At 37.8% G+C, this 144,179-nt stretch overlaps 3 long non-coding RNA genes across 3 annotated transcripts in view; 1 reads left to right on the plus strand and 2 right to left on the minus strand.

Annotated features, from left to right (window-relative positions):
• Positions 1 to 16,647: 16,647 nt before the first annotated feature.
• Positions 16,648 to 114,029, minus strand: LOC145999864 (uncharacterized). Its single transcript, XR_014443443.1, has 4 exons — positions 113,973 to 114,029; positions 30,068 to 30,181; positions 18,339 to 18,448; positions 16,648 to 16,725 (listed from the first exon to the last, which is right to left on the minus strand). It is a non-coding gene; the product is annotated as an uncharacterized LOC145999864 (long non-coding RNA).
• Positions 90,836 to 98,926, plus strand: LOC145999863 (uncharacterized). The gene is made up of 3 exons (XR_014443442.1): positions 90,836 to 91,026; positions 94,952 to 95,050; positions 98,833 to 98,926. It is a non-coding gene; the product is annotated as an uncharacterized LOC145999863 (long non-coding RNA).
• A 15,675-nt stretch (positions 114,030 to 129,704) lies between the features above and the next one.
• Positions 129,705 to 144,179, minus strand: part of LOC145999865 (uncharacterized) — a 320,014-nt gene continuing 305,539 nt past the window's right edge. The window contains exon 3 of the long non-coding RNA XR_014443444.1: positions 129,705 to 129,785. This is a non-coding gene — a long non-coding RNA (uncharacterized LOC145999865). The remainder of the gene's footprint in view (positions 129,786 to 144,179) is intronic.

Raw genomic sequence — 144,179 nt, forward strand, 5'->3', positions numbered from 1 at the left:
ATCTTTCCAGCGGACGGCTGCATTTTGCTTTTCTTGGGGGGCGTGGAACCTTTATGCCACCACTCCATGCTGCGTCTTTTGGTCTCTGGGGTTGAATTGTTTGTTCACCATACTGTGCTTGCAATCGTCTGAAAATCTCAGCTGGTTTCACTTTCTCCTTCACGAGAAATTTGATTACACACCGCTGCTCCACAGACACACTGCTTGCTGCCATGTTCGCTGCTGCGCATGCGCGAAATACGTCATGCCGGGCGCTAGTTACTCGCAAAGGAATACATTACGTCACCCGCACGTTTCATCATGATCCGGCTATTCATCGATTTTTTACGTACGAAAATCCCAGTCAAACTTGAACAACCCTTGTAGTTTGGTCTACATCAAACAGTGGAATGAAGCTCCACTTGGAATTTGATCACCCTTCAATGATATCCCATTTCTGACTTATATGAATGGTTACCAATGGGTGGCTGTTGAGATTTACAGATATCTGGTTTCTTTCGGAACAACTGATTTCACTTGCCTTTTTTGATGATGATCGAGTGACACTGAAACCAACGAGAAAATTTCAGAATTTATGACGTCTGCGGATCACACATGAAGTGGACAATCTGAAGTTAGCAAACTTGATTGATTGATATGTTGTTTTAAGTCCACTTTATGCACAGTAGAGGTTATGGGGAATGGACCTACAGTTTAAAGTGGGATTCGAACCACTTGTGCCTCCACTGGGTATCGAACCCGGGACCTCTTGATTATAAGGAGACGACGCTACCACTGCACCATCAGGGAGGCGCTGAAGTTAGCAAACTTTGTGATAGAAAGGACCTCTTTATTCTTTGATATATTTATTGAGGAAAACACCCAAAGTAATGGACGGATGATCGCATTATTAATTAATTTCACCATAGGATCTCACAGATAAAACTAGTGAATGACACAGCAGAACTAAGTCTCCTTGAGTGCCTTTAGAATGACATCGAAAATTGAACCATTCTAAGAAGGGTACATCACTGCCCTTTCCGATGCAAAATGCTCAAATTGCAAGATTATCAACCAATGTAAGAGGCATGGTTTCACCATTTCCAAGAAGAGCATCTTATGTATCCTGCACAAACAAGGTAAGGGCAGGAGAGGATTGATTGCAGAGGGCAAGAAACATGCACATCCCCGACCAGGAGATCATTCGGAAGGTGAAGGCCCTAGTCTCCAGCCTGAATCCAGCAATGCAGAGAGCCATTGCAGTGAAATTGGGGATCTCTGTAACAACTGTCAACAACATTATCAACTCCGATTTGAACCTGCAAAGTGGCATAAACGTAGAGTTTAAAAAGCTTCTGCCCCGGTATATTGCAGAACGTGCCACAAACAGCCGAACGCTGCATGAACACCACCTAGTTGGTTAAAAGTTGATGTTTCTTGTCACATTAGATGAAGCATATGTGTATCTAAGTGACTGCAGCAAAGCCCGGGCAATGTATTCCCAAGCACAGGAGATGAAAGAAAGTTTCCCCCAAAGGTTTCATGGTCATCTCAGGATACAGTTACAGCGGCAAGTTAACCATTCGCCAGGTAGCTACAACTGTGAAAATCATCTCTGCCTATTATCAGACTCGCGGCTTGACCACTGATTTTCGCACAGAAACCCAGCTTTCTATGGTACAGATTCCATTATAGTCTGGCTGCATCAGAATAAGGCATCAAGCCATACGTCTGCTTCAACCCACCACTTCTTGGAGGATATGGAGACAGAAACAAGAATACATTCCATCCCTTACAACCAAACAGCCCACCCACTTAGAGAGGCAGAGCTGGGCCAAGCAGTAACATCGACCTAAAATTAACAAACAGTAAAGCAACTTGTCATATAGAGAACTTTAAGGTCCATGATGTGGCGATCATAATATCACCTTCACCATCAAACTAAATAACTCAACATGCGAAGAAACATAAGCTGATAATTTGAAATACAACCTCATGAAAATAGATAGACCAAAAATTTATTGAAAATTAATTATAGCAGTCCAGATAAACAAAGGAAAACCCTTGATACCTTCACCTGGTAGTCAGTAGTGGCAATTGGGTGCCAAAACTGGAGGGCAAAGACAATTTACTTTCTCTTAGTAGACACGTTTGAGTTTCATTTTTTTGTATTATGTTCACTTTTATGCACATGTAGACCAATTGGGACTAGACCTACAGTTTAAAGTGGGATACAAACCACTATGTGCCTCCACCAGGTCTGGGTAGACAAGTATCAACATTAAAGAGGTCATAGTGCAGGAACAAAAGTGGAAGTGTGGGGGGAGGGGGCAACTGCCCTCCCAATCGCCGACACTGATCTTAGCCTTGCATCAGTGGTTATAAAACTAAAAGTACCCATATCACAGACTGCAGACAGCCTCACTACACAACAAACACTTTAATTTATGCAAGGACAAATTTGAAAATTTTAGAAGTTTGATTGATTGATTTGGTGTCTTAAGTCCACTTGATGCATAGTAAGGCTAATTGGGACTGGACCTACAGTTTTAAAGTGGGATCCGAACCACTATGTGCCTCCACCAGGTATTGAACCCGGGACCCCGTGATTACAAAGAGATGATGTTACCACTGCACCATCGGGAGGGCCTTTTTTGAAGTTTGAAAAATCATCGATGTTATCTCAAGGGGGGGGGGGAGTGCATGGTCCTTCCTCTGTGTACCAGCCTGTATCACAGTGCAACAAGTATGTTTGTTCACTTACTGAAAGGGATAATCATATTCTGCAAAATAATAAAATGCAGTTATAACATTCAATTGAACATCATTTCAATGTGAAAATAATCATAGCTGAGGGAACACTCATCACGGATGATGAAATGTGTTATTGTTTTCCCTCTTCATTTCCATTTCCCTTACAACATGAACGTATTAACGAAACGAGCATTGTTTACAGGTTACCTTTTCAATCCATTCTGACAATACTGAATATATACACTTGCAATAACCATTTCTTTCCGAAGTCGCCGTTAAAGCATAGAATAAAGTCTGCTCATCTTTCAATTAGACCGCAACTGAAGTGCACAAAGTCCAGTTGGTGGGGCATCTGACTTTCACGCGGGAGACCCATGGTGGATTGTGGAACTTTTTCAAATATCCTGAGCGGCTCCGGGGTCGACTCAGCCCAAGTGAGTACCTGGGGCAAAGGCGGTTGGTGAACCTCATCACCTCCATAATATGGAAAACGTCGAGGTCGAGAATGTGTGGAGCCCTATCCCCATATGCCTCTATTCTTAACTTTGTTTTGCATCCATTAAGTTTTTTTGTATGAGAATCCCAGAGATTTTATGACTGTCCTGAAATATGTTTCCCCTCCTTGAAAAAAGTCCAGCATCTTTCAACGAAACTTGCAGTTTCCCAACAGTGCGATGATCTTTCATTGTATAATAAGAGTAAATAGGGTCTTGCTGAAATGTATCTAAACTTGTAACGCGTTTACTGATATTCCTCTTATTTCCTGGGGTTCCAACTTTCGAAGACTCGCATTATATTTTTCTTTCCCTCTGGTAACAATAGTGTTCTCAGATACGCCGACAGCAGCAGCAGTCCTGTCCAGAACTTTATTTACAGAAATGATTGGACCCCATTGTTTTTCTCTTGCTCAAATTATTTGCACTCAGAACAAACCAGCTCCTGTGTTTGGCCTTTCAGAAGAATTCCTTTTTCTTTTAGTGCATGGCCTCTTTAGTACATTGTCATCTCAAGTATTGCCTCCTGTGCTTGACATTCTTCACACAAGCAGAACACAGAAAATTATGTACAAAAAAACAACACGCTATATACAACAAAGAATACTCTACATTCAGTAAACACTAAACAAACGAACCAGTTAAAATATCACAGCAACGCAACAAACAAACACGTCCTCTCCCAACAACATGAAAACTGATCGTTTTCTGTTGCTAGGTAACCAGGGCTTGGGTGAAGCACTGGGAAGATTTTGATTGGCTCACATACCAGCAACTCACCTTCCTGCAATGACGTAGATCCACTTTCTCCACGTGCTTCCTAAGCATCAATACCAAACTAATTTTGCGGCAGGTATAATCATCTATTTCATTTTCATATATCTCAGTAAGATATACAAAACTGCATTGTTAACATGAAGATCATAACTATGTCGACTCACTTTCACTTCACGATCCATATTTGAAGGCCCATTACCATAGACAACTGACAAATATATGTACAAATAGGGTTCGAGAGTTCAAGTCTATTTCGCTCGCTCGAGCCCTATCAATTCTGTATGCTATGTAGTGTTGCCCGTGCAAACTATTTGCCGCTCAAGTGAAAAATGCTCATTTGCAGCACTCTAACATATATGTTAGGCATCATGATAGATATCATGGGAGCTTTTGATAACTTGTGGTGGCCTCACCTTTTCAAAACTGAAATGCCCTGCCCTGACACTTTGGACAAAATTCTAAGAAACTACTGCTCAGAGAGAATAGTCCATGTAAAAAACCCTGACGTTACGATGTTGAAATTAATAACCAAGGAATGTCCCCAGGATTCTATTCTGGGTCTGGAATTTGGAACCGGCGCTTCAAAAGCTAGAAAATACTACATAAATTTATAAAGCATTTGCCTAATCCTCATTTATCGTAATTCCAGAAGAGAGAGAATCTATACCAAAAGCAGCTCTGAATTTTTTTTCTGATTGGTGTGAGACCGCAAAACTCACTATCTCACAGGAGAAAACAAAATACATCACACTAAAGGGAAGATTAAGTAAAAATAGAAATCCCCAAATCAAACTAAAAGGGAAAACATATCTTGCGCACTAGAAGCTAAATATTGGGAATCACCCTCCTAAGAAGACAGATTGAAATTGCGACTTCAAAGGCAGAAGCGATCATCCATAGACACTACAACCTCACATTCAAATCTACATTTTAACCATATACAATGCTATAGTTTCTTACAGTGCACCCTTCCTAACAAACATTACCCTCAAGGAATCAATTATAAACAAACTACGCACCTTGCAAAGAAAAGCTATTCTAAGAATGTCAGGTGCATTTTGTACCACATTAGCACTCCTTGTCGTCATGGCCCTGTGGCCATAGACAAAATTATAAAATTTAAAGCCTGCAAATACTAGTTTTGGAAAGGATAAAATATTGGAAATCTTAGCGACACATGCACCCACGATATTAAACAAAGAATTACACTGGTAAACACAGTTTTTATTGGCAACGAAATTAGAGTAATTTTAGGGTATCTTTGCCATTGTGATTTCGAATATATTAATTTTTCTAGATTGGCTCTAGTTTTTGAATAATGGCTGCCCCATTCAAAACCATAAAATCTCATTGTTAATCATGAGAAAAATGTAGTTTCTGAGATTTTCGTGTGTGTGGTATTGGACTGTTTAGTTTTCCTTTGTAGGCAGGTCTTAGAATTAAGAGGCAATAGTGTAGATGCAAAAAGTCTTCCACACCCCTCCTAATTACCACCAAGGATCTGTCATCTCGTGTCTTTCATATCTTGGTGGGACCTCTTCCCTTGTTTTTCAGCAAGATTATCTGGAAATGTGCCCAAGTGGAGGAGGAAATTTCATTAATCTTTTTGCTCATAGAAATACCAATTTTTTTAAAGTTTGTGAGCATGTTTTGCACCAGTTCTAAGAGAAGTGAATTATTAGTGAGTTTATGAAACTGAGGCCCATGAAAGAGCCCTGTTTTTAGTTTCTTAATACTCAGTCCATGAAAGGATCTATACACTTGCCACCTTTATCCAAGACTTTCAGTACAGACGTTCACAATCTTTTTAATTCTACACAAACAGACCAATGGTGTTTATGATAGCACAGCTTTGGTAAGACCATTTACACTAACTAACTAACTCTCTAGCCTTCTTAAACCCGAAGGTTCATGGCTGCAGCAACACAGGCCTTCCATCTGTCCCTATCTTGAGCAAGATCTATATACTCTTTTCCATCCCTACCGATTTCCTTTAGGTCCATCTCAACGTTGTCCCTCCATCTTCGTCTTGGCCTTCCTACAGGTCTCTTACCATCTGGTTTCCCAACAAGAATCCTGTAAACTCCTCTTTCCTCTCCCATTCGTGCCACATGGCCTGCCCACCTAAGTCTTCTTGATTTAATTATTCTAATAATATCTGGACATGAGTACAAATTATGTAGTTCTAAATTATGTAACCTTCTCCACTCACCTGTCTCCTCATCCCTTTTAGGTCCAAAGATTTTCCTAAGGATCTTATTTTCAAATACTCTCAATTTATGTTCCTCTTTCAATGTAAGGGACCAAGTTTCACACCCATATAATACTACAGGCAAAATTACTGTTTTGTATATTTTAACTTTTAGTTTCTTAGATATTAAACGAGAAGACAAAAGTTTATGAAGAGAGAAGTAACATGCATTTCCTGAATTAAGCCTACTTTTTATTTCCTCTTTAATATAATTTTCATTTGTTAATATTACTCCTAAGTATTTGAATTTGGAAACTGGTTCAAACGAGTTGTTATCAATAATTAGATTTTGATTATTACCTAACACTTGGTTTCGGCCTGTAAGCATATATTTAGTTTTCTCTTTGTTAACTTCCAAACCTATCTCTTTAGCAGTTTTGAAAAATATTTTAGCATTATTCTTAATTGTATTCACATCATCCCCCAGTAAGTCTACATCATCTGCATATGCTAACAACTGAGTCACACCATTTAATTTTAGTCCTTCTTTAGTTTCTTTTACCTTCCTAACAGCATATTCTAAGGCAAAATTAAAGAGCAATGGAGATAATGCATCTCCTTGTTTTAACCCATCATGAATTGTAAATTTGTCAGACATATTATTACCCACACGAATTTTACTTTCTGTTTCACTGGTGCATATTTTTATCATACTAACAAGCTTCTTAGGTATTCCAAACTCTACTAATATATTATATAATTTATCTCTTTTGACCGAATCATATGCTTTTTTGAAATCAATGAATAGCTGATGGACATTTTGATTATATTCCCACTTTTTTTCAAGTGTCTGTCTGATGTGAAAAATTTGATCTGTAGTTGATCTGTTACGTTTAAATCCACATTGATAATCACCTATAATTTCATTAGCATATGGGGTTAGTCTTGTTAAAAGAATGTTAGACAATATTTTGTATGTTGTTGAGAGTAGAGAAATTCCACGGTAATTATTGCAGTTCATTTTATCACCTTTTTTAAACACGGGACTTCATTTACTTCTGATTTATCTCCTACATGAACATTTAAAAGGTCATTAAAGTAGTTCTTCCATCTATTATATGCAGTTTTAGGTGGTTCTTCAGCTCCCTCCATGCCATAGGCACCCCAAGTTCAGACTTATCTTGTCTCCATTTTCTTGTTGTTGCAAATTTTATGGGGAGCCCTTTAAAAAGTAAGTGAGGTTTCTCTTTGTTTCAGCAAAGAATATTCATCACAAATGGAGCAGAATCCCCGAGGATCATTTACGTGGTGTGTCCCATGAAAAAATGCATGTTTCATTGTCCTACCAACACAATCAATTGAGCAATTCCTTTAGAAAGGTTATCAGTTGAATTATAGTGGAATGCTATTCTCAAAGCAGTGCACTTGCTTGTCATTGTGTAGCACCTTATCTGTTAATCAATGGACATTTCCACTCAATTTTTTTTAAGCAATTTTAAAAACCCAACCCTGGGAAAATGATCCCTGCAATTTTTCGTGTTTGTCTGTGTTCAGTTTAAGGGGAAAACCAGACTTCCAAAGTTGTGAGGCTAGTGTTGCGCTGAAAAACATGCCCTGCCACGTAACTACTCAGAGAGAGTTTGTTTGTCGTCTGCTTCGAGCATCCAGTTTACTGGGGGTAGCCCACGGAGAGGGAATGTGTACAGAGTTAAAAATAATGTATATTAATTGGTTCACTAGGGATCCTATCGGTTTTGGAGGGCACTGCCGTCAGCCCCCCTTGACATTAGGTAAAATCACAGTAGGTATTACATTATTTATCTGTACCTTTGAAGTCATCATGGAAATTCCCTCCACATCTGTGCCAAAGATCTCAAATTTTGTGAATGAAAGGATGTTTCATTATAAATATGTGCATCATCAATTAACAGTTCAAGTGAAGTTTTTGCAACTTTATGACTCCCCCCCTCAATTTACCACTGTTAAACTTTTGAAAAATGGACTTTGTAAACAGCGGCAGTGCCCCCCTGGAGATAAATTCTAGCTACGGGCCTGCCTCGAAAAAATATAGAATTGATAGCTTATGCAAAGGCTTATCGTACAAACTTGTACAGCGATGATACACAAAACAACTTGTCTTAATTATTTTATTTGTTTCAATGCTATGAGCCTTTTAAAACTGGATATTATGCTGGTTATATGTAAACCAAATTGCCAATTCAGAATTAAGTTGTGTTGTAATTATCATATACACAAAATTCATGATTTCACTGAGGAACTCGCATGTTCCAGGTTTGACTGTCTGTCTTTTCATTGAAGTGGAAGCTATCCCCAGAACTGACTTGTTATTTCTAATCAGCTTTTGTTAGCAACCGTGAAGTATATAAATAAAACACGTATTAACATTTGTATCTGGATTTTATACAGGAAAGTATTATGTTCTCTTCATTTTTGTCCGTTCCTCCTTAGGCAAAATCATTGTTCATAATATTGCCCGAGGTGCAAAAAAAAAAAACTATCCCATATTTGTCACTTTGTGCACCCTCCAGATCTAACCTAATTTATATCGTCACCTGCAACATCTGTGGGTGCTTGTACCTGGGGGAAACATCCAGAGCCCTGAATATCCGCTCCTCCACCCAAAACAATATTCCTTTTCAAGGTAGCGATTGTCCACTCCTTTGCCCAATTCACCAACACCTCAATATGTAGAAGATGGCCTACATATCGACCATGAATGCAACCACATCAGCCAGTAATGTCCCTCATTTTGCCAACCCCTATAGGTCTCTCTACTCCTGAAGATCTGACATAACCATGATGAAAATTTGAAGTTTTTCTGTGTCTGGCGAGTGTTTCTTCTGTCACTTTTTATTATATATATAATGGATAAAAGCAAGGAGGGCTAAGTAAAAATCAAAGAAGGTAAAAGGAAACACTCACTGGACAGTAGAAAGATTTTCGCTAATTTATAGCATGATTGGTGTGAGAAGAAATAGATGGAACCGGTTCAGTCTATTTCTTCTCACACTGATTATGCTATAAATTAGCGAAAATTTTGAATCTTTCTACTGTCCGGTGAGTGTTTCCTTTTACCTTATTTGATTTTTATATATATATATATATATATGTGTGCTGCACCAATCTGCAGGGATTTTGCAGACTGTAAATGTATTGTTTTTTAAAAATTGGGAAGAAAATAAATTTTTGTAAGTAATCAGAATCTATGTATCAGGAATGAAAATCCTGTACAGGGTGGCTGAATTATAGTAAATACTGCAATTCATAAATCAAGAAAAGGAGGACATTATTTTTGAACTGGAAGTTATAATGCAGTGAGAAATGACTTGCATTTCTAGAGGAGTGTATCTTGAGAAGGAAGAGAAATATTGCACATTTAAGTTTGATCATCAGTAAAATGGTTATTGTGTCAAAGTGAAGTTCATCTTGAATGAAAACGTAATATTTTTCTATCCCTACAATCATGAAAAGTAAGGAGGCTTGGAAATTTGTGTTACAGGGTATCTGAAATTTTATGAATTAGGTGTAATTTAAAATATAACTTGTAGAGATACTGTAAGAGGTTGCATATATTGTTTTGAAGCCTGTGTAGTATTTATAAGTTATTTTGTTTATTGTAGGAGGAGATGTGACTGTTATGAAAAGTGGCAAATACACTACAATGGATGTAAGAAGGGAAAGGAGTGGTAGAAATGTGAAAACAGATAAGAAAGTAACTTTCTGTGTGTAAATGAGGAATTATATTGGGTGGTACTGAATTTTATATTTTAGCAAATAATAATATATGAATGAAAAATGGTGTCTCTTTTCATGTCCATACCCCTCTACTCAACTGTCTTTAATATCTTTGTGTGTATATAATGCCCGTACCCCTCTACCTAACTGTCTTTAATATCTTTGTGTGTATATAATGCCCATACCCCTCTACGTAACTGTCTTTAATACCTGTGTGTGTTTTAATGCCCGTACCCCTCTACTCAACTGTCTATATTACTAAGAATAATAATACTATATATAGGGGGGTTGACGAAAAAATTTTCTAAGTCCAAAAAGCATGCATTTAAAAATTAATAAAAAGAGTCTCCGGTACAAGGATATAAAATAATACATTTAAAAGATTTAAGATGTGTATTGATTAATAATCAAAATATTACACATGTGAGAGTATATCATGTAAGAATCCATGTCATTGGCAACTATGTATTTGGAACTAAACCTAAGCCTACTTGAAAAAATACACACCTGGTCACATTACATAATTTATTTGCATTTTTCAGTTCCTTCTATCTCAAATTCTATCTAAGTTTCTGTAGTAGAAATCACTTTTAAAGGGAAAGGTTCCCCTTCATGTAACTAATAGAAAAATGAGAATGAAATTAGTGCATTATTTCATTCTCATATAATGTTAATTGCTAAAATACAAAGTTTCAAAGAACAAAAAAAAAAAAAAAAATGGAAAATACCTTAAATTGTGAATCACATGGTGCCAAAGGGAATCAACTCGGGATTTGCTCCATGCCTTTTTCTCGGAAATCTTGCTTCAAACTGACACACCAAATCAACTTCTGTTATCACTACAGAGTACCATTCAATTGCACCAGGTAAAAAAGAATATAAAAACAAGCGATACAGTAGGAACGTGGAAATTAAAATAAAAAAACTGAGCAATCACCAGCACAAGAATCAATGCATAAAAAAAAGTGATTGTATCCTTTAACAAGAAACAGGACCATGGACATAGGGTGTAATCACCCTTGCAAGAATCCTAAATATATGAATAAATGATTAACCAATAGTGTGTATTGCACTTCATATGAGCAGGATGTTAGGGATGGGACAGATTAATTGGAACTCCATTGGTACCAGGTGATATAGGCATTTTGGTGTATCAGTAAAATTACTGATTAGATATATCTATAAATATCTTATAATTTAGTGCAATATTCTGCAATTTTGTTATAATTTGTATCAATATAAATATGTACCGTATCATACCCAAGGTATTGGGTAAGAAGTTACAAGTCTTGTGTTATTCTTAACATAGCAGGAAGCAGAGAAAGGAATGCAGAATAGGCAAACGTTAGGTGAGTGACTTGAGAGACGGGTATAGAATGAGCGTTGGAGTACGGTTGACAGTTGGTGAGAATACGAGAGAGAGACGGGAAGTGGGAAGCCATTATTGGACAATGGTGCGTGAACAGATTGAATTCTGACAGGAAGGTTAGACAACTGACAATTGAGAGGACAAGTGCGGGAACAACCTTCATCTATTTGTGAGGCAAGTATTATCCTCTTCTTATCAATATCCATATCGGTTCAGTCATGGAGAGTACAGAAACCCAATTACTGTACGTGTGAATTCTTTTGCCGTAACCTTTCGCATACATTATACTTTAGGCCAAGCGAGTGATAACCATCTGAAAGATGAATGATGAATAACTACACCACCCAATAAAATCTAAAGGTTCTTGGTTCGATGCCATCGCAGTTTTAACATTGTGATATGGTGGACACAGTGGAAGCTCGATTTTATGTTTTCTTAAGACCAACCTGAAAAAACTTAAAATTCGAGAAAATTTAAATTATAGGAAAATTTTATAACATTTTGCTATGTTGGGAACAAGGGCTCCTACCTTGATCTCCACTAAGATTGGGTGCTGTGGGTTAATAACCCACGTACCTTGAACTTCATTTAAAGAAACATGCACGAAGAATAGCTGGTATTGATTAAGATGACAACCTTTGGCATGGAAAGGAAAACAAAAATTGGGTGTTGGAATGTGAGAACTTTGAGTGGTAGGTTCCAGCAAGCAGTTGGACATATTGGGAATCGGTGAAACTAGGTGGAAAGGATTTGGAGAGATACAAACTAAAGATGGATATACATTCTTATACTCAGGAAGAGAAGAAGACAAACAATGTAGAGATGGTGTAGGTATTCTGCTGAGTAAGATAGCAAAGAAAAGCTCGTCAGAATGGAACCCTGTTTCTGAAAGAATTATAACTGCAAACAGAAGTTTCAGACATCACAGAAAAAATTGAATTGTATTCAAAATTGCAGCATATCCTTGTACAAAATAAAATAGACATATGCATCTTGATGGGAGACAAATGTTAAAATTGGATCAGATAATGAGGGAGTATAGCATATTATGGGTAGACATGGACTGGGGAAAATGAACGAAAATGGCCAGCTATTTGTAGACCTTTGTGCAGAAAATGATCTCATCATAGGTGGAACTGTTTTTCCCCACAAAGACATCCGTAAAGTGACATGGGTATCACCTGATCATGTGACAGAAAATCAAATTGACCATGTTTGCATTACCCGTAAATGGAGAAGATCCCTTCCAGAGGTAAGAAATAAAATAGGAGCCGATATTGGTAGCGACCACGAATTGGTAATTGCAGTCTTTAAACTTCGTATAATAGCAGCGTGTAAAAAGTGTTCAAAAATAGGAAAGAAATTTGATGTGAAAAAGTTAATCATTTAAGATACAAAAAATAGATTTGTATTGGAACTGAGAAACAGGTTTGAAAGTCTGCAAATGGAGCAAGATGAAGATATAGAAGAAAGAGGAGGATACAACAGAGACAAAATGGTAGAAGACCAAAACAAATTTGATAGAAATAAGTGAAAACATTTTAGGATATAAGGAAAGTAACCAGAAAGACTGGATGTCAGTGAACACAGGATTAAATTAAAGCTAGAAAAATGCAGAAAGAAAAATTAAATACTGCAAAACCAAGAACCGAAAAGATCTCCCTACAGAAACAGTATAATTATCTTAACAGAGAGGTGAAGAAGAGTGCTTGAAATGATAAACGCAATTGGATAGAGCAACAAGCAAGAGTAGCAGAGGAAGCAGCAAGAAAGGGTGATTTAAAACAGCTTTATCAAACAACATGCTTACTATGAAAGCGACAATTTAAGAAAAATATACCAATCAAGGATAAGAATGGCAAGTTATTAATGGATAAACAAGAGCAAATGAAGAGATTAAAAGAGCACTTTGAAGAGGTATTAAATAGGGACATCAGAGATAATGACAGAATGAGAGAAATATAGAGTGAGGCTGAACAAACTGAAGAAGGAGCAGAGATGAGAATTTCAGACCTTCCTCCTTCAATTCAGGAAATCAAATTAGCACTTAAACAACGTAAGAATGGGAAGGCAGATGGAATGGACCAAATCCCACCAGAGATTTTGAAGGTAAATGTGAACTTGATGGCAGAAATACTATATGAAGTATTTACGGCAGTTTGGGAAAAGAGAAAATGCCAGAAGATTGGAAAAAAATGACTTAAAATAAAAATTCCAAAAGGTGATGTGACAAACTGGAACAACTGGAGAGGAATCACGCTGTTCTCTCCCCCAAGTAAAATACTAACTAGGGTTATACTAAATCACATTCAAGATAAAATAGAAGCCAAGATTAGGAGAGAGCAAGCAGGATTCCGTTCTAGTAGATCCTGCACAGACCAAATATGTACATTAAGGATTATCATCGGGCAATGCATAGAATGCAATATTAGGTTATATGCCATCTTTGTAGATTTTGAGAAAGCCTTTGATTCCATACCAAGGAAAAGAATGTGGAAAATATTACAGCAGTTTGGAATACCAAATAAGATAATAAGGATAATCCAGGAGTCATATCGACAATACAAGGGCCAAGTTATTCATGAAGGAGAAGTTACAGAACCCTTTGAAACAGAAACCAGAGTGAGGCAGGGATGTATTCTGTCGCCTCTTATCTTTCTTCTGCTAATAGATACAGTAATGAGGGAAACCATAAAAGGAAAAAGAGGAATACAATGGGGCCTTATGGATAGATTAGAAGACCTGGATTTTGCTGATGTGTGTCTGTTGTGAGAATCATGTAGAGGTGCAAAAACTTAATTGGAAGATCTGGTTGAGGAAGCTAAAAAATTCGGACTAACGTTAAATAAATCAAAGACCAAAACAATGCGATTAAATGCAAGAACTCAAGATCATATTCAACTAGAAAACGAAACCTTAGAAGATGTAGCCAATTTTACCTACTTAGGAAGTGTATTTGCAACAAACAGAGGAGCAAAAAAAGGTAATGGGGCCTTTGTGCAACTTTATCCAATATGGAAAAGTAGAATTATAAATACAGAAACAAAGTTAAAGATTTTTAGAAGCAATGTCAGATCAGTATTGCTATATGGAGCAGAATCCCGGAAAGTCACAAACCAAATCTCAAACAGATTACAAGTTTACATCAACAGATGTCTCATGAGAATATTAAATGTACATTGGCCAGAAGTAATAACAAATCAAGAACTTCGGACACGAGCATCAGAAAACCAAATTAAAAGAACAAAATGGAAGTGGATAGGGCACACACTAAGGAAAGCAGACAATGCAATCAAGAAGCAAACACTTGATTGGAACCCTCAAGGTGCTAGGAAAAGGGGAAGCCCAAAAGCTAATGGAGACGTACTATCGAAGAAGAAGGAAGACAACAGGGGAAAAGGTGGAAAGAAATGAAGAAGACCGCATGCAACGGAGTGAGGTGGAGACACTTCGTGGATGCCCTATGTTCCAGTAGGAACTAAAGGAATTAAGGCTAAGTCTATGTTGGGACATACAATGCGGGATAATATAAAATTGCAATGTCCCTCTAGTGCACTTCTTAAAATAAACTTATACCACAGCTACAGATATCTTAATCTCAGGGGATAGGTTCTTTATTCGAGAATTCCAAATAAGAAAGCATTTTATAGCCAAGAGAGTGGCCGCGGTGGCTCAGTCGGTAACGCGTCTGACTACCATGCTAAAGGTCCCGGGTTCGAAACCCGGCCAGTTCAAATCCGGGAACTTTTCTAACGGTGGAAGCGGCCCCGGCGCCTACCCAGCGTCGAATAATATGGGTACCTGGGGGAAACCCTGGGGGGTAAAGGCGGTCAGGGGCATGATGCTGATCATATCATCCCCACTCACGACCGGATCAAGAAAGTGTGGGGCGTTACCCCCACACCCCCTATACGCCTTCATGGCGTGGTGCTATGCACAGGGGAACACTTTTTTATAGCCAAGAGGATATAGTTAAATGCGGATCTATATTCTGAAAACTGTACACAATACAGAGAAAATATATAGCGAAGCTTGTATATACATTGAAATATATATACAAGGGCCACTATTTATATTTTGAGCCTTGGCAACACTGATTGAAGTTAGGTGCGATTTGACGTTTGCACGGAATCGTCTTGCATTATTGACCATAACGTACTTCAAATGTTTTGTCAATAGCTTCATTTGTGTTGTTTATGTTGCCTTGGAGATTGCGCGACAACAATAAAATGGAATTAACTCTTGAACATTTTCGTGCGATGATTTTTTATGATTTTCGACGTGGATTATCAAGACAAGAGTGCATCGATCAACTTACTTCCACATTTGGCGATGAAGCCCCATCCTTTGCCACTGTGAAATGCTGGTATAACGAATTTAATCGTGGCCGCCATTCGCGATGGTCGTCCAAAATCAGTTGTTGTTCAAGAAAACATTGATGCTGTGCAAAACCTAATACTGCAAGATCGTCATGTGACATACTGTGAGATTGAGGTAACCATAGGCATTAGTTCCACCAGCATATATAAAATATTACATGATCATTTAGCTGTGAGAAAGGTATGTTCTCGTTGGATCCCACACAATTTGACAAAAACTGAAAAAGACGCTCGCGTCAATTGGTGCAAACAAATGCTCAATAAATACAATCGTGGTGCTTCAAAAGACGTATATAAGATTGTAACAGGTGACGAATCATGGATATATGCATATGAGCCGGAACGTAAACAGCAGTCGACTGTATGGGTGTTTCAAGATGAACCCAATCCAACAAAAGTTGTTCGTGCTCGAAGCACATCGAAACAAATGGTCGCCTGTTTTTTCGTGGAAACTGGTCATGTGGCAACCATGCCTTTAGAGGAATGTAGAACGGTCAACTCTGAATGGTACACAACAATTTGTTTGCCAGAGGTCTTCGGTCAAATACGGAAAACAAACAAACGCCGTCGGATCATTCTTCATCAAGACAATGCCAGCTGTCACACATCTCGTCTAACAACCGACTTTTTGAACAGTCAAAAAATCGAATTGATGGGTCATCCGCCGTACAGTCCTGATTTGGCACCCGATGACTTCTTGTTCCCGAATGTCAAGAATAAATTGCGTGGACAACGATTTTCGTCGGTGGAAGATGCCGTTGATGCGTTCAAAAACCATATTATGGAGCTGTCTCAAGAAGATTGGAAAAACTGCTTTGACAAATGGTTTGAACGAATGCAAAAGTGTATTGACCATAAAGGAGAATACTTCGAAAAACAATAAAGCAGTTTTCAATGCCAAATTCCATGTACTCACATTGGCCTCAGCTAACTACCTCCAGTTGTCTGTCTTCATCTGCGCACCAAGTCTGCAAAGTCTGCCAACACCAACAGCTTAGTTGTTGAGAAGTTGACTGCAGATTCCAACTGAAAATAAGAAATGCATTTCAATTTAAGGACTGATTCAGTTTCACATACTGAATATACATCGACAGAAGCACCACGAATAATGGGGCGTTTCACTTATAGGACAGTACCGTAAGACCTGATATGAACATTTTAAAATAGAACTCCTGTAGTTTGTTATGAAATATACTTATGTACTAATAATTATAAATATGTATTCTGAACTATGAAATTTACAATGTCGAAACACTTCTCTATTTTTAACATGTACGAGAGGAAGTAAAAATTATCCAGCACTTTCACCATAACTTTCTTTAGGATGGCCATACTGCTTTCACCGCTCGTGTGCTGAAAGGTGGTACTCTTGTGGTTTACGGGGCGAGGTTTCATATTGATCGTTCCATTTTTCTTTCTTTTGTAACAGAGTAAACGTGCTGCTGGCAATTTGCACAAGGTGAGCAAAAGGCAGCTGCCTCTCATTTTTTAGAAAAAACAATTTACCAATGTGTAATGACATCATACTCTGTATTATTTTTGAACAATTTAAATTTCTGTACTCCCCAACTGCAAATCTGACCCACTTCTAAAATTTTTCTAGTGTTGCTACTGTATAGTAAATACAATTAACTTCAAATCCTCCAATCGCCAGTCACCTGTGACCTAACCCTCAAAGTTTCAATTATTGTAAAGACTGGTTTATTTGAAGTTTGCAATAAGCCTCCTAGTCAAAAAAGGGCCAAAAAGTCAAATCTTGTTACACATTAACATTTGTAAAAACTCATATGCTAAGGCTCGACTGGACCTTTGGCAGCCATCAGGGTGAATGTTTTCGTATTCTCCTCTCCTGTCGAAAAACTGCTGCGATATCCCAAAATCTGAAAAATTACATCACCTTAGAATTCCTTCAGGAGCATTGACGTGAATTTTCGTGTAATTTGCTTTCACTGTTATCTAGATATTATCAATAGTTTAATAGAGTTATGTAATCACAAATAATTTTTCAACAGAATTAACAAGAAAGTAGAGATGGAGCAATGTGAAATTTTGACTAAACTTTTTGGGCCAATTTTAAGGCTAAAGTGAAATCAATAATTCATAATTTTCAAACTCTTCAACACGCTGTCGATTTCGCTTTCAATATATAACATCTTCAACTTCCTTTACTATACCCAATACACTTTTGATTCTTAGCATACTGACCAAGGCCAAATTTATTGTATAAATAATATACACTAAAAATGTAATGTTTCCACCCTCTAATATATTGTGAATCTTCGTCTGAGGAAGACGCTAATAAAAGGTGGGAAAGTTATGTTTTAGGTGTATATTTCTTTTACAATAAATTTTGCCTTGGTCAACATTTTAATGTTTTATAATATTTAAATTTAACTAATTAGCAGAATAAATGTTATATTAAGAAATTATTACAGTTTACCATGGGTTCTACAATGCCAGGGGTCCAGTGTTTGAATCCCAGGCTGAGCATGGGTGTTCTTTGTTGAGTGACCTATCACCACTCATCTTCATTGTCGTGATTAAACAAAAGTGGCAGAAAAGTGATGCTAAATAACAAATCGAATCAAAAGATTCTCACAGAATTTACATAAAATTGTAATGTCCATGCCACTCAATACCTTAACAGCTTAATACTGGAGTGCTGCTCCATCTTCAGTAGGCACAGAGCTTCAATGAAGATATCCTCCCTCGTTGTGGTCCATATTTATGAGAGTAACACTGTAGATTGCTGGAAAAAAAATGTAGGTATGATTCATAGTAGTAAATTATTGAAATTATCTTGACATCGAGGTCCACAGAGAAATGCCAGTGACAAACTAAAAATAATTAAGGTGCTGTTTTTTTTTTCTTCTACATATGGCTTAAGAAAGCCATGAATCTAAGATAAAGCTACACATTTTAAAATATGATCTTAAAACATTTATTTATTAACACAAGATTCGATTAAAAATAATTAATTCTTGCACCAGACTTAAAAAGTCTCATCCAGTAACAGCAAAACTTTTTTTTCCGAATGTAATACGTACCTAGCTTGGATTTGATGGCATCTTGCATTTGAATATACACGTACACATACACTACGTCATTAGTGTAATACAGAATGGAGTATTTTCCAATTTCAATATTCAAGTTTTCTTTCCTCGATGTTTTACCGAAATGGCAGTGTTGATAAAAAGACCCTTAACAAAATTTTACCACGTGCTAATTTTCTAATAAGGTACAGGGTTGTAGACTCGTGGACACTTCTGGGTTGCAACAAACCCATTGACATTCAATTTATTTATATTTATTATTTATTATTTGAAGTAGGGTTACACTTAAGCTTACAGTATTTTTACACGAATTATCTTACAATAGAAACAGCTTTTTGCCCTACATGGATTAATTTCTTAAGCTATACAATTCTGCTAAATGTTTATAGATGTATAAAATATGGAAAAATATAAGTGTGCCTATATAATTGAGACACACAAGGAATAAAAATACACAAGAAATAATACACAAGGAATAAAAATACACAAGGAATAAAAACACACAAGAAATAGAAATTAAGTAAGTATATGTGAAGGAGGCAAAGAGGCAAATGAGGCACGGTGTCAGTATTCGTAGATTAACATCTTAATTTGTTGTTTAAATTTGGCCAAATTTCTCTCCTTTTTCCAGGCTACAGGCAGTTGATTCCACGCCTTACTTGCCAGAGATGACAGGGATTTTGATCCGTATCTTGCCTTGTTACATTTTGGTACTCGGATACTATTGGTGTTATTAGATCGCAGATTGGGATAATGCATGTTACTACATATAATTACCTTGCCGCTTAGTAAGTGGTTGTGTGTGTGAATTGCCTGATGAATTTTGAGTAGGAACGCATATTTTCGTCTGGATTCAAGCGTGGGTAGTTGCAGTTCTTCTCTGCTCGATCGTGAAGTCATGTGTGGTGTATTTTGTATACTACGAATTGCCCAATTTTGCATTTTTTCTAATTTGTTGGTGTTATTTATGTTAATCCCATAGAGTACAGAGGAACAGTACTCAAGTAATGGCCTAATAAATGCCTTGTAGAACGCTAATTTGTGAGCATGGAATCATTACAACCCAGAAGTGTCCATGGCTATACATCTGTGCATCTGTGCACCTTCAATCAAAGTATTTTCCCCTTCAAAAGGTGAAGCAAATTTGATATCTTGGATTTGAAGAAATGTGTTTATTTTATTTGCATTTCTGCCACTTTTGGATAATGGCAAAGATGGGAATGAATAATGATATGATGGAATTGATGATAGGACACTCACAAAGAGCACCCATGCTAAGGCTGGGACTCATCATTGCATGCTATGCTAACCACTCCACCAGGGAGACCGGTGCTCAGCAGGATAATAAAAAGAGGTGCTATTTCCGAAACCCATCAAATGTGGCACATGATCTCTGTTGGTTACGAACCATATATTACAATTGCAAAAATTACAAACTGATTGACTTCAGGGTCAATCCATACCAAATGGTCTGTCCAGCTCTGGATCCTTGACAAAGTTTTTTAAATCCTTTTTTGTTGCTTTTGTAACCTCTATGCAAGGGTAGTTAAAAACAGGCATTATTTTCATGTGACCTTGTTTAAAAATGGTGGCCATTTTTGTTCCATCGCTTCCAGCACTTTTGATCTTTGCAGACAGTTGCAATAAATTTGATAACTTGGCTAAGAAGAATGAAAGAGCACTGGGCTAAAAAAAATGATTTTCAATACATTTCATGTCCTGTAAGGGTAAAAGGGTAAAATATTTGATTTCTGTTACTGGTTCTCTCTTAGTTATAGCTCTGAAAATGCTGACTATCGTTTTGTTCAACATCTGAGCCCCAATATCTCCGATGGGGGACCTGGTAAAAATTTGACACTTATAGCTTAAAAGAGTACTCAGCGAGTTTGATATTCCATGAATAACGAAGTTCAAACAAGGAGAAGTTGGCCGAGAATAGTTATAAATGAATATTTATGTTTCAATAAACCAGCATGTATTTAGAATTATTGTATTTATTAGCTACATCATGCAAGTGGTACAGTAAGCTCCTTACCAATCATTATGAATGAAAATGTGTATAGTGAAACAATGCCTGTTTTGAACTACCCTTGCACAGGGGTAACAAGAATTATTTTTGTTTTAAATGTTAGGCAACAAATTATTTTTTGGGGATCATTTGATCTGAATTAACTTTACATCTTTTCTCCCTGGAAACAGGCATACTGAAAAGAGCCTATACTCTGAATGAAGCTGCTACTGAAATTGATTTTCACAATAGGCAACAAATTCATTTAAAAATAACTCAATGGATGACCTTTCATAATGCAGAAAATTCTGTGGGAATCTCTCTCCCTCTCTCTCTCTGTGATCAAAGCGAGGGTTTCATAATGTGTATTTAACTCCCCATTTACGCACACTCAGACAAAGAGTGGATTTTCCTGTTTACCTCGATTGAAGTAATATTTTCTCAAATTGATTGATTTGACATTTTAAGCCCACTTTAGGCACAGTAAGGCTAATCGGGACTGGACCTACAGTTTAAAGTTTGATCCGAACCATTATGTGCCTCCACTGGGTATCGAATCTGGGATGCCTTGATTACGAGGCGACGACTTTCAAGCAAACTTCAATGTGTGAGGAATTCTCTCATTATGGGAAAACTGAACTAAAAGTATCACAATCATTGCAACAATGATATCACGAATATTATCAACTCAAGTCATACTATTTGAAACTGGATTAATATCAACATATTGGAAAGTGAAGCATTAGCTCTACCTATGGGATACCAAACCAACTTCTGATATAACTACTCAAGCATGACAAAAAAAACAAGGAGAGAGAGACAGTAAAAACGTAATTACAGAAGACTACAAATAATTAATGGCACAAAAATGAACAAATTTAAAAAAAAGTGATTTTGTCACATAACAAGAGCATGGACAGAGGGAACAAACAAAACAAGGCTCCTAAATCTATCAACAAATAGTAAATATGACCCTTCCTTTCAACACCCAACGTTGGTAACCAAGGGGGTTCCAGGTTCAATACCTGGTGGTGGCACACTACACAATGCTTCTTATTCCTCTTTAAACTTAAGATCGAGTCCTGATTAGCCTATCTAGGCAAAGTGGACTTACAACAGACTTGAACCCCTAAAAAATTATCCCACACCAATGATATAAGAAATAAAACAAAGCCCTTCCCAAATATGCATACAACAAATTGTCAACTAACAGCAGTGGTGTGCCGCAGTCCTCTGGGGGGGCTCTCAGCGGAAAAAAAAAATTTCGAGAAGGTATCATAGTGGGATGGATGCACAATAGTTAGAACCCTACCCCCCCCCCACCCCCCTTGTAAAATGAATTAACTTTAACCCTGCCTTCCCATTTTTTGTCATCGACTTAGGCTATATATCAGTTTAGTAGTTTGTCGAAACTAAATCAGGGTGGTCTGAATCTCTGATGAAGAAATTAGAAATATTTTCTCTTACTTCAACGTGGTGGCACAGCCAGGATTCTTTTTTTAAGGAGGGCGGAGGCTTCACACAGCCAACTATTTTGTTCGTGATCCTTTGTATTTTTTGTTCAAAACGTTTTTACTTTTAAGATGTAGGTTACACATAATACATATATTTTTAAAAAAATACTGTTTGGGGAAATTGTTTAAAGGACAGTAAACACTCCTTTTTTGGACTTGAGGTGGATGCACCTTCAGCCCAAAGAGGCATCCTCTGGCTATGCCAGGCCAAGATTCGACATAAGAGGCACATGAAAGTACTACAGAGTGTCCGAAAAGTCACGCAACCCGGTGTTTACGACCGTATAACGGAATAGCGAAACGGAATGAGAAGAAACGCTTTCTGCCAAGAGAATGCCCTGTATATTGGGGAAATTTAGAGAGAAACATATGTAAGAACATGCATGTTTTAATAACAAATAAGCAAAGTGTTGCCAAAGGCGGAAAAAAAATATTTGCAAATCGTGTGTATTGATGCACAGAACCCATTGAGGTAAATTATTTCAACATTTCACAATACCAACGAACAATTTGGATGGCCATCTAATGAATTTGACAGAGAAAGAACTTTGACGAAGTTTCAAAAACATTGCAGAAGGGAATAAATGGGCTGTTCCAAAAATCGATGTTTTCACAATATTACGCAGGACACTGGCAACACTGTTGGTGTCACGTGTCACTAACAGATTTGTTTTACCTCAGGCTATCACACTAAGGCACTTTTAACGACAAAGGAGAAAGTTGGTTATTCTCGAACATATGCAATAAATTACATACACCTTGCAACCCTGAAATGTGGGTATCCCTAAATGCATCTCTTACGCAAGATTATGACGATGTTCGGATATATTCATCAACAATAAACACTCTTTTCTGTGTAGAATATGGCATTTTGAAAACACACACAAGATGTCAGCATAAGTAGACACAATCTGGAATGCCGTTCGCGACAAACAGCAACCACTTAAGGCACAGAACACATAACAATTGATACATGTTCTTCTGTACCGACATTTCAGGGTTGCAAGGTGTATGTAATTTATTGCATATGTTCGAGAATAACCAACTTTCTCCTTTGTCGTTAAAAGTGCCTTAGTGTGATAGCCTGAGGTAAAACACATCTGTTAGTGACACGTGACACCAACAGTGTTGCCAGTGTCCTGCGTAATATTGTGAAAACATCGATTTTTGGAACAGCCCATTTATTCCCTTCTGCAATGTTTTTGAAACTTCGTCAAAGTTCTTTCTCTGTCAAATTCATTAGATGGCCATCCAAATTGTTCGTTGGTATTGTGAAATGTTGAAATAATTTACCTCAATGGGTTCTGTGCATCAATACACACGATTTGCAAATATTTTTTTTCTGCCTTTGGCAACACTTTGCTTATTTGTTATTAAAACATGCATGTTCTTACATATGTTTGTCTCTCTAAATTTTCCCAATATACAGGGCATTCTCTTGGCAGAAAGCGTTTCTTCTCATTCCGTTTCGCTATTCCGTTATACGGTCGTAAACACCGGGTTGCGTGACTTTTCGGACACTCCGTATATGGATTAGTGAGAGCGAAGAGAAGAGAAAGAGGAGAGCTGTAAGCTAAGGGATGAAAGGGGAAACATTGTAGAAGAGGATGAAGAAATACGGAAAATGTGGAGAAATCATTTTGAGAAATTGCTGAACGTGAAAAAAGGAAATGAACATGAAGTGAAAGAAAAAGAAAACAGGAAGAAAAATGAATCTCACATGGAAAGAAGTGGAGGAAGCACTGAAGAGAATGAAGAGAGGTAGAGCACCTGGAGTAGATGAAGTGCCAGTGGAAATGATACTAGGAGCAGGAGCAGTGTGGCAAGAGAGAGAAGTGCTAAGAGATTGGACAAATGGACTAATAATTCCCATATTCAAGAAGGGAGGGCAGAAAGGAATGTAAAAACTACAGAGGATTAACACTAATGTGCCATTCAGCAAAGGTGTATGAGAAAAGAATAACGGAAGTAACAGATTTGAACATGAGAGAGGAACAGATCAAGAGAAGAACTGATATTCACCATAATGCAAATACAGGAAAGGCACTATGAGTATGGAAATGATTTGATTATGGCATTCCTCGATATAGAAAAGGCATACGATAGCATGGACAAAACAAAGATTTGGAAGGCTCTATGAAAGAAAGGAGTCTAGGAAGAGGCAGAGTGCAGAGCACATACAAGGCCAACCAGAGCTGTGTGAAGACACCAGTGGGAAGAACGGAGTGGTTCAGTATAAGTAATGGAATAAAACAGGTAGAGACTGTTTGATAGTTGGAATGAGGAAATCAGAAGAGCAGGAATGAAATTCAGCTCAGAAAAGAGAGGTGCTAATAACAACTTTCCAAAAATTCAAAGGTACAAGCTAATGTTCTCTCTATTTCAACCTTAGGTATTACAACCGTACTACCCACACACACACACACACACAATTATGCATATTAACAATGTAAAGGATCTGTGTGATTCCACAGTATTAAAAAATTCTAATTCAACTCAATTAAAGTGTATATTATAATTTTTAAAAAAATAATTTAAGGTGCCACTTCACATATTCAGACTCGAAATACATCTACAAACAAGTCACAAATGCTAGGGGATATATTAATTTACGAAAATGTTTTAATTGTATAAGTATTCATTTAAAATTTACCTAATCAACTTCAAGATATCTAATCTTGCAATAATCTTCCATCTGTAAAGTAGATTGTTTTGCAAAGGGCACTAACGAAGTAGACAGATTAAGAGAATTATTTTTATCTTCCATGCAGCATTCTTTTCTTCCTCGATAAAAAAACTAAACTTGCCTCAGAACATTAATAAATATGTATAAATTCAATGGGATATGTATTAATAAAAGTTGCAATTTTTCACGTTTACAAAGAAAAGATAACACATAATTTCCGGAGCCAATAAATCATGCATAATTTCCATTATTCAAGGAATTCCCAATGAGTGATAAATGCCTAGCTTTATTTTGCATGGTCAAAATATTGGTTACAAGTTGAAACAAGCATGCTTACTGATTAGATATCTTGAAAGAACTGAAGCTTCTGCTGAGCGAAAGTTCCGCAATGGACGTCTGAAGCTTGAGGCCTCTGTCCATCTGGCAGTTTAGGTGGCAAAATCTGAAACCAGGAAATGAAATCTAATGATGGCACTGCTGGGTACAGTTCAGAATCTTTAATTATTTTTCACAAGTTTTACAGGAAAATTAGCAAGTGCTTTAGTATACTAGAAACTATTGTGGGAGTAACTTCGAAGCTTGCAGAAACTAATCGGCACAGTTAAATGCTTAAAGTATTGATACTTGTTTACTATCCTTCGGACACATTTATTTATTTTTACGGAACAAACTACTTACCGTAATAAGTTCCTGTAGCATTGTCGAACATCGGGAAGGTGTTTGGTGTGATGTGGGAATGTTTCATAGCTGAAATTCATGTTGTTTGTTGAAAATTAATTCTCCGACGGAGAATAGCTAGCCCCACGAACCATTGGCGCGTGGATAGGTTAGTTCTGTTAGGTTAGGAAACATAGTTAAAATTTGGTGTCGTGTTAGTATCAGGATCTAGAAATTGGAAATAATTGCGAACCATTGGCACTAGCCCCATGAACCATTGGCACGTGGTTAGGTTAGTTCGCCTCAGGCAAGCGAAAAGGCCTATCAGAAAGACGTACTGGTAATGTGAAAAATTGCAATTAATTTAATCAAAACAACGTTGATACACCTTCAGGAATTTTCCGCGAAGCAGATACGTAAGTACAAATGTCAAAAATTGACGAAACGAAAAAATTAGAGGTGTCCGAAGGATAGTAAATTTTTACCAAGTATTGTGTACTGGAGAAGTTAGGATTTGAAATGAAGCTTGGGCGAGCATTTAGTGGAAAGTTTGTTAAATCTCATTCTGTTGAAATCAGACAAGTATTTTGGATACAAAGCAGTGGCAAATTAACAATCATTCTCAGATTTTTCATCACTGTATAAATAGTTCCTTTATCACATCCACCTCAGTCACAATAGTCATTTACTTACTTTAATTAGCAATTTACTGTTAGTTTTAGATGCATCAGAAGATTGGAGTTGAGGGGATTAACAACAGTCATTATGAAGGAATGGACATAACATAAACAATCTTAATTTGAAGTCATTAAACTCTTCCCACTGCATCAATGTATCCATTAAGCTGCTAAGAAAAAAATCGCAGAAGGGACATTCCTCAATGTGCATCGGATTAATTTTTAGTATTCTAATATCAATGGTCTGTTTTCAGCAAAAAAATAAAAACTGTCCTTAAAAGCACATTGACGTTTATGAAAACATCAACCTTCCTGTGTTCCAAGCACATTTTCTCCACAAGCCATGAAAAAGAGGATTTTTTTAAATAACTGTTCGATATTATACAGGGTATTTTAAATAAAATGTCCCCAATTCCTTGGAAATTTGCCTCTTTCTGCTCAAACTTGATTGCGATTTTGCTCTTGGTGAAGAAAAACCCTATTCCCTGTTTCAAACCAACCTGATTTGAGGTCGGGAAAGAATAATCGTAAAAATTACTCAAGATTCTTAATCAAATTTATTTTTTCTGTTCGAGTGTATTATATTAGCGGTTTATAGTTTCATGAAATATGTGAAATTTGAAACCTTTCACTGCAGCATATTTCATCTAGTTAAAAGACTGACTCAAAAGTTGGTTACTGTCAGCTAGCACTGAAGTGCAATGTTGCTATGTTTACGAATTTAGGACTGAATTCTTTTAGGGTGCACAAAAAAGGTGTTGTGTAGTGTGCATACTAGAGCTCAACATGTTTCAACACACATCTAGTTATGCTCCAACCCTAGGTTCCCTATTTCAAAATGTTCAGTTTTTCCTTTTTACACACTTTACTGAATCACCCTTTGTGTGTGTGTGGTGTCGTGTGTGTGTCATGAATTACACTCGCTATCAAATTAAGATGATATTAAAGAGAAAATAAATAGCAGACTATTCAGGAAATGCGTGTTACTTCTCTTTTCATAAACTTTTATCTTCTTGTATAATATCTAAGAAACTAAAAGTTAAAATATACAACAATAATTTTCCCTTTAGTATTATATGGATGTGAAACTTGGTCCTTTACATTAAAAAAGGGAACATAAATTAAGAATATTTGAAAATAAAATCCTTAGGAAAATAGTTGGACCTATGTGCTACGTGAAGCCTTGCTCCCAAGATAGCTGGGACAGGGTATATGAAGGCCAAGACGAAGATGGAGGGATAACATAGAGATGGAGAACCTAATGGAACTCTGTAAGGATGGAAAAGATTGGATTGATCTTGCCCAGGATAAGGACAGATGGAAGGCTTGTGTTGCTGCAGCCATAAACATTCGGCCTTAAGAAGGCTAGGAAGGCCGAATTACACCCACGTCAGAGGTGAGGTCTGGTCATCGGCACATGCGGCGATGATTTAGCAAAATAATAAAAATAGTGCATTTTAATTATTTTTGAAAAGAAGTAAAAAATAAGTCAGAATATTCTCATATTTGAGTGAAATAAACCCAAGTGACACCATGAAATGGCTAGAAATATACGCAAGAGATTCACTAAGTTTAACGCATCTGAATGAGAGCTCAGCACTATTCCCTGTGGCCAACACTCGCACTTCGTTTCCTATTGAAGGCAATGGTGTTCACTGGCCCAGGTCACAGAAAATGTGCGAATCTCTCTATCTGCTCGGAAGACACCCAACGACCGCTTGAAGGTCTGGTCATAAAAGGCCTTTATTTTTCAGCTCCCATGTTTACGGCAGGGTTTCTCTGATGTCATCAGGATTAAAATTTTTCCGAGTGCTATTTCCATCATTGTAAAGCATGCAATGCAATGATCTAATACACACAATTAGTGATGTCATGAGTGAAAAATTCTTTAAATAATCGGAAAAGTCAGACTTTCTTTCAAATGTGTTAGACGAACCATCTAATGTTAACACTAGGTCTCAATTGTCAACTGTCTTGAGATCTGTGCATACGGAGAAGGGTTTATTGGTTATACTAATGTGAGTACCGATTGTAACAGTTGGGCTGAAAAGTTCGTAGGCTGACTCATAGATGGCGTTACTAGAATTAAATCCATGTGATTTTTACTTAGTACTAACCTTCAAAAGATACGTGTATAAATTTCACAGCTGCCGGATAATTAGTTCGTGAGATATAGCATTGTGAGTGAAGCAGCTTTTGTTATTGTGAAAAAATGGTTAAAAAAGAATTTCGTGTGTTAATAAAGCATTGCTTTTTGGCCAAAAAAGTACTGTTGAAGCCAAGACTTGGCTAGATAAACATTATTCGGACTCTGCACCAGGAAAATCAACCGTTGAGAAGTGGTTTGCTAAATTTAAACGAGGCGAAATGAGCATCGAAGACGATGCACGCAGTGGACGCCCCAAAGAGGCTGTTACCGACGAAAACATCAAAAAAGTCCACAAAATAATTTTAAATGATCGTAAAGTGAAGTTGATCGAGATAGCTGAGATTATTACATAGCGTTGTTGGAGCGTTTAAAGGATGAAATCACGAAAAAACGGCCCCATGTGAAGAAGAAAAAAGTGCTGTTTCATCAAGACAATGCACCGTGTCACAAATCAATGAAAACAATGGCAAAATTATATGAATTAGACTACGAATTGCTTCCCCATCCACCATATTCTCCAGATCTGGCCCCCAGTGACTTTTTCCTGTTTGCAGACCTTAAAAGAATGCTCGCTGGAAAGAAATTTAGCACTGATGAAGAGGTAATCGCCGAAACTGAGGCCTATTTTGAGGCTAAAGAGAAATCGTACTATAAAAATGGCATCGAAAAATTGTATGACCGCTATAATCGTTGTATCGCCCTCGAAGGCAACTATATTGAATAATAAAATCGAATATTGTCAAAAAAATATTTTTTACTATGTTAGCCTACGAACTTTTCAGCCCAACTGTTATATCTGACGGATTATTTGTTCTTGTAAAAGTTGTTAATAAGTAGAAACTTGAGGATAAATTTATTATTGCTAAAACTTATGATGGGTCGGCAGTTATATCAGGGCATTTAGCAGATCTGCAAAAGAAGGTTCAGGACGAGTACCCAAAGACATTAGTTATACATTGCTACGCTCAAGTATAGATGTAGTGCTGTCCCAGGGAATGAATGAAATATCATGTATTCTTATCCACTTTGCCACACAAGAATGAGTAAAAAGAAAACTATGTTACTCAGACTTCCAAATCAGAATGAAAGCATATAAAGGATCACTAAACAATAACAAAATAAAAAATCAATCATAACGTCATTCCTTCTATGTTAGGGTCGGAGCAACCTGATCGCCCCTCATATCTTTCACATGACAAACTCAAAATATGCTTCCAACAAAGCCATTTGCTGTGTGTTTGCATAAAAAACATTGTTCACAATTTGTAATTGTACATCTTACACCAAGGACTGTAACAGCAACACTGCTCTGAACATGACCTAAACTCGTTCCTCAATGTCATACCAATCCCTAATGATAGGCTTGCCAAGTCAAGATGAATGTCTTAGTAGAGTTTTTAAAAAAGTATGAGTGCGGGGACTATTCGAGCGCTCTGTATAAATCATAGGACCTGACTAGAAGTCCAGCAATTTCCAATGTTGAAACCCTGACCATAATATGTAATTAACTAAACAAAGTGTCAAGTTTTACAGAAATCGTAGAAATTAGAAGTTTTACCTTAAAGGCAGATTTCTAACAGAAATCCATGTCCATTTCTCATTCATTAATTTACTCTCCCCTTACCTGAAAGAAAAGAATGTCTTAGTGATATCTTCTCTACTCCTTGCAGACTTGCCAAGTGAAGAAATGCAATCACTCTCAGTAAGTGTAGTCATCAGGAACTCTCCACCAGAAATGCTGGAAAACATTATCAAAATATGTAAATATATTAACAAAAAGGGAATGAAATACAAGAGTACAAAGGAAAATATTGCCCTCATCCGTAACTATAAAGTACTTACCTTAAATATACACAGGCATGAGATTTTAAAGGGATCTGAACCAACCCTAGAAACACTGCTAGTTTGAACTCAAGAGTTTGTAAAAGGGGGAGAGAGAGATTGCAATTTTTCTTTCTCCACCGGGAATTGAATTATGAACTTCTTAATTACAAGGCAAGATCATTGACCGCTATTGCTATTGGAATGGATGAAAAACCTGAATATGAGTGTTTGATATGTATAGGTTGCAATCATCTTTTGTAATTTTGTTTACTTTATTTCTCTTTTCTGCATATGTAGGCTCAAGTTGAGTGCCAATGTTGTTGGAGGCATGTGAACACACACACACAGGCACATCTATGTCCAGGCCCAAACTCAAAATGTATAACGTTGAAAAATGCCCCATTTTATAACAAATATATATTCTTCTCAAAGGTAGGAGAGCTATTAGACTGACTATGACTGACCTTGTAATAATACGATGAGTTTTCTGTATTTCCACTAATGAGATGGAAAGTAGGGTTGGTGTGGAGATCAACATAAGGGCTGATAGGTATGCTTTTGTATTTGTGCATGTAGTACTGTACATGTTATACAGAAAAGAAGGCATCAAACAGCAGAGCACACAATGACTTCTCAACACTCTTTCACCAAATAAAGCTTTCTGCAATATTTCAAGGGCATGATTAATTTAGCCAACTTCAAGTTTTCCAGTATGTTAAAAAAACAACTTAAAACAATAAATTAATAGTAGTAACAATGAATTGTGTGAATACACATTTTTATTAAGTGACAAATCCTGACTACTCACACGGCCCATGCCTCAGCCCTCGAGGCATGTGATTTAATGAAAATAGAACTTCGAAAAAATAATATTTCTTAAGTTATTCCTTTATCATCTTTCTGCATAGCCTTCAACATTGAATGTAGCTAGTAAAACAAGCTACAGCCATACTAAATTTAAATGAAAGTACAATGCCCAATATTACTCTAATACCCTCAATGCAACACACGCCTTTTTGTAACAGCACTGATCAGCTACAAAATATTTTCAGGAGGCATTTTTTTTTACCATGTTTACTGGTACGGCTGGTAAAAAGTGTGCTTATAAATAAACTTACTGATTTGCTGTAGATATAACTCGTGCTTGTTGCAATACTACACACAATGTCAATTTCACTGTTCGCTATCGCTACATCCTGAAGAAAATAATAATATTTTATAATTTAAATATTTATAATACCTGAAACATACTACAATAGGTATGCCTTATCTAGAAAAAGTTTTAATAATGGTAACCTCCGTTCTCTTCCAAGACACGAACGTCTTGCTCCAAACTCCTCGAGACTTGGATCGAGGACAACTGAGCGCTGTGAAAGGATACCGAACTCGTGATTCCAGTGTTGCCAGATTCGAAAAGAACTTCATGTGAATTGGGAATTGACCAATTTCGGAGTATGAGAGATTTGCTTTGTGAACTGATTTACATTCGTAGCTTTGAAAATTTTGTATGTTTCTTATTCCATTACTTTCCTGTCTCTTGGGACTAACTGTGGCGTTGAACATGAATAATGATTGAACGAAATTGATGAAGGGACGAAGAAGATATGCCATGCCCGGTCAAGGCTCGAATCTTTGAGTTCGAGGGGGAGTCATGAGTCGATCGCTAAATGCACTAGGCTACTGAGGAGACGCCAGTAGAAATGGGCAAGGAAAATGCTCACAAAAGTAATGTTACCATTACTTATTACTTTTCACCTAAAGTGATGTGTTACTTTAATATTAACACTTAACTTTGTCATGAAAGTAGCGTCGTCGGGACGATTTGATAAGGGGGGGGCAGCAGATCTCCGTAGCGGAGTGGTTAAGCACAGGGGTCCCGGATTCGAATCCTGGACCGGGCATAGGTGTTCTACGTGTGTGTCACCTCATCAATTTCACCATATCATCACTCGCCCTCATCTTCGCGATTAGGCAAAAGTGGCAGAAAAGCGAAGTAAAATTAACCAAATCAATCAATTGGGGGGTGCAGAGTGGCGAATGGGGAGTACACAGGGGCGGCTTAAGGGAAGGAGTTACAGTTTCGCACCAGCTATGCATTTACTTCAACATCGTCAGAATGAGCACTGCTACTAAGAAAAAAAAACTGGACGTATGCAAGAGTTGCATGTGGAAGCGCTTTTTTGATGCTTATTAAGCTAGACACACGATGATCGAAAAATATGATGAATAAGAATTTTCGGAATCCCGTGTATTCCTTATTGGGAATCAACTTCAACATCAAGTTACGGCTAATCAAATGTAAGTTTCGACTTTTCCGCTTGGCAAACACATCTTCAAACTACCCTCTTTCCGTTGATATATTTTTCTATGTCATCGAAAATTTGATATTCCAAAGAGAACAAATCAAATAATAAAAGCATGAGCCCAATGCATTTCTCCTTGCCTTATACGGCCATCCTGTCGGTGTTGCCAAACCTGATGCACATAAAAGAGCTAAATTTCACCTTAAATGGAGTTAACATTGACTTTCAACGAGCTAAATTTACGAAGTCTGGATAAAGTGTATTCTAAGGTAACTTTAGTTGTCAAAGGGGTGGGCTCTGCTATTGCTGTTAACTTAAGAGTTATGATAATTTATTCTTAGTTTTAGTGTTGCTCACGGGACGGGACATGTCCCGTCTCGTCTCGAAAACGAGACGAGACACGAGACGGGACAAAGCTTTTGAAATTCGAGACGGGACGGGACGGCTTTTGAAAAGTCTCGTCTCGAATGTCTCGAAAAAATACAAGCAAAATATTTAATCAGTTGCAAATACTTGTTTGCTTGGAACAAAGTATTTAAATTAGAAACGTTGATAAGCGTGTATTAAGTCAAAAGAAAACTATTCTAGAGAGAGTAATGAATGAATTGAATACCTAAACTTATTTTCAATACTCTTTCAAAACACAGCATTACTCCCCATTTTTTAAAAAAATTATTCCAGATTAATAATTTTATTATGTTACGATGGCACTCCAGATACTAAAACAATTGTGAATAACATCAAGTAAAAGGGCAGGTAGAGAAGGTGGAAGGAGGGGCCAAAAGATCGTGGAGTGTCTGAGTCCGAGATTTATCTTGTAAACATAGTCTAAGCTCTATAGGTTGGAAAGATAAACGGACCGACGGATAGGGTTTATTATGATTATTATTATTTAATTTTTACATCAAAGGTTGTACAGAAGTGAATGTTTTTAGGAAGTAGGAAAAACATTGTATAAGTATTTATTGCTCCTCTCGTGTGCGAGCCATAGGCTGTGCGCACTACATCTATTCTTATTACATAACTATGATTCCCTACAGACTACACTATCCGTTACATTCCGTATAGATGTTAACATAGCAGTTCTGGTAAATTAACACTTATTCCTCTTCCTTATCCCGTCTCTTTAGAGCACTTCTTTTCCCCCTAAATGTTTGTAAATACACCCCCACTTTTTCCAATAGTTCCATGCTCCTTTGCACTACAATTGATTCGAACACTCTCTCCAAGCTTATGTTGTCTAGCTTCTCCTCCTGCAGAACGCGCATGTCCTGACATAAGAATAAATGTTCTGGCCTATCATTACCATTGCGTAATACGCATTTATATCTCCTTTCCTAGTTTTTTACTGCCTTGTGTCTCCATCCCCCAGCCTCATCCATGTCAACCACTTTCTTGCCACCATGCTCACCTTCTTGATGTACGCTACTTGTCCCCATTCCCGGAACTCCCCTTCTTTGGAGTTCGAGCGATCTCTTAGTTTCACATTCCGCTATTATTTCCTGCCTATCTATATCCTCTAATCTTTGTTTCACTAATTGCAATGTCCCCTGGTCGACGTGTCCTCCCTCCCATATCCATCCCAGTCCAATTTCGTATAGTTTGCCTCTGATTTCTTTCGCCCATGTTCCCATTTCCTCCCCTTGTACCCGTTGCATCAGCGCTTTCCATTTTACCGAGTTCTCCCTTCTCGATATTATGTCGCCCAGTATTTAACCCTTCTCAACATATCCCACGTATGCTCCCTGACCAGTCCAAGTTCCCGTAGTACGCCGCAGTTTGCAGTGCCCATGCTGATATGCAAAGCCCTCTTGTAAAATGTGCATTGGATTCTGTTTAGTACATGCCCCCCCCCCCCTTTGCTCCCCATATCTCCCTCCCGTACCCTATTGACCCTATTAATAATGTACGATACAGTTTCCACAAAATGTATATCGTCCCTGCCATAAAGAGAACTAGTCCCAAGTATGTTATTATTTTTACCGTTTCTAATTCTTGCCCTCTGAAAGTCCACCTTTCGTCTTTTCTATATACATATCCGTTTTTGAACACCATAGTTTTTGTTTTTGTGAGATTTACTTGCAGTTTGGATTCTCTGCTGTACGCTTTTTTCCAACCCGTCCAGAACCCTTTGTAGGCCGGCATTTGTCTCTGAGATCAGAACCATATCATCTGCGAACAGGAGCACCGGTACCCTTGTCGTCCCCACCTTGTGGGTGTCTGCTTGTTCACTCTCTATATACGCCACTATATAATATATATAGAGAGTGAAGAGCAGGGGTGACAGAACACATCCTTGTTTTACCTCCTCTTCCGATTTTCGTTTCTCTGTCAAGGTATCCACTTGACACCGTACACAGAATTCTACCTTCGAGTATTGTAGCAAACATGCCAGTACAAATTGATGAGGAGTTGTAGGGAGTCAAAGATATTGGCAAGACTTAGAGAAGGAGATAATTAGGGACAAATAATCTTGCATTATCCCACTCCGAGCAGCTGAGAGCTAAAGAGGAGGAGAAAATATGGGAAATTTGGAAAGAACTAATTTGTTGATTTTAGTGTTTACAGGGAACCTGACAAGATTTTAACACATGATTACTTGCACGGGTTGCGAAATTATTAGAATGTTATGGAAATTTCGGAAATGTCTTTGTTGAGAAAATTCTTGTTGTTTCCTTCAGGCATTCCACAGGTGGTTGGATTCGATTATTTTACGTCCGTTTAAATATTATTTCCAATGCTTTTATTTTTATTTAAGGAGAATACTATTCCTTGGATTGTAATATCGAAATTCTGAGGCTGAAATACAAGAGAATAGATTTCAAGTGAAGGAAGGTAACTAAGTTCTGTATAATTGTCGTAGGAGGAAACTTTGTTCTATGAGGGGACTCCCCGATGGTACAGTGATAGCGTCGTCGCCTTGTAATCAAGGGGTCCCGGGTATGATACCCGGTGAAGGCACATAGTGATTTGGATCCCACTTTAAACTGTGGGTCCAGTCAAGATTAGCCTTTCTGTAAATCAGATGAACGAATGTTGAATCTGTTCTTTTTATTCTGTGAAGTTAGCCAAGTTCTTGAGCAAAATACATGTAGTATCTACTGTCTACATTTTCACTCGTTACCAAACAAATATCACAAAGTAGTTTTTTATCAAACTTCAGAAGGAAGCTGACAGCAATCCAGGAAAGGAGGGGGGAGCTTAGCGCACCCCCTGCCTGGTTACGACCAGGGTGTATTCCGAGACTATTTTTCGCCGCTCACCACTGACAGAGGTTTCGCTTTGAACAATGGACACCCTTGCTTCAGGGGCGAGGTTGACCTGCAGTAGCGGGTAAGTGCCATAAATCCAGACCTAGGAATGAACGTTGACGCAAGGGAGAGGCAATAAAAATTCTGTAATTTCCTTTGCTTGTGGACAGGAAGTTTTGCAGTAACAATAATACGAGGGACACTTAGGATTCTTTTCAGCTGCTAGGAAAAGCTGAGATAAATGGAAAACGGCAGACTTTGAATGAAAGAAAGGCAGTGAACTCCTTGTAAGATAAACAAGTCCTTTGTATTATTCGCCGACACGCAGCTTCCATTTCGAAGCTGAGGCTATCAGCAGTGAAAGTTGGAAGCAGTGACGACGCCAAAGGTGGGGGCAGGGGGCGCCCCAAGTCAGACACTTCGCCCCCCCGTGCCCCCAACTTAAGATAATTAAATATAGAATAATAAGAGAGTTCATTTATAAGAGTATGACGATTTTCACCTTTTCAAAGTGGTGTATTCTGCATATCACTTTCCTGCTTATAATACCAACTTGACTAAATTTGTTTTAGTATATATTCGAATGTGTGTGTGCGACTTTCGTTCAAGATTCCCGCGCTGGCCTGGGCATAGGTGATTTCTCATTAATTTACTTCCTGTAAATTAACCTAAGTTTTAAACAGTTTTAAGAACTGGGAGAAAGCGTTGAATGTGGATGGTTTTAAAACATCACGGATCTTTTGAGGACCACAAAACATCATCTGTAGTACGGGCAGATTATTCTAATCGTGGGTCGTTAGTGACAAAGCTAATTAGTACAATACATTCATAGTTGATTCAAGATTTGGCGGGTTGGTTGATTTGGTGTTTTAAGTCCACTTTATGCACAGTATGGCTAATCGGGACTGGACCTACAGTTTAAAGTGCCTCCACTGGGTATCGAACCCTGGACCAAAGGTGATCGGAGAAAAACCGACACTACATGTCAGTTGTTGTGGATTTATCGCGGTTTCTTACTATTCAGGGACTTGAATTTCGAGATGATGAGCCTGAGGCAAACCTTAACAAAGGGAATTTCTTCGATACTCTTGAAGGTAATTTCAAAATGAGGGGATATTATTCGGAAATGTATTGAACTTGAACCTTAAAATGCAAATTACACTTAAAATTCGATTCAAAACACATCGCGGGCAGGTTCGCTCTTTCTCGTACATATCAAAGTCGAAGAACTTCTTCCCACGAACTCCATAGGTGCCTGTAATTGTGTAGCACAGACATACGTTGGAGTGGTAGAGGAAGAGTAAGTAATGCCAGGGTCATAATATTTGTTTTTCAGATTTTTTATACTGTGATAACATTTCCCTGAAATGTGAAGCACAAATTTTGCCCAAAACTCTTCTGCGTTACGAAGATGGCACTAAAATACTCCACTTAATGGATTTCTTTGAAATCCTAGGAAAAATATAAATTGGCATTTCACAAGGTTCACACTCTAGTTGTATTCTCTGTAACAATTCCAGTTTCCAATGCAGCGTGTGAATGTGAAAGAACCTTTTCGTCCTTAAAATCTTTGAAAAGGCTTGCTCGAAACAGAATGCTGGATGCAAACTGCCTCATTTGGCTATCCTTGGCATTGAGAAGAAATGTCAAGTCCTGGACGTACCAAAGGTGGGCAATGTGTTCTCCAAAGCACATTCAGCAGAATTCTCCTACAGGAGAATTGCACTTCACTAATTGACTTTCATTGTTTCTAATACTTAAGAAAATTAATTTCTTCCAACGTCACGTTCATTTTCAAGAAAATTAAACTCTTCGAAGCACATTTTTTCGTCATTTACATTATCTTATAACTTGAATATTTATATCAGTAGTTTCATCTCATGAAAGACGATGAACTATAAAATTATGAATGTCTTCCAATACTGAAATAGGCCACTCGAGGTAACGCAACTTACGAATAAAAAAGAATTAATGCCTTTATTAAATAGAATCATATGGAATAAACTCGCAATCAAGAAAATTTAGGCAGAAAACGTCCACTCTAAACAAGGGACAAACACAAAACATCATACATGCATATAATAATAATAATTATTATTATTATAACTATTATTATATATGTTATATATGTAGTGTTTTCGGGCGTTGTGACTGCCCCCAACAATATTTTGTTGCCCCCTTCCGCCCCCCCCCCCCAGTTCACATTTCCATGGCGCCCCGTCACTGGTTGGAATTAAATTTATTAGGACGAGTAAAGTAACATTAGCTGTTGACAGTGTTGCACCAAAGGACATGATATGTGCTACTGTTTGTATAAATTATAGGAAATTTAAGCATAAATTTATAATTGTTGAGACTTGTGAGTTGTTTCCGACATTTGATCGTAGGAAGAGGTTTTCTGAGACAGAGTGGGATTATTTTACACATACATGAGAAAGGGTGGTTGTATTTTGCACGTTTTTTAAAAGTTCAGATAAAACGAGAATTTAGCCTTACTGTTATAAAAAGAGATAACGCAGTACAGGGAAAGAATAACTCTTCACATTTCTCGCACCTGGTGGGATGCAACACACATGCAAAAGAGTATTGCAGGAAGTCTATGAACAAGGATGAAGAGGGATATGTAAAATTTGACTTACCTGCGGGTGAATTAGTGGATTCTAATATTCTTAACGTTGATATTGTATTTTTTTAAGTCCACTTGATTTACAAATAAGTAGTGGGATTGACTGTATTACCAGCTCAGGAAAGTATGAACCCCCCTCCAGCAGATTTGCTTACACTTAAAACAAGCTCAACATGCCCATACGAGCTTATTGCTCAAGTGTGGAACCCCCTCTAATCCAAGATTTTTGTAAAAAAGCCCTCATGGACTCCATCAGAAAGTATGACCCCCCTCAGATTGATGTGCCTATACTTACAAAAGGCACTTCTGTGAGATTGTTGTCCATAATCCTGTTAAAAATATGCCCCTCTTGATATTTTTTTTGCCCACACTTAAAACTAGGCCACGACACACATACACACCCACACCCACCCACACCCACCCACACCCACCCACACACACATATCTACTTCCGGTCCACTTCCGGTCCACTTCCGGTCCACTTCCGGTTTACTTCCGGTCCACTTCCGGTCCACTTCCGGTTTGCCTACTTCCGGTCCACTTGTGAGACACTCACACACACACACACATATATACACACACACATACATATTTACTTCTGGTTTAAGTTCAATTGGATACCAGGTTGAAATTGTATATTAAAACAATGCAATATGCAGAGATCCTCTAGAATTGCTCCGTGACTCTCTCATTTCTTACATCATAAACATATGATTTTTCTCCTATGAGAATAACACTACATATGGTGTCATCAGGTAATGCCTCATGGAATTCACAGATAATTTTAATATTTGTTCTGTCATTCACCACAACTTGTTTTCTTTTTGAAGCATTGATTACAAACATGGGTCTCTGTGTTTTGAATTCATCAGGTGTGTAATACATTTCAATATTGCCAGTAGTGACCCTCTTGAAAGCCGTAAATGCCTCATATAATTTAAGGAAATCATCCTTGGACATGTCTAAATTGTAATTCTCTCTAGGAAATACCTCATTTCTGCCATTTTTAAGATATATGTTCTTGATGTTGCAGTTATCAAATTTACTTGAATTTCTTTCCTGATTGTTGTGTCTCCCAGTCTGAAACAGTACCACTACGAAATCAGGCATGTCATATTGTATACTGGAGAATGAATTTGTAGCATCAAACTCATAATATGTACCAGATGCAGGCTTCTGTACGCATTGATATGTATAAAATTGCAGAGGAATCTGTGGATTTTTTAGAATATCTGCTTTGTATTTAAGACCATAGCTGGCTTCATACTCAACAACAGGGATTCTTAACTCCATAGTCTGAATAATGCATTTGCCTGCATCTGGTAAGGTATCAGGCAGAGCTTCCCCTGTAGAGTTTAATGCACTGTACCTCATCAAAGCATTATTATCATTTGCAGCTCTTCTAAATGTGATTCTTAACCCACCCTTCCACATAATTTCTTTGTAATCTGAGAAGAATCCTGGCAACAGGCGCATGGGGAACAGTACTGTGTGGTTCTTAGATAATATCTTATCACCAGCCTCGAATCCTCCTATTTTGTAGTATGAAGCCTCGGTTTTGGATAATTTTAATGTGGCCAAAGCTGTGGAGGTAATGCCGGGATAATCCACTCTGTTTATAACAACGCCATGTTTTCTGATCTCAATTTCAGAGAACAGATGTGGCACAAAATTGTCTACAAGTCTTATATTTGAATTTGCCGGATAATCTGTACCATCGAGCTTTACAACATCAAATTTGATATATAGATCTGCTCTGTGGGGGTGTATAAAGCCATCCCCTACATCAAGATCAACCTCAATTTCTGTGTTGGGTTGATTTAAATTTGCAAATGTCCTCCTGTTTGGGGGGAATGATTGTAGCTCATAACTCTCAATATTTTCCATTGTATGTATTTTTATTTAAATGTTAATCTCTATGATAGCAGTTGTTGTGGCTCCAGCAAAATCAACTAATTCTTCTTTTTCATTAGTGACCATCAATTCAATATAATCTATTCTATTATGGCACACAGGAAAATATAATGTTGGGGATGGATTATAGATGATGGGCTCCATAAATTCAGAATTAGGTTTGAATGTTGCAATGATCCCTGTTTGTTTGTGAGTGCCTATGCCATTTGATTTGGTGATCATACCCTCTGCTACATTACAGTGAATATTCAGAGTCTCTATGGCCAAGAATTTAGGTATATTCATAGCAGTGTGTTTGATGCCTGGTTCAAGTTTTGTGTTGTTCTCAAAGCCTAACAGCTCTCCTATAGTACCCAGATCCACTGTTTCTGTAGCAGATACAATCTCTACTCTGTGAGTGACAGAATTTTGACTTAACACAATACCTCTGGGTAATTGAGCATTTAGAGTGGAGAGATTATATTGCCCTGGAGTGATGACAATTTTTTCATCCCCTACTGCAATTGTATTGTTGTGGTGTGTAATATTAGGGATTAAGTACATGCCATAAAATGCCCTGAGAGCTATTGTTTTGGGATACACTATATCATCATGTAATCTAAGTTTCAATATTGAATTTTGGCTGGTGAGATGAAATACCCCCATGATGTTTCAGATACCACAAGGCTTTTTGAAAATCTTCAATTGATGGTTTATTTATTTGAGACATATATCTAAGAACAGATAAACACAAATGTCCACAATTAACATCTTTGAAGTTTTGAACACGGGCATTATTGTAATAAAGATTAGGTGAATTTAGATATTTTATTAAATTTTCAGGTGGAACACCTCCAAATGAATCAAACACAAATGCCTTATTGTTTAAATATTTAAGATAACAAATCCAGTGAGTGCCCTGATTTTTGTACTTATCCAAATTAACAATGCCACACTCTTTGTTGAGTGGTTGTTCTGGTAAAGAATCAGACATGTACACACCTCTAAAATGTTTGATGCCCAGTGGCTTGATTAAAGTTTCAATATCTTGGTTTGTAAGCGGCTCTTGTTTTTTTTAAACTTATTCATGGCTCTTTTAACACCTTTGCCCTGTTTCTCCATGGCCAGGTTATGGCGCCTCTGCTCATCTAATTCTGCCCTATTCTTCTTGGCATCTATTACTGTTTTTGCTATTGCGGCTGATCCCCCAGCCAAGCTCCCCACAGCCCCGAGAGCAGCTAAGATGGCAGGGATGGTAAATATAAATCCCCCCACATGTGATTTTTTTCTTGATTGCTGTAATTTTTTTAATTGGGGGGTGCTAAGCAACAATTTCATTCCATGACCCTTGGCAATACAAGAATTTTTCTTCTTGCGCTGCTTCTTGGTCAAAAGACTGTCAATAGTTTTAAGAGATTTGAGACCTGCATAAGGTACTTGATACATAACACCCTTGGCCTTCATTGTAGGTTTATTATATACATATTCACAACCCCCACCCCAATTTTTGTTTGGTGCTCATGGCTATGGTGGTTCCCAATGCTGCTATTTTTTCGCTCAAAGAAGCATCTTTGCTTACAAATCTGCCAAATGCAGCCTCTTCTAATTTCTTATGTGCAACATGTCTCTTGTCAAGATCAGAATGTGTGTTGTATGCAATATCATGGTCTCTACAAGCAGCATCTAAAGGATTAACACCAGGATCCCCTCTGTTTAATCTATGATCCAGTTTTGTGCCTGGACCACAATACTGATAGCCTGGAATATGTAGTTCAAATGGCAGCTTGTTTATAATGTCATTAACCAAGCCCCGACCCTCAGAAATATTCCAAAATTTAGGTGGTAGAGTATTAATAATTTTTATGAGATATCCAATCCCCTTAGTGTCATTCACTATAAAATTAGACAATTTGGTGCTTATCATGTCCATAATTCCAACCTTCTCATTGTAAAAATTGTGGTTCCCAGCATTTTCCTCCCCAGCTATCACCAATAACCTATCTACAAGTTTCCTGACATCATCAACCCACACAAATTCTTTAGGCAGGGTGTTGTATTGTTTGATTCCACTGCCAGTCTTGATTTGAGACCATATGGGCTTGATTAAATTGTTGTATTTTGCCCCACTGCTAGACTTGACTCTTTTTTGTGTGGGATCATTGTTCTGGTATAGAGCATCTGATTTTATTAATATTTCTTTGTAATCCTCATAATCTTGATCTGTATAGCTGCCAGGTCTCTTCCTGGTCATGAGTTCCCACAATCCAGGTGTTCCGGTGTACTTAACAAAAGCACCTTTTTCTCCAAGTCGAGATTCTGAATATACAATTATATCATCTCCCATAAATGTTACTCTGAAATTGCCAATTCTATGAATAATGCTACCATCAAGCTCTGTGTCGGCATATAAGCCAAATACCTCATCTTTATTGTCTTTAGGTGTGGTTAAATATTTTTGAGCAAGAAGACCCAATTCAATAGGATCCTGACTAGCCTCAATTCTTCTAGGAGGACTAGGTGTATGAATACTTGAAAGTGGGGTGAATGGATAATCTAATATGTTCCTTGCAGCTACAGGTACAAGCTCTGTGATCAAATTTTGATTCTGCTCTGTAACAGTTTTGATATTCTTACCTAAATTATTAATAGCATCAATTACAGGCTGTTCTGTTTGTTTGTGTTTTTCATAAATTCCTCGGTTCTCTGATTTCCATCCCTTAAATCTTTTTACAAGATAATCTCTTAACTTAAGATCATCAATGATTGGCCTTTTCATGTTTATTTATATACGTCTCAACGTCTAGAAAATGTTTCAACGTCTAGAAAATTGTTGATTTTATTTCTGTATTTGCCACTATTGGGTGTTCTTGTCATATCAATTGTGACAAACCCATAACTGTCCTGGCTCCAGCACTTGCTGCAAAATTTGGAAAAATCATTGTAGCTCAAGTCCCCACCTACATATTCATCATGTATGTGTTTGAGGTTGGTATGGTCTTGATGAAACACACATATAAAATTGCTGTTGTCTCGGATCAGTTGCTTGGGTATTTTTGAAAAAGTCTGTGCCAGGTAGAAACAATCAATGTTTTTGTGCCGGCCCTGTGTAAAGAAATTCCTAACCTTGTTTTGATTATCCAATATAATATCATCAAACACAACAACAGAATTATCGAGACATTCATCAAGTGGCTTAACATCTGGTTCAAAAGTGGCAATATCCAATCCATCATATAGCTTCATCAGCTGCTGATATTTTAATTGTTCCAAGCTCTTAGAGAAGACATACAAGTGCCTGTTTTTCCAGTCTAACCAATTGGGTGCCAATAAAAAATTATCAACCATTAGTGTAGTTTTACCACAAGCAGATGGCCCAACAATAAGACACCTAATATTATCAGGTAGCAATTTGCCATTTCTCTTATTCTGTTGTTCAGGTTCTGGCAGCCTTTTTATAACATCCCAAGTGCTCATATTATCACTTTGTTTGCATCGATCCAGCTGTTTTCCGGATGACCCAGCCATTTGACAAGTAACTTGTTGCCTTTTCTGTGGATGATTTTTTCTATGAGATATGTGTCAGGCTGTTTAGTTTTGCTGAGCTCTTGTTCATAGAATCGGCCTTTGAGAATTTCTCCTCTGTGATCCTTTATTATATATGTGTTAAGGGTCCCGGGTTTAACTTGAACCACTGTAAATAATTCTGTGCTCCAGTTTCTTGTAAAGCCTCTCTTGAATAAGTGCTTATATTTACTGATTCTTACTTGATCCCCTACCCTGTATTTGGCCTTTCTTGTTGTTGGCTGATATCTAGGATAATAAACAGTGCTGATCAATTTTTGCTCATCAGATGAGCTTATTACTTCAGAGGGTTTCATGTTGATTGTGGAATGGACCGAGTTGTTATATTTATGTAGAAGTTCTGGAAGAATATTAATCCATTTGTAATTACCCTGCAGTGTAAATTGTTTATACATAAGATTTTTTAAGGTTCTGTTGAATCTCTCTACAATTGAGGCTTTGAGTTCACTGTAACTCGAATAATGTTTTATTGCCTGGCTTTTAATAAATTGTTGAAACACTGAATTATAAAATTCTTTGCCATTATCTGTTTGCAAATAGCGCGGTGATCTTCCACTCTGATTGATGATTGTTCTAAAAGCTTCTGTAACACATTTTCCAGTCTTGGATTTGAGTGGCACAGCCCAGGCAAATTTTGAAAATGTGTCTATTACAGTGAGTAGATACTTGTAGCCCTTGTTGATTTTGTCTAAGTTTTTCAACTGTCCACTTGCCATTTCAATCAAGTCGCTTTGCCATAAATCATCTATGCCCTTTGTGACTACTGGGAGTCTCTTAAAATTATGTCTGGCCTGTCTGTGTAATTCATCAACAATAATTTGTCTAGACATGATATGTAAACAAGAATATTGCAACTATGGGGTGTTCAGCAGCTGAGACTGCAGGATTTTCTAAATATAATTTGTCCCCTATATGTATTTTAAATTCCAGAGTGCCATCATCTTCAGTATAGGCTGTTTCCAATGTATTGGGATCTGTAAAATCCTCCAATTCCACACTGCTGATTTTTACTTTGTTATCAGCATTTGTTATTGATAAAGTGGGGTAGTGGTGTGCCTGTGGTTGAAGCCAATATTTGATCTTGATTGGTCTCAATGTGCCCCCAACAAAAAACTGGTAATAAAATTGTGCAGGGGACAGCATATATATTTTCCCACCCGGTGTAAATGGAGAATCATATTCTTTGTTGGGGATGCTGTACAATTCAAGAATTACTGTATGTTTTGGATTTTCGATTATGCCTGTTATTTCCTTTTCTGCTGTGAGCAATCTGCTTGTTACAGATTCAAGGTGCTCATTGATAGTTCTAACAACATCATCATGGCCTGGCTTGATTTTTATGTCCACAGCAAGTCTCTTGTATTGTTGCACAATTTCTTGTAGCTGGGTGGCAAAAACAGACAGGGCATTTGCTTGATTGGATTCCATGGTTCCTAGCTGTTGCTTGATATTAGCTACAATTTGTTGCAAATTTTCAACAACTGCCAATTTTGAATTTTGAGCTGTAAGATCATGGACCTGTCTTCTGATATCCTCAAACAAGGCATGCAGTTCATTAATATGTTGATTGGTTGGAAGAATGGCAACTGTCTGAGTGAGATGTTTGATCTCTGCCTGGATATTCTTGATATCTTCTGATTTCAATATCCTATTCACTGCCCTCTTAATATTTTTAAGTTCCTGTGATGTGGGCAGATTTGATACTGTATTTTGCAAAAATTCAAGTGCCAATTTCACATTGTTTAATTCAGAAGCATCAGCCACATTTTGCATAGCATTTTGGAGCAGGGCTATATCTGCCTGAGAGGGTGTGGATTGTTGTAAAATTTCAAGTTTTGTTTGAATATCATCTATCAAGTGATGAAAATGAGACAGTTCAGATTCAGTGTTGAGGTTTTCAAGCTTTGTGATTTGTTGCTGGACACTGACAAGGGTATCTACAATGCCGGGCAATCTGGATTCTAGTACATTTGCCAAATCACTTTGCACTGCTGCTATTGTACCTTCAAGATGGGTTATGGAACTTTGAATTTTTCCAAAATCTTCATATGTTTCAAGTTGCAGCTTGATGTTTGCAACACTCCGAGTTATTGCATTTAAAGCATCAGAAGATGGCAAATTGTTCATAAAATTTTCAAGTGTCTCAATTTTTTCTTTAACCTCGGCTATGGCATTGTTCAGAGGGTCCAGATTAGGTATTTGGAGTGACTGAATCTGTTCTTTTAGAGTGGAAATCACTAGATCAAAATCTTCTTGTGATTTTATGCTTTTGACAATTGTTTGGAGTTGTGTCTGGACATTATTTATCTGCTCTTCCAATTGTTGTTTCAATTGCTCAGAGTTGGTGGCCTGGGTCTTAAATTTAGCTTGAAGAGCTGCTACAGCCTCTTCTAAACTTTGAAAATTATCCAATGTCGCCAGGTCAGTATATTTCTGAAGCAGCAATTTGAGTTCAGAATCAATTTTAAGAAGAGGGTCCATGCATTGTGATTGCAAATTTGTAATTTCTAATTGAAGACTGGCATTGAGTGTGGTTTGTAAAGCTTGTAAATCACTTCTTAATTTCTTGACTCTGACATCAAGCATCAGAATCTCATCACTGTGATCTTCATGTCTTGTGTGACCAAATATATCATTAGGCATTTTGTTTAGTAGTTATTTATTATAGAGTATCTGATTCTTAATTCTATAAAAAAGGGTATAAGCTTGTCATAAGATCCAGGGACCTCAATATATAAGCAGTCACCAGCAGAAACAGTATAAACAGTGCCAGAAATCATGTTTGAGTGCTTAATTCTATAAATATTTCTCCCTACTGAAATTTTGACATCACCCTCAGGGGTTGTAATAAATTGCAATTGCCCACCTACAGGTAATTGGTAATGATTTAAATTATTGTTAAATATGTACAATATTTTGCCTGTTTCTTCATCAACATCTGTAAATATGCTGTTCAGATGAATAATTAACAAGCCACTCAGTTTAGACATCATATCAGGAGAGGGTTGTGGTGCTGGCAGATCCATAATACCTTGTTTTTTGAACCCAAATAAGTTCATAGGCATGTTTATTTATTTCAAATCATGCTCTGTGCTTGTGCATTGGTTGCCATTTTTCAAATCACAATGACCCCATGGTAAAGTATGTATGCCACATGATAAAATGCATCTCTTATCATCATGTGGGTCCAGAGCCACTTTTCTTACAACATTTGAAGTCAATAAGTGATCCACACTCTGGATTCTGGATTCTGATGTTCTGGTGGTGCTACATGATTTGAGGCAATTTTTATAATCTTCAAATTGGAGCTCTTTTTCCACAGTAACTCTGCCAATGCCCTTGGCCTTTTTGACAACAGCACTACATGTTTTAAAACTGTACATCTTGGCACTTAACCCAGCAAATTCCACAATAACATCACCAAGTGTCTCATCTTTTAACTTGCCAGGCACTTTTTTGTTGTGGTGTTGTTGAATCTCTTTATGTTCACTGGTATCAAAGTATTGAAACAATTCAGGCTGGGAAATATCTTGATAAACATCTTCTGTTTTAATATCAAGAATAAAACTATCCGTGTCCATGTACATCAATTTTACATTATCACCATAAAAAGGTTTCAGCACATCATAATACAATGTTAACATATGTAATTTGGACAATTCCAATATTGCAGCCCCTACATAAATAGGTTTATCAAACTTAATTTTTGTTTTTTTCATGTTGAAAAGTGCCATATTTTCATCATAAATTCTTCTGTAATTGAAATTAGGCTTTGCAACCAATTTTTTGCTCAGGCTGGGGTCAGTAATTATTTTAACATCGGTATGTTTTCTGACATTTTCAATTGTTTTGCCATATACAGAATTTACCATCAATTTAAACAAGGTCTTATCAAATTCGCTCTTTGCAGATGTTCGAAGCTTTGTGTTTGTATCAATGTATGGTTTCAACCATCTTGAGTGCCTGAACCTCAAAACTTTTCCAACTTTGGTTACTTGAACACCATGTTTCATCAGGAACTGGAGGTTTTTGTAATATATGACACAACCCTGTTTTGGCTCCAGAGTCATCATGAGCTTCTTCTGTTTAGAGCCAGGTGAGCACTGAACCTCGGGAATTGGGGGCAGATCAGAAAATTTGTTATGTAAATGATCTGGAAATATCAGATCAACCTCTAAGAACAGGCCATGTTCTCTGTCATTATAGTTCTGAAGATCCTCAATATTGAAACCTTCGACCCATTCAAGCCCTGCATATGGCAATTTTTGCATCATTGCGTGACCATAGAGGCTGTTGGCATCTACATACACTATATAATTTGATGGCCGTGCTGGATCATGATCAGGCATATATTTGTTATTTGCTCTGGCGTATCTCTGAGAACATTGCACCATGCCTCCTTTTATATTTTCCTCCATAAACAGATACATATCTTGATCTTGGATCAAATCCAATTGCATTTTGGTGTTTAAAAACATTGCAGCCCATGCTAGGCCCGGGGCACTGAAAAAATACGCTGGGTCCAGTCCATAATTTTGCATTGATGATTTTCTGAATGCCTGCAATATATCAGCTAAGAGGGTCACATCAAGTTTCAAATATGCCATGTGATAATCACGAAATGTCTGGCATTTTAAATTGTTCCACATCAATTGGGCATGGTGATAATCATCATCAGTGATTCCAGATCCTCTGATTTTGCTGTAAAACTCTTCTTGTGGTGGCAGAGAACACTCATCAAATTTAGAAAAATCTGTAACATAATCATATGGATATACACCTTTTCGCCTAATTAATTTCAGGTCCAGATTTGGAAACAATGCACGTGTGATTTTGAATTGATCATCAGATAATTGAGTGGCCAGTGTAGCCAGGCTAGCAGATAAAAATCTGTAAGAATCAAGAAATCTCATGTGAATAGGAACACCATTAACTTTAATTGTTTTGCTAATAGATATATATTTTTCATCATTTTCAGCTAAAATATTTAAATTCTGTTTCTCAAACCCCTCGTACCTGATTAGATGATGGAAATCATAATTGGATGCTCCATGGCAAAATATGGGGACAAATCTTGGTCTCTGGATCTTAATATTACAGCTATTACACAGGGCCTGTTTATATCGACCATCTGTATGAGAATGGTGTTTCACCTTGATATTTGTATCTGAAAATTCAGAATCACATACCGGGCATTTTTCTGCATTGTTGAAATCTTCAATCTGTTTCTCTGTTAAAGGCAACATGGGCTTTGATTTTAATAAGATGTTAGATGCTATGTCACGGCACTCATTTTCTATTCTATGTGCAAATATTTTGATGGCATCTGGTCCCATGTATGAATATTCTTTAGTAACAACACCATCCTGTACAACCACATAACAAAAGCTGGAAGGTTCACGTAGCTGGTATGGTGTAATTGAAGATTCTTCAGGATCTGGGCTACAAAATACAAGAGATTTGAGGATCGATTCAAAATCACAGACAATATATGCTGGGTGTTCCAACAAGGCTTCAAACTTTTTGAATTTGCAATTTTCACTTGGATTAGGCATCACCATATGAACAGGTTTATGCTTCCCACAATATTTCAGATGCTCAATTAACTTGTTTTTGGCAATTTCTGCACTCTCTTCACGAACCCCCCTCACCATTTTTTGACCATAAAATACAGTTAAGCATCTTCTGCACAACTTAAATATTATATTAGATTTGTTTAGTTGTGTTCTCACTAAAGCTTCAAGATTATGTATCAGAGTATAATGACATGTGCCATCCTCTTCAATTAAGAGCAAATTAATTGGAACAGCAAAATCATCATCAATTGTACTGATTCTGAGAGGTTCTATCAAGCAATTGCCACGGCCAGTAGAACAAATATATACATTAATAGATAATTGTTCACCATTGATATCCCTGGCCTTTTTTTCAAATTTATCAATATTCTGAAGAGACATTGGATATTCCAAACCCTCCATTGCATCGTCAAAATCATGTTCATGTTGTTTGTAATAACTTATTCTCTGAGAATTTCTTGAAACTGGATACAAAGCAGCTAAAATACACCACAAAAAGCATTTCTCATCATTATTTTCAATATTAACCACGGCTTGTTTGTTTTTAATATTGGCAGGTAATGGCAGATATGTAGATCCTTGTAATGGGCTGAATTCAGAAATATTAACATATAACTTGTGTGGAGAGCCACATAGGCTCCATCCAGACTCTTTTGCTGCAAATTCAGAGTGTTTAATGTTTAATTGTTCTATCAAACTGCTTATTATTGTGTCTGAATTTGCATTTGAATATACCGGTACAGTTTCTGTCACGTGGGGCTGTGTAAATTTTGTGCCATTTGGTTTCTTATATTGAGTATACAATTTGAGGGAGAGCTTATAAGAGCCATTTTGTGCATTTAGAATTGCCTGGACATCAGGATTTATATTGTTCAAAAAATTCTCAATACCACATCTTGGCTCTGATACAAACCGATAATCCCTAAGTTGGGCATTAAAACTGCTATGGATAGGTGCAAAGCATGGCTGTTTTGCTACTCTGGCATTAAGAGGTACTTCATGCTTTCTTTTCAGACCAGATGTGGATGGTTGTAGGGGCAATGTTGATGGCTGTGCAGAACAAGTATCTTTATGTTTATATGTGAAATATTCCATGCTATATTTTCTATTGCATTTGGGGCATATTTTTGTGGGAGTTCTGTATTTGCCTGGGTTACAAATCTTTTGGTGCTTGGCCCAATTGGGGCTGGATATATTCTTATTGCATTGATTACAATATTTTTGATTCGGCATTTTTCTTATTGTTTATTATATACAATTTCCTGGGCTTCAATTCAAAATTCTATGCTGGATCAGTTGGGTTCAGTACTGTACTGTGTGTGTGTGTGTGTGTGTGTGTGTGTGTGTGTATGTTAATATTTTTGGCTTTGGTATTTATATAAAATTTCTTGGGGTTCAAATCAAATCTCTATGCTGGATCAGTTGGGTTCAGCAGTGTGATTTGTAATTCAATTTATACAAATCTGCAATTAAAAAATATAAGCAGCACTAGAACAATACAACCTTACTCTTCAACAGCTCTTACAATACTGGCTGATATGCAATGCAAAATCTCTTTATATACCCTAAGCACGGACCGCATTGAAACAATAAGCCAATCAGAATATAACACATCATCAAATTACGTCATAAGCAACCAATCAGAAAACAACACATCTGAAACAATAGGCCAATCAGAATATAACACATAATCACATTACGTCATAAGCAACCAATCAGAAAACAACACGTATCTAATAATTTATTGCAAAACATGATGCAATATAAATAAACCAGAAATAGGCCACAACTTGGCCACAGGTGGACCGGAAGTAGGCAAACCGGAAGTAAACCGGAAGTGGACCGGAAGTGGACCGGAAGTAAACCGGAAGTGGACCGGAAGTGGACCGGAAGTGGACCGGAAGTAGATATGTGTGTGTGGGTGGGTGTGGGTGGGTGTGGGTGTGTATGTGTGTCGTGGCCTAGTTTTAAGTGTGGGCAAAAAAAATATCAAGAGGGGCATATTTTTAACAGGATTATGGACAACAATCTCACAGAAGTGCCTTTTGTAAGTATAGGCACATCAATCTGAGGGGGGTCATACTTTCTGATGGAGTCCATGAGGGCTTTTTTACAAAAATCTTGGATTAGAGGGGGTTCCACACTTGAGCAATAAGCTCGTATGGGCATGTTGAGCTTGTTTTAAGTGTAAGCAAATCTGCTGGAGGGGGGTTCATACTTTCCTGAGCTGGTAATACAGTCAATCCCACTACTCAAATATGCTAAATTGCGAACCGACCTTTAGATTAAAGCGCGATCCGGTCCACTTTGTGCCTCCATTGGGTATCGAACGCGAAGACCCTTAATTACAAGACCTCGGCGTTATTACTACGCCATCGGGGAGGCATCCAATTTACACAAATAGGTTGATTCCAATAACACGTTATATGCATAATCTGATAATTATGCACTTTTGGTGCATCTAAACATATTTTTTTCAACTATAGCATGTCTAAAAAGTCATTGAAGTTTGGATTTTTATAACTTCAGGAGACACGGATCTGAAAATGTGCGATATAAAATAAATGCAGGTTTGCCTTCCATACGTGGTGGTTTTGTCACGTTTCTTCGCTTCGTGAAACAGACACTTTTGCAGGAACGGCTTCTTGCATCCGCCTGGGGTCTTGCTCTAGCTTAACAAAAAATATGTTTGTTTAGCATAATCGAGGGTTACTTATTCCTGCCGAACAAGGATTCTATTGCGACCATACGGCTTTGCATATCAATAAAGATTTATGTACAGAAATATTAATTAGGAACTTTTTTTTTCGTCATTTGGATTTAACATTATTATTATTATTCAGCAAATATTCAATTAATCACCTTTTTTGTCATTAATTTCCTTGCCAGCACAGCTGTTTTTATGCAAATTTGGCGTACTTAACTACACGTAAGCTAGATATTAGCTAATATTCGTGCTGTTATATTACTATTCTTGTACCGTCTTTGTAACATTTCATGTAATAATAATAATACTTTAGAATTTAAAGAAAAAAGGTAAATTTTCATAGTGCACGAAAGTTCAACGTTCAGATAGAAAGATAGTCTAGGGGAAAACATTTCAAAAGGATAGACAGTTGTATGGAAGCGAGAAAAAACACAAGGTAGATTTCATAAGATACCTAGCAATCAGTCGTACCATACCCCGTTCGGTTAAGAAATATTGACCCTGGCAGACCTTGTTAGCTCCTGCTCAGAATGTGTAGAATAAGCATTCTACAGGAAATGGTAAGAACACTGGCCTTTGGCGAGAGGTGACAAGAGGCCAAGCGAGTGTTTAAATACGTGCGCATGAGAGCGACACGAGGTCTTTTAATCTGGAATCATCGGAGAAGCAGGAGCTACTGGTCTTATTTCTAAACCGAACAGGGTAAGCTAGTCTACACCCATTCTGCCATTTGCATTGCTCACTTCAGTCTAGAAACGAATCATGAGTCTATTTTAATGAATAGTTAGATATTTGTACCTGCCCGTTCAGGGCTGTCTCTACCATCGACTAGTACTAATAGTACATCCCTATTTAAGATCCCCGCGTGCAGAGGAACGCTACGTGGTGAGATGCTTGGGCTTTTCATCCATTTTACGGAATTGTGATGTAAATTAGCGCTACGTGGTGGATTGATGCGGTCATTTTCATTTTCTTTTGGAAATGAAAAGCGTCATGCCTTGTTTTCCTAAACAAACATGAAAATTGAAAGGATAGGCATCGCTACGTAGTGGACTTGCGGAATTTTTTCATTTATTTCACTCTGAAATAAATGAAAATTGAAATTTGTTAAATAGTGACATGTCAGAATTGTTTTTCTCCGCGAATTTTTATTTTTGGGGCAAGCTGCGTACCACGCAGCTTTAATGTTAATGATGGTTAACGTCGATAATCAGCTTTAATTCAGTCCTTACCCACCACACCCACCCAATAGGCTAATCACCCGCTGCATTAAAGCACATTACAATGCGGAGGAAACGAAAATAGAATGTTTCCTTTGGTAGCCACGGGCAATGAGGCAACAGCTCTGCGCTCTTGCTTCGTCGCGGTTTTCCGCGTCGATGCGATGTGGCATAAGGTACGTCCGTCATTCCGCGCGCCGGAAGGTTCGATGTCGGACATTCGAGTGTCATATTCCGCCCAGAATTTGGCCCAGCCCGGGCACGTCTACCGACGAGCCCTTGTCATTCCGCTCCTAGTAACGCCGTGGTTCGCTCGAACCCGGTACCTTCGGTCAGGCCCTGATGGCTATGACAGAACTACCACCTGGGAAATTTTCATCAATTCCCAGGATTTTATCTAAATTTTGAAAGTGGCACTTGATTTTGATGACCCTTGTTTTTGCAGTAGTCTCTTGAACAATTTGGTATTTTTTTTTAACGTAAATTTGGTGCGTGACTTATGATATTTCGGCTATAAACGATACGACTCAATCACACCATGGTGTGTGTACTTAGTGGGTCACAGCAGAGAGTATTGCTGAAGTTAATTGTGTTTTTAATTAATTAAAGTCCTTTAAAGTTTCAATTTCATATATATTTTTAAAACATACCGTAACTTGTTAATGATCCGAAAAGTAACGCCGTTTGTGTTTATGTGTTTTAAGTTAAACTGTTAAAGATTATCGCAAGGAGGATATTTAATTTTATCACGTATAGTTTTGAAATGCACAAGGATCAGTGGTCGACTCACTCGTAATTTAAAATGACTGAAATCTCCTCGCCCCGAAGATAGGAGCCTTGGTACTAATAATTGTAGTGCAAATTGATAAGGAGATAGTCGAGAGAATACACGAGTCAGTCGCAGAGCATTTTTATTTTTACCTTGTTTAAGGAATATTTTTTTTACTAAAGTAAAGTTAATATGTGAAAAAACGAAACGCTAATTATATTTCTAAGAATAGAGGAGCAATTATATGTCCGCTACTATACGCTGGCGTAAGTAGTAAGAGTGACGCTACCATTCGTTTAGAGTATAACCCGCTCGTTGATTCAATGTTCTAGCTAAGGGATAATAATAGGTGTTTTTAGTTGTACGCGCAGAAATACCGGTAGTGAAATATAAAAGAGTGCGCAAGTGTTTATATATATGTTTTAAGGAATAGAGGAGCAATGATGTCCGCTACTAAAGGTAGTAAGTGTGACGCTCCCTTCCATTAGTTTTAAGGTTATGTCTTCCCCTACGAATTAATTGTGTACACAGAGGTACCCGTAGCAAGAGGAATGACACTGTCATTGTAGCGAAATGACATAAGAATGACTTAGTCTGCATGACTTTTAGTTTGTTAAAACACCATAGTTAGGCGTAAGCCAACTTGTAATGAAAAGTAGAACGAGACGTAAGCGGTATTCAAGGCGTGGAGTATTTTGCATATTAACGAGATTTTTTTGTTATTATCCATATATTTATTGTCTCTTTCAGCTATTTATTAAAGGATAGCTTAATATTCTTCCTTTTGCATTTTCTAGCTTTGAATTTTAAATACTTTAAATTTCATGTGTATTTATATTATGATATTTATATTTCAAGTTACGGCATTCCTTAATGTTTAAATAAACACTCTTCAGCATTATTCAACAGATTTCGTGTGGTTATTTAATCGCATCGCAAATCACTAAATCACTAAATAGCGATAAAAGTTAAAAAGGTTGTTTAAATTAAGGCAAAACTGGTTGTCATTTTTTTCATTAAATAACGATGAAGTTTTGCGAATAGTATAATCAATCAAGCCCTCCCCTTAAGTATAATCACGTTTCATTCCGTCAGCTTACGATAGGTTTAAACGCGCAAGTTTAATCTCTGCACCGAAAGCACGATTCATTCGTTGTTTTCCTTTTGTTCCTTCGAACTCAGGATATGTGCAGTCGCAAGACTCAAGTCCAGGATTTTCCTCCCATGTAAGTCGCCAGATTTCCGTGCGGAAATTTTCACATTCGAGTTAGCGGAAGAAACATATCTTATTTCAGTCTCGGAGAGAGAGAATTTGATGACACCTTTCTTTATTGTAGATGAACTTTACACTCAGGTGAGAATAAGAGTCTCTTCAAGGGCGCTTATTTATGCGATTTTTTTCCTCGTTCCTTCAGAATTTTCAAAAGTTTCCCGAATGAAATTAATTACTTCTTACAGATTAATTTCGTGTTAATCTTCGTAAAGTAGGTAATAGCGAGTAATTGTGCTTATATTTTAATCTCCCACACGTCATAGACTTTAGGGTCATTCCATGTCAAATCATCCAGAATTTTGTGAAAATGTCACCCACCATCCCCGATTTTGATGAAATTCGGAATACTTATAGAACTTTTAATGCTGATTACAAAAATGACAATTTTTTTTTAGGTTGGTCAAGGGGTTCAGAAGTTACGCGCTTTTTAAAATCACCGTGTACGCCACTTGCGGCTCCACTTTGAATGACACGCATTAGGTTATAAATGATGGTATCTTCCCTCAGGTTTGCCGTAGAAACTTCAAGTTTGTTTTCTTTTGTTCAAAATAGTGTAAACTTTCATTTAAATAAGGTTTCAGATTATTGTATTAATTACCATGTATTATTATGTATAGTTTCATGTATTTTTTTAGAAGAAAAAATGACTAACTTCAAGAGCGAATTTCGTGCAATGCCCCCCCTTCAATTTCCTCCCAATTTTATATGTAGGTAGCTCAAAGTGTGTACTAATGCCTGATGGAAAAATTGGGATGGGCGGTTCAGAGACAGGGTGATAAAAAAATAATTTGCATCAAATTACATTAAAAGTTAATTTTGTTTAAAATGCTTATGTATTTAGCACAAAGCCTGAAGTACAGTATGTTTTAAGGTATACATTTCTGTTCACTATGTGTGAAGGTATGCATAGGTGTAACCTGGCGGGGGCAAAGGGAAGCATTTGACCCCTCCAAAATTTATAGATTAATTAAAATTTACCAGTTAAATATATATTGTGAACCTTCTGGCACTTGAGGAACAAACAAATAAAGAGTAATAATTGTGATTTTTCAAATGTATTTAGCAAATAATCTTAGACACTAATTTTATGGGATGGAAAACTTTGTGATTCTTTCAACCCAAAGATAGTTCCCAAGTTACGCCCATGAATATAGTACTAATAATACTTACACTATTGTACTCTATGCATTGCCAAAGTTTCATGTACTATCAATTGTGCCCTACACATTTTAAAAGAATATTTTGACCATTTCGAACACACTAAAGTGTTTGACTTATCACTAAGTACATATGTCCTTCCATTTGTGTTGTTAAATGTCCACTGGACACAGAATATTTTGTGGTCAGTAGTAGGAAGTTGATGGACCAAGTGGATGCAAGAATTTAATTGCTGCATTTCCTTTATTTCGCATGGACTTTTGAAGCAATCTTACAAACAAGTTTTAGTCACACACACAAGCTACTGCATAACTATTTAGAGTTGGAATTCAGAAAGAAACTTCTTCACAACAGCCAAACCACACAGTTATACAACACTTATTTCATCAGCTCTTATTATTTTTGCATTGACTGTTAAACAACTAGTGCTTCAAAGTAACTGATTGCAAGTAACAGTTACTTTTTATTTAGGAATTCTAACTGTAACTAGCGACTGGAATTGCTGGCCTGGCAAGGAAGCTATGCTTTGTTGCATGCTAACTTTAGAACATCCATGCTTTACTTCAATTCATTTTTAATTACATGTGAAAACTTCAGTACTTTTGGTGGTCTGCTGCGTTCTTTTAGAATGTGGTTCTCAAGCTAGGAAAAGTCATTGTCAAAGGAGTGGACCTTGTTGATCTTGGAATGGAGGAGAAAGAAATAGGTGCAAGTGGAATCAATGACACCATATTCAATATACCGTGGTTAGCATACTAATGATTTCTTAATTAAAATCGTTCAAGCAAAGCTGAAACTGTGTTTCATCATTTATTTGCAGTAGTAATGTAAATATATGAAGGCATATTATCTACTAGAAACATAAATAAAACACTCAAGTCTTCATGATCATTGATTTTGTGTAATTTTTACACAAATAAATGATCATTAACTGTAAGTTACTTTCACAGTAATTGTAAAGTAACTCATAATTACTTTCAAAGTACTAGTAACTGTAACTGAGTTAGTTTTTAAATGAGTAACTGTAACTCGGTTACTTGTAAAAAGTAACTTACCGAACCTGTAGCCTAAGTTCAAAATAGTGCATACTACTTAATTTTCCTGGTTCTGTTGTTTAGTACTTTGCAATCGCTGACACATCGTACTGCGCATTTTGTCATTTCACCTTACATGATTAATAAGAAATGTATGCCTTGAATACTATTTCTAATTGGTACATCATTTCCGCACTTGATTTAACTGTTCCAACTAGCCCGTCACAAGAGTTTCTGTGGTATATAGCAAAATCTCCATGGAAAAACTTCAATCAGCACAAATGTGTATTATTAATTCTAACTTCATATTACGTATCCCCGTGAAGAGTAGCCAAAGAAAGAACTTCCATATTGAGATAAAATGCACAAAAAGAATGTTCTCGAAGATAATTTGCTAAACTTGGGAATGCTAATAATGATGATTATATTTCTTAAAAAATTGAAGACAGTTGAAACTTACTTAGATACAGTGGAATCACGATTTTATGTTGATCAGGCGAACAAGCTGAAAAAACTTAGAATGCGAGAAAATGTAAAACGAAGGAAAATTTCTTAGCAATTTGCTATGTTGGGACCACCAAGATTGAATATAAAATGCAGGACAATGTAAAATCAAGGAACTTGAAATCGGGGTTCCTCTGCAATTATTATTTGTAAATTTTAATTAATTTATGAATTTTGGAGGGGTCAAATGCTTCCCTTTGCCCCCGCCAGGTTACACCTATGCATACCTTCACACATAGTGAACAGAAATGTATACCTTAAAACATACTGTACTTCAGACTTTGTGCTAAATACATAAGCATTTTAAACAAAATTAACTTTTAATGTCATTTGATGCAAATTATTTTTTTATCACCCTGTCTCTGAACCGCCCATCCCAATTTTTCCATCAGGCATTAGTACACACTTTGAGCTACCTACATATAAAATTGGGAGGAAATTGAAGGGGGGGCATTGCACGAAATTCGCTCTTGAAGTTAGTCATTTTTTCTTCTAAAAAAATACATGAAACTATACATAATAATACATGGTAATTAATACAATAATCTGAAACCTTATTTAAATGAAAGTTTACACTATTTTGAACAAAAGAAAACAAACTTGAAGTTTCTACGGCAAACCTGAGGGAAGATACCATCATTTATAACCTAATGCGTGTCATTCAAAGTGGAGCCGCAAGTGGCGTACACGGTGATTTTAAAAAGCGCGTAACTTCTGAACCCCTTGACCAATCTAAAAAAAATTGTCATTTTTGTAATCAGCATTAAAAGTTCTATAAGCATACCGAATTTCATCAAAATCGGGGATGGTGGGTGACATGGCCTGGATGAATTGACGTGGAATGACCCTTTAGTTGAAGTAATATCATACGAAAGGAACGTGATAGCCAAGAAATGTTTTCTAAATCAATAACCCAGATTAGTTTTACTTTTGAATTTACATTTTTTACCTAAGAGAGACAAATGCGCCCACTCCCCCCCTATTTTGCCGACGGTTTCAGACCGGTCAAGGCAACCTCCTAGGGTCACACCCGGGATGTTTATGGTTTGCTTTGAGCAATTTTAATTTGATTTTTTTGGTTGGTTAGTATTCTAAACCGTTTTTCCATTTTTCTCCGTTTATTTAGATCAATTTGTTTCATGAAATATTTTTGTCCCATTTTCCCGTTACTATTATCCTATTACTAATTTGGAACTTCATTTTAACTGTTTATTTATGCTATACGTCAGGCGTATGCAAGCGCAAACCAACCTCGACTAGTGACCGTTAACAATGCGTCACTATGTCGCCTTGATTTATTCATCCATTTTTATGTATTTTTGTAATTAATGATCTTAACGTCATTGGAGCCATGTCATTTACTCTTTTATTATATTTTAGTGATCCCGAATTTACTTGTGGCTAGGTCCGTTTTAACAGCTGTGACGTTACCAAATTTTGGGTTAAATATTTTTTTTTCGTCAGTTTCTCATTTTTACAATGCTTTGACACTTCTGACATGATATTAATGGATTTCGTCGGGTTAATTTTCTGATACCAGGGGATATATTTTATACCATCTACATATTACTTTTATATATTTATCAATATTTAATCCTACATATTTTCGTTTATTTTGTAGTGCCATGTCATAACTTTAGTTTCATATTGCACATTATTTTATATTTTGGGACAAGCCAGGGGCTATATATATATAATTTAGTCACTATATACATATATTACTTTTGATGAAGTCAGATTTTCATTTTAATGGTGTTCCAGTGTTAAGGCGTCAAATGACATTTTCCGCCTTTTATTTTATTTAGCCTTCATTCAACCTTTGTTTTATCATTTATATCACTTATTGGGCAGTTTATTCTATTTTAGTTTACTTATTTTTTACTCATGATTTTCACTTGCCTATAGAAGACGATTATTTTACACATTTTTTTATATATATTTCAATATTGAATGACTGTGAGCAATGTAGTTTATTCCTATGTCCAACCTGTTTCCTTCCCTGTTCGGGAATTCCAAGAGTTCAAGGAATTTCGAAAAGTCCAGTGATTTTTTTTGAGGCCGGAAGAAGAAGGCATTCCTGACGGCTTTGGAGCTCACCAGCCTCCTTTGGGCTTCAGCGGTGTATGTCACGTAGCAGCACCGAAAACCCTATTCCAAGTGACATCCCAGGATCAGAAGAGCGTCAGAACCATAAGAAGAAATGTCATCTTACAGAGCAAACCCCCCCCCCCCACGACTCTAACCCCCCTTAAGAAGAAGCATGAACATCCTTCATGTACATCGTCCCCTTTTGCTCTGTAAGGCCAGCCAGTGTCCTTCACCACATATTGGAACTTTCCGGGTACAGTCAACGACCCAAATGTGTTGAGACCCAGCCCTGTGGATCAGCAACCTGCCAGGCCACCTGTGACGTTTCATCCTACCAGTGGCCATAATTACTGTATGCAATGGCGTCTGCTGTGAACTTTCGGGGGCCTATCCTAACATCCCCCCCAGTGTTCGCCATTGGACAAGGCATATTTTTGGGGCTTGGAACCGCTACTTGGAGTGGCTTCCCATGGACTACCCTGTGTTCGCCCGCCCCACGGCCAACGTCTTTTCATCTGACCTTTGCTGACCAGTATTCCGGAACTTTCCACACCGGGATTCGAATCCGGTCCCCCAGTGAAAATGATCGGTCAAGGACCGTGTATGTCCCGGAACAGTGCTTCGTACCCCAGGACTCCGGGGTTGGAATGTATTTGGATTGCCCTGCCGTCTCATTTCTCAGGTCATAGTGTGCACACATAGTGTGCTAAGAACGTCCGTGGCAAGTGCAAACATAACCTTCATCTATTTTTTAATCTTCGTGTGGTTGTGCGCAGTCCAGTGGAGTTTGGTGTTTACCACGGTCCTTTGCTCTCGCCTCGAACTGTCATCCTGATGAGGCGGAAGATTGCGAGCATGCGGCATTAAAGTTTCTCACGGATTACGTTCTGTGCTTATTTAACACTTGTTCAGAAGCAAGTCGCATGTATCGCGTTACGATGCAGTGTGTTGAACTTTCCGCTGACTCCACGGACCTGCGAACAACACTTTATATCGCATGTTGACCAACCGTCAGCATTGTTGATTACGAAAGACTCTTCCAGCGTGTGGCTAATGAAAACAAAAGACTTTCTTTCAGCTTTCAAGCTTGAGCTTAATTCTGTTCCATTTAATTTTCGGTGAAGGGTCTCCGACATTTTTTTTATTATTTTATTTTATGTAACCTTTTTTTTTTCATGTAATAAACAACAACCTTTTGAATTTTGGTGAATGGCAGAAGGTTCAATTTAAACTTTTCATGACTACAATTTCAATTTTAGAAATTGTTTTGCAAGAGGGGGTGTCGTACCATACCCCGTTCGGTTAAGAAATATTGACCCTGGCAGACCTTGTTAGCTCCTGCTCAGAATGTGTAGAATAAGCATTCTACAGGAAATGGTAAGAACACTGGCCTTTGGCGAGAGGTGACGAGAGGCCAAGCGAGTGTTTAAATACGTGCGCATGAGAGCGACACGAGGTCTTTTAATCTGGAATCATCGGAGAAGCAGGAGCTACTGGTCTTATTTCTAAACCGAACAGGGTAAGCTAGTCTACACCCATTCTGCCATTTGCATTGCTCACTTCAGTCTAGAAACGAATCATGAGTCTATTTTAATGAATAGTTAGATATTTGTACCTGCCCGTTCAGGGCTGTCTCTACCATCAACTAGTACTAATAGTTACATCCCTATTTAAGATCCCCGCGTGCAGAGGAACGCTACGCAGTAACCAAGAAACTGCATTTTTAATATTAATGTCCTCATGATTAACGAACCTTATTTATTCTAACCACGCAATGGGTAAAATATTTGGAGCTTTATCCCACTTTCCGGAAAAATATTTTGTGTTTCTGCTACTTTTGACTTTTCTTGGCATGATATCCCGGATCACTTTTACGAGACGAGACGAGACAAAACGAGACGGGACGAGACGAGACGGGACAGAACCATTCGAGACGGGACAAACGAATATTTTCGAGACGAGACGCGAGACGAGACAGCATTTTGACGAGACGGGACGAGACAGACCAAAGTCTCGTCTCGTCTCGTCTCGTGGGCAACACTACTTAGTTTTCACCGTCTAGATTCGGCGGCAACACCCACCTCAAGAATCCACTGATGGTCGTGTGAAATCGAAAATTAAGGATTCGCGGATAACAATATTTTTTATGTCATTCACGTCAAACACGACGCTATAAAAAGTAGCTTGCCAGGTAAGAGGGGTTTAGGCGACGCAGCAAATATAACAATCAAAATGCATATTAATGGCAAAGTTGGTCTATGTGGGCAGGAGCCAGTGATGGCATCATAGTGGGGCTTGGGGCGGGCGCCCCAGTTCACAGCCAAACGAGTGTACGAAAGAGCCAGAGCTGGCTCCAACAGAGCTAAGTTGGCAAGATTGTCGCCGAGGGAAGAGCCTTGATCACCAATCGGGGACGTCCCCCTTGAATAGTGCCAAAATCTTTTTGTAATCAAACAAACATGGCTATTTGTTTGAGTTTATTTTTAAGTTCAATTTATGCACAGAAAGGCTAATCGGGACTGGAAATACAGTTTAAAGTGGGATCCGAACCACTATGTGTCTCCACAGGGTGCATGACTATTTCTTTCAAAATAGAGCTGCATAACATAATACCTAGGTAAGTATATTGCAAAGTGATGTAGCAATCTAAGCTAAGAGATTGCTGTTATTTTGATATGATTATGTAGTAATTTGAATTCCAATAAAAATATTTTGGGTGCGTCAGCACTGAGGCTATTTTGCACCCGGGGTCCAGCCGCTTATCATAACAAAAATAAAAGCGTGTATGAAAACTAAAATTTCCTTACCGTGGTTAAAAGCTAAAGCTAAAAAGGGCGCTCAGCACAAATAAGGACAAAACACAGGACGCCACAGAATTATACTGGCTATGGGGCCAGTCGCCAGAGCCTCGTTAGTTTGCAGTCCAGGGTGTACTACATGGAAGTGAGGTTGACTATTGGGTGCACTACGTGGAAGGAGCACCACTTACACTCCTTATGTAGAAATTAAATAAACACACACCTACAATAAACATTTTCCTTAACAGGAACACTTAAAGTATTTTAAAAATACAATTTTTCGTCATTAAAACCATAAATTTATAACATGGTCATGCTTTATATTGAAGGAAGGTGGAACAAGACAAACAGTGGCGTGCCCTGGTTTTTCGAAAGGGGGGGGGCTTTTTTTTTGTCAGCCCAATCGCCGCTTCTGCTCGATACAATCCCGCCGTCTTACGTGCCGGACACTGGCGTACGCAGAGGGGGTTGATGGGACTAGAGCTCCCTCCAAAATATTGGGAAAATCAAGAGTTTCTAATAAAAACAGTAGTGAATTCAAACCTCCCTTGAAATGCCCCCGATTGCCATTTCTGAGAGTGGAAAGGTCAAAATATCTTATTGTGTATTCCGCACCCGTAGGAACAGGCTATGTACACCTTTACAATCCTAGCCCTTTCCGAAAAAAATCCTGCGTAAGCCATTGGTGGCGAAGTACAGCGCGCTGTGGCAGGGATCTCTGATTCGAATCCCTGCCTGAGCATGGGTGTTCGTTGTAACTATATCTTCATCAATTTCATCATATCATCACTCATCCTAATCGTCGCGATTAGCCAAAAGTGGCAAGAAAGCGAAGTAAAATAATGGAAATCAATCGATACCATCCCCAATGCTGATTCACTTTGTTTTATGCAACGCCAGCATCATTACATAGGGTGACCAGACACATACATTCAAAAAAGAGGACAGAGCATGGCGAAAAAGGAGGACAAAGCTATAAAAAAGAGGACACCGCAAAAAATGGCAACCCATTTTCCATTACTCATAATTTAATGAATATATAAAAAATCTTACCAAAGAAATCAATCTTCTAATCTGTTAATTAACAAATGACAAAGAATATCTACAGTTTGAAGCACAGAATTTTAGTCCTTTTTTAATTCTTGGATATTACAATGTAATATCCCCACAAGTGAATGCAAATGTAACCGAATTAAAATTTTAGGTACTTTAAATTGGATAGAGAAATATGATTTTAATGCCACAAACATTTCTAGCACTCTTTCAACAGCAGGGGAAAGTGTCAGCCACCTTACACTTTATCTTATATTCGTTTCTACCATCCTTTAAAAGCTGGATATTGCCTGTCCCCCTGCCGGAGTGGTTAGCACACCGCGCCACAACGCCAGCGGGCCCGGATTCAAATCCCGGCCTAGGCATGAGCGTTCATTGTGAATGTCCATTCATCAAAATCATCCTATAATCGCTCATACCCATCTTCGCGATTATCCAAAAGTGGCAAAAAAAATAAGTAAATAAACCAAATCAATCAATCGAAAAGAAACTACACAGACTACGTTCCAGCAGTCTCAAAGGGCGAAGGAACTGAGTGATCGTGTTTAGCTCCCAGATGCTAGGTGAGCATTGCTCGAATACTTAACGCACCCCAAGTGATTTACCTTCAATGATGGTCGTTACCTAGTATATGTGGAAGCCGAAGCATTCTGTATGCAGCACATTTGCTATGATCGATGCTATACTCTTTCCAAAAAAAGGAGGACATTTACCGTCTTCTGCCGGATCCTGCGGCCGAGTGGTTAGCATATCGCGATGCGACGCTAAGGGTCCCGGGTTCGAATCCCGCTCGGGCTTGGTTGTTTGTGAATGTCCATTCATCAATTTCATCACTCATCCCCATCTTCGCAAATTAGCCAAGAGGCACAAAACGCGAAGTAAAATAAACTAAATCAATCAATTTACCGATTTCTAAACAATCCGCCCGGACGCCGGACAAACACCTAAAAAGGAGGAAATGTCTGGATAAAAGAGGACGTCTGGTCACCCTAATGACATTACAAGTCCAACCCAATGTAAAATAACAATGGACAATCAACCTGGCAATATTTGTGCATCTCATTGTGTAAGACAAACACTTTGAACGAAGCTCATTATATAAGTACCAGAACAGTCAAATTTTGCAATATGTTAAAACAAACTGGTATGACACATGTTGAACGTAATCTAAACCGTGCGAATAGAGGCATAAATCTGGCGCTGCAGGTGGCAAATTATGTAACTAGAATTGAAATCACCAGTTGTCGCGAATTAATATTAAATTGATAAACACGCTTTCATTTGTTTGCACAGCTTGGTTCCTCATTCTGCCAGCGCTGCGCTAGTGTATTCCGCATCGCAGATTTCATAAATATCTCGTTAGCTACTATTCAATATGTGTCTGCAAATTATATTAGTTCGTTAGAAACTGCTTCATTGTCTTCCAGATGATATGGATTATTCAACCAGAACGTGACACGTGAAAGTTTGTTTACTTTGAGAATATGATCACGGGAAGGATATGTACTACACATATAGATTAAAGGAAAGGTAAATATTTTCAAAACTTAACTTGCCGAACGTAACTTAAAACTGAGTATCAATGTGTACACGTCAGTGTGAGAACTAAAACAGGAGGGGGGTGGGTTCCCCCTACAACAAATGTTATGAAATTGGAATTGAAAGCATAATAGTATACATTTTTTAAAATTATGTAACCGAAAAGTATGCAGCCTTGTGGATTAAAGGAAAACACCATTTTGCAACTGAACAACCTCATCGAATCAACAGCAGGCTGTTTTCCACTTACGTTTTCATGATATAGTGCTAATATTTTACACGTATGTATTCAAGCGTTCACACACAAGAAACTTGTACACTCTGTCCCAACTATCTGTGGAGCACGCGAACGAAAACAAGTCACTGCACAAGCAGTGACGCCGCAAGGCACATCCACCAATGAACACGTGAGAAGGAACGGAGGGGGTAAAGCGACTGCAGTTACTGCTTCGCTCTGCCCACTCGATCTCCCCCGCCCCTTCTCTGCCGCTATACGCGGCCTTGCTCCAGAGATTGATTAGACAGGGTATAGGCAGGTTAGATGGACATTACCTTTTAACTTCGCAATATAAATTCGATAAATCTTTTTGTGTATGACTGAGTTCTTTAACAATACAAATGTATTAAGTGTTGCCAAATTACGTGTAAATGTTATCATAAGATTTAATGATCCAGGTTGGAACCACTGTTCAAAGGTACTTATAATTACAAAGCAATAGTTTAGTTTACTAATTGGTAACAACACATTTGCATACCCCAAAAACCTACCACCCGAAATGAAATTACAAGTACGCCACTGAGTGGGCACCCCGCACCCCCCCCCCCCTTCCCACAGCTAAAAGCTTATTTCGCACAGTGATGTTATTACAAATTAAATTAAGGAAGTTAGCCAATTTGACGAGACCAGGGGTGCCCCTTCATCATGTCATAATCCTCAAAGTATTCAATTAAGACAGTGCGTCAACCACTAGGTATGATAATTTTTTTTTATATATAGCATTAATGAACATTTTACTTGATCTGCCCCCTAAATTATTCCATTTCTGCATCTAACGGATTCAATATGGTGCACCTAATAGCAAAAGTGACTTGGAACCAACTAAAGTAAATTAATTACCAAACTTCATGGCGGAACAGCCCATAAGGAATATGACAACCCTTCCATCCGTGGGCACCGCCATAACAAAAGAAACTGAGTACAACATAGACGTTTACTTAGGGCCTAACTTTTGGAGCGGCAGAATCGAACTTTGAAGCTTAAATTTGGGAGGGAGAAGGCAGAATTAAAAAGCTCTCAAGCCCATGAAAATATCATCCAGGACAAATTTGATAAATAACTGATTACATTTGCAAAATCATAACGAATTTTTTAAAATTTACTCCTCAGGTTCTAAGAGGTTAACAAAAGTGCCAATAATTTGTAGATCTTCGTTAAAATCAAAATTCTAGACGGCAAATGCCCCTCTTGCCCCCTCTAAGTCACGCCTATGAAGTACAATTTATATAAAACAAATAGAAATTAAATAACGAAGTTCTCCAATTCTTAATAGGGTCAACGCGAGACAAGAAGACACATTCTTACATGCATGCGAGTATGCACGTACTTGTATAATCCATGTTTGTGTGCCATTGTAGTTTCAAGACCCTGAAGTGTTCTGCGGCGGCCATGTATTTTGCATGTCAGAGCCACAGTCTGTGTAGCCACGCCCACAGACAGACTGCGCATGGCTAGCTCTGCTGTCATTTCACCTGAAATTCGTGGCTCGGGATTCGCATACGATTTGCAAGATTGAAAAATCGAAGAAGGGGGCGGAGAAGCGAAGCACGAAACAAGCCCTTCCCTCACGTTCCTAGTTCTGCAACAATGGCATGAATGTGTCGAAAGCGAAGTTTAAAGTTAATGGACATAAATCTAATCTAACTGCAGAAAACTCTGGTAATATACAGGGTGTTCTGAAAAGATTGTTACTTATACCCAGTGATGTGCGTCTACGTGTAAACAACGATAGTCTACATTCTACACGTAGACTATTTTATGCACGTAGATTACGTAATCTATGTAAAGAACAAGGCGAAAGGTGATAACTTAGCAAAAGACGCCGTGGAATTAAAATAAAATTATACTGCATATCAGTTGCTGATGTGTGAGGAGAACTTTTCATACTCTTTCTTCCATATTTGAACAATTTTTCACCTAGGAAAAAACCTAATATAGGAAATATTCTAGTGTTTTATGGGGAAAATTGATTGATTGATTGATTTACTTTATTTTACTTCGCGTTTTGTGCCTCTTGGCTAATTTGCGAAGATGGGGATGAGTGATGAAATGATGAAATTGATGAATGGACATTCACAAACAACCAAGCCCGACCGGGATTCGAACCCGGGACCCTTGGCGTCGCAGCGCGATGTGCTAACCACTCGGCCACAGGGTCGGGCTTTTATGGGGAAAAGACCACTCTTATCTCACGACTGCCATCTGCTGTTGTGTTTTGCATACTACTCCCTCTGTCCCATAATTATTGTCCGGTACACTTTTGTTGTTGTCCCATAATAATTGTCCGATATGCAAACTGTGACATTGGTGTATACAAAAAAAAGAAAATGAAACATGGGAATGAATCATACAACGTCATTACTCAAGGATCAGTACAAATTGGCCGATCAAGTATCCAAAAGAACATAAATAAAAAGTTACCATTTTGGCATACCGGACAATAATTATGGGACAGGGGAGTAGTATTTATCTTCTTCCATAGTTGATAATAGAAGAGAAGAGAAATTTTGTTGTAAATAGGATTCTTTTCAGTTCGTTATGAACCAATACAGTTGAAAATGTCCCTTTCATGAAACCCTTGAAAATTAATTTTAATGCACTTTAGATTGTCTACGTAGTCTATGTAAACTACAACCCAATGTAATCTACGCGTAGATTACGTGTAGACAACGCATGTAGACGTAAACTTATAGTCTACGGCACATTATGGGATTAACCAGATGCCTATATTTCGAGACATTCTTACTCCAAAATGTCTGCAAAACCAATAATATAGTTCGTACAATGTTCACGCAATGTCAGGTTTAAGGCGAAGGGGTGGGAGCATGGGCGTATTTAAGGGGGTTCAACGGGTCCACCCCCCCTTATGGTTCAATAATATTACTAGATTACCTGTTCTATCCGCTTGTTCATAAAAATTTCTTCGGACTTATTTTATTCTCCTAAATTCGAGACGTATAGGACGGGATACGAATGGGAAGAAAATTACGTAATTTCACACGCTAGATGGGACTGCAGACCAAATGTTTGCAATTTCCTGATAGTTTCGGAATTTCTGCGATAAGAAACTGCATTGGGACTGTCAAATCAGTTATATTTTTATTTCCTTCGAGTTTTCGTAAAGGAATTTGGTTTTTAAAAACGCAGGGCAAGAAAATCAGGGAAACACCGTAACATTCTCAAGTTGTTTGACACAAGATGAACAGAAAAGCATCAATGGCTTGTGGAATTGTATTCACTAATTACAGAAACTACAGACCTTACAATTTACTAGTAGAAGAGAAATATTTCAGCAATCTCTTCAGTTTCTTCACTGTGTAGCCTGTGGGGAATTTGAAACATCTCCACTTGTTCAAACCAAATTGTTTTCATGCAGTGCAAGATTATGTTGGGCACCTCATAAGGGGTACTGTGAACATGCCAGTATTCTAAACGAGATATTTTTTAAAAAAATGCCCCCCTTAATCATGGACGTTCGCAGACTTTTTTCACGGAGGGACAAGTAAGGTATTTTTCCATGGGACATATTACCCCGATAATAGTGTTGCTCCCTCAAAAAACACCAGTTTAATTTGAAATTATCGCATTCCCGCATCCCCATTATAATAATTAATGTAAATATCTGTAACTGAAATCATATTATACGTGTGAAATATATACATTTAGATTGACATTCGTTTTCTAAGGGGGAAGTGTGGCCATCCTTGTCCCCCTTCCAGATGTTCATTCCCCTGTATTATACTCACCTATATTCCTTTTCCGGAATGTCTGGAGTAGCAACGCGCAGAGGCGAAAGCTTGTGGGCGGGGCCAGACTAGGTGGGGAAGGGTGCAGAATGCAGAATTCCGCTAGTAGGCTTGTGAGCTGTCATGTTTACTACAATACTACTAATGGACCAGTCGAGTCGCCCCCTCTCGCGCGACCCCTCCCCTCCGCGCGTTCATTGGACGAGGCGCACAGCCGCAACGTGCGCCCAGAACGCGTTCGCCTTCTCTTAGTCCAGACATTCCGGAAAAGGAATATAGAAATTTAGTGTGGAGGAATCTTATTGCCGTTTTTAAACGATACTATATTTTCAAGCTGATGAAAGTTCGAAGCAACTCCGGGATAAGGGGGTGCAGTGGACGGAAATCAATTCTGGGGGGGGGGGGCAAACATTTAAGTAAAAGAAAGCAAGGTTAGCCGAATCTAAGAGTAGAAGGACAAAAGGACACTCAAGATGGTATTAGTTTTTACGTCTTTCTTGCATCATTTCTTCCAGACGGCCAAGAGAACCTGCAGTGGGGCACAGAGGGGTAATTGCCCACTCAATTTAAAATTTTACCGGGAGTTGGCCCTCGGCGCCAAACAATCTTTATGAAAAAAATGTAAAGAGAATGCCATGGCGCCCCATGAAATTTTTTGTTCCCTATTAAATCAATATTGTTTTCAGTTTGCAAAAATTTGGACCAGAAATTGTTCTTGCTCGCTTCGCTCGCATTTGCTTCTTTTCTGTGCTGCATTGTAAAGTAACAAGTAAGAACTTCAGACTGTTGCTGCTAAACATTTTTGTCTTAAATGCAGGAGGCCGGCCCCCGTGGCGGAGTGGTTAGCACATCGCGCTACGACGCCAGGGGTCCCGGGTTCGGATCCTGGCCTGGGCGTGGATGTTTGTGAGTGTCCATTCATCATTTCATCACTCACTCTCATCTTCGCAAATTAGCCAAAAGTGGCACAAAAAGCGAAGTAAGACAAAACAAATCAATCAATTGTTCGGAGGTAAAGGTGCGCACATTTCAGAGACAATTTTCAGAGACATTTTAGCTGTTGATTTGTTATGGGGAGAATGAATTGATTATGTAATGTATTTAAATAATATGTATACACACACACACACACTCAATCTAATAAAACTAAAAGAGTGAGATAAAATGAGGTTTCTCCTTTCCAGACTGAACTTTCATCAAGCCTTTTGTCCCCCCTAATCAGAGAGTCTGCGCACGCCTATGTCAATGATATACTTCGAAATAGATTTCTGTTTCTTTTTAAGAAGTGTAAAGAATATGATAATGGATATGTACATACATACACAACTTTGTCGAGTCCAGTATCTCCCCCCCCCCCCCCCCGCCGCTCCCCAAAAAGCTTCCTGTCAGCAGTGTCCCTAATTTTCACTTATGAAATATAGCAACCCTAATCATACCAAAAGTTGAATCCCCCCCCCCTTACGTGAACTATATATACGCCCACGGGTGGGGGCTGGAAGCAGTGGAGTATTTTGAAAATTTGACCAACAATTATTATTTATTGTATACATTTATTATTGATTAATTAGAGATAACATAAATGCAGACATCCAAGTAAAACAAACAAAAAAAACATATCCGACAACTTCGAATTTTCAACTGAGAAGTAGCTACGCATAATTTAGTTGGTAATATTTATGAAACCCACTGTACTATATTAGGTAAAACTAAAAAAAAAATTATTTTTTAGAGAGTGACTATATAATTAGGCGACAGGCCGTGGTAGCTCAGTCGTCAGGGCGTCCGACTACCATGCGCAAGACCCGGATTCGATCCCCGGCGGGAGAGATCCGGGATTTTTTCCGCATGTTCAAGCAACTCAGGCGCCCACCCAGTGTCGTATAAAGTAGATACCTGGAGGAAACTCCGGGAAATAATGGCCGCCAGGGGCGTGGTGCTGATCACATCACGTCATCACCCCCATCTCTAACTCTACACCCCCTATACGCCTTCATGGCGTGGTGCAAAGCACAGGGGAGCACTTTACTTTTTTTACTATATAATTAAGCATGCCAAAACGGCTTTTGTAATATTTTTTTTCCAAATTCCCTTCAGTGTTTAAAATGTTAAAATTTTACTTTTTCTTCTGAATGGTAATGACCTGTCCGCGGGGGGGGGGGGGGGGCTGACCTTCCCTCCGCCCTATAGTCAGTCCTTCATACAACCTTCTTGCATTACTTAGGGAGCTGTCAGACCGAAGCGTCACGAGGGGTTCGCACTGAAGTGACAAGCAACACGAGCCCCTTCAGTCTGCAAGCAAGCATTCGCCACGGTGCACGATATCTTGGGAGATTTCACACCGAAGCTACAAGCGAACAAGCTAAGCAGCATCAGACAGAAGCGACAAGCTACACGAGCCTATTCAGCCTAAAATAAAACATTCACAGACCGAGGCGACACGAACGGTATTGAGAAAACGGTCCAGTCCGAGCGACACGTGCAGCTTGCGTCGCTTCGGTTCGAAAAGTTACATTTATTTCGAAAGGGTTGTTTGCAAGAGACACGTGTCGTTTCGGTCTGAAAGCTCCCTAATATAACTGTCCAGTCAGTGTGACACGCAGTACAGTGGGATCCATGAGTATTACCGTGCAAATTGTCCATCACCACGCTCGTGCGCTTTATTTGACCCAATAAGAGCTTCAAGATTTAAAAGAAAACTCAAAACAAGCTTTTGACAACTTCTGCACCAGCATACATAAAAATCCATCGCTTAAAAACACACAGGATGCAAGAGAAAAATGAATGCAAATAGTCATGGACAATTTGCAAGGCAATACTGATGGATCCCACTGTACAGTGGGAAGAAGTTGTCAACAGCTTGTATTGAGTTTTCTTTTAATTCTTGAAGCTCTTATTGGGTCAAATAAAGTGCACGAACATGGTGATGGACAATTTGCACGGTAATATTCATGGATCCCACTGTACGTGCAGCTTGTATCGCTTCGCTTCGGAAGGTTGCCCATGCAAATTATCCTAGTGGGGGATACTTTACGAGAATTTTCTTTACTGGGGGAAGAAATCCGAGAAGAAATCCTGCGAGCGGCCTTGATTGCTTCTGTTTTTAAAAACACGTACAATGGACAAGGAATATGTTGCATGAGGAAACAAGATCAGTTTGGACATAATTAAATCTCGACACACTTGTCCCAACGAGTATAAATCGCTGGTATAAACGTAATTTTTGTCACATTTAAATGTAAAAATCCCAACATTAGCAGCACAGATTGACAACACGGTATTTTGTAAGAGCATAGAAAGTTTCAGAAAACTATGTCTGGCCGTGTGGCACGAGCTGTCGTTCACCGCTCTCGCTTCGCGTAACTCGCAGACCAGGTGGTGCTGGATTGTGTTTGTTCATTCCTTTGAAAGCGAATACAGAATACGGCTCCTATAGAACCTCCGATCCCCTCACCCACCCCAGGGATGGTTTTTGTGACAACTAGCTGGTTCTGGAATAGGGGGAGCCGATATTTTTCTTCCGTTTTACCGAAAATTCACGAAAGGCAGCGAGTTTTTGTGTAAGAATACAAGCATGTGTGAGATCGTGGAAGTGACTGTTTATTATCGTGGATTATTTGAGGTAAGTGAAAGTAAACTTCATAATGTTTAGCATGAACATGAGAAGAACGCTTGTCTGGTTTATTCGATTAAATCCCAGTAATTTTTTTTGTGGTTCAACAAGTTTTGCAATTCGTGTTTGCATCTGTTTGAGAATTCGTACAATGGTAGCATGCTATACTTCAGTGATACGACTTTGCAGTGCATGTATGTATGTGTCTAATGTTTTTATGCATAGAGGAGTAATTGTGACTTTTCATTTCTATGTTACGTGCTCGATATCACCTCTGACGGTTTTGATTTCGCGTCCCTGCATGAGCGTGCAACTGATATCACGTGACCTTTGAAACCTCATACGCTAATAAAGTAAGGTAGGCAGGTAAAGTTTCCCCCGTGCGCAGTGCACCGTGCCATGGAGGCACATTTAGGAGATGCGTCGGTAGGGCCCCACACATTCTCGAACTCGGCAATTTTGGAGGTGGGTCCCAATACCTATTTATTTGAGGTTGGGTGAACCCCAAAACAGTTTTATACAAAAAAAAAAATGCGTAAAAATTCCGACCTTGCTTAGATCATCCGCGCCGGGAATCAAACTCGCGTCTCCCGCGTGACAGTCGGACACCCTACCGACTAATAAAGTAGTTGACCTTAATTTAGTACAGATCTTGAACTGATTGATTTGGTTTATTTTACCTCGCTTCTCTTTCAGTTTGGGCTAATCGCGAAGATGAGGATGAGATGATGAAGATAGACAAAACACCCATGTCGGGAAATTAATACGGGACCCCTGGCGCCGTAGCACGACACGTAGGCCCGCTACAGATCTGGGAAATTCTAGTTATAACAAACTTTATGCAGTATAAATACTTTCGTCAACAATCGAATCTTTCGAAACCAATTTATTACTCTAACTCCTTCAGGTAAGTTGATGTGCTAGAAAGACTTAGCAAAATGTATTCTATTATTCTCATCAGTCAATTCGTTCAAGAGCCTTTGCACATCGCGCCACGACGCCAGGGGCCCCGGGTTCGAATCCCGGGCTAGGCGTGAGTGTCCTTTCATCAGTTTCATTATATCATCACTCATGCCGGGCCTCCTCGATGGCGTAGTGGGTAACGTCGTTGCCTTAGGAGACCGGGTTCGATACCCTGTGGAGGCACATAGTGATTCGGATTCCACTTTAAACTGTAGGTCCAGTCCCGATTAGCCTTACTGTGCTTAAAAGTGAACTTAAAACAAAAACTCAAACTTATCACCAGTGACGGCGATTGAGTTTGCACTTGAGGTGCAAGTTGCCAAAACTGGATGGGCAAAGACAGTTTACTTGCCCTCGTAGATAAGGTTTAGTATAGCGGGTGCAAAAGTGGCAAAAAATGGGGGGGTAACTGCCCCCCCTAATCGCCGCCACTTCTCATCACTCATCCTCATCATGACGATTAGCCAAAAGAGACGCTAATTAACAAAAATCAAATCGTTCAAAAACAGAATATCCAATGAATCAATATATAATTTGTACAGTAGGTTGCATAAATATTATCAAGCAATTTGTCCGTCTTGTCTTACATCCTCGGTATTTATAAGAAATGGAAAATTACTGATTCTGGACAGATTCTGTCCATTGCTTCGTGACAATGGCGGTGCCAGAGGAAAACGAGGTAGACCAGTTCGTACCCAAACCAACAAGGAAAAGAGATAAGTATACATTTTTTTAGGCCGAATATATATTTTTGTACGTTATTAAGGTCCGGTTGACAAATAACTACTGCGTTGGTGTTTTGTTCCAGTTCACAAACCTGAACGATTACGGGTCAATTTGCCTAGTGATATTTTTGCATCACACTGTACCAGTGATGCTCCAGTTGTTTTAATTTGTAAACACTATGTAATGAATACAAGAGAAGATGGTTGTTACTTCAGTTGCCAATGTGCAAAGGTCAGATAACAAAGTTCTCGCTCAAAAAGAAAAAAAAGACTAACAGCTTCCTAATTCTCGCTTATCGAACACGTTTTCCCACTCAATAACCCAGGGAGCGGGGAAAAAGGAGAGAGGCAGCTCGAAGGACAGCAGATAATAAACATTCGCTGCCTGTCTGAAGAGGAAGAGGAAAAATCCATTATAGGAATCTGTGCCTTCTCTGAACTTCGCCACCACTCATTAGATGCAATTGATCCGACGGTGCTGCCACCAGACGGCAGGCTCACTCTAATGACCGGAAGTTCCCGTGCCAAATGCCACTTCCGGCTGTCTTACCAAGTTTACGTTTCGTCTAATCTTTTTTCCCTTCCAGCAATCCTGCGGGATTTCCGTGGAAGAGAAAGCATGTTTAGAAATAACTCTGGAATATTATCTGTTCTTCTACAGATATCGAAGGTAATGGTTTATGACGGGTCCTTATTGCTTTTGCTGCTAGATCTTTTGCCAGTTTCAGAAGGTCTAACTTTTCCTCCGATATCTTGTGCAATAAGAAAGATCACAATCTGTAGAAATATTGAACGCACTGAATCGTGTTTTGTGTTTTTAAAAAAGGCGCCCAATCAAAGTATGTTCCAATACATCGATTGGGTATTTCGTTATTTTTTATAGCTATTACTAGCCGATTGCCCGGCGTTGCCCGGGTATTTATTTATCCCAATCTTCTATTAGACAGGAATATAATGAATTATAACTATAGTGTAAAATAAACTTGGAGTTGAACGGCATTGGGAGTGTCACTATTCATCTTAGCGACCCCGAAAATTATGGATTCCACACTAATATCGGTCGTTTTACATGTCACCCCCTTCCCACCCCCCACCCCTAGGGGTGTCTTGGAGTTGAACGTCATTGGGAGTATCACTATTCGTCTTAGCGACCCCGACAACTCTGGATTCCACACTAATATCGGTAGTTTTCGATTATTTTTACATATCACTCCCTTCCCACCCACACCCCTAGGGGTGCCAGGGATGTCTTGGAGTTGAACGGCATTGGGGGAGTCACTATTCATCTTAGCGACCCCGAAAAGTATGGATTCCACACTAATATCGGTAGTTTTCGATTATTTTTACATGTCACGTTCTTCCCACCCAGGGGTGCCAGGGGTGTCTTACCCCCACAGTATTTCTTTCGAGATTGCAAGTGATACGTGTACCAAGTTTGGTTGAAATCGCTCCAGGCGTTCGAGAGTTATGCCGGAACAAACACACACATATATCCATTTTTATATATATAGAAGATTACACGCAAAAAAATAAACTTTGATTCTCAATATATGGTTCTCCTCTTTAATGTACATATGGATTCTATCAAATTAGGAAACAAATGAAATCTGTAGTAACCACTTTCATATTCGCTGGTAGATGTCTCCTCTGGTGTAGGCAAGTATCCCTTGGTACGTGACTATCGAGTAGTGTGTATTGCCACTCAGTGGAGCGTTTGTGGACAATCTGTAGTAACACCGATGGCAAAAATAATAGCGAATCGTCTATCACCATTTTCATTCAGTCTGTTTTGCACAATGTGATGATCATGAATTGAAATAAAAACGTCAACAAGCAGAGGACAACGTCTGCTTGTCATCAACTGAATTCCATTCCTTAATACAACACAGAATGTATGCAGAATAAAAAAGAACGAAAGTAGCGATGGACAATTTGGTAGTACGTTTCGTGAGCACACGCTATTTAGTACAGTAAGATATGCGCTTTGCACCTCCGTAGCGGAGTTGTTAACTCAGCGCGCTACGATGCCATGAGTCCCGGGTTCGAATCCCGGCTTGCGCATGGGTGTTCTCTCTGAGTGTTCCTTTATCAATTTTATCATTGTCGCCCGGTGGAGGCACTTAGTGGTTCGGATCCCACTTTAAACTGTAGGCCCAGTCCCGATTAGCCTTTCGGTGCATAAAGTGGACTTAAAAATAACAATTCAATCACTCATTCTCGTTGTCGTGATTAGCTAAAAGTATCAGAATTGCGACGCTAAATAATGAAAATCAAATCAAATAGTAATGCAAATTTTCGGCTATATTAACTACGCATAAATTAGATAATGAACACGTTCTGTTATATCTTGATTCGTCTACCGTCTTGTAGATGTCCATGTGATAACAATAAGGATATTAATTAATGTACGTACTTATTTTGAATAGGCCTATTAATTATATTGTATTATACTTCTTATAATGTATTGATTATAAACATTTATATGATTATTATTATTTGTGAGGTACTTAGTTCGGACCCCTCCCGAAATATACAGTACTACTTCTAGATATCTGCTTGCCGTCTTCCATCTATTGGGATCTAAGAAACCAAGCAAGAAGTCCAAGGAATATACGTGAAATAAACCGGATTCAGATATTCACTCGCCACTTTCATGTGACGGCGCTTCAGTCGCCAAATTCTCTAACTTTCCCCTCTTTCCTTTGGTCTTTGAGAGCTTGCATGGACTTGAGGGGGGGAATGGAAGATCGCTGGCCTTATCAGCGAAGCGCATAAGAATTCTTGTTCGTCGTGATTTGGTTTAAATGTTCTGTATGATTGGAAAGAAAATTACTTTTCTTCTCTCCCCCTCCAACTCAAGTAAGCGATGAATACATAGTTGGCAACTCACGTGAAATATCTCTTCATCTGGTGATATCGAACCGCAGACCGGTCGTGCATAATTTTCAAGTTTCGTTTTTCAATTAATTGTCGTTCTTTTAAAAATCAACTTTTCATCTTTAGAAAAGAATGATCAGCACATTTCCAAATATTCTATTCGCGTTGGCGTTACTTTTGGAGTACTGTTCTGTTACTTCAAATATCCGTTCCAAATGCCAAAATACCACTGTACTACAAAATGTTTGTTCTGAAATCCACTGTCATGTTACTGTACCTGAAGACTTGCATGATTCACGGAAACAGGAAACTTTTTAGACTTCCTTTTAAAGAGCTGGTGCTCCGTGAGAAGGATATTATTGTAAGAGCAAGGCAGGTGCATACAGGTGAGTCAATTAACAGCACGATCACTGGGTGGCGCTAATTTTGTAAATACTGGAAAAAAAAAAATTACAGAAACTGAATTCTTCGCTAAATTGAACACTGACACTGTATTATAAGTTAAATTAATTACAACGTTTACAAATTGACATATTACGCTCATTTTCCGAGTCTCTGTGTACCACTGTCCAAACCATCCGTTTGGGTGCGCTAGTTACTCCGTACCTTTCAGAGGGAAGTAACGTATACTGAATCTAGCGCATACGAATGAAACTCTCCGCAAACTCTTCACTCGTTGGAAAGAAATACCAGCGAATTGGAAGTGTTTATACGTAACTGTTGTCATTCTGTGTTAATTGCTGAATGTTTCTTTGATTAAATAATCGTAATTGCAGGCTTTTCAAGCACATTTCCATATGAAATTGCAGTTGCAACACTGGCTCAACGATTGTGCAGTTAAGATAAACAACTTTACTATTGTAAGTTGTAGTCAAAGTTATCTGAAACATGGAACAAAGAAAGCTTCTTCCTTACACATTATGATTTTATAAGGTCTGAGGTCTGAACTCCCCAAAACACAGTCTTGACAACTTAGAGATCGAATTCTGTGTTTCTCCGCAAGTTACAATGAAAAACGTATATTTGAACTGTCGCGTCCATTTTGCTATTGTTTGCCATTGCGTTCAAAATCCAGAGAAACTTTCTAGGCAGTAACCTAGGAACGCATTTCTTCCTAGAGATGGCAGCAATGCATGAATATGCTGTACAGAACTTCTTTGTCGGAACTTACTTCTTCTCCCCCGTTTCTTTGATCTTTTTTCTCCATCCCCTTTCCTCTTTGTCGGTTTTATTCCCTTCCGAAGCTCCCCTATTCATCCCTGCCCTCTATCGGACATTTTTGTTATTTTAACGTTTTGTTTGCTGACTTGATTGAAGTGACCTTCCAGTCGCGGAATCCGAAAAGCCGAGGGCACTCGTTGTCCACCCACCACCCCCTCTGCCCCCCCTCGTCCTGATCTCTGTCCTTTCTTTCCCTTTTTCCCAATTGCTGGCCAGCGCTCTTACAAGCCTCATTATAGGTCTAGCCTGTAGTTGACGACGTCGGAGCAGAAAAGCTGGGGGGCGCTGTGGGAGGGGGTTCTATAGTGTCCGTTGTGCCTTGGTGATTGAATTGCATGGCCAGAGAGGATCCGAACCCTGGAAGGCAGTTGATTGGGCTGACCCGTTGGTTTGGATAAGAATTTCGCTTCTTTTACAAGTTTGCTTCCGGCAGCTTCCCCGTCAATACGAACGCAGCGCCATACTGGAGAAAACGTGAAGTGCACGGGACCCCTTTCGTGGATGTGACAGGTCCTGGAATACTGTAGGTCGCGGAATTCGATTTCAGAGAAATAAAATAACCTTTCTTATTGTGAAATGAAATACAGCTGTAAACGCTCAGGATAATGAATTGGTAACATGTCATCACAATTACCGAATTTGGCGAATATTACCCAATAATGTATGGATTACTGTGGATGGAAGGCTCGGAGATATCTCAAGTAAAAGAAATCTTTAATTTGGAACTCATCATAAGATGACAGCTCGATCGATTGATTTTGAACGGTAACTTTAAATGGAATTAGTACGATCAGTAATTTCTACATCGAATTGGGAATTTGCTACAGCTATTCGCACTCTAACATGTTACAGATAAAACTTGAGTTTACTGAATACATTATATATCACGTTTAACTTTTAAAAAATAACCTCATGTAACAACAAACTAGTTTCGAACAATTTTGTGGGTAGCTCTAGTGGACGTTTTATACTTACTTATATTAGGTAGAAAGTTTGCAATCCTGGTTTATTTTTGGCATGTTTATTGACGAGTTAGAATATAGGATAAGATAGAATAGAATTGATTTATTTTACTTCGCTTTTGTGCCACTTTTGTCTAATCGCGAATAATTTGAAATGAAGTTTTAAGTCCACTTTATGCACAGACATGCTAATCGGGACTAGACCTACAGTTTAAAGTGGGATCCGACCAATGTACCTCCAGCAGGTATCGAACCCGGGACCCCTTGATTACAAGGCTACGACGTTACCACTATGCCATCGGGGAGGCCACTAAACGCGAAGATTACGATGAATGATGACGAGGTGGATAAAGGGACAAACCTATAGGGACGACACAACACGAAATCCACAGAGGCCAGAGACTCTAGTCTGCAAACTGCAATCCAGTGTATACTCCTTGGAAATGAGGTTGACATTTTGCTGCTTATGGGAATATCACCCCTTACACCCCATATAGGACAGAGACTGAAGTGTCAACTAGATGAAAGACTGGGAGAGCAGCACATTCGCTGTAATTTCAGGCCTTCTATAGATCCACCAACTTATTTGAAACCCTGGCCAGAAACAAGTGGCGCTAGTGTCGAATTTTTAGGAGGGGAGCTCGGGAACTCTGGGGCAAGGGAAGGGATGGCAGAAACACGTGTTTTCCCCCTGTGTTGCCAAATCTAGAAGTGGGCGTGTGCCGTGAAAGGTTTGCAAGTAAACAAATATGCAGGCCGAATATTAAGTTTCGTTTGTAGACGTGGTAATTCAAATAATATAGCATAAGAGAGAGGAGGGAGGGGGACACTGAAGTTAAAAACGCCTGCTGTCTCGCAGAAGGATATCAACAATTTAAACACATAAGATTAATATTCTAAATTATGTAAACTTTAAAAAAAATATGTAAAAAAAAAAAAGAAAAAAGCATGAATCCAAGTTTCATCAATGTAAACAACAGGCCTCCCTTCGTTGCGGAATCTGTTGATCGCACGAAGATATCTTGCTCTCCAAACCACAATGTTGCTTCGTTCAACCAGAGCTAAGCGAGAGTTTCTACATTTTTTAAATTTAAAGCCGATTTGTTTCATAATTTTCCGTAATATTTCTCGCCCCCCCCCCCCCCCGAAAAATAATTTCTTCCTTACCAATAGCAAAAAGTTTCAATATTGTAGGAACTTATCTTTTCACTAAGTACATTTCATGGACAATTTCTGGTCAGGGGTTTGTAAATCTTTTTTCTCTCTTTTCAGTTTTTTAAGCAATGACTCCAACCGTCCCGTTAGATGTTTTGATTTGATTTGATTTAGTTTATTTTACTTCACGTTTTGTGCCTCTTGGCTAATTTGCGAAGATGGGGATGAGTGATGAAATTGATGAAAGGACATTCACAAACAACCAAGCCCGACCGGGATTCGAACCCGGGACCCTTGGCGTCGTAGCGCCCGTTAGATATACTGCTCTCTTTAGGGGTTGATCGCGAGGATAATTCCACCCTTCTCGATGATTCGTAGTAGCAAATTTCGCTCACTGCTGTGCACAACTTTCGACACTTTACACTTAGCCTACTCAAAAACAGGTCTACGCACATCAACAACACTCCTCGAATTCTTGAAGAGAGTAAAATTAGCAACACTGTGTCAGCGGAAGTGGGAAGGTCCTTGCCTGACCAGCGCCAGAGCAAACACCGGGGGTGAAAGAAGGGGGTGGGGGAGGCCGGTTAGTTCGCATATTTTCCGAGGTTTCAGAAAGCTTGGTGGATCTATACCAGATGGTGCATCTGCATTTATCTCCACCGAACTATCCCACTATGCACCATCTGTATTGTGTAAAATCGTCAAAAGAAAAGTCAAAAACACTTCTCTAAATACGGGAACAAAAATAATATTTTATTACGAACGCAACTGCTCCTGAACGATTTCTTCCTCTTGACAAATACTACTTAATTTAAAGAGTCATTAATTTCCGGCTAGCTTTCTACTAAGTTACAAAATTGTTTTTATGAGTTTCCATATTACGGTGATAACTCTGCGGCGGTCACAGAAGTTTGCGCTATTTACTGGCAGGGTAGAAGAAAAAGAATTCTTTGGCCAAACTGCCCTCTCTCCTCCCTCCCCTCTCTCTGATGTATTTGATGGTATTATTAAAGCTAACCCGTTCCTTTACGGGCTATTAACCACAATGAACTGCACATTTGTGCGTTTTCTTTTGTTTTTAATCTCTTGTATGGGCGAAGGCTGAATTATAAATCTCTATATTTTTCGTAATTGGTTTCCAAGATAGGACGTTTCTGTTTCGCCTTCTGAAGTTATGATACCAGGATAAATAGGAACGTAATCTCGGTGTCATAAATCGAGTATTGGTTACCGAAGATGTTAGATGTTTAAGGCGACGAACTTATATTTGGAAGGTCGGCAATTCTCAGTGATATTTTTGTACTAGCCGATTGCCCGGCGTTGCACGGATATTTATTTACCCCAATCTTCTATTAGACAGGAATAATGAATTCTAACTATAGTGTAAAATGAAGTTGGAGTTGAACGGCATTGGGAGTGTCACTATTCATCTCAGCGGCCACGAAAACTATGGATTCCATACTAATATCGGTCGTTTTACATGTCACCCCCTTCCCACCCCCACCCCTAGGGGTGCCAGGGGTGTCTTGGATTTGAATGGCATTGGGAGTGTCACTATGCATCTTAGCGACCCCGAAAACTATGGATTCCACATTACATGTCACCCCTTCCCACCCCTAGGGGTGTCTTACCCACACAGTATTTCTTTCCAGATTTTAAGTCATGTGTGTACCAAGTTTGGTCATCGTGAATGTTACCAATTAGCTTAGACACTTCGAAAACTATGGATTCGACACTAATCTAGGTCATTTTTGATATTTTATTTTTCACCCCCTCTTACCCTCCATCCCGATAGGTGATGTGAACTTGGAGTTGAACGACATTGGGAGTGTCACTACTCATCTTAGCGACCCCGAAAGCTATGGATTCCACACTAATACTGGTCGTTGTCGATTATTTTTACGTCACTACCTTCCCACCCCTAGGGGTGCCAGGGTGTCTTACCACCACAGTATTTCTTTCGAGATTGCAAGCGATATGTGAAATTTCTAGTTTCATACAAGTGTTGAAAAGTCTACACCCTGCCCATTTTTTGCATGTAAATAAACGCAAGGATTGATCAATTAGGAAGGTTGTGCGTGTCATGCAAATTTTAAGTGCTGGTTCAACAAACTGTGAAACAGTAGCCACAGACTTCACGAGAATTAATTTGCTGGCTTCAGTGGCGGGCGGAGCAAGTCTGCGTAACTTCCCGGTCAGTCATTCTTTGTCTTCATACAATTTAATCAGTGCATCATCCACCCCGATAGTCACAATTAACCCAAGGGGTAGAGTAATTTGAAGACGCTGGCAACACTGATCGAAACCGAGTCGCTCCGAGTGCGAGATGGGGTTGAGGTTCGAGGCAATTAACGTGCCCCCATCTCTCCCTCGCTTTGGTTGATTTTTCTTCCATCCCCCTCCCTCCTCCTTTTAAAGCACCAATCAGTTCCGTAGCTGAGTCTTCAACATCGAAAAAAAGTGTGAGTATTCGTTTCCCGCCTCTTTTTTCCCCTCCTTCTTGACAAAATCCACAGAATGCATAAAAGACCACGATTCTTTCCTTCCTTTCCTTTTGGAGCAACTTCCTGCAAAGCGAAGGTTGATGAATAGCTTTTAATTCGATGTTTGACCCTAATCACCTTCCGAAGCAAATTGCCTTTCTGGCTTTCGCGGAGAAGAAAAAATCTAGGGCAGCCAATTTTGTCAATTCGCAAGTGGAACGAATTAGTAAAGAAATAAGTGAATCATTTTTACTGGCCTTGTACACAAAAGTTAGAATGCTTACTTTGGTGGAAGGTATAGTGGGTTTGCCTCAACGTTCATAATTTTCTGGAATCTGACGTATTCATTATATTCATAACACAGTATGTTAACAATTAATATTTGTTTAGGTTTATGGGCTAATGTATTTATTTCTTGTTTTGGTAAAACTATCAAAGCCGGGAAATGTCTTGTAACTCGTTTATTCTGTAATTGTTGACATTTGTACATACTTATTCTGAATTGCGAAAGATTGTTTAACAAGGGATTTCGCTTTTTTTTTAACGAAATTAGTATCTATTGTCGACATATCGAGTAATTATTGTTCATTCTTTTCTCGCTTCCTGAACACGCAAAATGGCGGGCAAATCCTGACTAGCGTTGTCGATGTGCTGTGTTTCAAACATATCCTCGAAAACCATTCCCGCATAGCCCCAAAAACCATTCACGCATATCCCCAAAAACCATTCGGGATAGCCCCACGCACCATCACGGTAAGGTTAGGTTAGGTTGCTTTAGGTTGGGCAATGTAGTAAAAAAAACTGTGTGTTTGGAAACACTAATCAGGGATTACGTCATCAGATGCTTGCCACATCTGGTTCAAGTACATGGATGGAAATGCAAGCAACAGCTTTCGGTTTCGTGCATCGGACGGACATTATTATAGAAAAATATATGATTTAGCGGCCAAATACACTGAAAAATGCGAGAAAGCACTTCTACGACCTTCCGAAATTACACAGAAACTCAATTCCGTAAGTACTTTCTCCTGCAAATTTGAAGACTTTTCCCGGCTATGACATTTTTACCCTTGTTTCTGAAAAACCCTGAACACAATTTTCGTGACATTTGTATAAACTATATACTTTTCGACCGCTAAAGGTTAGCCTAGTTCGAGTTTACGAAACCAGACGCGAAAGGGAAAATAGGCAAGGCCTCCCACGGGATTTTTTTGTCGGTGGGGGCGGGGGGCGGGGGGGTGCAGCAGTGCGGAAATGTGGGGTGATGCTTTCCTACCGTTAAGAGAATTCTCACAACTCATCCCCACGACTAGGATAATTTGCACAGATACTTAATCTGCTGTCTTTCACGGCACCCCTCGTCCATGCTTTCACGCTACAATTTCAAAATTTGAATTATATGAGGTGTTTCCAGATCATAGGCGGAGTTCTGGAGGGACCGGGGGGGGGGGCTGGCTACCCCATCTTAAAAAAAAGACTAAAAAGATAACATATGATTAAGTTCAGTCACTACATTTTTGTTATGAAGCCATACCGCAAATCTTGACGTTTCGCATGATGGCATGTGCGGAAATTGCGCCGCAATAGCGGGTATTAGACGATTTGATTGATCTGTACAGTTTGAAGAAAGAAAAATGTAAAATGACTTTGTGTTGAGTCAACAATTACTGCTGAGGCATCAAAACACGAGTATTGTATCAATAAAAATTTAATGAAATGCAAAATGCAATAATCGTACTGTTTTGCTTCTTTTAAAACTGACAACCAATGTACTAATTAATATTTCTTTACTTAAGCGAGGATATTTAATATTTTCAAATCTAAAAGGCCTAAAACTCAGTGTTTTTAAGTTTTTTTTGTTTTTTTTTTAAATTTCCGGGGAAAGGCCTCCGAACCCCTTATAAACTAGGGGATATTCAATAACCCTCAGGTACATCATATGCTTCTCCCAGAGTCTGCCCCCCCCCCCCCAAAGCAAAAGCTCAAACTCCGCCCATGTTCCACATATTCTTTGGAACAGGTACGTACTCTTGTCTGTGGTAGAACGTAGAAACATGCGCAAAAGTATGCTGTGGGTTTCTGATCAGTAGGGCTATTGTTTGTATGATTTAGTTGTCTATTAGCAGTTTCTTAGAGAAAAATTTTTAAAAAGAAAATGCACGTGAAAAATTCCAAGGGGGCTCCTCAAGTTGTGTTGATAATACCGCGTCATAGTTTAAGACATCATAGGAAGGAAACATTTCAAAGATGAGATGGAATATGAAAGAAGGAGGGGGTTCGTGTACTTTTTTGGAGCGAATTTACAATACCGGAAGTATCAATTGCTTTCAAATTCGGCATACTCACTAATTTTGGTCTCGTAATCACGAATCTGCAGTTAAAATTTGGCGGACACGTCTAGAAATTGCAAAATAAGTCGAAAAAAGTTGGTCCGTGAACGGAGTAAGCACCATTGATTTATGAAGAAAACAACTATTTTTTGCAATGATTAGCGTTTCAAAACTATGTTTATGATGACCCTTAATTTTTACTAAGCTTGCCTAACCTAACCTTACCGTGAATGGTTCGTGGGGCAAACATGTTTTCCACCTTTACGCGAGACGCCATTTTCTCACATGCAAATCAACGCGCCATGCAACGGGTCTCACTTATTGCACAACACTTGAGCAGTGTTGGTAGCAAGACCGTTGTGCGGAAAGGAAGACGTCTTCATATCAGAAAACATGGTTTCCATGTTAGTGTATGGAGAATCATAGCGGTAATTGACAAGGTTATTTTGCAATAGACGGTGTTAAAGGCGGAGCTACTGCGGAGCATGCGCACTCGTCTGGTCCCCCTCGAACATCCGGTTACGCTTAAGGTGCTATGGACGTTAATATGAAAGCGCAAGGTGGAGATTCTTGTACAAGGAAATAGGGTGTCAACTGTGTAGGATATGGTTGCACAGTTCGATCGGGAACAAATTTATTAAGTCAAGTATCACTTCGTAGGTTTCCGAAGGACGTAGAGAGATGAAACCTGTTGATACAAGCAGAACGAAGAAAGGATTGGTGCCCGGAAAGTATTTGTACGACTTGCATTTTGTTAAGCATGTTGATCGTTTATCTGCGTATTGTGTTGTGGTGAAAAGCACTCCTCTTAGTGAGGTTTCAAACCGAAGCGACACGCGACAGCAGTGGTTCGTACCGAAGTGACAAGCGACACAGGTCCATTTAGTCTATAAATAAACATTTACCGCTCATGGGAAATCAAGTCTCAGGCGGCATAATACACGCCATTGGGAATCTGAGCGATACGTGCAGCTTGTTGTGTCGCTTCGGTTCAAAAAAATTTCATTGATCATTGATGATTCACTTTTAAGTGGCATGGAGATTACATTCCGAAGCGACAAGCAACAGCCCCTTTACTCTAAAGGAAACAATTCACCTTGCATACTAGTACAACAGACCGAGGCGACACGATGCATGGTGCTGACAAAACAACAGTCCAGTCCAAGCGACACGTGCATTTTCTCGTGATGAATTGGTTCGAAAGGAAGCTTTCAGACTGCAGCGATACGTGTTTCTTGGAAGCCAACATTCAAAAATAAAAATCAACTTTCGAATTAAATCGACACGACAAATTGGAGGTGTCGCTTGTCGCTCGGACTGGGCCGTTTTATCAATACCGTGCATTGTGTTGCCCCGGCCTGTTATTTGCGCAAGCGTGGCTGGTGGATGGTTTGCTTTAGATCGAATGCTTCTGTGCGAAATCCCGATATCGCTTGTCGCTTCAGTCTGAAAACTCCCTTGTTGTTTGAAGTATATTCGTGCAAGTGAAATTGGCATGCCATATCATAGGTTTTCCCTAAATCCCTCAGGCGGAAAGGCGACGTTGAAAGCACATATATTTACTTTAGTATTTGTTATGTGTCATTACTTCTGCAGATTTGTTGGCAAAGATTCACTTAAGCTTTACTTTACTTTACTTTATAATATAATAATATCACTAGTTTTATACAATTATCTTTCCCTCACTTTTCCATTTACAAAATAATTGAATATATCTAAACTTTTGTAGGTTTTGAGTTCGTCGTGCGTGTACATGAGACGCTTGTATGTTGTATGCTATACAACTGGCGGCCACAAAGACACGTCATATTTTAATACTCTGCTCTGCTCTGCAGTTGATCATCCGACGGATTCTAGACGTCCACTCCTTCATAGTAGAACTTTAACAAATACCTTTCTTGACTATCGTCGCACAACTGATGAAAACAAGCGCTCATTTCTTACTTCGTATGCCGGTGAATCTGCACTGGCAACAACGGGGACTGGCCTAAACCGGAAGTTCCGGGGGGACCGGGCAAGACCTCACCAATGTTTATGTTTACATTTTTAACACGGTCTATTAGAAGTGACCCCCAATTTTTAACTGCAGATCCGTGATTACGAGGCCAAAATTAGTGAGTATGCCGAATTTGAAAGCAATTGGAGATACTTCCGGTATTGTAAATTCATGCCCTTTTTTTTTGGTAGTCGGTCCTTATTTTGCCAACTTTCCCTGCCTTTCACGTTAAATTTTTTATAAATACTGGGCCCAAGGAAGGGGAGGGTATGGCTCCTCACCAAGCCCCCCTTTGGCATATCACTCTCATAGAGAGAGGTGAGAGAGGAAAAACAGGAGAAAACGATCAAGTTAAGAGGAAATCAGCACAGACAAGGACATGACCGTAACCAGCATTGGACAAGGGGGCACTTTGCCTCGTCGAAAACGAGTAGTGAAAAATATTCATTGTTCATTTTTTTAACGTGAAAAGAAAAATAAAGGTAAATTTCTCGTATCGGACAAACGGATTTCTTCAAATTTACAGGAGAAATTACTTACCGAATGCAATTTCTTTATACTTGTGGAAGTTCGGGGAAGTGTTTTCTCGCATCGTTCATTGAATTTTGCCGGTAAATCATCTATTTTTCGATATAAATGTATGACCGATGCACGAAATCTCTTGCATCCATTTACTTCCAGGCGGATATAGCCTGTGTGTGATGACGTAATCCCGGTCAGTGTTTCCAAACACGTGTTTTTGTAACTGAAGAAGGTACGTTTCCGCAAATGGTTTGTGGGGCTATGCGTCAATGGTTCGTGGGGCTATGTGAGAATGGTGTGTGGGGCTACGCATATTTTTTCTAAACCAATTTTTAACTATTGTAACCTATATTTGACCCTTCCTAACTTAACCTTACCGGAAATGGTTCTTGGGGCTATGCGTCAATGGTTTGTGGGGCTACGTAGGTATTTTTGGGTGCAGTGGGGTGGAAACACTGCATGCCGAGTACGGTAGTGAAACTGTGACCGTCATTTTGCGTGTTACCGAAGGCAAAAAGAAACCAAGGAAACTTACTCGATATGTCGCAAATAGAGCTTATTTCCGTGAAATAAGCGAAATGCTGCCTTCAGCAATGTTTCTCAATGCAGAATACGTAAGTAGGAATATTTAAATTAAATGAACTAGCAAATTTTCGATACGAGAAATTCACCCACCTGGAAAAAGTTTGTTTGCCATCTCTGAAAAAAAAAAAATGAGTGGATTGAATGATTTGCTTCATTTTACTTGGCTTTTCTGCCACTTTTGGCTAATCAGAAAGATGAGCATGAATGGCAATAAGAAGGAATTCACGAAAGAACAATCAAACACACAAGGACAGAAGAAAAACAGGACCCCAAAAGAGTTTAATGGCTATGAGTCAAGATGACAGAGCCTCCTTAATCTACAATCCAGGACGTCTATGGAAGTGAAGTTGGCCTTCGGGTGTCACTAGAAAGGTCACCTTATACACCCCAGTGCGCCCATGGACACAGATATACCAAAATATAGAAAACAAGATCGAAAACTAGAACAAAGTTACAATAAAAGAGAGAGAGTTGTTAATAAAGAAGAGAAGGGAAGAGTTAGATTAACCTAGTCCATGCGAGAAAATGGAAATGTTTCTATTTCCACTCGAAATTTATTATTATTATTATTGTGGGGATGGGGGGTGGGAGGGAGAGTGTTAAATGTAATAATGAACAAGCAGACTCCTGTGTATTATCACAGCCTGTCTGAAAAGTTATTTCGTTGAAGAAAATATACATTTATAAATGACGAACAATTAATTGCACATCATCTGTCGCCTTTATGCACTTTGTGTAAACTGGACTTTAGAATTGCAAAATTTCAAAAGAGGAAATAGAAATAAACCTAAAAATATCTAATGATTGAACTATCCGACTAAGTATATTCTTGTTCGCAGAAATTAATGTTGATCAAGTTTTCTGAGATTTGCCTCATCAGACAGACGAATGTGATGAAATTGCTATATCACTGAAAATTTCATAAAGTGATGTACGATAGTACCTAGGTAGAGTCCATAGGCGCCGACTCCATGGGGCTTGGGGGGAGATAGCTCGAGCCCCCCAATGTTAACGATGTAGGGGCAGAGCCTCCAAATAATTTTGCTTAAGAGGATCTAATGTATTATTTTGTAAAGTTTACTCTGAATTGTACCACATGAACTTAACTTTAAATACACATTTGAAATGTTCTAGACCATCAACTTTGGGGGGGGGGGGGGGGGAGGCTATGACCAGAGACAGCAAAACACATGACTTATTACTATATGATGTGATTATGAGTATTGTTAAAATTTTTACTAAAAAAAGATTCAAAAGACGATGTGCATGAACTAGGGTAGTGGATGGGACGTTCGGGCTACAAATGGCTCTCACATGACATTCAGAACGAGATCATTGATATATTAGGGAGATCTGTTTTGCGCTCCGTGGTAGCAGATATTAAAAGTCGGGAATATTTTGCTATTATGGTTGACGAAACTTGCGACATATCCATCCGTGGACAATTAATATTCTGCATTCGAACTGTGAATAAACATTTTGATATTTTTAAGGAATTCATGGGCTTTTATGAGATTCCGAACACTGAGGCCAAAACTTATAAAAGGGAGAGAGTGAGTCATTCATTAATTTATTTCAGTGATCAGAGCGCGCGCCCCAAATAATTTTGACAAGTTGGAGCCCCTCCCTCCCATACAGCACACGAAGTCAGAATCATGTTTCTGAAAGGTTACGAAGTCTCATTTACATAACATACTTCAGTGTTTCCCTGTCGTGGTTGCTTTAACGTTGCGTGTTGCTTTCATATTTTGCGCTCGTTACATCTTACACAGGGATCTTTCAATGTAGTTACGTGCGATAGCAGACTCGTTGCTTCCCATCATCCACTGCGCGAAAAAAGTTGAACGACGCTGCACACCGACGAAACCAAACACAGATGAGTAGCGTGGTTTGAGCTTTGTTTCATGGGACAATCGTCTTTGTAAAGGCAGAGGTAAGTGTATTAATATTTACTTTTTTAACAGTAGTCTTTTTTACGACGAAAATACAGAATTCACAACATGAAATACATTAAATATAGGCTACTATAATTAATTCTGCTTCCTCCATGATTGGTAACAAAGTGAGTTTCAGATTAGAGCGAAAAGTATGTTACTTTTATTGTGAAATTAAAGTAGTGTGTGTGAACATACATATATTAAATATATATATATATATATATACACACACAACAGAATTACTTACGTACCGTGTAATTTATTCCTATTTCTGCGTGCAACGTAATCAAGGATGTAGAGTTTGTTATCATTCTGCCGAGCGTGGCTGACTATCGCGGGACCGTTTACCCACTGTACCCCTCGAGAATTACGTAGAATTTTTTTTAATCGACAGATTTCAATGTTTTATGTAATGCAAAAGTGGTTCCAGCTTTAGGGAAGCTCAAATAACGAATATATTTCATACCATAGAATGGCACACGTAAGATGAAATCTTCAATTTCTAAGTATTTTCGCCACTTTTTGTTGGTAAAAATTTTTTGTATGTACAGTAAAATAGCGAAAGAATACGCCGAAAATGACTATCAGTACCAAACCTAACAATCCTAACCTAACTACGTAAAATTATAGCTGCTTTTGTGGAAAGTCGTTTTGGGTGCTATATTCACTTGTGAGAAGCCTTCGGGCTGTTCTGCTTCACAGTAAAGTAACATGCTAAGGAAACAAACGTACTTTGCTTCACAATAACACATTTCCGAAAGCTAAAATCAACTGAAAACGTTCATAAACAAGAAAATCTTCATAAACAATGCAAGATGTTTCACTTTCTTTTGGGGTACAGAGGGACAAGTGAACATTTCCAGCACGCACAAATAAAATAACGTGGAAGAATACTGGAAAGTGTTCCGTTGTGGACTGCTGCTGCTGCTGCTAATGTCACTTGACGTTGGTATGAATAATTATTACAGACCAAAATGCTTTCATTGTAAGGTTAGACAGCTCAAATTTGAAGCATTAAAATTCTTTCGTAAATACTTTACAATGCCCGCGATGTAGGTGTGAAGGGGTATTACATTCCTAAATGCATTTGTTAGGTTAGGCAGGCCAGGTTTAGGGCTGTTGTGATAGCAATTCCATATGCTATTCTCATCACCTGTTGAAGAAGCTGTGGCCTAAATATACACCTTTTGCATTTACAGTATACCCCCCCCCCTAATTTTGCACAAAACTTACCCTATTCTTTGGAAAAGAAAATTTTCTATCTTTCGTGTGTATAGTGAAGAGGTGTAGAATACCTTGTACCATATAAGTCGTTACGTTCCCAGCCTCTATCTAAAAGTATTCACGTTTCAACTAATTCATTCTGCGATATAGTTACAATGTGTAAATTGAGGGCAGCACCATTGTCATGCAGTTTTTTGAATTTTACACACTGGCTAGATGAGTAGATAGCAACAGCTATGCCTGCTTCGCGATATGTGCTGACATGTAACAAAAACCTTTTTTGCCCTTTTGTAGGCATAAACCTGAGCTGCCTAACCTACTCATATGTGCATCCTATTTATAGCAGAAATAAATATGTGAATAGTATAGGTAAGTCAAGTTTAGGTTATTTCACTTATTGGATGCATACGTCAGTAGGTTAGGCAGGTCAGGTTTATACATACTGTATAAATGGCCCAAAAATATTTTTTGTTACATGTTCGCACATGTCTCCAAGCTGTTTTTCCCAACTCTATTTTTGATTACATTGCTTGCAAAAATATAATTGTCACATTCTTGCAAACTTATGCAATCAGACTTTGTTTTAAAATATGGATGGGATCTACAACATGCACGAAGTAAAATTGTAAATTATTTTTGAATCTCGATTCTTGTTACTTCAGCTCCTTTGGTGGCAATAATAAAATTAGCTGTTGATAACACAAAATGTACATGACACTCTTAATCAAAATTCTGTTTACATTTAAGTATACAATTATAGACAAAACAGACATGGTACTGGCTACCATAGCCCTCTGAAAGATACAGCATGCCATGACTTGCAGTAGTGTCACAGTGCTGTGACTGGTTACATGTATATTATTGCAGGGTATGACTGAAGATGACCGGACCCCTCTCAGATTTTCTTCATATTTGGCATACTTACTAATTGAGGCCTGCTAATGATGAATCTGAAGTTAAAATTTGTCGGAAACATCTAGAAATTGCAAAATATTTGCGAACCATTGACGCTAGCCCAACGAACCATTGACGTGTGGTTAGGTTAGGCAAACATAGTTAAAATTTCATGTCGTAGTAGTATCAGGAATATATATATATATTTGCTTGTGCAACAAAAAAATTTGCGAAAATAGACTGTTTCCATTCCAAAAACTAACACCTTATTTTCACTTATTTTGCAATTTCTAGACATTTCCGATAACTTTTAACTTCAGATTCGTGATTACGAGCCCTCAATTAGTGAGTATGCCAAATATGAAGAAAATCGGAGAAGGGTCCGGTCATCTTCAGTCGTTCCTATTACAGTGACCAACTGTGCCAGGTGATGAAGCTAATGCTTTTATTATTATTATTATTGAATCTGGTCTCATTATTCATTGTAATATGAGGAATGTTTGTTACGAGATACACACTAATTCATAAGAGATTGTGTTGTATTATTAGTTTCCATGCTGCTTATTAGGTTAGGCAGTTATGTGCATGGGTTAAGTAAGCACCACTCTAAAAATTTGGAATGACCATATCACTAGATATTTAGTCAGCTTTTCCAATATTTTCACCATTAATCAAAACTTAATTTCTAATTTTATTTATTCTTTACTTGCACCAGTCGTTAAGTTACTCAGTTAGGCTTATCACTTGTAAGCAGAGAATGCAATGTTTTCCTTTCATTGTATCTGGCAGTACTGTCTTTAAATTTTGTGATATACATTTTGAGAGCCAAGCCATAACTGTTTTAAAAAAGTATGTTCTCTACTCATTTTTTTTCTCCAGTCTTTTGAGGATGGAGGTATGACTTATTTTCTGGTGAGGCTTGAGATGCCCTGCATACATAGGCATGTGGTTAAAATCAAACCAAATTGTTCCAAGGAAGGTCAGCAATCGAGGAGAGGAGAATATCAAAAAATTCAATCAGTTTTATTTGTTTTAAACATATGTGCATGTATAGGTGCACCCAGGAATTTTTGTATGAGAGGGGTTGAGGGTTGTCAACCAAATGAAAATGTGAGTCTGCTAGTTAGGTGGACCTTCGTGGTACTGAATGGTTAATATGTAGTTATATAAACATCATAGCCAGGAACATGCCTCTTATAAAAAAAATAATTAAAAAAATGCACCTAATATTTCTTATTCTCAAGCAACAATTTTAGTGCTGGATGAATTGAAAGTCCATCAAAAGTGTGCTACGATTGATAAATGCTGCTGTGCCATTCCAGACAATTGAATCCTATTATTTTAAAATGCTACAAGGATGAATAATTTTCCATTATTAAATTGTGGGGGAAAAGTAATTTGCTGTAATGGTAATAATGGTCCCACGGTTGGGGGGAATGAATGTTCAATTGCAATGTTAGGGGGGAAATGAAACATTAACTCCAACCTTGCATGTGGGGTAGGTTCCACCACTACCCTTTTTATACTCTACATTAATTCCACTATCAGTCACCCAGCAAAATAATCCTGTCAGTTCATTACTAACTGTTGACTGTTGCATGTAATGGTTGTGTTCTGGCTGGGGTAGAATATACCCAATGTCCAAGGTTGCATTATTGTTTCTGCAATTTGTCTTCTATGCACTACCGAGCATTTCACATGTTAATTCATAAGTAATTTTTTTGAGTACTCATCCACATTAGGAATCCAATTTAAATAGAAATAAATTACTACTGATTTAATTCATAAAATTTCTTCTTTTAGGATCTGTTCACCAACACTGGCCAAATGCTAGAGCAAGAAGTGTCTAATATGGCAGAAGTGGCGTGTGCGGGTCAAACTCGGAAACAACAAACAAAACAAGTAAGTTATATGTAATGGAAACTGGAATAATTTGCATTTTTTTACTCTCAAAAGTCATAAAAAGCAATACACTGATTCAGATTAACATATTTACACTGCAGTTACAGAAACCTAACTACGAATTAGATATTTGCCGGGCTTGTGGTTGTGCTAGTTTTAATGTGTAATCTACCATCACATTCTCCTTGATTTACAGTGAGAACATTGGCATCAGCAAGATATAGATATCTGCCATTGCTCCCATCAGCCATTGTTCCTCCCACCAGCCAGCTTGCTAAAGGCATATATGGCTAGAAAACTTGGTGAAACTTTTTCCCTCCATATGGCAAGCATAAAAATTCATAAAAAAAAAATAATTCACAAGCACCCCTCCACCCTAGTTGTCTCACTGTCACCATGTTAAACTACATGAGCATCCCCAAACTAACCCCAAGGCTCTATCAAACATCCCCATCTAACATTTTCCACTTCAAAGTCAGAATCCAGAGACAATGAAAATCAAATTTATTTTCCAAATCAGCCTTGCAAATGTTGGTTAAATTACATAGCAGACATATATTCCTGTTTGTCCTTTTGTGTGACTTTCGCACAGCATAAGAAAGTGTTCATTGCGGTTTGAAGTGTTTTTTTGTTTAGGTTTACTTTATGCACAGATAAGCTAATCGGGTCTAGACCTACAGTTTAAAGTGGAAACCGAACTGCTAGGTGCCTCCACCGGAAATTGAACCTGGGACCCCTTAATTACAAGGCAACGACGTTACCACTATGCCAGTAGGGAGGCAATAAAGTATTTGTGTTATCATTTTTTATGTGAGATGCAGAATTTTTTCCAAGAATGGTTTTGGTTCTTTGAGAAATTGTACAAACATACAGAGCTCATAATTAATTTATTTTCTCCCTTTCCAAAATTGATCCTATTGTATTCTTAAAGCACAGACATTAGAAAAACAAGTCTCATTTTGGCACATCTATCCCTTCCCTTAGATGTGGCATTGTGAGTTTGAGATGCTTGACTGAAGGAATTGCTGTAAAAGTTTTGATATAAATGTATAGAATAACTGTCATTCCATGTTTGTTTTATAATCTCATAGAGTTGGAAGTGGTCGGAAAAACTGGCTTTTTGGGGGAAAAAATACAAGTTTTTTTCCTCCGTAGCTATTTTTGGTTGAGCTTTTTCACAAAAGTGACTCAAATCAATGAAAATGCAGGAGTTGGCAGTACTTTTCCTGTTGCATGGTTTTCGTATATCTTCCTACTGTAAAATAGGCACTCATTTCTAAATATAAAATACAATTTACACTATGAAATTTGTAGCTAGATATAAACAATGTTTTAAAAAAAGCTGGCTTTTTTTGAATGGGCTGCTCTTTCAGAGTGTAATCTTCATATTTCGGTAGGCTTATTAAATATATCTATGTAGTATAAAAATATTCACATAACTAGAGTAGTTTTGTGTGTGTTTTTAATGTAACCTAATAGTATGATATGATTTTCAATGCTTGAATTTGTTATAGGATAATTTACATGAAGCAAAAAATAATATACTCCTCTATCTTTTGAGAATCTTGTATGAAATCTCTCTACATTAAAGTTTGTGTTCGGTAAAATACATTTGTATTCTGGCTTTCCAGTACATAATGTATAATTTGGTTAAATGGCGGCTAAACCTGGACACGGAGGAACTAGTGATATAATTTTGTTACTTGTTGCAGTGGTTCTCACCTTTGAGATCACAGCCTACTAAATTTATTTCTTAAAAGTCTATGCCCTGATCCCAAGAATTTCATTCATAAATACATTTCTGATCTTTAAAGTTTGTGTAAATTAACATGCACTCTCAATGAATATTCAATATTAATATATAAACTATGGCATAATCATAAAGAGTAATACATAGTTCAATTATGTATAGGCTTGCTGTCAAATATGAAATTAGATTTAAATTAGTTGTCAACCCCTGGGTGCAACGGACCTTTTGTTGAAATGCACTGGCATTAAAACTGAAGCAGAAGCAAATAAGACTGACCGCAAATGGCAAAAAAATATTTAAGAGATCGGGACTGGATCTACAGTTTGAAATTAGATCCAAAGCACTCTGCCTCCATTGAGGATTGAACCTCAGACCCCTTCTTATTACAAGGCAAGAGCATTTAATTTATTCCACTCCTGAGGTCCATTTATTTTTATGAAAGGTACCTTATATAAAAATCTGGCCTTTTTCCAACAACAGTACTTGCAAATTGTTCTCTCTGATTTGCAGGCTAAACTAAATCTTAATCTTGGATGAAGTAGCTAATAATCTTGTTAAGTATAGAGAAAGAACATTCAGACCGAAGCAACGCATGGTAGTGGGGGTGTCACATTGAAACCATTCTATTATTGAATCACTGCTTCCTTTGCTGATTATATATGGCTAGTTATTTATTAATTATAATAATTACAGAAATTACTATCACGAATAAAAAATAATAACCAATTATTACATGAGTGTGTCACATATATTTTATCATTCCCTAAAACTCGCAAAACCCATGATTTTTATTAATGATTTTTTGTTTGTAGAAGTGCAGTTGTTTATTAAATATAATTATTACAATAATTACCATCATTACCAACTAATTGTACACTGTCACTGGCATGAATATCTTGAATGAGACGCATTCAAAGATGACGCATGATATGTCCACCAAGTGCATTTTGCCTCCTAATTACGTTACATTTATGTTTTTATGAGCAGAAGTAATACAGAAATATTAGGAACATTCCAGGGAACCATGTAATTTATTTTCAAACAGTTGAAAAATCTAAAAAATAAGAGGTGGTTGGACTGCAAACCCCCCTCCCCCTCTTCCTCGGTAAGCTAGGATTAAAATTGTAGCTGAACCACTATGCAATATGTGCCCACCGAGATTGGCCAATATATGTCTCTTGGCTGCTGCATCATGCAAAATTTTTGTAGCTAGTTGTAAAATATGTGAGTACAAACCTGTAAACTCCTAATAATAACTTCAAGTGAAATAGGTTAGCTGCAATTGGTAAAAAGCCAAAATTTCTGTTGTTTTTTTCTTTAAAAAAAGCCTGCTTTTTATCGAAGAAAGAAACAGTTCATTCAAAAAGCTAGATTTTTTGCAACTCTATCATCTCACAAGAAAACTTGGCATGTTATGCAGTAGGTTGTTGCACAGCCCAGAATGCCAAAATGTCATCTTCAAACATTGGTCAAATCACAATTTCCCGATAACTTATTGATCACTTTTCACATTGTTGCAACGTTTTTATTTTCAAATTAAATGTCTTCCAAATTTGTGCAATATTCCTGATTGTTGATTGATTGAATTGGCTTATTTTACTTTGTATTTCTGCCACATTTGACTAATCGCAAAGATGGGGATGATGAAATTGATGAATGGACACTCACAAATACCTATGCCAAGCTTCGGTCCGGGGCCCTTGGCATCATAGCATGTTGTGATAACTACTCCACTCCATCATGGAGGCAGCTGGAGTATTCTTTCTGTGATGAAGTTGGTCTTTTTTGTTGATGAAAGTCATCTTTGTTTAGAAGCCCTAGTGTGGCATAGGTATTCTTTTGCAGATATTATCACACAATATATTTTAGAAATAAAATTGAAGTTAAGAATATTTGGTATATGGGAACTAGAAGTTAAAAAAATCTGGATTATTGTTATTTTACTGATGCAAAATATTTTTCTTTAAATGAAAGTTCTGACTAGAATGTTAATTCCGAATTGATGTTACACATGACCGTATTTCCTTTACAGGAAGGAACTGAATGTTATTCCACTCCAACATGAGGGTATATTGCAGAACCTGCAATGGAATTCTTCTGAACTACAGAAAAAAGTGTATTTAAACAACAAAAATAAAAATAAAGGATATATTTTATGAAAAACGTTATTTTTTTCATAATAACCATAACCACATAATGTATGTGTAATTTTTGAACTTCAATGCTGACATGAATTGCTTGGTTGGTTGGTTGATTTGGTGTTTTAAGTTCACTTTATGCACAGTAAGTCTAATTGGGACTTGACCTACAGTTTAAAGTAGGATGTGAACCACTATGTGCCTCCACCAGATATCAAACTTGGGATCCTTGATTACAAGGCAATGACGTTACCACTGTGCCATCGGGGAAGCCCTTGGACATGAATTGTGCCTGAGCACTCGCTGGCATCATAACTGTATCAAAGTATGTTTATTTATATTTGTTTGGTTGTTATTGTTGCTTTAAACACACTATACACAGATATGTACCTCCACTGTGTATCGAACTAGACACCCCTTGATTACAAGGCTCTCATTTATATTTCTTACAGTGTAGGCTCAAACTGGCCAAACATCATAACAATTGTCTGGCGTTTTCTCATTTTTGTAATGTTACTGCACAAAAATTCCTGAAGTTTAGCTTTTATCCATTTTGCATTTGTCTCTTGTGAACAGGTAGTTTTTCCCAGTTTTTTAAATTTTTTTACTGGTTCATTAACTGAATCTCTTTTCATGGTCAATGTGTGTCTACATTCTCCAGTTATGTAAGTATAAGAGACATTGTCTTCCAATTCAGGTTACTTTAGGACCCTTTGCATTATCTCCAGAGGTAGAATGCAGACTTGTCAAGAATTTCAAGTAAGTACGTACAAGGTTTTGATAAACTACAAACATGCAAGTGTTCTATTTAATTATTTTATTTGAGATGAAAGGCTGAAGTCACGTCTTGATTCTTTTGTTATTAACAGGAATATTACAAAACAGAGCAATATGTTACACCAGAATATACCAGAATTTAAACATGGTAATTTTTAGTATATGGAAGTTATATACTTTAAAACCACATACTCAATTTGTAACATTTGAAATCTAATTTGGAATATTCCTGTGTAATACTGATAGTTTGACCACTGTGTAGGTTGAAAAAACCATGAAAGTTGAAAATTATCCCTGTTATCCCTGAGAAATGCAGACAGAATCGCATTATCAGATGACCATGATTCTGCAAAATGTTTTACATCCTCCCAGCCTCGCATCAATTGGTAAAGGGGATGGATAGCAACTGAAGCATGATGCTGATAACATCACTCAAATCCAATCTTCTTCATGACATGGTGTTACAAACCAGGGAGAGCTTTATTATAGCATGTAAAACACTATTTTATACAAATTTGATGCTATTTTAGAATTTAGTGATTTAGTTGTCAATATTTCATTTTCATTTGAGTTTCTTTTTTTTTTTTAGCTTTATCTGTTCATTGATATTAATGAATTAATATCCAGTACTTTTATGCAGTTTTTCTCCCCTTATATTAATTGCGACAATTAAGATAAGTGGTCATTTCATGAGAGGTAAAATAAATACATTTAGATATCTTGCCTAAACCTAGTTTTCTAAGTAAAATCCTGTGAATTCTATTTTCAGGAAATGATTTACAAGCTAATATTTTAATAATTTTTGAAGGGGCTTAACCCCAATAACCCCCCTCAAATATGCCATCCATGAATACATGCAATATAACCACAATGTAAAATACCATTGCAGTAATGTAACTGACATATTATGCAACCTAATGGAAATGTCTCTGTAATGTCGGTAATGTTACATTTACATGTTTCTGTAACATTATCAATGTTGTGTTATGTTCGCGGACATTTCCACATTACTGAAACTTACCCGAAACATTTTTGTAATGTTCTGCAACATTGCCGCAATGTTACAATGTTTCACGACTTATGTGTTGCTAACGTATCTGAAACCATGTTGTGCTGTATGGGCTGGTAGGGTCTAACATTTAGACATTGAGGATGGAGCCTCCAACTTTCTCCATCAATTTTACAAGTTTCTAGTTTAACAAACTCACTGGAATGGACAACCCATACAGACCAGGTTGACTGTCAATGCTGTGAGGGGCTGCAGTAATGTCATATAACACCATATTAACAAAAAATATTTTCGAAAGTACACAGTTTATGAGCAGTGTTTGGGTGAAGTACACAGCAAACTGGCGTTTCTGTGTATGTGTTATAAATTTATCGGCCCAATTTTGCTTGTACGGTGCCAGCTCTGTGTCATTTACCATCCTGTTTGTCCATATACTTGGAAATTTAATGCAAAAGCAAGTTAAACTCTTAATGTGAAGGTTATTATTAACATGAGTCTACCTTTCCTTAGATAATAACCTAGCGTCTAAATACATATATAAGAAATATGAAAAAAAAAGGATTAAATTATTACAAAACTTTAGGAAGAAGATACACAGTCAATAGGTACTATTACATGCTGACCTCTTAAGAAATGAAACAAGTGACATATTGACTACAAAGTGCCATGGATTACAAGGTGAAGCCTCTCCACATTATACCACCCAATCAAAACAAAAAGTGAAAGGAAAATATTTGAAGGGATTACTCCACTCTCATGAGGTAAACACTAACACTGGTCAAAACTTGGAAGAACTATTGTGCAAAACCATGTAGAATGCCAGCCAGAGGACAAAAAAATGATAGGACCTGTAGGGCCGTAGTCGAGGTTATACAGTATACGCCTATACCCTCTGCCTAACCTAACAATGTGTACACCTTCTACTTTTGTTTCGTTCATATTTATTTATGTAATTTTGCCATTACTCCAGTGAGTTTATTATGGTTAAATACTTAAGATTTCATGTGATTAGGAACATGATGTTGAGAACTCACACTAGTTGATCAGTTTCAGCCTCAGAAATACATGAAGATATGGCTGGAAAACTATCATGCTCCAAATTAAACTTCCAAGAGTCTGTACAAAACGTTCTAGTAACAATTGTGTTGACATATAAAAAGAGGCACATTGGAGTGTTTTCAGGTAGACAGGTAGAAACAGCTTCAGAAGAAGGCTTTATTGTTCATCATCATAAATATTGTTAAAGCTATTAAGAAAATTGCAATTTAGTACTAACATGTGGTACTTTAACCTATAAAATGCTACTGCAACCTTTACATTTAAATGCAATAATTAAAATAAGCATTTCACTTTCTTAAAGTGCATTCTCTTTTGTAATAAGTCTCTTTCATGCCAATTGCGTATATATCACTATTTTTCACATTTTTGTAGAACTTAAAATGATTTCATACATATATTTAATGGAAACATAACCCAAAGTTAATACAAAACATGGTCTCCACTACGGACACCTCTCAAGAATCATCATGCACACCCTGTCCAAACGCAACATGAAGGCCATTATCCACCACTGGAAATTCTAGTATACACACAGTGCAATAGTACAGATTCCCACTTTAAACTGTAGGTTAAGTCCCAGTTAGCAATAAATAACCCATGAAGGCCAGGGCTTACCTACCAACTGCCGGCCTCACTTCCACATGCCTATACAGATGAGAGATAGTCCAACCAGATACAGTGTGACGTGTGGTCAGCATGACGAACCTTCAGTCATTGTTGAAGGTTTTCATGACTAGGTTACCCAACTCATTCATAGCTCCCCAATTTCCTCATGATGGTGGGTGGCCAGGTCGAAATCTCAGGAGGAAAGTCGTTACCTCCCCCCGGAGACTCAAACCAGGGCACGTCCCGTAGCCCGAGCCCAAAGCCAGGGACCTTAGACTGCACAGCCAGGGTTCAGAGGTGAGTCCCAGTTGGCCTAAGCACAATTGTGAACTTTAAAGAAACTTCCATCACTGAAACTCAAGGGTCTTCCAAAAGCCAAAGATATGCTACGACTAAAACTGTTAACTGCATGACTTTGGAAAGTTAATATTGGTCTCGCAAGCAGAACAATCAACAGTTGTGTGGAGAATATCAGTGTTACATAACATTAAATCCATAAAAATAAAGTCTAACTGAACACTATTAACATTATTATGGGTAATGCATTTCAAAGGTTCACTGTATGAAGTTAGCTACAAATCCTTCACTATTTCATTTTTTTCTTCTTCATACTATGTGTTTAATGGAATGAAATTGTACTTATGTTGGAGCAGAGGATGTCCCTTGCTTTTTGTGCTTTCTTGTTTCAATTATCGAACACCACATTGCAGAAAATTGAATGAAGGAACATGGCGATACACAGTTTGCCTACTATTAATATTTAGCATTAGCTGACTCGGTGGACAAATAATTAAATCAAGAAGATTTAGGTGGGCAGGCCATGTGGCACGAATGGAAGAGGAATGAAGAGTTTACAGAATTCTTGTTGGGAAACCTGATGGTAAGAGACCAGTAGGAAGGCCAAGATGAAGATAGATGGATAACGTTGAGATGGACCTAAAGGAAATCGGTAAAGATGGAAGAGATTGGATTGATCTTGCCCAGAATAGGGACAGATGGAAGGTTTGTGTTTGGATTTAAGAAGGCTAGAGAGTTAATTAGTCAATGGTCGAAGTGGAGAGTGAGTGATCAAAGTGGAAATTCCTGACTGGGGAATGATTGGTCGAGTTTGGGTATATGTAGGGGTACACTTGTATAGTTCAGGCTTTGGGCTCAGGCTACAGAACGTGGGCTGATTCGAGTCTCCTGGGGAAGAAGCGTAACAACTTTTCTCCTGAGATTTCAGCAAAGTTATGGGACTAATGGCCACCCACCAATGTGAGGAAACTGGCAAGCTATGAATGAGTAGTGTATCTCAGTCATGCTGACCACTCGTCACTTTGTAACTGATTGGATGATCGGCCATCTCTGCTGAATCATGTGGGAGTGAAGCTGGCAGTTGATAGGTACGTCTTGGCCCTCAAGGACTGTTGCACCATGGGTTATTATTACTTAGGCGATGAGCATACCTAGCTTACAAATATTACAAAAAAAATATTTGTAACACTTGAAAGCCCATGCTTTACACTGTATCCCTACTATCTTTTGAAGCTTCATACCTTGTGGCTGTACATGTGACAGTATGGACAAAATGTCTAATTTGTAACAAGATGTCATGTGACATTTGCCAGTTATATTTGTCACTTGTCTTAAATTAGCATTGTTACAAAAGATTTAGTTTAATTCACAGCTGAGATGAACAGGTCCGTAGCTAGAATTGATCTCCAGGGGGAAGGGGCTCGCAGGTGATCAGTGGGGACTTTGTTTACAAAGTCCATTTTTCCAAAGTTTAACAGTATTAAATGAAGGCAAATTGTGTGTGTGTGTGTGGGGGGGGGGGGGGGTTATTAAGTTATATAAAGTTTAGAAATAATCATATAAATACTACATTTTTCTATATCTTTTAAAATATCACTTCAAGTGTTGTGAATTGAATGCTACTGAAATCGTCCTTACTACACACATGTATTTATATCACACAAGAAAAAAAATGGACACTACTGAATCATAGTGCCTAGCGTACATTCCAATCCATGTTGAATCAATGAAATTCCCCTTCGTTCCCAAAAACTTGGCAGCTGTTGACCTTTGACGCAGATATAGAGGGAATTTTCATGATGATGTCAAAGTCATAGATTTCAGTCTAAATGGGAGACCGCAACAGAGGCAGGGAAGGTACAGAAAAAGAAGCTCCCCTACGAAGGATCTTTCTAAAGTATAGAGAAGAGAATCTTGTAAATACTTCTGTTCATGCTGTTTGAATTTACCCTTCACCAAAGTTGTGAGCAAAATGATATCTGCTGTCTACATTTTCACTCTGCACTGCAAACAAATTATACAAAATAGTTTTACCTAATGTCAGGGGGGGATGACGGTACTTCCAAGGGGGGGGGGGGTTCAGCCTGGCTATGGGCCTGCTACTGACAATAAATATCTGTGCTCAAGACTAAGCTAAAGCTAAAAATAGACATACTGAACTATTAATGTTAAGAAAATGCATATATTTTTCTTGGAAAGTGTTGAAGCCTCTTTCTAGAGCTAACCTAGTTATTTGGCCTTGGCTCTTCTGGATGAACAAGGGAGGTTTGAATTAACTCTATTTCCCCATTCTAACCTAGAAGACCAACTAAGTAACTGGGCTTGCCTGGAACCAATGACTTCTTAGCATAGGCGGAGTTCTGGAGGTGCCGGGGGGGGGGGGGCTGCCCCCCCCCAACTTAAAGAAGACTAAAAAAAATAACACATGATTAAGTTCAGTTACTACATTTTTGTTATGAAGCCATACCGCAAATCTTGACGTTTGGCATGATGGCATGTGCGGTAATTGCGCCGCAATAGCAGGTCTAGACGATTTGATTGATGTGTACAGTTTGAAGAAAGAAAAACGTAAAATGACTTTGTGTTGAGTCAACAGTTACTGCTGAGGCATCAAAACAACTTTTCAATTTAATTTTTCTAAAATTTCTGAAGCTTACTATTGTACCGTAACTTTTTTAAAGAGTATTGCATCAATAAAAGAATAATGAAATGCAAAATGCAATAATCGTACTGTTTTGCTTCTTTTAAAACTGACAACCAATATACTAATTAATATTGTTTACTTAAGCGAGGAAATTTAATATTTTCAAATCTAAAAGGCCTAAAACTCAGTGTTTTTAAGTTGCTTTTTTAAAAAAAATTCTGGGGGAAGGCCTCCGGACTCCTTATAAACTAGGGGATATTCAATAACCCTCAGGTACATCATTTGCTTCTCCCAGAGTCTGCCCCCCCCCCCCCCAAAGCAAAAGCTCAAATTCCACCCATGCTTCTTAGAAAAGAAGAACTACTTCTTGCTGAAGTTTCAATTCACTCTGGAGCCTACTCAATAATCTCAAGGAGCACAATACTGATCACATCATTGTGATGAGTAATTGTGAGAAAAAATGTTTTAGGTCTAACTCCAATATTTGCAATAAGAATTCTAACCGAACCTTTTAACAGATTTCACATCAAAAACAACATGTTTCAGGTTACAATTGAATATTTCACCAATCAAATGGAGCCCAGTGAAACCTGCCATGGCATCAGCAGTTATTGCATTTGCAATACTCGAATGGCAAGTCTCCCACACACACATCAAGGAAATAAATGTACGACACAAGTTCTTCTCTTTACGATAACAATTAAGTATTTTTTTAAAAGTACAATCAGTTTCAAAGTACTTCAAACAACGATTTAAGAAACAGTGAAATAAGCTTCAAGCTCTGGAATCTACTTCCATGGGTGATGCTGCCCCAAACACTGAAAATTTCTTCTTTTTTCCAACAATGTAAGTTTGCACAACTAGGTTAATCAAGACTGTATCTACAGTTAAGTATGATCCAAATCGCTGCATTGCGCCTCCACTGGGCATCAAGCCAAAGTTTACAAGGTGATGACGTTACCCCTACGTGTTCAAGGAGAGTTCCGGAATTGGTTACCAGTGGCAACATGTTTCACTGCATGGAAGTGATATTACTGGTTACAAGAGAGTTATTGAAAGATTCAATTTTACGGTGTTCAAAGATTTTTTCATTGCTGGGATATAATGTTATCATTACTTTTCATAATACTTAGTCATCTAATATTAGAGGGGCACATGCCCCCGCAGAGAATTCCTGCACCTAGCAAATTTTTGCAATGCCCCCCTCCCTTCCCCCAGCAACCTAGTAGCATCCTCCCAGCTAACCCCAATGCTTGACACTAAACATCTCCCCAGCCAGTGGCGGTGATTTGGTTCCAAAACTAGGGGGGCAAGGTGCAAAAACTGGAGGGGGGGCAAAGACAGTTTTCTTTCCATCGTAGATAAGGTTTAGCATAGTGCGGGGGTAAAAGTGGCAAAAAGTGGGGGCAACTGCCCCTCCTCGACCCCCCGATCGCCGCCACTGTCCCCAGCTAATATTTTCCACTTCAAATGCTGCTGTGGACTACACATAAAAATTTAGATAAATTTTCCTGTGTAAACCTCATAGGAAAATCAATGGAAATCCCTATACTTGAAAAAATTATGTCACTTTCACACTAAGGGATGTAAGAATGATAACACCCCCCCCCCCCCCAAGCTGGAAAAATTTCAGCAAAGCATCAACCCACTAGTCTCATTGTCACATAGACCCAAGGTTCAAAATTCCCTGCATGAAACAATTTTTATTTCAAGCACTTGTTAACCAACATTTCCATTTTTTCAGTAAATCATAATTTTGTTCATACATGGAAAAGTACCATATTTACTGGCATATAAGATGCACCGACATACAAGATGCACCAACCCCTTTTTACTATACATTTTTTAATGAAAAAGCTTTACCATTGAATATTATAATTAATTTATATTATTTCGAATATAGAGTAATATGTATGTCTACTTTAAACCAATAACTTACCTAATCTAACTAGAAAAGAATACATTTCAATCTCCTTCGTCAAAACCAAGACGTTCGTCTCTAGAGCTAAATGAAGAGTCACTTGAAACCTCTTCTAAATCAGAATATGAGTCCTCTGACAACAAATTGTGCTCTGTACCATCAAGTGCATTACTAATCAGACACTTTGTAAATGATTTATTCACTGTCTTAGTTTTTTACAGCATCTCATGTAGCTCTGAAACATTCACAAACTTCCTTCTTCCTGATGGTGTATTGATTGATTGATTTGCTGTTTTAAGTCCACTTTATGCACAGTAAGACTAATTGGGACTGGACCTACAGTTTGAAGTGTGATCCGAACCACTATGTGGCTCCAGCGGGTATCGAACCTGGGACCCCTTGATTACAAGGCAAAGACAGTACCACTGCGCCATTAGGGAGGCCCTCCTCATGGTGTAATCTGAGTATCGACCGTATAAGACACACCCTGGTTATTCAGACCTATTTTTAAAGGGGAAAAGTGCATCTTATATGCTGGCAAATATGGTAACTGTTATTTGTAACTGTATTTCAATTAACTAATTACTTTCAAATACTGGTGTAGACACTCAGGAGTGCCAAATTTTGAAAAACATTGGGTGAGCTCAGACACCTGAGTTATACGTTCACAAAAAATCTTCAGCAATCCTCCCTTCCAAACACTAGGTGAGAGTACTTTTTTTTTTGTGACATCGGAAGGTTTCATGGGAACTGAATTTTCTTAAAGCATATTTCAAGTTGGAAAAGCCAGAAGAAATTAAACAAGAGTCCCCTTTGATGGGAAAACTTAATAGTTTTTATCACTAGCTTCCTTGTATACTTTACACAGTACCATTTTTTTAAATTTTCACCATAAAAAGATCCACAGATGTTTGCCCTGCCATGAATTTCGAAAAATTCTACCACTAGCATTCTTTGCTTCCCGTTCACTTTATATAATAAAATCATGTTGAGCTGAATTATTTGAAGACAAACTTGGTAAATCCGCAATAATCAATTTCCCAACCAAATTTAGATCTACAGAATCGGAACAATGCGCAAGCTCTACCTGTCATAGCAGCATTACAAACTTATCTGTGATAAATATCACTAAGAAAACCATAACCAAATTACACCAATGTCCATGCAAACCCAAAATTTCTTAATCTGATTCATTTCTAGTGAGTTTTGTCTGGGAAACCCACTCCTCCCTCATGCAAGAAAATTGATGCTTGTTCATTGTTACCACCATGTCCCATACCAATCAACTGGGCCAACAGTCTAGCTTCTCAAAAAATGATAAATGCAAGGCCACATGACTATTAGTAGGTGAAACAAATAAAGTGCATACTCACTATTTTCTTTATCTGTTATTTACTGCTTTCACTAAGCAATCCATGAATCACGAAAACCAATATATTATAATAATAAACAACAACAACAGCAACAAGGCAAATTATTGGGTGGGTTCAGGTCCTATATTATCATTTTTTTGGACACACAGTCCAAGAGCTTCCATTGTCAGAAATGACGCAAGGTACATGTTTCCAAAATGGTGCCTCCTCTCGATAACACTTGAATTTGAAATTCTGATATTCATGCAATGATTTCTTTCAGTTTTAAATTCTAATTATCATTCCTTTATAGTAATAATTAATTGAATGGATTACCAATGAAATGATATTATATGCTACTTTGCCAAACATTCACTTTTCAGAGGGGGACAATAGCCCCTGTCACATTAAATATATAGTCAGTGTTTTTTCTGGGAAGAAAGGTTCTGGTATCTTCAAGGTGCTTTGTTATTGTTTTTGAGCTGGTTCATTATAACTACTCAAGATCAGTGGCGTACGCAAGGGGGAGGGGGTAATGGGGTTTTACCCCGCCCCCTTGTGATTTTGAAATATTATGAAAAGTGCTGTGAAGAAAATTAAAAATGGCTAATTTATCACAGTCAAAGATCTGCGGCAATACTACTACTACTAATACTAATAATAATAATTTAAATTGTTATTCCCATGCAGCATGGAGAAAAGTCCAGCATTCCAAACACACGCGTCTTTCAGAGTGAATGCCTTGAAAATAAACACGAATTCTTGAAAATAAAATATGAGGGCACTTATGATTTAAAAGAGAAAAAAAGTTGTTTTGTATCTCAGCTGCAACAGTGTTTTTTTTGTGTGTGAACAATGAGCATTAACTAAAGAAAGTTCTTGGTTCGTTGCAAGCTGGTATGTATAGACAACAGCTAGGAGGTCAAGAATACACAGCCACCAGTCCGTCTTCCCATTCTTTACACTGGCACGTTTAAATTTCTGATTTCAAACGACAATAAGATTAACTATTGTAAAATGTTTTGTTGGTAAGAACAGCGAGACAATCCAGATGCCAATTGGGGACATGAGCTGAAAAATTCCAACCAATTCCGGGAATTGAACCCTGATCTCCCGCGTGGTTGTCAGACACCCTACTGACCAGACCACCACAGCTCCTTGGATGAGTTCCATACTTTGATTATTTCAATTTATTTTAATATATTTTCTTGTTTATATGGATTTTCTTCACACTTAGAATGTCTCAACTCATTGACTTGACAATTATTTTGTAACGAAGAAACAAAAACTGCTCCTAGAATCTGTCAAAATCGAATGACTAGAAAGTAATTTCGTTCTATTCCTTTCATAAATACTATATTTATGTATATCTCTACTACTTAATAGTAGTAGTGGCATTAGTAGTATTATTAGTAGTAATTCAACTAATTAATAAATTATAAGTATTATTAATTAATTATGATTATTCTGCGTACGCTACTGCTCAAAATATTGTGGTATGTTCGTACATCCATGTAGTTACAACAATGCTCGTATGGTTATCCCCTCCTCCTTCACAGCAGGTATATTCTAGCCACTGACCTGACAAAGTCTTGTGTGCATATAATAAGACTGAGGTATCAGAGGATTCATATAATAGGCCACTCCAGAAGCATCATCTACTTTCAAAAAATTGAAAGATATGCACTGACATATGTGGGATTTTCATAGAGATGGGCAAGCATTTCCAAGGGTAAAGTGGGTGCAAGAAGGAAACCCCCTCCTGCGACAACTTGTACCAGTCTTACGTGTAATTACTATTAAAACAAATTAATCTGACTGAAATGAGATTATATATGTGCAAAATATATAATTTTAGGCTGCCATTCATTTTTCCAGGGGGCCATGGACCTCCTTGTCCACCTTTTGCCTTCTGGATGTTCATGAAGATACGGGTCAAAGGAGAGGTTGAAAGGTGAATGGGAGAGTTTTACAAAACATGCACATATGCTGCACCACGTTGTTAAAGGATAGTAGCCAGTGATTTGTCCATACACCAAACGAAAACCTTTCAAAAAATTTTCCTGCACACTCTAAAATTTTTCACAAAAGCTTGATATGTAGTCATTGTGGTACACCCTCCTTCACCCTCCCTCCACTTGCAAATTCTAGATAAACCCCTTTTTATAGCCCATTGATAAATGTATAGTGGTATGTACGAGTGTTGCCAGGCAAGTTGTCCATCACCATGTTCATGTACTTTGTTTTACGCAATGAGAGCTTCAAGAATTAAAAGAAAACACCAAACAAGCTGGTGACAGACTCTGCACAAGCATACTTAAACATGTATTCCTGAAAACACATAGGATACAAAATAAAAATTAATGAAAGTAGTCAAGGGCATTTGTTATTAAAGTTTATAGGGTAAAGAGAGTTACAATGTGTGCTCGAAGTGGAAATTCCTAGCTGTGAGATGCTTGGTAGAGTTTGAGGATAGGTGGAGGAGGATGCTTTGAATAAATCAAAGTGAAGACAATGTGTAGGTGGGGGGATGCCTGTGCAAAATATTCTACCTGGGGAATGCTTTATAAACATTTTTTTAACTGGGGGATAGTATTCCGCACGATCCCCCTCTTAGAGCACTGGTTGCAACCAACTCAAACCCCTCCCCATTTTTCATTCTATACTAAATTTAAATATTGTCAAGAAATTCAAAATGGGGTTACAACCACCACAGACCCTCTGGTGATACCCCTATAGGCAGTAAAATTATGAAAGCTTAATAAAATTTGCAAAGAATATTTCCTCTGGGTCAAATAAGCATAATATTTTTCTTACAATCTTCTATTTCTTCAATCTAAAAATAGAACAATGTGTATTTGTTTTATTTTTGTATATCTGAACTCATTCAACCACACCCCACACTCCCATAACAGTCCCCCCAAGTTCCCAAGTTTCCTCAACACCCCTTAAATGTTTTCATAAAGACCCAATTTTGGTTCTTTTGGCTCTAATTTAACCTCACCCCCCTAAATACAAACTTACACCCTATTCAGATGGATAATTCTGGATAAATCCCTGTTACCAGTAGCCTAAGATGTAAGGGAAATAATAATGATTACTTCCTTTTGCTGTGAAAAAAAATAGAATCAAGTGTTACCAGAGCATGGCATTTTTAAAATGTTTCACAAGGGGGAAGGGTAATACCAGTAACTGCCTTGGAAGCATCAGAATATTATATAAATTGCCCAAAGGGCTAAACATTTACAACCAGATGGGGACAATTCCCCCTCAGCCCCTAATAATACCACCCTGAGTGTTTCCTAGTTTTTCACAATATAAATTAATTAACTCATATTGTAATTTCTCTTTATGCATTACTGTCAGTTAATATTGCAACATAAAATCTCCCTGGTTATTTTTTGCAATGAAATTGTTTGCATAAGGATCTGGCAACATTATGTTCTGTTATGAATGAACCCTCTTTCCCCTTCCCCCATTTTTTACCCTTTTTCTTCCCTCTGGTTGTGGCAACTTTTCAGGTCAACTGGTTTGCCAGGGTCGGGAAAGGGAGGGGAGGGGGGAGGAAAGGAAGACTGAAGGAAAAAACTCATACATACAGACAATGAAAGGCTTAAAAGCCCAAAACTACCTGTTGGATCTTTGTGAAAGGGTTCACCCTTTTTTTCTTTTTTAAAGGATCATGATTTGTAGGCTTATTAAAAGCTCATGTTTCCTTTGCACACATGTGGCAGCTAACTCGCTCCCTTGTGTTCACCCCTTTGACTGCAAAAAAGGGGTGGCTTTGGTGGTTGGGGGAAAAGATGGGACAATTTTTTACCCTCCTAAAAAAAAGGGGTTGGTTTGAGAAAGTTAATGCATAAATGTTGCAAATGCTACATTTCAATGCTAACAGAACTAGTTTTGTGCAAAATGAGGCTTCCTGTAAAGTAACTTTTCAAAATCTAGCCAGTTGAACTCAAGATCTGATCAACCCCTGCTGGTTTTGAAGTCTTGCCTGATGTCTTGCGAGGGCTCTGGAAAAAAGAGGGGGGGGGGGTTATTGTAAGGAAGTGTGCTGGGCCTACAGAGGTTGGGGCATGTGTTAGTTATTTCAAAGGCTATAATGGAACCCTTTTTTCAGCACATGAGGCCAGACTCAGGCACCAAGGGTTGATTCTTCTATATTGAATCTTACCAATGTTGAACCCTTTCATCGGAAAGTGCCTGAATGGAAGGGTTGCGAAAAAGGACACAAAGGGTATAAAGGCTTAGGATTAAGGATAGTTTTTTTGTGCCATTTTTTCCCACCAAAGCTTTATTTAAAGTCATTCAATTTTGTAAATGATGTATGACACAAGACAGCACGTGGCTGTATTCATCGATCGATGAGAATTTACTGCGAATGACTCTACGCAGGCCCTGCGCAGACTCGGGGAGCCACATCCTTGGTGGTGGTTCTCTCCACACCATGCGCAGTTTGTGCCAGTTGTTGAGTGGCTTTTGTCATGGATAGGCGGTCCCTTGCTTTCCTGGATGTGTGTGTGTGTGAGTCTTTATGGTGTTCGGAGAACGTTGAAAGGCGAAAAGGGTGTCGCGACAAACCTCGGAAAGCTGCAGTGCAGTTTGAAAAATCGCTTATTTTAGGAGAAATGATTATGTGGAATTGTGCAGAATATTGTGGAAATTAAAAGTGAAGTGCATATTTTCAAAAATTAGTGCAAAATATATAAATAATTACATGCCATTGTACGTTCTCTATTGATTTGTTTAAACGTTGAAAGGAGCTATTGTGAGTGAGGTGTGGCAATTGAAATATTGATTCAGAAGTGGATTAAGGCCAATCGTTTCTTGGGAATATATGCAGGAGAGGTGTACAGTGCACATAATGCTTTTTTGTATCACAAGGCAGGCTGTATAGTGAGAAGAATTTGCGTTACTGATGAGTATTTATAGGTGTGTTTCTGTGTTTGTGATTTGTCCCTGTGACTGTGTTTCCTTATTTGTGTGTTAAAAAAGAAAAACTCACATGGAATATGAATGCTTCCAGTTTGGTAATTAGTGCAGTAGTGCTGTTTGCATGTATGTGCTGTGCATTTCAGATGCATGATTATGAGTATAAAGTTTGCTTTTTTTGTAAAGGGTATTTTTCAACCAAGTCGAATACATCATAAATGGAAAGAGGGTATTGATTATACTCTAATCTACTTAGTGATACTGTTGTGTTATTGTACAACATCCAATATTAACCAGGTACATTAACATAATGGCTACTTACACCTTTCTTGCTTTAGACTTATCTTAATTTTCTTTCAGGACAATGCTAATGACAATAATTTATACACAAAGCACACACACATGTCTTATTGTAAGAGAAAATGAAAGCTAACCTTAGATGCATAATGATACCTTCATAATTAGATCTTCTATGGTAACAGGTTCAGCCCAGCAGAATGTCTGGATCTAGGAGGTTGACCTAGAATAGTAATGAATCTCTCATCACACCCAATTGGACATAATTGATTTCTCTATAACTACTATGAGGCTAAAAGCAGAAATTGTAAAATATTTTCATAATACAAAAATATATTAAATGCTACATTATGATAAATACTATATTTCCACTTCCCTTACACATTTCAATACTATTATTGCCAACATTTTTGTTAATTTACATGCACAATTAATATTATTTACAACCTACACATGCATGTACACTTATAGAATGGACATAATTGAGTGACCTTATTCAAGTAAAAAAAAATAATTTTCAGTTTTTATGAGTCTAGGCAAGTGAGCTTTTCGTAGGAAAGGTGCAATCTAATGATATATTACTCCTAGGTGGGAACGCAGTCAGAGATTTACCACCCCTTCCCCCCATAAAATTTTGCACAAGAGTCCAATGGATGGTCATTTTGCTGCTAAATATGCCTTTATACTCTCAAAATTGATTTTACACCCCCTTGATTGAAAATTCTGGATAAATAATGATAATAAAATCGTCTTTATTAGAGCGGCCATGTTTCGGTCTCGAAGACCGCTCTTACAACAGACCCTTGTCTGGGTGATTATTACAATGCAAAAATGGAATGCATGTTGATTACAAGTAAGCTTAATGGATATGGATTGAATATAAAAATATCAATTGATTAAATAAAAAAAATAATAGTAGAGATAAATGAATTACACAGGCACTCATACAAATTTCAACTAGTGCACTTTCAATCTGCTCATACATTTTCTTTCAAGAGAACATGATTGAAACATTAATTTTAAAAATTGTTTGCACCCCATAAGAGGGTAATTGTGAAATGTGGTTGGGTAATGGTGCACGACATCAAGACACTGGCAAAAATTGTTTATCAGAAGTCGGAATGCAAGATATGTATTTCTGCATCACGTCACATCTACACAAAACCAATAAAAAGTGGAATAACAAAAACATAGAAAAATATAAGAAAATACTGATTCATCATCAAATTTCTCGGGCCTCCAAATAAAACCATACCCAATCTACTCAATTGTTACCACATTCGTGTATGCCTCATACATGAGTTATTTATATCAACTTTTGTTATCGGTGTCTGTTGTGTTGAGAAATATTCAGGTGCAAAATATCTCTACACTTTCCATCACTCACCTTCATGTAAGGGAAAAACATAGAGTCTAACCTAAATAATTAATTCTTAATGAGACCATGACTATTTTTTTTTTGTTATTATATCTGGTTAAAACAGTGGACCCCTTGATTACAAGGCGACGACACTACCACTCGGGGAGGCCTCCTGGCCCTGGCAACAACTACTTTAGTGCCATATTTTATTTATGTTTTAAGTAATTTATTATTAATGAAGTGGGTTTTTCTATTTGTATTCAGCTACACAATTCTTCCATCTTGTTTCTGTGTATTCACAAAGTAGAAATTTGGGTCCAGGTCACACAGAAAATTTTTGATTGATTGATTTTGTTATATTAGGTCACTTTTGGCTAATTCCGACAATAAGGATGAATGGTGATATGATGAAATTGATGAACAGATACTTACAAATAACACCTATGGCTAGGGTGGGATTTGAATCTTCAACCCCTGGCAATGTAGTGTGCTGTTCTTACCACTCCACCACGAAGACCAGCAAGAAACTTTTTTCAGTGGGGTTGGGGGGAGTTAATTGTAGGAATAAAAGAAGAGAAGCATAAAGGGTTTTTAAATAGTCGTTATATCTTATATGTATTCCATCATTATTTGTAAATATTGCTAATTTTTAAAGGATGATGTTGTTGATTTTGTTATTTTGCATTTCTGTCACTTTTGGCTAATCGCAAGGATGATGATGAGTGATGATATGATAAAATTGATGATGGGACTCTCCCAAAGAACACCCATGCCCAGGGTGGGTGAATCCAGGACTTCTGGTGGCACTGCTTTTGGGACATTTTTTGCAAGGTATTATCTATTTCAGTAATTTTATATTTACTTTTTTTTCTACTTCTTTGGTCGATTACAACAAAACAATGTCCATGCCCTACCTGGGATTTGAAGGGAACCCTGACTTAGAACATGATATGCTAATCAATCTGGCATGGACCTCATAGAATCAACATTGATTCATTCTAAAGATTAGGTCCTTCCCGATGGCGCAGTGGTAGCGTCGTCGCCTTGTAATCAAGGGGTCCCGGGTTCGATACCCAGCGGAGGCACATAGTGGTTCGGATCCCACTTTAAACTGTAGTTCCAGTCACGATTAGCCTTACTGTGCATAAAGTGGACTTAAAACACCAAACCAACCAACTAATCATTCTGAAGATTAATACCAGGGAATAAATTATCTGTAGAATAAGGGGGGAGGGGAATTGCATAGCAAGGAACTTGATCATCCTTGCACCCAAGATGTTGTTTCCTTCTTGGTAATAATAGACATGCAGTAGGAAACCTATTTTCCCAAATAGTCAGTAGCATGCATACAAGGTAAGCTACTGAAGCACTGCTTCGGAATGCAATTCGAATTTTGCATAACTCCCAGGATAATTAAACTCCCCGAATGTGGCGAGAGGCATTTTTGCGGAGCCCATGAAAGACTAAAATGCCGCAAAGCAGTGGCGTGCAGTGTTTTTATCAATGCAAGCCTGCCCCTTGATTTACTATTGTTTATTTAAAAATTATATATTCAGTGCTTTGGCTATCTCAATGGTCACTGCACGCTACTGCAACTGTTAAAGTTGTAAATATGAAGCTGTACATGTCCAAGTGTCCTGTTTATATAGATGCAGCCAACGAAGTGGCTTTTGGAGCTGAACATTCTCTGAATGCAAAAGAAGAGGGTTTATTATCATTTACAAATATCTGAAAAGTCTTTTTATTTTTGCCTAAGACTTTATGGACCTTCAGAGAATATGATAATGAAACGACGGGCATCCCTTCCCCCAAATCTCGAGACATGTATTGTCTCTGTAGAACATATTGGTGTATGTCTCCCCCTTAAAACATGTGTTGGGCCTCCTGGATGGCATAGTGGTAACGCAATTGCCTTGTAATCAAGGGGTTTCTGGTTTGATACCTGGTGGAGGCACAGAGTAATTCATATCCCACTTTAAACTGTAGATCCTGTCTCGATTAGCCTATTGGTGTTTAAAGTGGAATTAAATCTCAAAACTCAAGATGTATGTAAGTGTTTAATTTGATGGGATGGTGTTGCAAGAAGGCATAATGTCTTTCAAAAGTTATATTTTTTTTACACACACTCCTGTTTAATATCGTGTAGAGCAGATGTGTGTATATCATATACATATAATCAAAATATGTAACCGCATGCAATGTATATTGTGTCAAAGCTCCTGGCATCCTAAATCTGTGTTATAATTATGAAAATTAAAAATACTGTTCAAAAGCTAACGTGTAGCCAAATGGTGAATGTTCTTGTTTCGGTGCAAGTTGTCCATGGTTACAACAATAAAGCTTAGCCAATATCAAAAAGATAACTGAGAAACTACTAGCAAAGAAGAGTTACAGGTGACAGTCTAGGATCATATACAGTACGCTGATGATGTGTCGCTCAATGAATGCGGCAGTTGTTTGACCACAGAATTTAGTTTACACATGATGACGAATTTTGATGAGGCATTCGAGGCTAGTGGTAAAAATATTGTCTTCTAGAAACAATATCTCTGCTACTCTCATGCAATACATTATACCATATATGATATGATTTATTATATATCAAATGTTTAGTTTCTTCATTCAAAGGTTCTTTAAGTTTCGCATCATGCTAGGTTCAGAGAGATTCCCATTTTTTGGGCACAGTCCTGAAAAATAAAAACTGTTCCTTCCTCTGTGGCCAAGTACATTAAGTAGTCGACTTTCAGTGTCACCACTGAAAGCCTTAGGGTTCTGTTTTAGGCACAGACATTCTTTTTTGGGAGTGTCTCTTTAAGAATATTATTCAATCATTCATCTTGACTGTCACAATTATTCAAAAAATGGTAAGAAAAGTGACAGGGAGAGTAAAATAACAAAACTAATGAAGAACACAAAAATCTGTTCCTGCTTATGGAATTTCTTTAGCTTAAAATTGACAAATTGCAATTAACTTTCAGATGAAAAAGATATTTGACAGAAAAATTAGTGCCAACCAATATGAGAACGAGCAGCGAGTCAATGTTACATACTTTTCAGGACAATATTGGAAACTCAGATATGGTGGAATAAAAATAGTTTTCTCATCACAATATTAAGTTGTTTTAGTATCAGTAATGATAATGCTTAAAAGTGGGAGGGGTTAAATTTCTGGATTAGCAAACTCTTGTGCCCAGGGAAATTTACACACACAACAAAACACTCGTATTAAAAAATATAGTATTTGAAAGTAGTAGCAATATTTTGTTTCATAGTAACCCTACTCAACACATTTTAAAGCCTAGGTGTAAATTAATCAATGTGATCAATAAAATTTTCTGATTACGTAGGAGCCAGGCTTCCTCATCAATCTCTTCCATCCTGCAATATGTATTTACGCAACTGCTACATTTGATTTTTATTGATTTGGCTATTAGTTTTACACACTATGGTCACTAACACAAGACAAAGTGCAATTAAATTTCTAGTAGCATACCTACATCTGTGGTTGTGGAGCTCATGGTGAAAATAGAGATGAGTCATGGATTCCTATGCTTTGCCTTCAACGCCACATCATCATCTTTTTCTGCTTTTACAACCTAGAAATAGAAATGCACATTGTGTACAAAACTAAAATATGCAAAAACAAAAAATAATCGACACTACTGTTTGGAGGTATAGTAACTTACCTTTTCACACACTGCCGACTGAATACTATGTTGTTGTATGTCCATTTGTACTGACTTTGCAGGAGAGCTTCTTGAAGTGTGACATATGTGGATTTTGAATACACTGCACAATTTGCACAAACATTTTATTAATGTTGCTAATTCACACCACTTGACAGCCAGACACATTGCTTTGGAACGTGAATTTGAGTCCTGGAGCAGGCACAGGTGTTCTTTGGCAGTGTGTCTTCAAGAATATTATTCATTCATTCATCAAAAATTGGTATAAAAGCGACAGGAGGGAGTAAAATAACAAATCTACATGAACAACACAAGCATCTGTTCCTGGTTATGGAAAATAACAAATCCAAAATTCTTGACTTTTTCTATTGCTTTTTTTCCTTATTCTTAACATTTATTTAATCACCCCCATAGGTATAGTTGGAAATTAACAAAATACATATTTTTTATTCAATAAAAACCTCTACCACAAGCTCGTTAAGATTAAAACTGAAGCTGTACTTTAACAAGACATTTAGGCTTGCTTTAATTATTAATGCATATAAAACTTAATGCTTCAGACTTTATCCTGGATGGTGAATGGCTACCATTTTATTTACACTCCTCACAAAAAGTTTAGAATATTGTAATATTACACACAAGAAGTTTGGAATATTAGGTAATGTGATAGGCATATGTCGGCAAAAAGACGAGAACGTCCACCAGACAGATACCATGTGTTGTTGCATTCCAAGGCCATGTCTATCACCTATTGTCAAACGTAACAATATCCAAAACTTTTTGTGAGGAGTATAATATTTTTACAAAACAGATACAAGAATGTACTAATTCTTAAGAAACAAAGTGAACAAATCAATACAATTTTAGATTTCCAAATATTCAATTTTATGAATTCACAGTACTGGTATATAACAATGTAAATTCACTATACTAAAAAAAAATATTAAAAAAAGCAAAAATTCTTGACCACAAACATAATTTCTTGTTGACCTAACTGTTGATCCCCTAAGATGAGTCAAATAATTGTATCAAACTACATGGTTCCTTGCAGTTATGTCCCAGTATATTTGTATGTGTGTGCCTCAGTGTTCGGAAAGTTACTTTTAAAATGGTAACAAGTTACAGTTACTTGCCTAAAAAAGTAAGTTACAGTTACTCATTTTAAAAAAGTAACAGTTATAGTTAGAGGAAAAGGTCTAAATATGGGCCCCCCTTTTTATGTTGTCATTTTCGGAGGAAAAAAATTAATATATCAAGCACCTGTCTTTAAAATGCATATCTATGAAATATATACTTAAATATTATAATAGCATGCTAAAGTATAGAAGGTCTCCATTTTTTTTTAAAAAAAAGCAATTTCCAAAAAATGGTAAAATGATGTATTTCAAAATTGTGGTCTAAATATGGGCTACTAGTGGCAATATCACAAAAAGCAATTAAAATTTAAAAAAACAAGTCATTTAGCGCTAAAACATTATAAAATTCATATTTATGTATAATCTGTTGTTCTGAAAATCACGCGGAATGGAAAACATCGAAATTAAGAAAAACAATTTATTTTCGCTCTCTGTGGTACATATTTCACAAACAAATCATGGCATTATAAAAGCCCACATTTGTTTTATGTACCGCTAATATCATAACCTATACAAAGCAAATGAGAATTCAGAAAACGCTGAGTTAAAACATACCTGCAATAAGTTTTCGGAGGTCGCAATTCTATAACAGGGTCCATGGTCGAAACTAACCACCACTTTCTGTTGCGAATTGGCGCCGCAACCTTTGTCCTTGACAGAAAACTAGTTCCAATAGCCTCCGCCAGGCTGCAGCACCCGGGAGCGCTGATAACTCCAAAACCCATATTTAAACCTTCGCCCATATTTAGACCTTCTCCTATACTCATTTTAAAAAGTAACTCAGTTACAGTTACCTGTACTTCAAAAGTAACTGTAAGTTAGTACTTTTACAGTTACTTTCTGCTGAAAATTTTCCTCCAACCAAATTACACAAATCGATCATTAATTGTTATAATATATTTTGTGAAGACTAACATGTCTTTTACTTATGTTACTGGTACATAACATAAGTCTTCGTATATTTATATTTATTACAAAATAAAGTGCTCTCCTGTGCTTTGCGCAACGCTATAAAGACGTATGGGGCGGGTGGAGTTAGGACCTCATACTTTCTTGATCATGGCCGAAGGTGGGGGTGATGTGATCTGCACCACTCCCCTGGCCGTCATTAACCCCCGGAATTACCTTCAGGTACCCACTTTACACTACGCTGGGTGGGCGCCTGAGCCGCTTCAACAGGTGGTAAAAATACCGGTTCTCCCCCGCCGGGTATCGAATACGGGTCTCTCGCATGGTAGTCAGGCACCCTAACGACTTCTTTTTATTATTATTTTTTTTAAGAAAACCATGCGATAGTATCCCCAGTTATTCACATTTTCTCAATTTTCACGTCTGTCAATTTTCTGTTTTCTGTATTCTTATTGGGACAAACATAAACATCCATGTCCGAACCGAACTAAAATACGGGACCCCTGGCATATGATGCGTTGTGCTAACCACTCAGCCACGGAGGTCGACTGATCTACCGTGACTCATACATTTATATTTAAATAAAATTTATATTTATTATCGTTACTGTACTTAAGGAATGTCCATTGGAGAGGGGGGGGGGATTCCAGAAACTGTATAGAAATAGCATGATTTTAAACCATCTGACATACCAGTTCCTCTCATTCGCTGCTCACGTATGTGTGTGTGTCTCTTTGTGCCCGCTAAAGGGATGCAGGGTGCTATCTCTACAATTTACGGGGTCGAACATTTCCGTTTTACTAGTCATTTAACTTCAAAATAAGCTTTGTACAAAACATTTTTTAAAAAATATGGGACAACATTTTTTAATAGTTGACGAAAAATTGCCCATTTAAGTTTGTATCCTGACAAAAAAAAGTTCAAGGCCACTTTACGATCAGAACAGCTGCTGTGACTAGGCCTACAGGTTAAAGTGAGATTTCACACTGCCACCAGAAAACCTATTGAATGCAAGGCGATAGCAATAAACAACAATATCTCTGAGGCTCATTACTGTGTACATAATTTCATAATTCATTTTTGTTTTAGAAACTGACCACGAGAATGAATTCAATATAGAATCTTCCGTAATTTAGTAATGATATTTGTTCGCTAATGCTACTTGAGAACGTATGCTGAAACCGAAAAATATTTATAACATAAAATACCTCGTGTTTTAATTCAGTGGTGTTGAAAGATTATGTATGAGCTTCAAAACATTATCCACTTCCAGAGTTACAGAGTTCCACTGTATAGGCTGGTATAGGGTGTGTTTGTGTGTTTAGAGTAAAGGGTGTGCGGGACAGATTTGTTTTTGATCGGGACGGGAAATTTTTAAAATCCCGACATTCAGAACGGGAAAAAATCGCTCTTTACCGACAAAGTCGGGAAATTTTCGGGACGGGAACTGTTCCAAATTCCCCGAAGCTCTGAAAATCTCGAATTATACACGTGATTTTCACCTTACGTGATTGTTTTTGCATTTCTGGTACAAAAACTAACAATTTCCGATAAGTTCCAAACATTTACAATGCAAAAAACGTCGAGAATTAACGACTTTTTAAAATGACAATTCGATATTTCCCGACTGCTCGGGATCCCGAAAAGTCGGGAAGTCATTTCCCGAAGTCGCGATCGGGACGGGGATTTTTTTCCCCCCGATCCCTGTCCCGACTTTTCTTGATTCCGCACACCCCTAGTTGAGAGAGAGAGAGAGAGAGAGAGATATCACTCACGTCTTATTCTAGCAAAGGGGGTGTCTGTTGCGCATAAATGGTGTGTCAGAGAGAAGTAAATATGTTGTACAATTTTAAGTGTTTATGAACAAGAAAATTATAAAAATGATAATGTAGCCTATAATTGTGCTTTATCAAGGAAGGTGAAAATGGCATTTTAAACTTACCCCCTTCAGTTCTGTCTGAGACAATTACATAAACAAGCGAAGCGAAAATGATGGCTAGGGTCTTCCCGATTCGTTCCTTTGCCACTTGAGTGCTGTAAATTCACTGTTGTATCAATAATAATGGTGAGATCTGTCATTTCAAGGAAATAGGCTCTCATTTACATCTTAACCGAATAGCACTTAACAAAATATAAGTTTTTTAAAAATTTTCAGAAATGCTGAATAATCGTAAATAAGCAAATTCAAAACGGAAATATTTTTACGTCAATTTTGTAAATTATCAGGAACTGAGATAAATGAAATCACGTTGCTAGCTCTCGTCTTCTTCAGTTTCGTTCATACTACCAGTATCGTTGAATTCTTTCGTAAAAACACTGAAATATTGCAGTACGTCCCTTTTTAGCTTAATCCAATATTATAGCAAAGGGAAAAACTATCGGATGCTGCTTACAGAAGGGGGAAGTTATAAGGTCACTAAGGAACAAACTACAGAAACAAGAGAGACTACACATCACAAAACTGAAAATGGCAAACTGTCAGCAATAGGAAGATATTCTCCTCCTAGAAGCTTATCTTACCGCTTCTGGGAAATCCACCCCGAGGTGTGTATATCGCTTTGGAATTCAGATCTACCAAACGAAGGATGAAACATACGATAATCCTTGAAATTCCTGGAACCTGGCTGGAGACAAATTTAGTACAACAACTTTCTCTTTTCCTCTTCATCTATTGTTTGCAAGAATCAAAGGATGGGCTTTTATAGAATAGAATAGAATTTATTTCCAGTATGAGCCGTTACAGCTATACATACCATACAAGTGCAAAATTTTCGTGTACTTTCCCTACACCCTTCCTCCTTTTTAGTCTGCTTCCACCTTCACCACTGCTTGGGAGTTCACAAACACTATGTCATTTGAAATCTTTCCCTATACTTGCCCTGTTACCTGAGTGGTTCCTAAATTTTCTCAAATTTATTTATTAATTTATTTATTTAGTACCCCTCCCCCCTTTCACACATGTTCGCTATCCCCACTGAGCTTCTTTGATCTCATTACCCAGGCGTAGTGTAGGAAAGTTCCCAGATTCCTTATTTGCGCCTCCCCCCCTCCCTAATAACGCTTGTCATTATATTCTCAATGTTATCTTCATTTATTTCCCTGATATATTTTTGTCTTGCCTCCCCTGTTTCTTTACACTGGAGGAGAATGTGAAATTTCGTCTCGTCTTCGCCGCATAACGGGCATTCTACGCTCCCGTCCTCCCGTTTCAGTCTAACTTGTGATGGGCTTTTATATCACAGCAGAAACTTAATTCCGGCTCACTTCAAGTCCTAAATAGCCAATAATTTACGATACTTACATAGCAATTTAAGTGTCACAAAGTAACTGTTAAAACGTTACTTCTATCGTAGAAAGTAACTCAGTTATAGTTACTTACTTACAAAAGTAACTAGTTAGTTACATTTTCTCAAAAAGTAACTGTTACTTGTAACTAGTTACTTCCAAACACTGGTGTGCCTAAGGACTTTTAAGGGCAGGAGACCTCAATCTGCCCACCCAAGTCTAAAATGGTGCCCTCTTTCCTGAACAACATAAGCGTGTAACTTAGGCTATACTTAGATCTGTATATACGTGTGTCTAGAGTAGTTACAAGGTAGTATTTGAAAGTGGTTGAAGGGAATTCTCCCTCTGGTTACTCATTTTTGTTTTTTTAATACATTGATGCTTTGATAGAAGTTCCTGGAATTCCCCTCCCCCTAGAAATTCCTCAAATACCACACTGGGCACGTACATATGAAATAACGTGAGCTCTGGCCTCCAAAATATAAATCTTTCCACCATCAATTAACTACATAGTGATCAATTCTAAAATTAGATTTGAAAAGTGCCAATAATTTATATATTTCTCCTTTTTCTTCCGAACTTCTTTTCTTTCAAAGGTATTTTGTAAATAGAACCAAACAATCAACATTTTTCCAGAAGTTATACAAGAATACCTGATTAATAAAGTTTTCCTTCACAACACTCCCTTCGAAGGGCATATCCTAGGAAAACACTGCTGGATCTGCAGTCCCCTTTCCATGAACGATTTTGTGAAAATTGGATGTTACACACACTGTTTACCTTCTACATTTTTCCAAATAGACTCTCTCTCGGTTCAAAACTGATAGATAAATTATTACACAAACCTCTTTATGCAATCCTTTCCAGTATGCAATAATGAACATTAAAAGAAGTTCCTTCTCGCTTCTTGTATATGGTAACAATTTCACAACAGTTGATTCGTCTGCTGGTTTCCATGGTGCATTTGTTAGTAGCAGCATGTGTGTCAGGATGCCTGGTCCTGGATAAAAAGGTAGAAAAGTCAATAATTAGCTTCCATTTAAACAGCTCCAGATGACGCTACTTTGTGCCAGCATTGAAAATATTGTTTTCCCCTTACAATTAAAGTTTAAAGCTTCAAATTCTTAACAAATAATAAAATATAATTATCACAATATACGCCCCCATTCGTGAAAGAATTAAAATATATAGTAGGCTGCCTCCTATAGTAACACTGAGGAGAAAATAAGATTTGTAAGGTACACTTCTCAACATCTTATTTGACCGCCCCGAAAGAATTCTAAGTCCCGAAATCGTAAACTTAGCAACATTGCACTTCAGCTCCAGGTGAGAGTAGCCAACTTTGAGTAGGTCCTTCCACTAGACGAGAAACGTTGCGGTGATAGGTTTTCAATTTAACACTTTCCATGAACTTAGAAACTATAAACCGCTATTATAAAACACAATCAAACAGAAATAATAAATTGGAAAAAGAACCATGAAGGATATTTACGATTCTGCTTGCTTGACTTAAAATTTGGGAGGTTTGAAACACTGAACGGAGTTTTTATCCACCTGGAGGAAATTGCCATCAAGTTTCTGCAGAAAGAAGCAAATTTGTGAGGAGTTTATGCGACATTTTATTTACAATACCTTGCATAATATCGAACAGTTCTCAAAAACATATATTTTACACGACTTGTCGAGAAAATGTGCTTGAAACACAGGAAGATGGGAGTCTTCATAAACGTCAACATGTTTTTAAGTGTATAATGTCATTAAGTTAACATAGAACAGTTGGTTAGGCGCTGCTATCCTTATTTTTCATCAAGCGTGAAAGGTCGCGGGTTCAAATCCCACCCTCTCCTCTTTCTTTTTTTTCTTTTTTTTTGTTTGCTGAACAGATACCGTTGATATTAGAATATTTAAAAAATGAATCCGATGCACACTTGAGGGACGTCCCTTCTGCGCATATTTCCCCTTAGAAGTTGAAGATTTCCAGGATTTAAAGTTAAAACTTTTCTTTTTAGTTATTGTTCATATGTTGTGTTAACACACACATAATGATTAATTCACAAATCACATATATGTATTCAGGATGCCAAATGTAATGCTATTTAAGTTATGTATTGTTTGTTCTTCACTGACACCTAAAATATTGATTATTTCATTTCGATATACTAAAAAAAGATATACAGTTATGTTAAGTAGTGATGTAGTGCAGTACTGTAACGAAGGAGAGCGTTTAATGACTTCAAATTGCTAAGATTTGTAATTTTATGTCTGTTCCTTCGTAATGACTGTTGTCAATCCCCTCACCACCATCTTACCATGCGTCTAAAACTAATAGTAAATCGCTAATTAACATAAATAAATTGTTATTGCGACGAAGGCCGATTCGATAAGAAACTACTAATAAGTATTTATATAGTGAGTGACAAACAAAAAATTCAAAACCTCATAATGATCGTTAATTCCTCACTGCTTTGTATCTAAAATGTTTGTCTTCTTTGAACAGAAAGTACGAGTATCAGATATAACAAACTTTCCGCACTAACTTTGCAATATTCGAAACCACCATTACAGACTTAGCTCTATGTAACTTGATTCTGCGCATTCCACGTGGCACGTGACTTCCTCCTATCATCGAAATAACTTTCTCTTACTATTTCCTTTCACCTCGTGAAATAGAGAGACCAATGTTAACTTATTAGCACGGTGGATAAACTTTACACCCAACGATATACTCCTGAAAAAAATCCTGCCTAGGTGGTGAATCGAACCTACGACCTCCCTCGTAAGAATCAAGCACGCTACCTTTCCTCCAGGTAGGTCATGTTATGATTAGCTATCAGTTTGAAGAAATCAATTCACACATAATGTCATATCTATAATTTCCTCATGGCAATTTTCATGAGGAAACGAATTCAGATAAAATCGAGAAACGCTGAAAGGGAAAAATGATGAACATGTCTATTGGCGTTATTTTGTAAATTGTGTAAAAATTCCGTGTTTTGGACAAGCAATCGTTTAGTTACGAAGTATTTTGTTGTTTGTTTAAAGTAGGAACAGGAGAGCGAAAAGGAGTAATTTGAACCAGACCCCGTTTGACAAGAAACTTCAGCTTTTTTCCAAAGACTGTATGAAAAGAGAGAGGAACGTATGAAATATAAAATTGTGTGAAATTAAAACAATGGAAACTTTGAAAGATAATACTAACGAACTTCAAACTATGAAAAACATATATTCGTGGTGGAAAACTCCAAGTCATTTTCGAAATATGAACTTGATGTTTTTCTTTATTATGAAGTGGAGATATGGGACGATACGATCCCTTAGCAAGAAAATTTTAAGTAAGCTACCTCCAACTTTTTCAATGGTTATAATTACTAATTAGGGTCCGGAAGTTGATGAAAAATCAACTCTTTTTCTGACCCTTAAAAACAATGCTAAACCTGATATCACATCCGTTTCCCTTCAGTTAGAGCCGGAAAACACTTTCTATTCTACATTTTTTTTTCATTTTTCGGCCTTTTTTGGCTTTTAGTTTATTTGTCAGTATTTTTAACAGTTTTTGTTGCATTTTTACTTATTTTTGATGTTTATTTTGCTCCTCCCCTGTTGTTTCGTGCATTTTAAATGCATTTACTAGTAAAACCTACATATTTAGATTTCTTGACATGGTCCTTTTAGCAAATTCACCATCGAAAATACGGTCAATGGAAAGGCATAATATTATTCTTAACTGAAATGTTTGGCAATGGATTAAAATACTTTGTGTGAAGATCTACTTTGAGGTTCTTTTTCTGGACACTATTATCGCTTTAATCTGTAGTTTTAAAGTAAAATTAGTCACAATATTAAATGCAATTACTCTCTGGTATACGCGAAGCAGAACTGTATTTTCGGATGCTGGCCGACTACAGTATCATAGAAGGCCCACTCTGAAAGGAGATAAATTGGTTGATTTGGTGTTTTAAGTCAACTTTATGCATAGTAAGGCTAATCGGGACTGGACCTACAGTTTAAAGTGGGATCCGAACCAAGTGCATAAAATAACATGAACCGTGTGGTTCGCAAACCCATCGTTTGCATATGGAATGGAAGGTCATGGGTTCAAACCTGCTTCTTTGCAACATCTTTTTCGGGAAGTAAACGGCTTTGGACGAGAATGCTTATCTACGTTTCTTGGACATTTCTGTTGATATTTCTGCGATTTATGTCCAGCATTTCCGGATGCAGAAAGTTGACATGTAAGTTCTTAATATATGTTAACTTATAACAGCTGAATGAAAGGAAAAGTATTTCCTAAAATCCTGCCAATCACTGATAGATTAAAAACATTAGTAGAAGCATTACTTGAGGCATGCACAGTGGCGACGATTATGGAGTGTGGAGGGGCAGATTACCCAGCACTATGCTAAACATTATCTACCAACGGAAAGAAACTGTCCTTGCCCTCCCCCCACCTTGCCCCATCAGTTTTGAAACCCAATCGCCGCCACTGAGCATGCATCTCATAAATATTTACAGCAATATCATATAATATTATATTACGTTATTAGAACACTTCGTACTCGGTAAATAAAAAGGAAAAAAATAATATGGAAAGGGTGGAATTTGAACCTACGATGTTTCGATCTTGACGAAAACAGTAAAAAAACGAAAGTGCTGTCAACTAATCAACTACTCCAGGAGATTGCTAACAGAGAGCTCAGTAAAACACGTTCATCTCAGTTGAAGCAACATGTGCCGGAGTTTCGAACCATTTTTCGCCAAGAACCAAGGAAAGACACACTTTGCAGAATCGTTTGGTGTTGTGCAAGGTATCTTTACTAAACATTTCGCATAAAATCATCATAAATTTGCCTTCTTGCATTCAAATGTGACCGCAATTCTTTCCAGGTGGATGAGAACCTGTTCAGTGTTTCACAATGCACATACATTTTCCTATTTTCAAATTCAGAACGAAGAATCTTCAAATATTTTCAACATTCGTATTTCTACTTAACATTTTTTGTCTACTCATATATTTTATTACTGCTTTAGGGTATCTTTACTTTATGGAATGTGAAAGAATAAAAAAAAAAAATTACGAGCGTTTTCATTCAGGAAGAAGAAATGTTGCAAAGTTGGCTACTCTTAGTTGGCTCTGAAGCGCTATGCTGCCAAATTTACGAATTCCGGACTTTGAAATTTTTCAGGGCGGTCAAATAAGATGTTGCGAAGTGTACAGCTCGTCCTTACAGTCCACATTCTAAGAGCTCGATCAAGATAAGAGTTGAGCGGTGGCGCTGTAGTCGCAGGGTTCACAACTTCACAGAATCACAGGCAGGAAAGAAGGGGAGCGAAAGGAGAAAACATTCTTATCTTGTTTAAGCTGTAGAACACACCGTGAACACTGAGCTAATTTTTTCCCTTCAATTAAATTATCATGGAAATAAACAGTTTCCTTCAGTTGCACTGAATATCATGTTAACTATTGCTCTTTAAAACTTATCTGAAACAGCAATACCCGATATGGAAGCTGAACAGCTTAATGTTACTTAGTTTGGTTGGGTGTAGAAACTAACCTCTTCCTCCTCTGAAAAATCACTGAAAAGAAAGAAAAACAACCTTTAATAAGGTACTTTAACACCACACCAAGTACATTTATTCATTGACAAAATCTCAACATATTTTGAATGTCATGCTGGCCAGAATGTTAGATGTAAAGTTCGTGTGAAGAACGGTCTAGCAGCAGTGTGTGAATGAAATCATTAAATAATGGTTGGGGAGTCCATTTACACACAAACACACGATGTGCAAATTATAATAATTATTACATTATTAAACATACATAATTGAATGCAATTAATGAATAATTAAATCAATATGTTAAATAGGAATAGATATGTAGCAAATTAAAATTCCTTCAACTGGTTCAAAAGGTCAATAAATTACAGAATATTTGAGATGGATCTATTAAGTATTACTTTTTATTTCTTTCGTTTTTGTTTTCTAATATTGAACAATGATATTTTCATCCTTATATTTGTCTTACATTCTATTATATGTAATGCTTTGGATGTATATCTGTTAATGGTATCTCTTAATAGGAAATTATCCTTATCAGTCGAATTTGTGTAGGTTTTTAATCGACGCTAATACTACATTGCTGCTTTTGGCTGCGTGTTATTTATTTATTTATTTATTTATTTACATAAATGAACCCAACAGGCTGATGCCCAGTTAGAGAGTTCATATTACAGATTATCATACGTGCTTCAGTGAGCGTTATTTGAGAGTGTTTTCATTACATTGTTTTTAAATTGCATATATGACATACAGAATAAATCAATATTTCTGTTTTAATTCAGCACAAGATACATCTCCCAGTTATGTTGAACATATTATACTACAATACAAGAAAATAAATTATGAAATGAATGAACAATATTTACAATAAGTTATGCTCTTGTTGATGTGAGTATTTTCTTTCCTTCAGTGCACTACTTTGTCTCTGTGAGTATAGTTGCAAAAATAGTTGGTCACTTCGTGACTAGTTTGACTTGGAACTGAAAGCCACGATACAACTACAAAAAGTTTGGATAATCCCTCGTTTTGTGAACATGGCAAGAAGTCTATTTCGGAAGTTGTAGTATTATGCTGTGCAGCTTCCTAGGACCAGAAACAACCTCGTGGTGAGGGCGAGAGAGAGAGGAAACATCTATTTGTTGACTTTTATTGACTTTTGCCAACTCCACCCTTCTCCATTTTAAGATAAAGTGGACGAGGAGGAAGTAAAGTGGCCTTTTCACCTGACTCCACCCCACCCCACCCCTCCACTGGCAACGACTTCCCAGCGTGCACTGCGGCAGGTCAGCCATTAATAATTAAAAACAGTCGTTATGTGAGTAGCCGGGAGCTGGGGAGACACTAAATTGAAGCCACTCCGGTAATCTTTACTCTGCAGGGTAAATATTTGGTTGCGAATCCGCTTGACATTCGACTGCCAGGTTGGCGGGCGGGCACTTGTTTTCGCTAGACTCGCCTCCCTTGCTCTCTCAAACCTCTTTTCTTGTAAAATCCTTCTCGCGTCGCTTTCAGAGTAAAATACTGAAGTGGGCGGCTGCTTTTGTTTCGCAGGAACTTTTTTCCAAGACGTGGGGTATTTGAAATTCCATTTCGGGCTAAGGCTAACTTACCATACGAGCAGGCACTTATGTGGAAATATATTTCGGAAGAGGTCCTCATCTGCTAGCCAAGTGCCCCACATGTAAAAACTACCACCACTTATTATTATTATTATTATTATTATTATCATCATCATAAAATAGTATATATAGGTCTACTAATACCATAGGTATAATAATAATTGGATAATAATAATAATTATTATTACTACACTAGTAACTAAAAAGATGGTGTGAAAATATAGAAATAAATCATGGTTCATTATCTAGCTTATTTTTAAGTAAGACTACTAAAATTGGAATAAAAATCAGTTGTTACACCATGCCAAATATGTAGAAAACTGCAAGAAAAAGATTGTTATTCCAGTTGATGAAAGTCCCTGATTTATTATTTTACGAATATTCATATTTATCTTCGCATCGTCTTGGAAGTCGTAGATACATTAATATATTTAAAAAAAAAATTATTATCATTAAATTTCCGGGGGGTCCTGACCCCTGGCTCCCTCTAAATACGTCCTTGCTTAAGAGTTCAATCAAAATAAAGTTTGACTTAATTTGTTTGAAAGAAACAGTCTATGCAAGAAGTAAAATGTCTACAGAAAAACTAAAAAAAAAAAATGTAATGTTGGTTTTACTCCATTAGCAAAAAACTTCTGCCATTTTGAAAATTTCACATATTTTCATTAAAGTCTTTGTAGCATGGAAATCATTACAATTACATGCATGGTGTTTATAGATTTCACCGAGACGAAGCCGGCCTTGTAAAAATCGAGATGAGGCTTTACGAGAAATGAGCGAAGACAGACTTGCGGTCGAGTGAGACCGTTATCTAATTCCATAACCATTCTGTGTCGCTCAAGACGTTGGCATGATATTTGCGGGGGAGGGAAATCTTAAAATTACTTTACTATTACTTCTCCAGACAAGCGAAGCAGCTATCTACCTGATTAATTATAAATGAGTCGTATATTGCTTGCTTCTTTATTACAAAATCAATCCATTAGTGGAATTGCGAGCCCGTGAGGTTTGCATACATATTGAAGATAAAAATCAGTTTCTTTTCAAGGGCTCGTAGTATCGAAAGGAGGCATCAAACGCAAAAACATTACAAAGAAAAAAATGTTTACCTTAATGACTTCCATACGCTGCAAAAGTTTATGTGGTGATACTCTGTTCATGTTTATACTATATCTTTCGAGACGAGAACGTGATGGATGTCTATTAACTCGAGACGAGACCGAGATAATGCGAAGTCTCGTCGTGTGCAATCCCTAATGGTGTCTTTGCAGACTGTACCTGTTAATCGGCTATCATACAAGAGCTTAAAAATTAGATTCGATTCGTAAATAGTGTGTGATAATTAAAAACATCATTCTATGAAGGAAAATTCGAAACATGTTTATTTTTGAGGGTCTAACAGTATGTTTATCGAAATTATTTCAACAACGGTTGTAGAGCATAAAATATACTCAAAGATTCCCATATGTCATATTGAAGAAAATGTGACTGGAGGTACAGTGGGATGCATAAGTATCACCAAGCAAATTGTCCATCATCAGGTTTATTCTCTTTGTTTTGTGCAATCAAAGGTTCAAAAATTAAAACAAAACGCCAAACATGTTGACAACTTCTATACCAGCATACGTGGAAATGCATGAGAAAAAGTAATAAAAGTAGTGATGGACAATTTGCCGAGCAATGCTTGTGCATCCCACTGTACGAATAATACTGTTTACACATTACAGTCCAGTCCTAGTTCTCAAATTCTACGAAAAGCTACCCTTGAATTTTATATTTCTCTCTACGAGGGTAAATGTAACACACAAGTACAATAACAGTTATCCTAAACGAAAAATCCATTTATCACACTCTTTTCCCTCTCCTGCCACCTAGCGGAATGGTTGAAGTTTAGATGAGCGTGCTGTTTTCTCAGCGGAATCGAATCATCTGTTTCTTGATCTATGGTTTAGACACTTTCTTTTTTCTCCCCAACTCATGGAACAAAATTCTTCCAAGTCACTTGGCAGAAAAAGTGTCCCTGATCGGTAAACAATGCAAACACAAGTTCTTTTTTGTTGTCTTTCGCTGGAGAACAGCCTCTGAAATAACTTTTGATAGCATAGTTTGCTCTGTTTTTACAACTCGAGGAAAATAAAGTAAATTATAAAGTCACTTCTGAGGGAAGAATAATATTATCATCCAGATTGTTCAGCTGATTCAACAGTTTTCGTTCACATGGAATTTCATTTCATGTGTTCTCGAAAATAAATTGGGAAACGGTTTAATTAAGACAGTGGGAATTAACAGGATGAGATATTGGAAATTCTCCCCTCAAAACAAAGTAGCCACGGTTACCAACGTAAGTGTTATATCTTTGTCAACGATGAAGTAATGGATGATATTCAACTTGACGTCATCATTCAGTGCACGGGAAGAAACAGCATGGTCAGCAAACAGATTCGCATGTTATAACGAAAGCCCGAAAGCGTATGAGAAGCCTTTTTAACTGCGAGAAATTTGCTATATTTTATAGGTACACATTCCTCATATGATCATGTTAATCATAGCTTGATCACTTCGACAAATGCCATACGCACAATACCTACCGGCCTCCCCGATGGCGCAGTGGTAGCGTCGCTTCGTTGCCTTGTAATCAAGGTGTCCCGGGTTCGATACCCGGTGGAGGCACATAGTGGTTCGGATTCCACTTTAAACTGTAGGTCCAGTCCCGATTAGCCTTACTGTACACAAACTGGACTTAAAACAGCAAAGCAATCAATAAATCAAACAATATTTACCCAGCATGTTTTTTACGCAGGATCTGACATGTTTGCCCGAAATATCGTGGCGGGCGTGATTTCGCGCAGTGAATTGCGGGGGAAGTTGATTGCTGAATATTATCCATTGAATCATTTCTATACTTGAGGTTGATTGATTGATCGATCGACCTGTAGCACGCGTGAAATTACTTTCACATATTTTTAGACTCTTTCTGCAAGGAAATAGACCAAAACAGCACTAAAATACTATCTTTTGAACAAAATTATTATTTGATTTAAAATCGCATATAAGCTTATATGTTTGTTTTTATATCTGTTGTTATGAAAACATATCAGTCTTTTGTTCTAGACACACACACACACACACAGCGTACACATTGAAATCGACCAAAATATAGGGTGTGTATCCGAACAATAATAATTATTAAAAAAAATACAATATAAGCAATTTCTTAACTAATTTATGTAAGGGAAGAATCGTTCGTGACAATTTCTATGATTGCAGTTGTAATTTTATCACAGAGGATAATCGGAAATGGACTTGCTTCCTTCCATGATTTACTACTATTAGTATACTAAGTATTAGGAGGGAATCTGAAGGTGCAGAAGAGGATGCAAGCACCCCTCCTTTTTCCCCCTGGTTCTCTTATGGCCTCTTGCGCAAGCAAAGTGAACATTTTTGATAATTTCCACACACTTAATTTTAATGTTACATAAATGAATTTAAAAAAATCAAATTGTCTAAATTAGGAAAACAGCAATTCATTTGTAAACAAGAAACAAAGGGAACATAAAACTTAACTTGGACCAAGATAATATTTGTTTAATAGAGTCGGGTCACGATTTACTGGTATGTGGCTATCTGCCTGCCAGTACAATACTTTCAACGAGACAGTACATAATATGTGCGGCACGACCAAAGCCACACAGAAAAATGTGTTTATTTTTGGAATTTCGTACATTGACCCAGTTCGTAAAGCAAGGAAATCAAATATTTCCTTCTATTCCTGGAGAAAACTGAATCTAACTCATTATAAAAGTGGGATATTGTAGAGTTCTTAAATATAACGAGCCAAATTACCCATCACTACGTTAACTTAATTTCCTTTTCTTTACGCAGTGTGAAGTTCAAGAATTGAAACAAAACGCCAACGAAACAATTTACAACCTGCACACCAGCATCAGTGCAATTGCATTCCATTAAAACGTGCAGGATATAGAAAAGAAAATTGTAGTGGACAATTTGCCTGATCCTTTTTTGTGTCCACATTTGAAAAGAAGGACTTGCACATTGTTCATGTCCTTGTAACTGATCTGCGTCTTCCGTCCGCTTGGAGGAGCTAGTGATTACGATTGCTTCTCGGTGAAGTACTGCGGTATCCTTATTTTGTGCAAACTCTGTACGTCTAGATATGTTTTTTGCGTGTATGTAATTGGTGCAAATTCAACTCTCTGTCAACTACTGTCGTTTTTTCTATAAAAGCACACTTTTGTGCTTGTTATTCCATGTAGTGGCTTGTTACTTTTTCAAACTTCGGCAAAATTTGCTCTTCAAGTGCTGAGGGGTCGACCAGAAAGGGACGAGGGGCCATAATCCCATAAAAATAAAACGCCTCTTTCGAAAAAAAAAAATCGAGGGGATGATCTTGGATGTCCCATCCGAAGAAGGGGAGGAGTGGGGTCGGGGGGGGGGGGGGTTGTCACTGGATGTACACAGAAGATAGGACGGGAGGAAAACAGGATATGGGAATCAATAAAAGAACATAAATGCAAAGTCGATTTATTGCGGGGACTGTCGTATTATACCAGACCCCCTAGAGATTGAATTTTTTGTTGAAGGACAGTTCACGCTGCAGGGGCGGGGGGAAGATTTGCAGCCGCCCTCCCGCTAACACAGAGAAACGGAAGAAAGTCTGAATAAACATGATCGCTGGTCCAGAGAACGTTATCGGCTTAAACACGCGGCGAAGTAGATTTTCGCTTATGGCTTTTCGGAGGGAGTCTCCGTTGGTGATCTTCATTTGTTCACGGCGACTGAAGAGGGAAGCGGCCATTTCTTCCCCCCACCTCTTTTGCAGTTGAACTGCAAGGGCGGGCGATCTCGTGGATTCTTTTTTCCAATTTTGGTACGTTTCTTTCTTTTGAGGCTTTATCAACTCAAGTTCACTCGCTTAGAGTTGTTATGAAAGGCTGTCTAGAAAGAGGGCATCCATGTATCTCTTGGCTCAAATGAAGAGATCGTGTTTTATTTAATTTTCTTGCTTTTAGGTAACACGGATAAGAGCAACGACAATTAATATTTTCAAATCGTAAAGTCTGCAGTTGTTACGTACCCAATAGGACCAAGTAATGTAGTTTGCCAAAGCGGAACAGAGATGGCAGCACCAGGTGTGCAAGACTAAGAATTAGCATAATATATGTGAATAACCTTATAAATAAGAACAAAGCAAATTGGAAAGATGAAAAACAATAGAATCTACTATAAGAAGATAAAGAATACATATAAAAGAAATAAATTAATGTATATACGCGATAAATTAAAGTAGTGATCATATGTAAGTTAATATGAAAATTAAAAGAAGTCAAAGCACTGATACAAGTTTGTGTCTTTGAACAGATATTGAATCTGTATGATTGATTTACACCAGCGGCGGCGCGTTCCAATCGACGCCCCACAGCACTTTTGGTTGCGCGTGTCAATCGCTTGGCACCAAGTATACACTCTGTTGTACCCAGTTAGTGTTGGCGCGTTCCAATCGCAGCCGCAAGGGAGGAGATTAAAGGATATATGAATTCATAAATCGTCAAAAAGCTGAAAAAGAAGGAAGTCCAGATCCAGAACGTCAATTAAGAAGGAAGTCTACCCTGAAGATATTCTAGCTGAGGTTTACGATTAAGATTTATGCCCCTTGCACCAAATGCAGGTAGCACAGTGCGCTCAAGTCGTTTCCATTTAGTTGGGTTTATTAGTGGTTAGAATGGTTGATGACGAGACAAGAGTAGCAACATTCTTTTACTTATTTTCTTGTTTTCTACCACTTTTGGCTAATCTCGACGATGAACTAGAGTGGGGCTCAGATTGGGAAACGCACCCAGAATCTTCGGTGCCGGGACCTTCAATATATATTTCATAGCAAATTCCATTCAATTATGGTAGACGGTAGTGCATTACTTATTGTTTATCTTATATTATGATTTCTTCTGGGAGACTGGAAGGAGCGACAGGTTTTCTAAAATATTAGTTTTAAAGACTCAAGAGAAAAAAATCGTATTCTTCTTAGGATGTGATACATTTACATATGTATGGATGTTGATACATGCACGATTTAAAGGGGACTGGTTGAAAATTACGACTTCGGTTGACTGGAGTCTCTAATAGCATGATAACATTTTACATAGCATAAAATCGATTCTGGTATGCTTTCCGACAGAAAAGAGAAATGATTTGACAGGCGATATCTGTATATAGTGCTCCCTTTCCCCCGAAGTGCAAAAAACTAGCAACCAGAGTGGGGAATTTCCCCTCATTCCCCCCTTCAACTATCAAGGAGAACAAAACTCTGAACCTTAAAAAGGCATTACATGAAAGGTGTGGAGAAGATAATGGAAAGTTTAAAAGTTTTTGCCTTTATTCTAATAGTTTTATCCTTTGAACTATTTAAAGTCTCCACATTTAAGGTTACATATTCCGGTAATAAATCTTCACTTTTCATATGTATTTTTTGTATTACTTTTACAACCTGTTATAAAAATTATAGCAGTTAATAATAGAGCTGTTTTTAATTTGGACATATTCTTTATTCTATTTAATTATATTGAATCCTGAATATCATAATTATTACCTATAATTGAGTGGTTATTATCCTTTTCAAGTTTTATTAAAATATCTGGCAATATGGCCTCAAAACAAATATTATTTATGAAATTACTACTGGTTTTAAACAGAGTTTATCTGGCAAGAAATTACGTCATCAAATTGAGGAGTGTGGGTTTATGAAGTCATTAGTGGAACACTTTAATGATTTTTTTATTTAAATGAAAATCAGTACAGAGATTCTTAGTAGAAAAATACACTGCACAGCAAGTGAATAGTTATCGTAAACATATGTACATCCAGATAAGACTGTAGTGTTCTACGAGTTATCGTGTAGTTCAAGCGTAAAGATTTCGACTTGTCTGTTTGAAGCAAGTTTATGACATAACTGCAATTCTCCACTGTCCAATCACAACTCGTTGAAGGTATAGCGTACAATTTCTTCTCCGGTCCAATCCAAAGTTAGTTCACAAAAGCCCAAAGCTTGAATCCCATCTGGGCACCTTCCTCCCCACTCGAGAAATCTCCGATTCCCCCAGAATGCACCTCGCAGAAGAAGAAACTCGAGACCCAGAGAAGAAGGTTAAATATTTCAGGCCAATAAAAGTGAGAGAGAGTGAAAGTGCGTTTGTTGAAGATCAAAGGGAAACGTGGAAGAAGCGGAGGGCAAAAGGCAGGAATTTTGCAATCACGGGGAGGGAAAGAAGAGGCGAGAAATTTCGAGAATCCTTGTCTTGCTTCTTTCGTTTCAAATCCGCTCTCTCTTGCCCCCGATTCCTTCTTTATTTGAGTCCCGAGCTTTTTGATTTGGACAAAGAATGTTAATATTGGTTAATGCGTCTCGCGTGAGAGCCCGACTGGGGTGACGCCTTCGAGAGAAAGAAGCAGAATCGATTACGACTGGACTGAATCGCTGCCTGTAATCATCACGAAAACGGTGGCTGTGGATTACACCAACCGTGCAGTGAGACGCACAAATACTAGGTAAACTGTAAGCAAGAAATTTTAATTGGACATTATCCATTAACTAGTGCTTTAAACCAGAGCCGGCCCTAGGGAGGGGCAACGTGGGCACTTGCCCTAGGCCCCGTGCCAGATAAAAGTAATTCTATGCCTACAGTAGGCTTCGAATTAATCAACTAAAGGCCGAATCCCACGGAACTGGATTTCCAGTACGAATGCCCTACTTGGCACTAAACTGGCCACCTGGGTGAAAATCATGGCCGCCGGGCTGGCTGCTTGACTGGTTTTGAGGAATAGGCCATGTTCTAATTGCAACTGACTTTCCTCGACTAGATTCTGTACAACAGCCAATCAGAGCGAAGTTTGGCCATGTGAAGGTAATCTGCGAGTTTGCCGAAGGAAAGTTTTTTATCTGTGGTTTTCGAGTGTTGGTTATTTTTGTTCGCTTCTCGACAAAAGAAATAGTAACAGAGATGATTTGCATTCGTATTCAGTTCATTATTATTTAGGCATTTATGCAAAGCGATGAAACTTGTACATGACAAATATGATTAGCTGATAATGAAAATCCTTATTATTACAAGTGTATTAAATGTTTGATATATTTAGTTGAACAAAACATATTTTTCTATGAATGAATCCTGCGAATCTCATGTGTGAACTCGCACGTCTCTTTACCTTGGGAGCCTCGTGGTACACAGGCAACTCACGCTACCATGCTACAACGTCAAGGGTGTCCCCGTGGACAAAATTTTACAGATGGTTCGTGAAAATCTTATTTAGTGATGCTGTTATTGTTGCAATTAATACAAACAATTTTAAAAAGTGTGTATCAAATAAATAATTGTACATTTTCTTTTATATTTATTTTTACCTTTAAAATTTCATTTAAATCTGACAAGTAAATAAAAACACATTCTCACTCATGAACAGTTTTCAAATTTTTGCAATTGTGCGTTTGGCCTTGAATTATTGCTGGCCAGCTCCTCGAACGATAACGATACAATAGTATTCGGCAGAGTCATGTTACAAATAACAAAAGATTCAATGCTCAGAAAAAAACAATAACAATACTCAGAAAAAAAGACAAATAAGCTGTGAGCATATGCAACTCACGACACGTGTTATATTTGGCTCAATTTCTAATCTATCAAGAAACCTATTGCTTTCAACGTTTTTATTATATTCTCGTAATAGAACATCGTGGCCCCATGGACTTTTTTCTATTTTGGCAGTCAACATGTTAATTGTAATTAATTATGTATTGTTTTTGCTTAATTTCTTCCATTTGTCACGCACGCAATGCAATGGCAGCTGCCACTACTTGCGAAGGACGACGTGACTTCCAGTCGGTCGTAAAGTTGTATATCCAAATATACTGTAGACAAATGAGGCACAGGCGAAGAAAAAACGTACAACCACTGATCGGTCGCACGGCAGCTGCTAAACTGGACGCGACGAACGTCTCGACGCTACTGTCAACTCAACCTCTTTCACAGCGAGCGCGGCTCTGCTCGTCTTACCTACCTGCGAGACTTACTATGGCCGTTACGCGCGCTTATTCACGCATGAGGGTTGACCTTAGCTTAATGTAAGACGCAATTCATCTGCGTAACATATATATATATGTATGTTCATATAACTATAACTGTGTGTTATTTCACTCTCCACTACAGATAACCTTTCAGTAACACACACACAGAGAGCTGCAAGTTATGGTAATCCTAGCCTGCCTCAATCTTCCAAATACCTTATGTTCTAATTTCACCTCGGCTAAAACTCAGACGGCTAAATGGGATACTCTGACCCCTCTCAGGTACGGGCTTGGTGAATAAAGCATTGAGAACTTAAGGGTGTTGTTGGTGAATCATGAAATAAATGAACGACTATTCTCAAATTTTAAGATTGGCAACTGCATCTTCTGGGAGGTTACTTTGACCTTTCTTTTCATTCATTTATATCCAGGAGATGGTTTATTTCCAATACATACGAAAGCTTACATTACACTCAAGTTACAATTTACAGTCCATGAATATCCTTAGATTTAAAAGAAATACAGAATCCCCTGTTCGTTAATATTCGATTCGATGAATCCAGAATTCTAATTTGCTGCATGTCTCCACGGGGAAAATCCAAATATGTATATGTGTAGGGAATAGTTACGTGTGTATGTGTGTCGCTAGGAGGAAGCCGTACCAGGGAAGAGAACCCTGTCGTTTTTGCAACCGTAGACGAAGCTTACGGCCTACCATTCAGTAGCAGACAAAAACTTTCGTACGTGCCCCTTCCTACAGTATTGCGACCAAAATGTGTCACGAGTATCGAAGTTAATACGGGCAGGATTTAAGCAGAATCGAATCTACGGGCTCCACTGAGTACTTGGGATCGAGAAACGTTAATAGGCAGAGATTGCAACAAGATACACGCCAATGATGACATTTTCATTGAAAAACGAGACATATTACATTACATGTCTAGTTTTGCTTCCTTGCCCAAATAAGTCTACGTTGAATAAATTTTGAAGAAGGCCAAAATAAAGTTCGGAGATCTGAAATTCTATCATTTATCCGTAAGAATGAGAATATATGGGTCAACAGTGACAAATACATGTCCAATAGGCAGGCGTCATTAACCTCAAAGGATTTCGGCCGATCCTAACCTGTCGTCCCATAACATTTTAAATTTCGAAGTATAAATTGTGCTTGGCGAAATACAGGTATCTTTATTCCCAAGTGTCATTAGATGTTTATATCGTAGAGCCGACGCTGATGGAATGCGTGCAAACTAAGCTCCGCATTGACTTATATACCTTTCCAATCGATGCTCTCTTGTTAAGCATTACGTAATTTGCACAGCGCGACTTGCGACATTTCCAAAAACTAAATACTCATCAATGTCTATATTCACAATTTCAATATCAAAGTTTAACTAATTTCCACGTTGCAGCAAAACCAAATAAAATTGTATAAGGGGAACGATTCGCCTTTGTTAATAAAGACTAAACTCTAATCATTCCCCGTTGCAACTTGAACCTTATTGAATACATTAAACTTAAAAGAACAGATTCGATCTTCCCATTGTTGCTAAACGAAATCTATGTCAATCTAAATCATAAACATTTTTCTGCCGTGAAAGAACACAGATTTACATATCCAATATTAAAGATTCGGTCAGAAAATTAACATATAGATTATTACATTAGGCTGCGTTTACACTTATTGTTACAATAAAGAAAATATTAGTGGATTATATAAGTCTAATAATAATATTTCTATTTATCAAAAATTATGAAATGTGAAATATTAATAATCAAATAATAAGAACTAACTAATATAAAATATCCAAGAATAATTAACGCACATGGATATGAGCCGTGAGGTTCATATCATATGGCCCCCACTTTGAAAATCGTTTCTTGGACGAAATATATATACATACATAAATGAAGGAGAAGAACGATTTACAGAGAATATGCACTATACAAATTACCCTTTTTTTTCACAAAAATACTAAATAATACGCAATATTAATACAAAGGAATATTTACAGGTACAGACATCCACTAAAACCATTAAATATCTATGGGTATTACAAACATATTATATACACCAAACACCTGGAGTGTTAGTCATAATATCTCCTTTAAATTTCAAGGAACTTTCATGCAAACAATGCCCTTATTGACACAAACATGTTTCATCAGCCTTTTCTTTAATTTGCTACGGCTGCCCACATACTTAAGTTCTGCAACCATACGGCTAACAAGTTCTTCAAACTTCAGTTGTTTTCCAGTGATTTGCTCGGAAATCTTCTCCTTAAGATTCTGATTAGAACCTTGATCGATTTCACACACTAAAGGAAAATTTCCTTTCGAGTCTACCTCACTGATTTCTTCCATTTCATTCCAAACTGACTCTTCACCAAGGGCACTAAGTTCGTCATAAAGTCTTGGCGATATGGTTAGATCCACCAACATTTCATCGTCCAGACTAATCTCACTTAAACCATCACCTTCACATATTGTTCGGGAACATTCCGGTTTTTCTTCTACAGGCACTTGCATTTTCATAGTCTTTATAATTAAGTCCATTCGGGATTCTTTGCGACAACCGCAAAGGTTACACATCTCGATTTCTTCTTCAGTTTGTACCGCCACATCCATTACATCTCTCTGCACATGCACGGCGCCTTGCATCATCGTAGAGAGCAACGGATCTCGACCACCATCTTGAATTCGTATAGGATTCTTGAAGTCTTTAGTGCCAGCAATTTCCTCAACTTCTTTTACGTTTGTCCCAGAGAGTTCTGCGGTTAACGATTTCCTCAACAGGGAAAATTGCAAAGACATCTCTTCTTTTAGATATTTCTTCAAGTCGGCAATTTCTTTTGTCACGTGTTCACGCAGCGAATCCTCCAAAGGTTGGATCTGCTCGGACACAACTTCTGAAATTAGTTTCTCTGTTTGTATTTCTCTGTACATATCTTGTTCTGTCTTTTCGAATTCTTTCTGCCACTCGACGTATTTTCTTGAATTTATTTCATGTAGCTTACGCTGATACTCCATCCTTTTCTTCCCTTCTTCTGGATTTACTTCCGGTCGGACGTAAGACATTAGCTTTAGTGGATCCTTGTTATATAATTGCGCCTCTGACACAACTGATGAACATCCAAAGGACGTTGAGTGTTTTATCTTAAAGGACTGCATCTCTGGATTCAATTAAAATGTTTATCTTCCTTCCGTCTCAATCTAGCTATCACCAATCTTTTTCTCAATCGAGCCTTCACCAATCTTCTCTCAATCGGGAATCACCAATCTTTTCTCAATCGAGCCTTCACCAACCTTTTCTCAATCGGGAATCACCAATCTTTTCTCAAACGAGCCCCACGTTTAGGCGCCAATTGTCACGCACGCAATGCAATGGCAGCTGCCACTACTTGCGAAGGACGACGTGACTTCCAGTCGGTCGTAAAGTTGTATATCCAAATATACTGTAGACAAATGAGGCACAGGCGAAGAAAAAACGTACAACCACTGATCGGTCGCACGGCAGCTGCTAAACTGGACGCGACGAACGTCTCGACGCTACTGTCAACTCAACCTCTTTCACAGCGAGCGCGGCTCTGCTCGTCTTACCTACCTGCGAGACTTACTATGGCCGTTACGCGCGCTTATTCACGCATGAGGGTTGACCTTAGCTTAATGTAAGACGCAATTCATCTGCGTAACATATATATATATGTATGTTCATATAAC

This window comes from Lepisma saccharinum, chromosome 16 (assembly GCF_977018435.1).
Source record: "Lepisma saccharinum chromosome 16, izLepSacc3.1, whole genome shotgun sequence".
NCBI classification, from domain to species: domain Eukaryota; kingdom Metazoa; phylum Arthropoda; class Insecta; order Zygentoma; family Lepismatidae; genus Lepisma; species Lepisma saccharinum.